At 46.6% G+C, this 123,724-nt stretch overlaps 1 protein-coding gene, 1 non-coding gene and 1 pseudogene across 2 annotated transcripts; 1 reads left to right on the top strand and 2 right to left on the bottom strand.

The window, feature by feature from the left end:
* Positions 1 to 464: 464 nt before the first annotated feature.
* Positions 465 to 75,935, bottom strand: LOC110563210 (protein FAM163A). The gene is made up of 5 exons (XM_021660206.2): positions 75,051 to 75,935; positions 11,703 to 11,789; positions 6,609 to 6,630; positions 5,120 to 5,234; positions 465 to 4,465 (listed from the first exon to the last, which is right to left on the bottom strand). The coding sequence occupies exons 4-5, from the start codon at positions 5,210 to 5,212 to the stop codon at positions 4,052 to 4,054; spliced, it is 507 nt and encodes a 168-aa protein (XP_021515881.1). The 5' UTR covers positions 5,213 to 5,234; positions 6,609 to 6,630; positions 11,703 to 11,789; positions 75,051 to 75,935; the 3' UTR covers positions 465 to 4,051.
* On the top strand, positions 20,695 to 20,802 carry LOC132646648 (U6 spliceosomal RNA). Its single transcript, XR_009584897.1, has one exon. It is a non-coding gene; the product is annotated as a U6 spliceosomal RNA (small nuclear RNA).
* A 34,018-nt stretch (positions 75,936 to 109,953) lies between the features above and the next one.
* Positions 109,954 to 110,378, bottom strand: LOC110563171 (large ribosomal subunit protein uL24-like; annotated as a pseudogene).
* Positions 110,379 to 123,724: the final 13,346 nt, after the last annotated feature.

A 123,724-nucleotide genomic window follows, 5' to 3' on the forward strand; every position in this document is an offset into this window, starting at 1 on the left:
AGGGTTTCTCGGTGTAGCTCTGGCTGTCCTGTCCTGCTGTTTTCTGTAGACCAGGCTACCTTTGAACACAGAGACCTGCCTGCCTCTGTCTCTGGAGTGCTGAGACTAAAGGCACGTACCACCGCTCTCTGCTTTCCGCTCTCCGCCCTTCCCTTTCACGTACAAAGCTAGTTCTCAGCTCTCTAGCCTCCATTCCATCTCTCTTGTTTTTGCAGTCTCTGTGCGACTATCTTCCGTTCTCACGAAACATGGGACTGGTTGTGTAACACTGATAAGTCTTCTGAGAAACAATAATTGGACCCCAAAGAAGAGAGGTGGGGAAAGCGCAGGCCTGGAAGGGGCAGGGGCAAAAGTCTGTACTGCTGGTTCCCCACTGAATTCACCACCCTGGGCAGGGCACCTAGAAGAACTACAAAAACAAAACAGAAAACCAACACTGTAAAAATTTTGTTTAGGACAAGAAATTCACATCTTTTTATTTCCCCCACCAAGTAGGACTTCTATACAAAAAATTTTAATAACCTTTCCACCCAGTAAAATATTTGTTTACACAAAGGTCATGCTGTTTTCTGTTAAGTGAAAGCCTGAGCAGCAAGTGGCCCCTTTTTTCCTTGAAGAAGTGATCCTTTCCTTCTTCCCCTTTCAGTTCTGGAACACTAATTCTTTTTAGACTAGACAACTGAATAAGACTGTGAAGATCCCAGGCAATGGGGAAAAGACAGTCACCCCTTGAGTGAGAATAAAAACCAAAGGAGCTTCCTGTCTGGGTGTGCTCGCTCCTCAGAATAGTGAACATTGCCTTCTCCGGGCACTTCAGCTGGAGTTGTGGTCTCTTTCTTTATACCCCGGAACTTATCTCTAACACACTTAAAGCCCTTTTCTAAGAAACAGGAAACCCTCCCTAGTTGTGAATACTGACTCAGCAAAGAGGATTACCTTGCAATAAAGTGAGAGCTTTGTTAATGTGTAGGTAAAAGAGGAAAAGAAGTGAGTAGATTCCGGATACTTTGGGTGTTCAAATGAGTATCATTTTAACGCCATGCACGGCTGCCCCTCCCCGGGGAAAGAATGCAAGACCCTCTGGGTTTTCTATTTAAAATCTCTCGTTTATTTTGACATTCGCTTGGTTGTGTTCCAAGATATCAAAGATGCAAGACAAGAAATCTGCAGCAGGAGAAGTGGAGTGACGCGGAGAAGGACCGTGGAGAGGACGGGCTATTCCCTGACCCCTCCTCCTTCTCTTCCTGTTTACGGTTCAGTTTGAAGAGTGTACAAACTGTGTCTCATGGTAGACTCAACAGCTAAAGGGACAGGATAGCCAAGTTGGGTGACCTTTCTCTTCCCCAGGATGGAGCTCACATTGCTACAGTGAAGAGTGAGGGGGTCAGGTGACCGACCTGCAGCCTAGGGTGGAGCCTGGGCCTCAAACGGTGTGGGCTGAAGGGAAGGTGTGTTCCACCTCCCCTCTGACACCTGGGATCCAGATCTTGACTTGTGGCTTAAGCTGAGAAAGCTACAGGAGACACAAAGGCAAAGGGTACTTTGTTACCCAGAGGCCCCGACTACACAAGTGGGTTACAGTTGGCTGGGTTGTCTCGGTTTACCCAAAGGCATTTGTACGATGATGGCATTGTTATGTGGGGTGAAGGAAGTCATAGCTGTTGGAACCACAGGAGAGCAAGGCACTGGGCTGGTGGTGAGGAAGTGGGACTTGCTGCCATGCCCAGCAGCAAGTCAAAGGTTGCGCGTGTCCCAGGATGGGCAGATGGTGGAGATGGGTGTGCCGGAGCTGCGGAGCCACCCCTCTGCACAGGGGGACATCTCGTTAATACTCCTGAGGTGGCTTCCTGTGGCAGTGCTTGCCATTTGAGGCTGCTCAGTTAGGGGCTGAACAAACATTTTGTTGTTTTTGAGATAGGGTCTCAGGTAGCCCAGGTTGACCTTGAACTTCGTATGTAGCCAAAGATGACTGAGCAACTCCTGCCTGCCTTCCTCTATCTCTGGAATGATGGAATTAGAGTCATGCCCACCATGCTAGGTTTTATGAGCCCTGGGCCTTGTGTAAACCCAGCAAGAACTCAGCAGAGATACAGCCCTAGGTCTGACTTGTTTGCCTTTCAGCAGCAATTGAAATGACTTTGTCTTCTAATTGTGTGAGCTTTCTCCCACCCCTTTTGTGGTTTCCAGCTCACAACAAATGTTCCTGTGCCCAGATCAGACTGCTGGAGAGTTAATACAGCCCAGGCCAGGATGACGGCAAGAGGAAAGACTGACTAGCAGGTCTTTCTAAGAAGTCTTGGATTTGTAGAACAGTAAGGGACGTTTTTAGTCCACCTAGGCAAGCTTTGCCTCCCTGGAGAAAAATGTAAGTCTCAGTGAAGATAACCTGACTGGATGAAGATAGCCAGGTCTCAGGAGTGAACACAATGTGGCCAGAGCGAGTCTTCTGCTTCTTAACCAAGCGTTCATTATCTACACTTGATGATGAGAGGTGCATCCTGCTTTCTGTCAAACCAGCCAAGATTTCAGGAGAAGGACCAGCCCTTCTCTTGGCTCACCCTCCACAGCATCATGAGATTCTGGAGTTAACCCTTAGAAGTGGGGACAGTGACCCTTGATCACAGCAGTAACTGGAGCACTTATCACCAGTACTTACCAAAAAAAAAAAAAAAAAAAAGATCTAAGCCAAACAAAACAAATAAACAACAATAGAAACACATAAGGCCACTGCTGGGTGATAAATGGGGGGTGGGGGGACTTGAGACTAGAGTAAGACTGCAAACTAGCTCATCAACATGAGACTGGGGAGTTAGGGGGCCAAAAGAGGGCAGGCAAGCATTAGGTCTACTTACTAAGACACAGCCAACCTTCAGGAGCCAGGCCCCGCACCCCACCCCCAGCTCAGGAGAGAAGGGCATGGCTCCTGATGGAATAAAATGGTCCTGTTCATAATGTCACATCACAGATGGGCGCTCAAGGGGTAGGTGCACCATCCTCTAGAGGAGCTTGCGCAGGTTTGTGGAAATTTAACCGCTGCAGCATTACCTCAGGTCCCTTCTTCTGGTTGCCATGGAGACTGGCCACTTTAACTGCCTTTTTGGTCCAGCTGCTAGAGGGCAATATTTTTCTTTCTTGTTGGTACCCTGGACCTTTCTGCTCTGCAGCTCTTGAAGGAGGTAAAGCCACATGGCTGCTGATGGTGATGAGTACATGAGAGGGTACGGCCCCCTACCCTCAGGAATGGGCATCCACCCACACACTCATAGGGCCGAATCTACACCTGTGGTTAAGCATGGAGGAACAGGGATAATCAGTACTAGGCTTCTAGAACTCTAGTGATTAAAACCCGGAAAAGGTTCTCTGGCAGGAGACATAAGAAAGGACTTGAAGGGGAAACAAGGTTATATAGACTCTTCTTGCTCTAGTCCCCATAATCAGCTGTGTGCTGTGGCACTCAGTGTCAATTTGATGTCAATTTGAGGGGCTAGGTAGCAGATGTGGTGTTTCCAGAACTCAATATACATATTGGAGAAGGCAAACTGAGTAAAAAATAGAGTGTAAGTTAGCTCATGGATGCATTCCAGCAAGCAAACTGTGAGGGGATCCTTTAACACGTTTTTCTGTCTCCTCTCAAATTCCAGAATGTCTAGTTCTCACCATTCCCTCTTGGTCCACTCCCTCTAGGCACGCCTACTTGATTTCACAAGGTCTCTGGAAGCCTCACCAGCCTTTGCCTAGCTTTCCCTGGTTCTCTTTTACGGAGCCCAGGAAAGCAAAGGGTTTGGGCTTGCTGGAAGGGGTGTGGCATGGAGAAACCGGGGACATTGTAGACTTCTCAGGCTCCACCTCCGGGCCACAGGGCTGGAGATGGGTCCTGCCCTGGTCCTCATGCATTCAATAGTTCACATCCTTGTGAACCCTCTGCTATGGAAGCCAGAGAAACTGAGATGGTTCCTGGGGAGGGAGGGGGCTATCGGAGTGTTCCCTTCACCACTCCATTGCTCCTGCTGGGACAGCAGTGTTGGGTGTGTGTTAGATCAGGGTGAAAGGATTATACATCTGTACTAATAGCCCTTGGATTAGTGAAGGCCTCATGCCCAGAACTTGGCCAGGTCACCGGGTAACTCTGGGGTGCTGCCAGTTTGAGGGATGGGGTTCCCCCCTCTTTGTAGTGTGTAGGAGCAAAGGAGAGCCTCTCGCCTCCACCCCCATTGGGCACCATGTCAGCTGTCCGTATGTAAAAGGGGGTGTGGTACGGGGAGCAAGTGGTACAGTGGCTGGCCACCCCACATGGCTGGCTGCAGGACTCGCTGGTGAGGGGTGCCAGGCTGCCTCTGCCGTCCAGGACTTGGGAGCTGCAGGCATTGCAGGTGGGGGCTCGGGGATGGATGGAGAGGTCGTGCTCCTCCTCTTCCTCCTCCTCCTCTGCATCCTCGGCATCTGTGCTGTTCTTGCAGCAATAGTACTGAGGGGAAGGAAAAGGGATGCCTGAGAGAGGCGGTCTGGCTCCCCCCTCCCATCACTCCTGAGCGAACACAGAAACAACCCTCCTCCACCTTCCACTGGGTACCGCGAGTCGGCCATTTTGTTGGGGAAGGGAGATAACACTCCAGTACCGGAGCCCCACACATCCCACAAACGTTTACTCCCAATTTTACCAGGCCAGTACTTCTCCCTTTTCCTCGCGTGTCCTGGTGGACAAGGAAGCAGAGAGGGAGGCACGTACACGAATCAAGGACAGGGTTCGGGGTCGGGGGTTCAGCAACATTCAGTCTCCCAGTGCCAAGATCTCAGAGGAGAATGTGAGAGCCCTACACCTTCCTGGGACCCTCTGGTAGGGTACGGGAAACTCTCTCTCCTCTCTCTCTCTCTCTCTCTCTCTCTCTCTCTCTCTCTCTCTCTCTCTCTGTGTGTGTGTGTGTGTGTGTGAGAGAGAGAGAGAGAGAGAGAGAGAGAGAGACTGCACAGCTCCCTTCTGAACATGCTCAGTTTTCAGCCTCCTTCACTCATGCTAGGAGGCCTTGTTGCCTCCGAAGTGTGCCTTAGTTTCTGCCCTCATCCTGTCGAAGCTGCTTGCTGGTGACCTCCTAGCCCCTGAGTATAGGCCCACAGTACTGACCTGGAGCCTACAGTAGCACAGGACAGCAATGATACAGAGGAGGATCACTGTAGCTAGGATTCCGCCAGTGATCACAACTGTTCCCGCTGTCATCCGCCCGGCGCCCCATCAAACTCTGCAAAGAGGAAGAGTTGATTTGCATTCTCTGCACAGCAGAAAGTAGGAGGACAGGAGCTGGGTGGACCCAGGCCTGCATGGGCTTCCTGAAGGCTGAGGACTCACTATGCTTAACCCAGGGTGGGGTGGGATGGGCCGCTGCTGGAGGGAAAAGACAGGCAGAGCGCTGGCTGCTCTGTTTCTCCTTTAGTCTTTCGATCTTTATCCCTTTCCCTCCTCTTTCTGTTTCATTATCATCTTTTTTATATATGCATGTCTGTGAATGTGGGTGTATGTAGGGATGAGTATCTGAGGCCAGAGGACATGGATGTTGTTCCGCAGATGCCATTATTATTATTTTTGTTTTGTTTTGCTTCTAAACAGGGTTTTGCTTTTTTTCCCCACGTGTAGCCCTTGCTGTCGTGGAACTCACTCTGTAGACCAGGCTGGCTTCAAACTCAAAAAGATCTGCCTGCCTCTGCTTCCCAAATGCTGGGATAAAAGGCATGTGCCACCACCACCAAGACCTTTTTTTTTTTTTTTTCCAGACAGAATCTCTCACTAGCCCAGAACTTGTCAAGTAGTCTAGGTTACATGGCCAGGGAGCCCCGGGAATTTGCCTGTTTCTGACTCTTTGATTCTAAGATTACAGATGCCCACCATCATACCTGGCCCCTTATAAATGTGGGTTCTAGGGATCAAACTCGGGTCCTCTTTGGGGTCTGAACTTAGGTACTCATGCTTGCAAGACAAGCCCTATACTGAGCTAAAACTCCTGCTCCTGTCTTTGCTTCCTTCTTGACTTCTTGCTCCTACGGCTCCAAGAGGGAATAGAAAGAGAAAGGGAATAGAAGAGAAAGGCTTTGACTGTGAGGCATCATGCTAAGTATTCCTACCTCCACCTTCCCGCCCCCTATCCCCCCCAACCCCCCACCATCCCCGCCGAAATAACCAAGGAATATTCACATTAACCTTTTGAGATAGCTACTCATTATCCATGTTCTATACAAGAGGCACTGCTCCGAAGCTTTGACGTACTCGCCTGGGATTCCCAGCCTGCCTCCCACTAAAAGCCAGGCTCTATGTTACTTTTCTCTTGGGCACAAATATCAATGGCTTCTGAACCTTTGGGGACATGAGGCCCAGAGTGAGTTGGTGGGCAGCGTCCTGGGTCCTGGAAGGCCATGGTCAGGCTAGGAAAACTGGTGTTGGTCCTTTGGGCCAAATGAACAGGACAGAGGGAAGTTCTGGGTGAGGCTATCCAGGCCTTTGGCAGGCCACTGGGAGGTGGGCTTTGAGTCTCCCCTCTCTACGCCCTCCCCCTCCCCCACAGTACAGTGGAGGCTTGATAGCTTGATAGCTTGATGATGGAGGGAAGATTTTAAGGACTTACATTCAGTGAAGGGAACGAGGACCTGTAAGACAACAAGAGGAACAGAGATATTGAGAAAAGAATGTCACTCCCCGAAAAAGGCTCCTGGAGTTCGTATCCACTAATCTCCACCCACTCTCACCTGGACATTGTACTTTGATGTCACGCTGTTACCTCAAACTCAGTATACACAGGATAAAGGCATTATTTTACTCTTCAGATGGATGCCCACCTCTGAGTGCTCCCTCTCTGTCATGATTCCAGGGTAGCAGCTGATGCTTATCAAGCCATGCGTCCTGTGTGGTCACCTGGATGAAGGGGTACCCATTCCTTGACTCAGAGGTACCCCTTGCCCGCCAGGTGCTCCTTACAAAGCCTGCTTCTCCTTCCCTTAGAGGTACCGAGCAGCCTTGCTGCTACTGAGCCGTCTCTAGTCCAGCAGTGTGGGCGTGTGCTAGCAAGGAGTGCGAGTCTGCATTCTCAAAAGCTCTCGGGTTACTTATTTGCACATTAGCTTTCTTTCTTTCTCTCTCTCTCTCTTTCTTTCTTCCCTTTCCTTCCTTTCTTTTTTCTTTCTTCCCTTTCCTTCCTTCCTTTCTATCTTTCTTTCTTCCCTTTTCTTCTTTTCTTTCTTTCTTTCTTTCTTTCTTTCCTTCCTTCCTTCCTTCCTTTCCTTCCTTCCTTCTTTCTTTCTTTTCTTTTCTTTCTTTGAGACAGGGTTCCAGTTTGTAGCTTGGGCTGGCCTGGAGCTTTCCATGTTGCCCTGTCTTGGCCTCAAACTTGTAGAAATTCTAAATAAGACTCTCAGTCAGGGAACAGGATGTGCCTAGCTGCTTTGACTGAAATATCTCAGATTCTTTTGACCTTCTTCAGTCTTCTGTTCCCTGCACCAGTTCAGGGGGAACTGGTAACCTGGCTTCCTAACTCACCTCCCTGGGCCTGATTCCTTCCACTGTAGTTTAGACTTTCATTAGCCTCCTCCTGTGCCTGCCTGTGACTCCAGCACCTTTCTGACACTGCCTGCAAATAAATATATATATTTTAAGTTGACTATCTTCCACCAAAATAAGACTTGAGTAGAATATGGAAAGGTGTCACAGTAGGATCCAGAATTAAGGCAAGGGCTCAGGAATGGGGCAGCCAAGAAAGGTTTCTTGGTGCCTTGATGGATGTGTAAGATTTGAACATATGGAGAAAGATAATGGCGTACCACCAAAAGCCCCTTAGGACTTCCATTACCCCCAAAAGAGTGAAAGATACACTCATCTGGACACAGCTTCAAAAGCCCCACCTTCCCCAACTTCCCTGCGTGTTCACCACTATGCAACTTCTCACCTGCCCTTGTGTCCTCAGTGGAAGCCCCTGCCCTATGTGGCAGTCCTGATCCTTAGGAAGTTTAGACTTCAGTGATGGAAAGAGACACCCTCTGATACTGACCATAGGCTAGGGGTGCATGGCATGGCAGAGAGGCTGCCGATTACTGAGGAAGATGCCTTGTTTAAGGTCTGAGGTGAATCTTGTAAGCTGAGAGAAGATGGTGCTGACTGAGTGAAACAGTCCAGGGGTGAAGGTGGTGGCGGGGAGGGGAGTAGGGCTCCTGGAACAAGGCCCCGAGAACAGAAAGGATCTGGGAAGACAGACACACTAGGGGTAGGCATGAAGCGGACAGGCTTCAGGACACCAGAGGAACTGAGATTCAGCTCCATGGGGGTGATGGGAAGTCCCGAGGGGCTTTGGGGGCACACCATCATCTTCCTTTGTTTATTCAAATCTTACACATCCTTCAAGGCACCAAGGAGCCAAGGCTGCCCCATTGCTGAGCCCTTGCCTCAATTCTGGATCCTACAGCCGTACCTTTCCATAGTCTACTTCCCAAGGCTTATTTTGATGGGTGCTAGTCAGCTTAAAAACAAACATTTACTTTCATTTTACTTGTATGAGTGTTTTGCCTGTGCCTATGTAGGTATGCTGTATGAGTACTTGGTACCCGAGGAAGCCAGAACAGGGCTTTAGATCCCCTGGAACTGGAGTTACAGACAGCTGTAAACTGCTGTGTGGATGCTGGGAATTGAATCAGGGTCCTCTGCAAAAACCAAAACCAAACCAACCAACCAACCAACCAAACAAAAAAAAACAGCAAGTGCTTGTAATAGCAAAAGAGCTATTTCTCTTTTGATGGAGAAATATCTTGAGTCTTCTACTAATGATTGTAACCAATAATTGTCTTATGCTGTTTCCTATACTTGCTGCTCCCAACACCATACACGCCATACCACGGTAAAAAGCAGAAGTTAATGTGCTTAATAAAAGTTGGGTGATGGCTGACAGTTATGACTGTAACTGACCACCAGGGGTCAGCAAGTCGCAACTTTTGATTCCATCTGCAAAAAACTGAGCAGCCCTGTTGACGGTTTGGCTTTGCCCAGATATGTGGTAGGCCATATTTTCTGGGGGTTCCTGAAGCATCTGGGCATCCATCCATCTTTTTCTTTCTTTCTTTCTTTCTTTCTTTCTTTCTTTCTTTCTTTCTTTCTTTCTTTCTTTCTTTCTTTCTTTCCTTCCTTCCTTCCTTCCTTCCTTCCTCCTTCCTTCCTTCCTTCCTTCCTCCTTCCTTCCTTCCTTCCTCCTTCCTTCCTTCCTTCCTCCTTCCTTCCTTCCTTCCTTCCTTCCTTCCTTCCTTCCTCCTTCCTTCCTTCCTTCCTTCCTTCCTTCCTTCCTCCTTCCTTCCTCCTTCCTTCCTTCCTTTCTTCCTTCCTTCCTTCCTTCCTTCCTTCCTTCCTTTCCTTCCTTCTTTCCTTTCTTCTTTCTTTCTTTCTTTCTTTCTTTCTTTCTTTCTTTCTTTCTTTCTTTCTTTCTTTCTTTCTTTCTTTCCTTCTTTCTGCCTTAATGAGACAGGATTCCTGATTATAGCTCAGGCTAGCCTGGAGCTTTCTATGTAGCCCTGTCTGGCCTCAAACTTGTAGAAATTCTGCAAGAGAATCCCAAGGGCTGCCATTTCAGGTGTAAAACCACCACCCTGGCTTTGAAACCCTTAGCCTATTCTGCTGGGGTTTTTGGAAGACAAGGGCTTATGGGAAAGCCTCATAAGAACAGCGCTTCCTTCCCTGCCTTAGGCCCTGGTCTTCCCTCCTTCAGTTTTAGGGAAGCTGTGCAATAGCAGTGGTTTAAAATGGGCTGGAGGGCACTGCAGGATGAAGCAGCCAACTGATGGCTCGTTTTGAGCCCAGCTGTGTTCTACACAGCCACTCCATCTTGGAAATTTGCCTTTCTGCCTTGGCAAACGGACACAGAAAAGCTTACAAATGAGTATGAAGGGCAAGTGAGATGTCACACACATCTTTCATACCAGTTTGCTGGGTTTGCTTTTTGTTTTTAATTTTAGGCACAGGGTCTCATCCTGTCATCTAGCCTTTCCCAGAATTTACCATGTAGCCCAGAATGCCTTCCGACTCTCAGCAGTTCTCCTGTCTCAGCCTCCTAAGTACTAGGGTTGCAGGTGTGACCACAACAGCTGGCCCTTGCGTATATGTATATAAATATTTTGAGAGAGGGTCTCACTGTGCAGACCAGGGTGGTCTCGAACTCAGAAAGATCTGCCTGCCTCTGCCTCCCTAGTGCTGGGGTTAAAGATGTGTGCTACCACGCTTGGTGCTCTTTGCTGTTTTTAAAGACCCTACCCAGGATGGTTGTGGGAGGGTGGGTAGAAGGCTCAGCCATTTTTCAGCTGCTTACATGTGCCCTTTTTTGTTGTTGTTGTTTTGAGAGACAGGATTTCTCTGTGTAGCCTCGGATGTTCTGGATTCATTCACGTTGTATACCAGATGGCCTCGAACTCACAGAGCTCCACCTGCCTCTGCCTCCATGAGTGCTGGGATTACAGGTGTGCATCACCTCGCCTGGAATTAAATGTGTCCTTATGCTTCTACATGCCCTTACACATATAAGGTGTGTATAAATGTGTGACATGAGCTGAGCAGACCCAGTCCCTGAGGTACTGGTACTAACAGTACAATTTGGACTTAAATTCTCACACTTAGTGGTTTGCTCTTATTTCAGGCAGGGTCCTTGCCCTTTTTGCAATAAGATGCAAATGACAATAAATCCTTATACCTAAATAGCATGGCATAGCTTACCAGGCATTTCCATCTATTTCCCCTCTTTTGCTGGGCAGACTTAACAATGGCTCCCAATAATCCCCTTCCCTGGCAGTCATGCCTTGTATATCGAACTTCCTTCCAGTGTCAATCTAACCTATGACTTGCATCTAAGAACCTGTTAAAAAAAAAAAAGCAGCAAAAATAGTAGGAAGTCACTTCTATGGGCAGATTCAAGGTTCACGTTTCTTTTTCATGAAGCAACACTCTCCCTTTTCTGGCTTTGCTGCAAGTGAGCTGCTATGTTGCTATGTTGGCAGAGCCACGTGACCAGGAATTGCAGGTGGGCTGTGGCCAATAACAGGCTGGAAATGGAGGCTCTTAGTGCATGGCCCAGAAGTCACTGCAGCATCAGGGCATCACACAAGTGAGAAGAGAAGCAGGTCTGTTTCCCACCCACCCAGATGAAACCACAATCCCAGCCCAAACCCCAAATGCTGGACAGACGCTGAAGCAGTGGCCTCAGCTCTTCATGGCAGGATTCCCGACCCACAGAAACTCTTGAGATGTTCTGTGTGCACTGTTTTAAGCTGCTAAACTTGTTTCACAGTCAAAAGTAACTAATACACCTTCTTGGACCTTACAAAAAAAAATCGCACAACACAGACGAAGAGGCCAGACTTCAGAGATATATCTAAAGCCGTAGGGTAGCAGGCATCTGTAGCCAGGATTTCAAGGCTAGTGCTGTGGGTCCCCTATCTCTTAAGTAGCTTCATGAGAAGGAGAACAAAGTTCCTGTGTTCCCACCTAGGTCCTCTCAGAGCTGGGGCAGAACTCAGTGGTGGCCAGCCCAAGGGATATGTTCCCCACCAAAGAGGAATACTTGTCTAGTCACTAACGAATTCTGAGGACCTGCTCTCTGAGTCCAGGATTTTATGACTCTCCCTCTGAACCCATCATTCTATCCGGGTCCCAAATACTTCTTCCTGGAGGAAAGCTTTGGCCTGTGCCTTATACTTACAGGAAACAGCTGGAGCAGTCATGCCGGCTGAACATGAGCAGACAGCAGCTGGGGATCCATCCTGGCCGAGGGCATCATCGGTCCGTGCTAGACGAAGACAGGAGAGAGGGAGGTTAGTGGGAGGTTAAACAAGCTAGAGGGTCTTCAAGCCTTGAAAGATGATAGTCAGCTCTATCCCATCCTCGCTTTCTTCTTTGAGCACGGCCGTCTAGAGCTCCTGTCCAGTGCAGCAGCAGAACTCTGGGCCAGAGGCTCACTGGGGACAGGAGCACATCTACAAATTTCAAACTCCACTAGGGAACTCAGGTGTGAGCTCTGTGTGTGGTGCTCCGCTTCTGCTCAGCTGTCCAGGGAGGGGATCCAAACATTAGTGACACCTACAGAACCACCTACCAAAAGGATGGCACCGAGCCCCTTCGGCTTCTCCAACTCCCTGGCATGAAGCTCAAGGGTTGGTGTGTGACTAAAGCCAGCAGGACTTGGGAGCAAGAACTGGGGGAAAGTTGAAAAGAAGGCCAATGGTGATCTAGGGAGTGACCCTGTCCACATATCACCCTCCTTTTCCATCTGGGCAGTTCTTGCCCCCTGATGCCACAGACACCCAGGCTTGCTTTTCTCAAGGATGTTCCCACCCACTGAACCATAGTTCAGGTATGAATGGTAATGCCAGCTGCCAAGGTAGTAGGAGGTCCCTTCTAAGGTCAGGCTCAAGATTCAGACTCTTTCACCAGCTAACTCCCTCCCTTGCTGGCTTGGATGCAGTAAGCAACACGTTGGGAGGCCCATTTGGCCAGACTCTGTCCAGCCTCAAACTGGGAACTGAAGCCTTCTGGGCTCCTCCTCCTAAATTGTGAGTGAGATTTCAAAGCATATTAATAGTAGTCAGAAAACTATAGGTGTTCAGGACAGGTCCCCCATGCTGGCGGTGTGCTGACTCCATGGTGCAAGTATGAGGGGTCCCTTTTGGGATCCAGCTCCACACTCTGCACCAATAAAACAGATCAGTAATTTCATGAAGAACTAGAGAGGAAGGAAGTCCCTTTGGTAAAGCCATTGCTGAGCTATGAACGCCTCTTTCCAACCCGTAAGGGAGAAAAGCTGAGGCTGACATAAGGGAACCTCACGACGTCCATCAAATGCACAAAGGCAAGGGCCAAGTTTAAGCTCCTCTTGGTTCTCTAGCCAAGAAGAGCACACACTATCCTGGTAAAGTAGTACAAATGAAAGCCACGAGCCCACAAGAATACACACACACATGCGCACACACACCCATAAACACACACACATCTACAATGAAAATAAATGTAACCAATATGTTAAACAATAGTTTAATATTAAATGTTGCATGGGTTTTGCACAGAATAAAAAATATTTTTTGAGAATCCTTTTAAAGTATAGCCAGAGAAATCTCTCCACCTCCCCTCAGTCCCCACAAATCCCCACACAACAATCCCAACAATCACACCTTGGCCCAATCCAGCTGCTTTTTAACTTATTCTCAGCAGACAGTTGTCTGTGTTCTTTATAGACCTTAGAGAGCCGGTCATGAGTTTCAATCAGCGCCCCTCCAGGCTGGTGCTTTTGCCCCTGGTCTGGCATACGAGGCCCCTTTGCTGTCTATAAGACCTCTCCCTCTTTCTGTATTTACCCTCTCCCATGATCTTCACTTTAGAAAAAGTGAAATGTAAAGACTCTACAAGAGCTGGCTCCGATTCTTATTTAGCAGGGAGAAGCCAGGCTCGGAGAGGATGAGTAACTTGCTTAACTACACGCGGTAAGGCAGAGACAGACACACCTGGAGAGGCGTTGGGACCCTCCTGCCTCCCAGTATGCTGTCTGCCCTTTCAGAAGGGCTATGCGCATTTCACCAGGAGCTGAGGTGTCCCCCGGAGTACTCTCTTGGAGCAGATTGATAGTAACAATCAACCGAGCCACAGGTTAAGAAACAGAGACCCTAAATTTCCTCCAGCCACAGGCACAGCGGTCAGGCACAGACACAGGCACAGGGGTCGGCGACAGGCACAGCGGTCAGGCACAGGAGCCTGTGTTGTTCCAGGTTTACATCGTATCATCTGGCCCTTCTGTGAAGTGATGCAGGAATGAGGCTCTTCGGGAGGTTTCATTGTGGAGGCAGCAGTGTGACATAGACGTGTGTAAGGGCGGGTGCCCTCGCAGAGTTGGTGACATCAGCTGGTACCCATGTCCAGACTGGTTCTGTGTCTTTGGGGCCAAGCAGCCCCACAGGAATTCAGAAGCCCAACGGCACATCAGCCTGGGCTATGGAGCATAGGGTCAACGTGAAGTCAGGCTAGGAGGTCTTAGAAGATGACGTTCTTCTAGTGGAGATGGAGAAGGGTGCTGAGAGCCACTCTCCATTAGACCACGGGGGTCTCTGCACTCTTGAAGGGGTCCCTTGCCATCAGTGGCCCCAAACTCCTGTTAGCAGGGTCAACCCCCTCCCTGAGTGACTAAAGATGAGAATTGCAGGCCGCATCTGGCACCAAGACGTGTAATTAATGGCTGCTGCCCCTGCCCCACCCGCTCAGGAACACAAGTTAATTGAGTGGGGCCCAAGCACCAGCTGATGTCAATTTCTTTCGATGCAATTAGGCCTTCCCTAGTCATCTATTAACTGGTGAAACTGACACAGCAGGTTGTAACCTGTCTGGGAGCAGAAGCCTCAGGCGAGGCTGGCTCCGGGAGGGGTCGGGGAGAGGAGGGCAAAGCACAAGGACCTGTTGCTGTGACTGCGCTGATGCCCATTGCCAAGCCCTTCTCTTGGATGAGGGTCTGAAGAGTCCCTTCTGCCCCCAGGTAAGTAACTACAGGCTCCCAGACATGTGTGCTGTTTGAGAATCGAGGCCTGCAAATCATCCGGAAGAGACAAAGGTGTATACATAATAAAGAGCCTCCATCATAACGCACCCTAAGACGGTGCAGGTCCTGTGGATGAGAGATTCGGGCACAACCCACAATAAGGGCAACCTCAACCCGACAAGAAAAAGAGCAGGGGGCGGGATCCATGGTGATTCTAAACACAGTCAGACTGACAGGGAAGATCACCTGTGATACCTCCACCCCCTGTCACCCATAGTTATCAGCCATAATATCCTATTTCCGGGCCCTAAAGCCTCATTTTCATCTCATAATGCAAATACATTTCATCCACCTTTAAAAGGGGTCAAAGGCTTTTAACAGTTCTGACACCGTTTGAAAAGCTCAAAGTCACTGCTGAGACTCACAGCTCTCTATCATGCTTTCGTTTCTCTGTGTGTGCACACGGAAGTGTGTGTAGGCCAGAGGCTGACATCAGAAGTCTTCCTCAATTTCTCTCCACCTTAGTTTTTTGAGATAGGATCTCTCTCTCTCTCTCTCTCTCTGTCTCTCTCTTTAAGGTGCAGGGTTTTATTGTTTGTTTTAAGATTTATTTATTTATTATTTATACAGTATTCTGTCTGCATGTACACCTGCACGCCAGAAGAGGGCACCAGATCCCATTGTAGATGGTTGTGAACCTCCATGTGGTTGCTGGGACCTCTGGAAGAGCAGCCGGTGTCTTAACCTCTGAGCCATTTCTCCAGCCCGAGGTAGGGTCTCTATCTTGAGCCCAGAGTTTGCTGTTTTGGCTAGCAAAGCTAGCCACCTTGCTCCAGAGGTCCCCTCCTCCACTTCCTCAGTGTGGGGATTACAGATAGGCCTGCCCACCGTTTACGCTGGTGCTGGAGATTCAGACTGAGGTCCTCATGCCCTCATGATAAGCACATTGCCATCTGAGCCACCTCTCCCATCGCACGGCAATCTCGCAAGTGTGAGCCCCCCGAAATAAAAAACATGTTCTATGCTTCCACGGATACAACAGCACAGAGTAAACATTCCCATTCCGATCTTTTTTTCTTCTTTCTTCTTTCTTCTCATCATGGAAGCTGTGGTGTCCCACAGTATACCCCTCCGTCCACACATCTTCACTTGCAAATGTTCGTTCGCAATGTGTGACATCATCAGCACGGAATTCTCACTGGGGCTCCTCCCAGTTACCCTGTTGTTGCCCTGTGCCATGCCGATCCTGGATCTGGGCCTGGGCGGTACTGAGCTGGTCAGCTCGCTGGCGCTTCATTATCGGCACCACCAGGGGGAGCCCTCCAGCCCCGGTTCCACTCAAGGCCGCCATCAGCAGGAGGCAGGGCCAGCGCTCCTGCTCTGATGTCACAGCTCCATTGTGCTGCCCAGGTGAAGGGCAGGGCCAGCTTTCTCATCCCCCTGCCCCTTCTCCTTAGAAAAGGGGAGCCTGGCTGGGCCTCCTGGCAGCTATGTTTACAGACAGGAGCCTAGCATAGCTGTCCTCTGAGAGGCCCCACCCAGCAGCTGATTGAAGCAGATGCTGAAACTCACAGCCAAGCATTGGGGGGAGTCCAGTGGAAGGGGTGGAGGGGGGGAAGGTGAGGAGATAGAAGGACCCGGAGAGGACAAGAACACCACAAGAAGACCAATAGAGTCACCTAACGTACGCCCATGGGGGCTTACTGAGACAGGAGCACCAACCAAAGAACATGCATGGACTGGACCTAGGCCCCCTATACATTTGTAACCAATGGGCATTTTGATCTTCATGTGGGTGTCCTAGTAAGCTGAGCGGGTGCTGTCTATGACATGGACTCTGTTGCCTGCTTTCGATCACTTCCCCCTAACAGGGCTGCCTTGCCTGGCCTCAGTGAATGAGGGTGAGCTCAGGCCCTGATGTGACTTGGTGTGCTGGGGTGAGATGGGGGTGGTGGTGCCCCTTTTCAGTGGGGCTTTTAATACTGAATTATATTTACATTTTTGTATATGTATATGTGTGGTCTATGCATTTTCATGTTGTGTGGGGGTGTGAGTATGTGCAGGAGTGTGTGTGTGTGTATATGTGTGAGTGTGTGTGTGTGTGTGTGTGTGTGTGTGTGTGTAAACTTATGTGTGTATAAGCCTGAGGTTATAAGCCTGGGAGTCTTCTTCCATTGCTCCGCATCTTATATATTGAGGCAAAGCTTCTCACAAAACTGAGAGCTCTCCATTTCAGCTGTCCTGACAAGTCAGCTTGCTCCAGGGGGTCCTTGCATCTGCCTCATGTGGGCTGGAGGTGGGCCACCATCCCCTCCCAGCTGGTCCTCACACTTGCAGAGCAAGTATGTTACCTGCCCAGCTATCTCCCAGCCCTGGCAATAATCTGCTTAGTGGTAGTAGTTGCTTTTATACCTGCCTTGTCTGCGACTTTAAAGTTGTCCACGCTCCCTCCCTTGCCAAACACCACACTTCGCATATCTTTTCGCTCTGCTGTTGCTCTTTGTCACTGTAGACTCTGGATGAGAACGGTAAACAGCAACTATTCTACAGTATGAACACTATCCTGCCTGGAAATTAGTCTATTACTTTCGAATCCAACCTCACTCAAGTTCTCAGGAGGTGGCCCATGGAGGCCAGAAGAGGGTGCGGGATCTCTTTCAACTGAAGTGACAGACATTTGTGAGCCATCATGTAGGTCTTAGGAGTTGAAACCAGGTCCTCTGGAAGAGCAGTCAATGCCTGTATCCAGGGTCTTTTCTCCAGTCCTCAAGTAGTTTTAAAATCTCTTTCATCAATGAGACCAAGAAACTCCTCTGCAAAAAAAGGGAACCACCATTTCCCCAGTAACAGTGGTGCTATCTGCACTTAGTGTGGGTCTTTCTTCCTCTCTGGAAACCCCTTCGCCAACATATCCAAAATTATGCCTTATTAATGAGTTGGTGCTAATTCCTCCAATCAGTTTGACAGTCCAGATGAACTACCACAGGACTCAAACACCTCACTGTTAGTTGTGGGCAGATCACTGAGACAGGAAGTCGGCAAAGGAACTGCATAGGTGAATAGTATCTGATGTCAAATGTACCTAACAGCTGTCCACAGGACATTCCAACCACTACCAAACATGCACCCTGTCATCAGAACAGGAAACCTCCCCCATGACAGATGATAGCACAGGCCACAAAAAAATCTCACCAAATTTAAAAGTTACAATTCTGTTATAAACCTTTTCAGCCAAGTGTGGTGGCACATACCTTTAATCCCAGCACTTGGGAGGCAGAGGCAGGTGGATCTCTGTGAGTTCAAGGCCAGCCTGGTCTACAAAGCTGTCCAGGGCAGCCAGGGCTCTATTACACAGAGAAAACCTGTCTTGAAAAAGCAACCAAACAACCAACCAGCCAACCTTCCCCCCACCAACAAAACAAAACAAAACAACAACAACAACAAAAACCCCACAAACAAACAAACCCCAAACTCTTTTCAGGTCACCATATAATAAAACTTGAAACCATTGGCAATGACACCAAAACATGGAAAAGAGTTTATTTTGAAAAACTAAGTGATAAAGAAAAAAAAAATTAAAATTATCTGAGACAAGTGAAAATGGCAACATTATAGTGAACTCTATTGACTATAGCATAGATTATGAGGGATGTGATGACCCAAAGAGCAACAACCAGAATGGAACTCCATGACATGAAGTCCTCAGGACACGTAGTCTTTGGGGCTCTGCTTCTCTGGGGTATATCTGTCGTGGTTGTGTTAACTGGTGGGCCACATTCTACGAGTGTGTCCTAAAGCTGTTCACTGTTTTTCTTGAATGGCCCGGAACAAGCCAGAAAAAAATAGGAATAAACTATAAACATCTAAATGATAGGAGAGTCATTTGTTTGTTCATAGCACAGGCACTCAGCGACATGTATGACTTCAGAACTCTATCATAAGGTGGAGAAGGTGTCCACACAGACAGATCTGGACACACACCTATATAAAGTACAATGGTCACCAGGTGAAAAGGGGGAATGTTAAGGGTGAGGTAAAGAACTTGGCGATGGACTCTGCCATGCTTGGCTGAGCGGGGCGTGATGTGAGACTCTCAGCTGGCTTGTCTTTCTCTGTTTCCATTGTTTTATAAATGCCCCCTCTCCAGTTCACGCCTAGTTTTTCAGTCGTTCTAGCATCGTGGCCTCCTTCAACCAACCGTCATACCACCTTAATGTGCATTTATTGTTGCTGGCTGGTGGCACAGTTCACATTCCTCTGGGTGTGGAAGGAGCCAGCTTTGGAGTTGGGAAGCCCAGGCTAGACTCCTGGTTCCATGAGGCTTTGGGTGAAGTCACTTTGCACGGGGATTACAGGGCTGCCACACCCACCTGGCATTTACAAGGGTCCTTCAGATCCGAACTCTGGGCCTCATGCTTGCCTGGCAAGTGCATCTCCCAGCCCCATTTCCTCATTTTTATTCACTCCAGAACTACAGCCTGTGGGAAGGCGTCACCCACATTCAGTGTGGGTCTTCTCTGCTCTGTTAAACCTTGCTGGAAACAGCCTCGGAGACTCACCCAGAGGTGGTTTCCATGATGAGTCTAAATTCCATCAAGTTGACACTGAAGATAACCCACCAGAGAAGAACTGTGCTGGGGCCTAGGGAGATGGCTCCGTGGTGAGGACCACTGGTTGTTTTTTCAGGGACCCGGGTTCAACTCCCAGCACCTACATGGCCACTCACAACTGTTTGCTGCCCCCACATGGGGGACCCGACACCCTCACACAGACCCTTACACACACATGTAAGTAAAACACCAGTGTGTATAAAATAAAAATAAATTAATAGTTAAGAGATTATCCTGGGACAACTGGCACAAGCCAGCCATCCTTAAGCAAGGGCTTTTTCGGAGAACACAGTATACAAACTGCTTGCTGTCCAAGCCTTCCTTGATGTTGGAAACGAGGTGTCATTTCCACTTTAATTCCCTAAACGTACTGCAAAGACACAGCTCTGAACTGAGCGCTGAGCGGAGGATTCCTAAGAGAGTAAGGGCAAGAGCAGCTGGCCTTCCTGCCAGGTCCTGTCAGGGGATGCTGGCTGAGATCACTGCAAACGAAGTTTCAAGGAATGCATGCTGAGGGCCCGTTTAGCCGTCATTCAAGACCTTGGCTTTTTTCCACTCATAGAGGGGCCTTAAATAATGCTCTATAATTAATCACATAAATTATGCCTGATGCTCACCTGTGGGGAGGAATGCCTCTGTTAAATTAGGAGTCATCAGGGCCACAATGGCCACCAGGTGTGTGGCAGTCTGCAGACTACAGGAGTCTGCAGTCTCTAGTCTGACTGAATGTCCAGGACATCATTAACCCAGTAGCAGGAGCTCCGTGCCTGTGGCTCAGTTCAGGTTTCTTTCCAAGGAACTTACTTACAGCTCAGTTTGCTTTTCCTTTTAATTTACAAGCGTGGGAAAGCACCCAGTTCCATCAAAGGCAGTTCTGAGACCTTTGAACCATTTTGAGCTATGAAATTCGAGCTAGACCCAGACGTGCCTCGCCAAGACCCCTCGAGACTTGGCGAGACACTGTCGAGACCTAGAGTTGCACAGTTCCCTAATTAGCATTAAGCCAGCAGGTCACAGACTGCATGGGCACACACACATTCCGTATCTTGTTTCTAGGCCCCATGCTCTTGCCCCACACTTTGTGTCCATGAGAAAAGCACATACATCATTATGCACATGGCTACTAATACACCGTCTGACTTGTAGAACAACTCAGAGATGATTGGAATTTCAGAAAGCACTCCCTGCTTTATTCCATCTTGTAAGGACCATTTTATTACGTCTTGTAGGGCCTAGGGATAGAATTCAGGTTGTCAGTTTGGTAAGCCATCTCAGTACTCTAAAGATGTTGTCTAGGCTGGCCTCAAGCTGGTGACTTCCCCTCCTCCACTTCTTCAGTATATCCTGTTAGCATGCATCACCACAAAGACCTTATTTCAGAACAATGTGTTGACTATGCTATGGTTGAACAACTGCCTAAGAGAAGCTGTTGGATGAAGGATGGGGACAGACTATTAAACCTTGTTAAATATTGGCTTAGTCCCTGATCTATTGCCGGGAGATGCTGCTGGACATTTGATCCCATTGCAAATCCTGAGATTGTAAACTGTAAAGACCTGCTTCTAGTGCTCCCTTCAGCAGCACATATACTAAAATTGGAAGGATTCAGAGAAGATTAGCATGGCCCCCTGCGCAAGGATGACACACAAATTCGTGGGGCGTTCCATATTTTTCGTGTTGTATTGTTAGCATTTAGGGCTTGGGTTTGTTTTTTCTGTTGTTGCAAAATAATAGGCCAAATTTGGTTTGTGACTTAAAAACAACAACAACAACAACAACAAAAAAAAAAAACCACAAACCTGTTTCTAATTGTGGTATGGCTAGAGCTTTTCATTTAATGTAAACAAGTACTTGTGGTGTGGCTCAGCCCTAGCACACACCTCTAATCTAAGAATTTTCTGTACATAGGATTAAATAAAGTTAATCCTAGGTCAAAAGTCAGAGCAGGAAACCAAGTGACAGAGATCAAACAGAAAGGAGGGACTTTGAGTGAAGGATATTCAAGACAGTGTGGAGAAGGAGAAAGGGCTTTTTTTTTTTCTTTCTGGAAATTGGCTGAGCAGGAAGATCAGCTGGGTGCCTTTTCTGCCTCTCTGAGATAGTAGGTTTTCACCTCAATATCTGGCTCCTGAGTCTTTATTGGAAAAATCAAACAATTGGGATTTTCTTCATTATAACAACAATGAAGAGGCATCAATGTCAGGGCAACTTGTCGAAAAAAAGCATTTACTTTTGGGTTCTGCTTGGGCTTAGTCCATTATTGTCATGGTGGGGAGTGTGGTGGGAGGCAGGCAGGCAGGTGTGGTGCTGGAGAAGCGGCTGGAAGCTGTATATCCTCATGCACAGCCAGACACACACACACACACACACACACACACACACACACACACACACACACACAGACTGGGCCTAGCATGAGCTTTGGAAACCTCAAAGCCAGCTCCAAGTAACTCACTCCTCCAAGGAGGCCACCTCTCCTAACCCTTCTAATCCTCTTCTGACCTCCACAGGCACCAGGCATGCACACAGCGCACAGATATACATGCAGGCAAGACACACACACTCAGAAAATAATAAAATTATAAACCCAGAAGAATGGTATCTATCGTAGTATGATGTATCACCAATGACAACCTCATTTCCATGTTACAGAAAGGGACCCTGAAGTTCAGAAAGATTAAGAAACCAGCCCAAGGTCATATATCTGTTGCGTGATCCAATCAGCATTTGGACTGTTCTATTTCTGTGAAGAGAGACCATGACCCCGGCAACTCTTAGAAAAGAGAGAATTTAGTGGGGGGTTTGCTTATAGCTCCGGAGGGTCAATCCGTGATGATGGCAGAGGCATTCCTGGCTCTGGAACGGTAGCTGAGAGCTACATCTGATCTGTAGGCAAAGCCCCCCACCCCCCACCCCCAGTGACACACTTCCTCCAAAAGGCCACACCTCCTAAACCTTCTAATTCTTCTCAAACAGTGCCACTCCCTGATGACTAAGTATTCAAATATAAGGGTCTGTGGGGCCATTCTTATTCAGACACATCATCACTACCAAATGCTGTTTCCCAACAGAAAGACAGGCTTTGACTGCAGATAAAGTAGCACTGCTTAGCAGCGAGGAAGCCAGACACAGGGAATGACTGAGTGGTTGTGGGACCATCTGAGGACTGTCAAGCATTTGGTGAGGACCTTATTTTATCTGAGTGGTTGGGGGAAATGACTTTGACAGTTTCTCCCACTTAAAGTCTTGCTCCTATAACTTGTTGCTCAGGTAGGAGGGTCACAAGTTTCAAAATACCCTGGACCACATAGTAAGTTCAAGGCCAGCCTAAACAACGCAGGGACACAGGCTTGAGGGCGTCCGGGAATTCACTTCTGTGGGGCAGTGCTTGCCAGCCTGTTCAGGTCCCTGGGCTTGAATTCTCAGACACCCTCCCTACCCTCCCCACACTCACCTCCACCCTACACCCCCTGCCTTACACACTGCAAGCTAGGAACTGTTACATTTAAAAAAAAAGCTATCATACTATCTTGGTAACTATAATACTTAGAACAGCAAGTTCAATTTTAGCATTCTAAGACCCCTCCCCAGGACTCCGTGCTGAAATGTGACAGCACTGGGGACAGCTCACCTAGTTGTCACCTTGCAATGGTTCCCCGTTCTCTCATTCAGGAATGGGTCATGCGGCCAGGAGGGCCCTCACGTGTGTGAAGCGTGAACATTCCAACCTGGGTTCCACTCACTGAAGCGTTGCCTCTCTGAGCTCCTGTAACCTAAGGAGTGAGCAGCTGTATGGCATGCATGGGTCACAGAAACACTCCTCAGCTACAAGGCCGGGGCAAGGGAGACATAGAGGCGGCTTCTGGACCCCACAGATGTGTCCTCCGTATGGGAGGACCTTCTTTGCTTGGGTCTGAGCACAGTGCTACTTCTAACACTGTCCTAGGTCCCTTGGGCCTCTCCTTTCTTTGGCCTGTCTCTGTCTTGTGAAGATAACGTGCCACCTGAGTTTAAGATCCAGATCCTCTGTCTGGGTCTTGACACCCAGGCTGATTGAGTACTAGCTGAGCTTTGAGGGGCTTTGCTGGGATTTTGAGTGCAATGATGTGACCAGGAACACGGCTAGGGAGACCTTATGACTGGCGGGCTTCTAATTCAGGAAGAATTCTCACTGGCTGGCTGTTCACAGATCATTCTTTTTAAAAATGCTCTGGGATTTAGAGGAATTTCCTTTCTTCATCCTGCAACCCTCTCCCACCTATCTCTTCTCTTTCCCCATTCTCTGATACTCTGCGGGTCACCGTTTGTGGGCCTGCTGTGCCTGAACAGGAGTTGCCTACAGTGAACTTTTCCTAGAGAAAGACGTCTCAACCTGAGTGGTTGCCATCTCCCCAGACCCATGGAACAGGGTGATTTGGTCTTTTAAGGGGAGGTATCAGTTACAGAGTGCATCTGCCTGGCCCACTCAGCCGAGTCTCCCTTTATCCAGCTTGTTTCTGCGGCTGGGCTGGAGGGGTTTACTTACTACAGGGTTGACAGCATGGATTCTGGGGATCATCAACCAGACTTGGGTTAAAGTATTGGCCCCATCTCTTACTGGCCATGCATTCTGGCTAAACCATTCAGCCATTTTGGGCCTCAGTTTCCCCCTTTTAGTTCTCCAAAATGGGGATAAGGTTAACCATGTCACAGATCACTAAGAGGGCTTTGTGAGAAAGTCCACAAAAAGCTCAGGTTTTCAGCAGGAAATACATAACAGCTGTGAAAGTAAAGTAAAGAAAAGAAAAGAAAAGAAAAGAAAAGAAGGAAGGAAGGAAGGAAGGAAGGAAGGAAGAAAGAAAGAAAGAAAGAAAGAGAAAGAAAGAGAAAGAAAGAAAGAAAGAAAGAAAGAAAGAAAGAAAGAAAGAAAGAAAGAAAGAAAGAAAGAAAGAAAGAGCATGCATGGTGGTACATGCCTGTGACCCCAGCACTTGAAAGGTGGAGGCAGGAGGACCAGGAGTTCAAGGTGATCATTAGATACACAGAGAGTTCAAGGCCGGCCTAAGCTACATGAAACCTTGTCTCAACAAACAACAAAGCTAGCTGCTACTGTTGGCGGTTCCCACTCCTGATAGAGTCTTTCTGCCTTCTGGTGGCAGCTGTCACATTTTGTTGACCTCTCTATAGCTGTATGACCTTTGTCTCTTGCTGTGACAGAACACTGAGCTGGGAATCATGGGATGAGGAAGTATCTGTGGAGGAACATTACTTGACTGTCGTGACTGTTGTGCTTTCCGTGGTTTGCTCTGCCTACTTAAAAAAAATTAGTTTATTTTTATTCATGTTCATGTGCATGTGCCTGGGTTAGTTCGTGCGTACTACATTTGCATAAGTGCCCTTGGAGGCCAGATGGTGTCAGATTCTCTGGAGCTAGAGTGGTGAGCCACCTGATGTGGGCGCTGGAAACCGAACCCAGGTCCTCGGGAAACAGCAAGCACTCCTAACCACTGAGCCATCTCTTCAGCCCTCGTTCTGTTTTCCTATCCCTCCCAGGAGCACCTGCTTGGTGGCACTGCTGGCCGCTGCTGGGCCCTGCCACGACAATCATCAACTGAGAAAATGTCCTACAGACCTGCGTACAGGCAATTTGACGAAGGCATTTTTCTCAACTGAGGTTCCCTCTCCCCAGATAACTCTAGCCTGTCCGTGTCAACCTGACAAACAGCCAACAAGCAGAGGCTTGTGGAAGAATTCCCTTGCAGAGGGGCCCACCAGGGGGCTGGACTCTCTGTGTTGGTGTGAGCCTGGAGGGTAGAGAGGCTGTCTGTGCTGAGAAGACTGTCCTAGGTCATTAAGAGCTGAGCCCTGGATATAGTGCCATCATGGACATAGAGGGCAGTTTTCCCTGCTGGACATCCTGCCTGGTGTGTGAAGCAGGCGTGAGAGCCAGGCCTAGCGCTGTAAAACAGAGCTAGAATGACTTGATGGAAGACTTTTTAGCCTCACCTTGTTATGACAGCTCTCCTCTCCATCCCCTAGCCCTCCATTTATGTCTTTCTGCACATTTCCAAATCAGATTCATACACCATTTTATTCCTGTAGGATCCCTGGGATGTTATGTCTGCCAATGCAGAGATGGAGAAACCGAGAACCAGAAATCTCCTCTGCTGGTTTGTTATGGTTAGTATTAATAACTTGGCAGAATCTAGAGTCATGGGCATAGCTGTGAGAGATTGTATAGATCAAAGTTGGTTTCTTGAGAATGTCTGTGAGGGACAATCTTGCTTAGGTTAATTAACAAGGGGAGAGCCATTTTAACTGTAAGCAGGACCATTCTCCAGGCTGGGATCTTAGACTGTATGAAATCAGAAAACTGAGCTGAGAATGAACATTTATTCCTGATTCTTTTTTTAAAAATTTACTTATGTATGTCTGCATGTACACCTGCATGCCAGAAGAGCCTGCATGCCAAAGACCTTAATATAAAACCAGACACTCTAAACCTCCTAGAAGAAAAAGTGGGAAAGAGCCTTGAACTCATTGGCAAAGGAGACAACTTCCTGAACAGAACACCAACAGCACAGGCTCTAAAGATCATCAGTCAATAAATGGGACCTCATGAAACTGAAATGCTCTGTAAAGCAAAGACACTGTCATCAGAACAAAACAACAGCCTACAGATTGGGAAAGGATATTCATCAAGCCTATATCTGACGGAGGGCTAATATCCTGAATATATAAAGAACTCAAGAAGTTAAACAGCAACAAATCAAGTAATCCAATTAAAAAATAGGGTACAGAGCTAAACAGAGAAATCTCAATAGAGGAATATTGAATGGCAGAGAAACACTTAAAGAAATGCCCAACATTCTTAGTCATCAGGGAAATGCAAATAAAAACCACCTTGAGATTTCACCATACACCCATCAGAATGGCCAAGATCAAAAACTCAAGTTGCCTTTGTCTCAAAGTATTTCATCACAGCAGCAGGAAAAGGAACCAAGGCATCATCCAAATCACACAGCAGGTAAGAGGCAGGACTAGGCTCTGCTCCCAAGTCCCTATTCCCTCATCTCCCACGTTATGTTGTGTTTATCTGGCCCTAGAGTCCCACAGTGATTCTTGCAGGCTTTGGTCTGTACAAGTAGATGGTAGGTCAGTGGAAAAACAGGCCTTCCCTGTGAAAGTAGGCTGTGGATGAGGCAAATGGACTCTAGAGAGTTGGCAAACAGGGCCTGAAAGTAGCAATCATTTCAATCAAAATTAATATAATTTGGGTTTACCGAATGAAGAAGCCAGGGGCTGGTGGGCCTGACGGAGGATTAAGTACTTTCAGAATAGTTCCTTTCAGATGGAGGGCTTTTGGTTTTTGCCAAAGTGCTGCCCGCACTGTGGCAGCCAGGAAGAGGGTACCAGACCTTCTAGTCACAGTCGTTGTGCGAGGATGAAACTGAGAATGTTCACCGGTGAACCTTGACATCCTTTGACATGCAATTCTAAATTATTGACGTTTGCAACAAGATTATTTCAAAACCATTAAGTGGCCGTGAAACAAGAGTCAGCAAACTCAGCCAGAGTCTCCTAGCCCTAAGCAATCTCTTTAGCTCGAGGCTCTTAATTTAAGAGAGCAAACACTAATCTATTTAGCTATTAGGCCTTTGAGCGCCCGAGAGTTCATCCTGAACATGTCTATTCTGAGACTTGCTTGATCTAAAATTAACATAAGTTACAGGTCAAGGTACCAGGATGCATTTGTTCATTCAGCTGGTATTTTCAGAGCTCTTACCATGTGCGGGTCCCTGCACCCAGCACCAAAGCCGTAGAGATGAAAGAGACACAGACCCTGCCCGCACAGACACAGACTGCTCCCCAGCTGCTGAGTACAATTAAGTGAGTCTGCAGTGACTTAAACAAGACATAACCTTGGGAGCCATGCCAATAGAGGACAGCCAGGCGGCAGACGTCCAGGCAGGGCGAGATTAGGAAGTGCTCAGAGGCTGGAGTACATCAAAGTGGCAAAGCCATGGCCATGAGGATGAGGTCTAGGCCCAGGTGTGTCCAACCGACAGCACACACGGTACACACATCCCAGGATAGTGACAAATGGGGCCCAACATCTTTGTAGATGACAGTAACAAAAGATTGGAGGAAGAAGGGGACATATTGTGGGGGGAAAGTTTTCCAGAGAGGGACGGGGATCAGAGAGAAGAATATAACCAAGATCTGTTATACACCTATATGAAAGTGTCAGCAAATAAATTAAATAAAAATTAAATTGGGCAATCCTTTGCTCCACAGTTGCCCTAGAGTGCCAGGTTTTTTCCTGGGGAGGAGGGAGGGCTTCATCAGATGCCTTTTAGGGAACTTAAAGGGGCTAATTCTTTTATATTCTTACGAACTTTCTTAAGGGTCAAACGACACAATTATGTCAGAGGGCGTAGACAGCTGACATACAGGCGTAGCTGAAATCCTGAGAGCCTGAACCCAGAGATCCCTCTTTGCTCTTGAGCATAGGATTTTGTTGGAAACCACAAGAGCGGGGGCCCTGCTCCTGGCTTCCTATGGGCTGGGTTAGGCTCCAGTTCAGACCTGTGAAGGCTTTCAGGCCTGTCGCCCAGGTGGGTAGCTGGCCTGGAGGGTGTCTAGAAGCTTTTGCAGACCCATGCCTCGTATATCCTAGCAGATGTGCCAAGCGTGTCCCTGATGCTGTCACACTTCAGAGGATGTGGATGCTGAGCGGGGACACACCTCAGGGTGAATTCGTGGGTAATTCCAGGAACATTTTGTGATGTTTTTAGAAGGTTTGGAAATACCTGAACAAAATGATTGTGTGTGTGTGTGTGTGTGTGTGTGTGACTTAGACATGTTTGTGTGTGCACACATGAGTGAGAGCTGACACTGGCTTTCTTCTATTGATCTCCACATTTAAAAAAAGCAAAAACTTTTATTGTGTGTCTATTTGTGTGTGCACATGTGTCCCAGCATGCATGTAGGTCAGCAGACAACTTGTGGGTGTCAGTTCTCTCCATGTAGGTATCAGAGATCAGACTGAGGTCTTTGTTCCTGCAGCAACGTCACTGCTCACTGGGCCATCTCACCAACCCTCTACATTATTATTATTATTGTTGTTGTTCTTTGTTCCTGCAGCAACATCACTGCTTACTGAGCCATCTCACCAACCCTCTACATGATTACTATTGTTGTTGTTGTTGTTATTGAGACAGGTCCCTCACTGAACCTGGAGCTGACCTGTTTGGCAAGGCTGGCCGGACAGCAGGCCTCAGGGATCTGCCTGTCTCCACCTCCTCAGGGCGGGGGTTATAGGCAGACACATACACACACAACACCTCATCTTTTTATGTGGTTTCTGCAGAGCTGACCTCATCCTTAGGCTTTCATGGCAGACATGCTCCCGACTGAGCCACCTCCCCAACCCTGGCTTTTTAGAGTAAAATGATGACTTTCGAATACAATAAATTGGTTGTGAGTTAGAAATGTATATTAACAGTTTTTTTGGCAAGGGCATGGTGAAATGGTGATGAGCACACTGCAGTATAAGGGTAAACAGAGCCAACCTCTCCGGAAGGCCATTTGGCAACATGGACCAGTTTTAGAGATCAAGACCTTGGCAATTTCATTTCAAGCTTCATCAGAAGGAAACAATCACGACTGGAGGACAACTTCAAGTCTGTAATATTCCCTGCAGCCTTCTGCGTGAGAGCAAGTTCGGAAGTTACATAATGCTTCACAACAGGAGAAGGTAACTAAATCGCAGGACATGTAGAATACTACAGAAAAGCATCAATCGCAAGTGCCGCAGAACCAGCAGGGCACAAAACAGTGCTAACTCCTAAATAACACTCTGGAAATGTGTTCCAGAAGGAAGCAAGTACGTACTCAAATAGCCAAAGGATGTATCCTAAAGTGTTAACTTTTCCCTCCTTTTTATTCCATTCTTTAGAGTCTCACCTCATAGCCCCAGCTGGCCTCAGACTGGTGATCCTCCTGCCTCAGCCTCCTGAGGGAGGGATTACAAGTGTGCACAGCCCCACCCCTGCGTACTTTTAATTTCGAAGAGCGGAATTATTATTTCCTCCTGGTAATTTTCAGCGTCTTCTAAGTTTGTGCATTTCGAAGAAAATGTTTGTTGGAGTCAGGGCTGGGCAGCTCGAGACAAACAGTGTAGCTAAGAATTCCCAGGGTCGGGCAGGAGGGTCGACGGCGAAGCGAAAAGCCAGGGAATGCCTTTTTGATCCTGGCCTGGATGTTCTTTCAGTTTATCAAAGGGAGCTTCAGCTGGAGGGTGTGGGCGGAGGGGAGCATGCAGTACACTCTGCTTTAGAAACGCCTGTATTTATAGCCTGCGCAGTAACCTTTCTAGCTGATTGCAATTTACGGTTTCTTAATTGGTTTTCTAGAAACAAGCAGTTGGTAACTCATAAACCAGCAGCGGAGGCCCGAATCTCATCAGGGTGCCCGGCGGGGGATGGGGAGCAGGGGTGGGAGCAGGGGCCGGAGTCGGGGAGGAGGCTCAGCCTCCCTGACAGGCTGGATTACTGCACCTTTAATTGATCTGTGAGTCACAGCAAGGAGATGGTGGAGAAGCTGGGCTTGAAATGAGTTATCTCTTTATGGTCTATATTTATGTGTCCTCTCACGGTGACGTCCGTGGACAATTTCTAAGGCTGGGCAGCTTCTCTTTGACATCTGGGACCACCTGCTTGGTAGCCAGACAACAGGAGAGGCCAGTGTGTTTGACAGAATTGAAGGGCTAAGATGGGGAGAATGAAAGTCACTTCTTAAGTCAGCGAGCTAAAATAATCACAAGAAAGGGCCCGGAAGAAAAACGCGAGCCCGCAGCCTCCAGCTTTTTTTGCTCACCATGTCCTGTCACATAGCCGTGGGCTAGCTTCTTCAGGACATTCCTTTACGCTGGCATGTAAAAACAATCAGGCAAACGTTTCTCTCTTTTTCCTTCTGATTTTGCGTTTTCTTCAGAAGCTAAGGTTCTTCTTTCTTTTCTGCTTAAGGTTATAATATAATCACATTTCTCCCCCCCCTTCCTTCCTCCAATTCACATCACCCTCCCTGCTCTCCTTCAAATCCACAACCTCCTTTTCCATTAATTGTTATTGCATGCATATCTGCATATGTGTATGCACGTATATATTCCTGAATAAAGTAAGTTCGGTCTGCAGGATGTTACTGGTGTGTATGTTTTTAAGGCTGACTGGATAACCAGTGTGCTCTTCTGTTCCCAGCTTTCCCCAGTTTCCTATAGTTCTGTGTAGGGTTGGCTTCCCGTGGGCTTTTCCTTGTCCATCTTGGTTTGTCCATTGGTGCTTTGTTCAGAACGTGCTCAGACAGTCATGCTAATGAGATTTTATGGGTATAGCTTCTAATATAACTTGGAGACAGAATCTCACAGCAAATTCCCCATCATCTGCCTCTTACGAACAACACCTCCCTTTCCCAAAGTTCCCTAAGCTTTAGGTGTGGGAGTTTCCTAGATGTATCCACTGGGATTGTGTAGTGGAAGTTTTGGTTTCTTTAAAACCTCAGTTATGTTATGTAAATGTGTTTTTGTTTTAATCCCAAGTATGGGATTTTAGTTGGGCGATAATTTGTCCACAGCTGTTAATTGTCTTGTGTGGGGCGTGGCTTGTGCCAGCTGGTAACGGCCTTCCACTTGTGGCACGGAGAGGGGCAGGGTTTAGAGCTCTGAGGGTATAAAATGAGAGCCCAGAAAGAGAAGGTGTGTTGTGGTGTGACGTGCGGTGTTGGCGTGTGGTGTGTGCCGTGTGCCAGCCTGGAGATGCTGAGAGATGGAGAGGGTGGCAGTTCGGAGCAGAGAGATGGAGAGAAATGCTTAGAGGTGTGGTGGGTTGCTTAGAGGTGTGGTGGGTTGGAGGAGACTGTTTGCTGTGTTTGCTGTATTGAGACTGGTATATCCAAGAAGACCCATTGGCCCTAAGCAGCTGGGAGAAGTGAAGGGGTCTGTACCCCCTCTCCCCACTAACCTTCTCTCTCTACTTAGGGTTGGGGAGTTGCTGGACGGGAGGTAGAGGCCTAAACACCCCCAAATAGAGTTTTGAACACAAGCACTACAGGACTGAGCTTCACAAATCTGCATTTTGGTTGGTTGTGGTTTTCTGTAGTGGTCTTCAACTGTGGCAAAGGGAAGTTTCCCTTATGAAGGCTGACCCTGGAGGAGGGCACGGAAAGTCTGGGTCAGTACTTCCCTTTTGAGTTAGGGACTGGTCCTGGAAGGCATGTTTCCCCTGTGTCTGGGTATGTGAATGTCCAGGGTCATGCTAGACAGAATGGAGAGGGAGCGAGCTGCTCAAGGTGACGCTGGGATTGGGGTGCAGGAGGGTAGCCCAGCATGTGCTTGGCACCACGTTAACTAGAATTTGATTCATTTTTCTTTCCTCTCCCCCTGCCTTTCTCCCAGCAGCCCTAAGGACAGGGTTTTGCTTGTAGCCTTGGCTGTCCTGGTATCACTATATAGATACATAGATCAGTCTGGCTTCAAACTCTCCTGACTCAGGATCCAGAGTGATGGGCTAGCAGGCATGAGCCACCATGCCTGGCTGAATTGGGAGCATCTTCAAAAGAAATTCTACCATGAAGAATTGCCTCCATATTCAAATTCAAGATTAACTTAACCAAGGACATCCTACCAAAAAGGATGGTGTAAGTTGAGTGTAAGCAGTTTGGGATTCCGAATTCTTCCCTCCTCCACCAACTGCTCTGAAAGAGAAGATGAGAATACCTCAAAACGAGGATACAGGAAGCTTTAGTTACAGCGAGGTCATTCTTGGAGAAGACAGTGGGTTCTGGAAGGCTCAAGGTTCTCACGAGTGAAATCAACTGTGCATATGCGCCTGCAGGCCAGAAGAGGGCACCAGATCTCACTATAGATGGTTATGAGACACTGTGTGGTTTCTGGGAACTAAACTCAGGACCTCTGGAAGAACAGCCAGTGCTCTTAACCTCTGAGCCATCTCTCCAACCCCAGCTGTGCTCAGTATTAAGCATCTTGGCTGCCTAGGAACCCTGCAGTTGGTGGCTGTCAACCAGGAGCAACTCTTACCTCCCACACAGGAGAACCAGGCTTTTGGGGATTTCAGAGAAGTCAGGATCTCTTCTTACGGGAACCTAATTCAAATATGTCCTCTGGGAGAAGACAGTATAAGTTAGACTTTTGGGGATGTTCCTGTCTCTCCCTCCCCATCTCCCTGTTGGAGCCCTGGGATTACAGACACAGGCTTCCGGGCCTGGATTTGACATGGGTTCTTGGGATCCAAACTTGAGGTCTTCATGTTTGCATGGTAAATGTTTTAGCCACTGAGCCCACATCCTCTGCCAGGACCCGAGAAACTATTTCATGTACTTTTTTTTTTTTTTTAAAAGGAAGGATTTCATTCTGTATCCCAGGTTGCACTGAAATGCACCCTGTACCCCTGGCTGGTCTCAAACTAGCAGCAATCCTTCTGCCTTAGTCTGTAGGCATGAGCCACCATTCCTCGCTTTTAATGTACATTTATTCATTTTTTTCTCTTCCTTTCTTCCTTCCTGCTTTATTTTCTTTCTTTCTTTTTTTAAGACAGGGTTTCTCTGTGTAGCCTCAGCTGTCCTGGACTTGCTTTGTAGACCGGGCTGGCCTCGAACTCAGAGATCTGCCTGCCTCCAGCCTCCCTAGGTGCTGAGATTATAGGTGTGTGCCATTGTTCCTGGCTCTTAATATACTTTAAAAAGCAACTATTGTCAAGATATTTTCCCAAAAAGTTTCACAAAATGTCACAATCACTTAGCAACACAGAAGCTGACTTACAGTTTGATCAATATAAGGTCATTGCTAGGATGGGTCATTATTAACAATATTATTCACAGTAATCATCCCAGTGGCCAGAAACAACAGACATTTCTCTGTGTTTTCCTCTACAGGTAGCTGAGACTATGTGGACTTGAGTTTGGTATTCTGTTTTTTACTGAGGGGGTTTTACGCAGTCTTCTAGGGAGTGCCCAGACCCTGAAGACAGTCAGCATGAGCATGAGGAGACAGCGCCACACAGCGGTGGGAGGCTGGACTGCAACGCTGCCTTCGCCTCTGAAAGCTTAGGCGTTCGTTCTCTTACAAGTTCCTAAACTTTCCTAGGGAAATGAAGGTGTAGACTCGGGACCTTTAAGGTCTTCTCTGTGCCGTTCTTTATTTTCAAGCCAGACGGCTGCCCACTGGGGAGACCTAGAATTGTAGGCGCTGGAAAAGGATGAGATAAGAGCAATTGCCGGATCGTTGGGAAGGAAAAAGGGCGCACAAAACTGTCCAGAAGCCGGGACAACGGCCTTTGGGAGTCCAGATGCCCACAATGCCCACCTACTTTACCTTTCAAGTAACAAAAGATGTCTGCCTCACCTGGCCTGCCTGGTGACTCTGACCACACTGCCAGGCCTCCCTGTGTCTTTCCTGACCAACCTCTTCTGGGCTCCCTTCCCCCGGCCCTGCTGCTACCCCAGGTTCCCTCCCTTTAGTGCTCTTCTCTTGCCTTCTACATTTCACTAATTCAATGAGTCCTGGGTCTGTTGAATTAAGCCCACTGCTGTCCCTGGCAGAATCCTCTAACAGCTCTAATTGAAAAAAACAGCCCCAGCCTCTGCCCATCAAAGCTGATTATATCCGTGAACAGAGGGGCCTGGTCCTTGTCCGGGATGCGCGTTTCACCCTGCCCTGAGCTCATGCGTTCCCTGGGGCAGCGCAGGAGTCAGCTCCGGAGAGGTGCCTTTCCTGCATCAAGGAGCAGCAGCTGGCCCCTGGCTTCTCTGACGGCATAAACAAATTTGTGCGCATCACGGGGAACTGGAAACAACTCATGCTCAAGGCAAGAAGTCATTTTTCTCTTCCCTGCATTTGCTTTTCCCTTCCACGAATCCCAGAGGAATCTGCCAAGCTAAAGGAAAGGAAAAAAGAAAAAGTACTCCAAGAAGAGGTGCTCTAGCCTCAGGGAGTCATCCTGAGGTCTCACGGTCCAGCCACACACCCATCCTAGGAGCCTGCTCTTTTGACCCCTTTCTCAGGGGTCAGAGGAGTCAACCAATCAATAGCAGGTATCATTGGCTCTACTGAAACTAGATGGAGGTTTTAGGGTACTTACGGGGTTGCAGGAAATCACCCCTTATTCTGAATATTTCCACTACCCTCAAATAAGCTCCATGTTCATGAGGCAGGCATCCCATTTCCTTCTCGCTCACGGCTACAACGCTAATCTACCTTCCATCTCTGTTAAACCACCGTTTCGATGAGCCATGTGTATGTGTTTTGCTTTCTGCTTTGGCTACTAAAAGCCTTTTGCGTGGTGCACACAGGATGATTATTTTTCTGAGATCTCCAAACACCAAAACTTATTACAGCTTCCTGGGTTTTTGCCACACTTAGGACTAAGAGGTGCCCTCTGTCTTGTCACTGCCAAGATTCTGAGAACATCCTGGTCCTCAGGTATATGTCTGGGAACACAGCCCTGGTCCAGCTGATATAACTGGAAAGTACTGAAGCGTCCTGGGGCAGGCACTAGCACAGAAGTTGCACAACCTCCAGCCAGCATCAGGACCACCTGGAGGAGTCAGAGCTAAACTAAGGGGTGGGGGGGTGGACATGAGGGTCCAAATTCCTCAGTTCTCAAGTGACGCTGGTGATGCTGACGTGGGGACCACACAGTGAAGTGTATGCACAGAATATTCACAGTTAGCGACGCCTGGGTATTGATTAATGGCCACAGCAAGGAAGAGCTGTCACCCACTTATGCATCTTTGCATTTGGCTCTATGTATATACCTCCTTTTCTTTCTTTCTTTCTTTCTTTCTTTCTTTCTTTCTTTCTTTCTTTCTTTCTTTCTCTCTCTCTCTCTCTCTCTCTCTCTCTCTTTCTTTCTTTCTTTCTTTCTTTCTTTCTTTCTTTCTAACAGGGTCTCACTCTGTAGCCCAGGCTGGCCTGGAACTCTATGTATCCCAGGCTGGCCTTCCAAGTGCTCAGATTATGGGGACGCCCCACCTGCCTGGTTCTTATTTCACTCCTTAAATCTCATGGATTGAGATCTTGTCTTGATTACAGTCATTGGTAAATAACTGCTTACATTTCCATAAGTGTGCTTTATATTCAAACGTTCCACTTCACGCTTGGGAGCCAAAATCCGCAATTCCTTAATGTGCTTATGACAGGGTGAAATCAAATCACACAGAATTTCTGAACCGAAGTGAGATTGGATTTACAGATTATTTTCTCCTTTTGGTTATGAGTACCCTTGAGATCTCATCTATAACATAGATCTGTGCCCATTTGGCCCAGTATGTAGAGGACTCCCCTTTGAACCTGTGTCATGTCTTTATAACCTGCCTGGCCTCAACCTCTAGGCCTGTGTCCAGATGCTGAGCCAAGTGTCAAGCATTGGGTCACAGCCAGGGCATTCTCCAGAGCACACATTCTCTGTGAAAACAAGTGTTATCTTCCAGAGAGAAGCAGTATTATTACATTAGGAATGACATGTATGACTCTCCATATGTTATGGAATAAAATGTTCCAAGCAATTCTGTCTACCACACAGACTGTCTATAGTATTCTAAATCAACTTAAAGCATCAGCATATGGAGCTGATGTTCTCAAGAGTTGATTTGATCAGCTAGTGATCAAACCAGGCCTCTAACTAAGGCTTTGGTCACGCATCCATCTTCATACACTAGACGAGTTCCCAGACTTAAAGTTCCACTTGTCATTCTGGAGGCCTTGTGACCGCTTCTTGAAAACAACAGAAACCTGTCTGTTACGTATGGCAAGATATCAAAAGCCACTGGGAGCTGATGAGCAGGAAATAGGATTTTTTTTCAGCCTGAAATGCCCAGAGGTCAAACCATGCTCCCTGGAAGATTTCAGCCTGTTCGTTTGGCTGAAACATCCTCTTGTCACTGCCTGGGCTCCTTCTCTGAGACCCACTAACCCTGTCCCACCAGGACTCTGTGGAAGGAATGGGTTCTCTGTGCCATTGAAAAGCCATCCAAGTCACCAGCCTCAGCAGGCCTCATTGTAGTCTGAAGGGAGCAGGCATGGTGATGGGTGGGAGGCCCTTGGCCTCTTCTGGAACCACTCTGACTACAGGCGATGGGTATTCCTGGGGCTCCAGCCCATTCACTCCTATTCACTATCTCCCCATCCTTGCCAACATAGGCATAGGAGTGCCCCAGACAGAAACACAGAGACAGAGCAAAATCGAGGGAGTGAGAGAGAGAAATGAGAGGGGTGGCAGGCAGGTTTTTATATCCCCAGCACATGGCATGCACCTGCCCCAGGTAATGAAGTCAGAGGTTGCTAGGCAACCTAGAAACAGGCTAGTGGAAATGCCTATATGCTGCTAACAAGTTCAAGGCCACCCTGGTCTCTACAATGAACTCTAGACCTGTCTGTATCAGAACTAGAGGCTTTGGTCATCTTTTCAATTAAGTAAGCCCACCTAAACTAGGTTATTTGTCCAGTTTTTGTTTTTATTTTTATTTTTTTAAAGACAGGGTTTTACTGTGGGTCTTACTCCAGAACCTTACGCCCCTGCCTTCCTAGCCTGTGTGAGAGGATCTCAAAGTGAGAATGAGCTTGAGCTTGTGGCCTGTGTGTTCAGCTACACAGACCCCTGCACCTTTGGCCATGCTCACTTTAGCCTCCCCTCCAGCCTTACCTGGAATGCTACTATTCTTCCTACCCTTAAAAAACCCAGATCAAAGCTTCATGTGTGTATGTGTGTGTGTTTATTTGTGTGGCACACATAAATATGCAGGCGCGCAGGCTCTTGCACACATGCGTGTAGAGGCCCTGGATATCATCCTCAGGCACTGGTCACCTCTCTGTTTTGGGACAGGGTCTCCCACTGCCCTGGAACTTGACAAGTAGGGCAGGCAACCTACTCTCGTGCTTGTTACATCTTTTACTCCATGAAGGGCGGTTCACGAGCAGGTGAGCTGGAACTGATACCTCCTGACAAGTCTGGTCAGTGAAACTCAGGAATCTGTCTCGGCTCCTCGGGGCTGGGATTACAAGGACGTGTCACCAAGCCGGCATTTTCCAAGGGGGTTCTGGCAATGCAACTCAGGTCTTTGATTAAACTCAGGCCCTCATGTTGCATGGCAATTGCTTTATTAACTGAGTTATCTTGTCAGAACTCACCCCCAAGCCCCTCCCTTTTCTGAGATAAGGCCTAGCTGTGCAGCCCAGGCTAATCCCAAACTCCAAGTCCTCCTACTGAGTTGCCACAGTACTGGGTGTGCAGGCTGGTGCCACCGTGCCCAGGTGACAAAAAGCAGATTTTTGTTTTATTTTGCTAATTGTTTTGTTTTGCTTTGCTTTTGAAACAGTCTATGTAGCCACGGCTAGCTTGGAACTTGCTGTATAGACCATGCTGACCTTAAACTCAAAGAGATCTACTTGCCTCTGCCTTCCGGTGCTGGAATTAAATGTGTGTGTGTGTGTGTGTGTGTGTGTGTGTGTGTGTGTGTGCCAGCATATCCCACTAAAATCCAGTTTCTTATTGTGTCTCTCAGAATGAGCTGAGGACCAACATCCAAGATCATGGTGTTGGGTAGCAGTCCCCCGGGGGGTGGCAGCAGTCACAGGGGGGTGGAATGGAGCCCAGGTTCTGCCCAGCACATCTGCTGTCTGCAAGGCTCCAGGGCAGTGGTTCTCAACTTGTGGGTTCTCAACCTTTAGGGAGGGTCAAAGAACCCATTCACAGGGGTCAGATATCCTGCATGTCAGATATCCACATTACAATTCCTAACAGTAGCAAAATTAGAGTTATGAAGTAGCAATAACAGTAACTTTATGGTTGGGGGTTCTCACAACATGAATTGGATTAAAGGGTGGCAGCGTTAGGAAGGGTGAAAACCACTGTTCTACCGTCTTCAGAGGAGCCGGGGAGAACAGGAGGCAGATCTCACTCAGGTCCTGGCTTCTGTGACCAGCCTAGCTTGTTCCTGCTTTTCTATGTTTAACGAATTAGAGATTGGGGGAGGCTGTCCGATGAAAGGAATTTTACATTTAAAGAGGCTGTCCCAAAGAAGATTAAAAAAAACAACCACCCAAACCTATCCTGAATAATATTTGTTTTCACTGAGCTTTTTTGACAACTATTTTCTGGGAGGATTTAAATTCATGTTTAATTTTTTTGGACAAAATTTCAGAGGGTTGATATTCCTAAGTCAATATACAGGAAAACCCAATATTTATACATACATTCAGGACAGATTTTACTCACCAATAACCCAAAGATGGACCCAGTCCAAATACTCATCAATAGAACGGGAGGGATACCATCCCACGGTGCAAAGGAGTGACGGGCCTCGAGGCACATCCGTGCTGGGACGGGCACGGATCCCCATACATTATGCCCAGTGACTGGGTCCAGACGCAAGAGTTCACGTTTACACGATGTCTCCACACTGGGCAAATCCATACAGAGCACAGGGTAGCTGCTGAATGGTCGTGGAGTGTGTATGAGAGTGATGGTGGAGACAGCGGTTGCCGAGCAACGTGACAAAGCACTGCTGAGTTGTACACTTGATAACGGTAATTTTATGGTATATGAATTAAGGCCTGAAGGGATGGCCATCGGCGTTGCTAAAGAAAAGCCTCCTTGTAATTTGATGATTAGCCAGGCAGAGGGATGTGCGCGCACGCACACGCGCACACACACACACACACACGCGCACACACACACACACACACACACACCTCCTATATATTAGGGAGGAGGAGACAAGCTGACCACAGGAGAGGGTCAGGCTAACAAAGCTGGAGGTGGTTTCTCTTTCACACAGTTGCTGCCCAGGATTTGTGTGTCTCTCATCTTGCTGGCACTGGCCCTGAGTAAGTATTCCACGGGTAGAATCCTGGCCTATGGACCAGACCACAAATTAAGCCCAGGCCTCTGTAATTGTCTGTTCATGGCTCATGTATTCTACAAATATTTACGTGTAAACATTTCCATAATACTCTCTCCCTATTGAATTTATTCAGCTCCATCTGCTTTTGTATTTATAGCAAAGAATTGATAAGGATGACCTTCCCTGTCAAGGACCCTCCCGGGGTATTCTGTTGCTCAGACTAGACTTAACCTCCCTGGTGTTCCTTCACAAACCTGAGGACGTTTCCATCTTCTTTCCTGCTGGATTAATGACCCACCCCCAACTCGCTTCCTGACGGTGCTCAAAACTCCCCCTACAAGGAGCATATGTCCTTACCCAATGGCAACATGTCCTTTTGTATTTTTATCCATCCAATTAGTAGTCATTTGGCAGACACGGTGCCAGACTATTGCTGGGGTTACAACTGTGTCAAGACAGACACCAGCTCCAATGACAGGTGTGCTGGATCTCCAGCAGGGGAGCTGCAGTGTGCTTTGGAAGTGCCTTCCAGTAGATAGCTAGTCCAGGGGTACATGGAAGGTCATCCTGAACCTGGGGGAATGACTAAGTTAAGCTAAAGGGTTAGGTCATCGGGAATCCACACAGGGAAGGGTCCTCCAGAGCTGGGAGCAGCAGCAGAATGTCCTGGCCATGCCCTCTGCCCTGGCCAAGAGGAAGCCAGGGCATCCATGCCCACAGGGATCTGGGAGGCTCAGCACTCTATGTGCCAGCTCAGCTCACCAGGGAGAGCTAAGACCTCCTCTTGAGCTCTAGTTAGATCCCTGTACCCCCTGGCCCCTATCCTACTTCCCTTCCCCTTTATGCCCCACCCAGGCTCTTTTCTCCAATCACTAGATGTCATTTTCGGCTATTTAGGGCTATGGAAGCTCTGAGAATCTGATAAAAGCCATGGGTACTCCTGTATCAAAAACACACATTTATAACATTCTGCCTTTAAGTTCAGAGAATTCACCAAATCCCAAACATCCATCCCTGCCCTTCCTGCTCTCTTCCACTGGCTCAGCACCCACAGATTCAGGAGGCCTCTTACATTCCATCAGGTCTGGATGCTACAGTGCCCATAAACTGGTAGCATCTGTCTCCATAGGCTTATCCTGCCTTGGGGCTAAGTTCTCTGCTCGTGGTGCTCTGCCAGGAAGCTTGGGTGTGCTCTTTGATGTTGGCTCTGCACCTTAGTCCCCTAGGTCTATGCTTGTATCATTCTACCTCTGCTTGCCTGTGTTTTGGACCCCCTTGTCTATCCTCTCCTCTCCTTTTCTTTCCCCTCCCAAATCTCTCTTTTTCTCTCCTTTTCTCTTCTGTCCTTTCCTCTCTTCTCTCCCCTCCCCAGTCTCTCTCTCTTTTTCTCCTATCTCTCTTTCCTCTTCTCTTCTTTCCTCTCCTCCCCTCTTTTCTTCTTTCCCCTCCCCAATCTCCCTTCCCTCTCCCTCTCTCTACAGAATCATTCCATCGTCCAGGTGCTTCTTTACCACACATTCCTCCCCAGTCCTCTCCTTAGCACCCTTGGAGCAAAAATAGGCTTAGGTGCATGGTGACAGGTAGACCCAGGGCCACAACACTTGAATCCAGCCTGGCCTTACATAGTGAGGTCCAGGCCAGCCAGGGGAACACAGGGAGACCCTGTCTCCAAAGGAGCTCATGGCTAGGGTTCTGTCTGAGCAGAAGCTCCTGACAGCGGTGTGATTCTGCCCCAGGGGGCACAGTCAAGTTCATCGAAGCTGCCCAGGAGTGAGGAAGCAGCTGGTGCTAGGGAATGCTTCAAGGAACAGAACATGGAGCAAGATGACAGGGCAGAATTCTTTAATAGTTGCCAAAAAAATGTCTCAGTGTTGTCTGCTGTCCCTGCAGTCACTAAAAGAACACCTGGCACCCGAAAGTCTGTCTGCTCTCTGCCCCTTTCAAGCAGACAGAGGACATTTTCACTCTCTGTTAGGTCAGCTGCTGTTCTGAGAACTTTGGTGCTTTCTCAGAGGGAAAGTTTTAGAAACAATGGTCAACTTCCCTAACGCTGCCACCTTGTAATGCAATTCCCCTTGTTGTGACCCCCAACCATAAAGTTATTTCATTGCTACTTCATAGCTGTCATGTTTCTACTGTTATGAATCATAACGTAAATAACCGGATATGCGACACCGCCCCCCAAAGGGGTCATGGCCCACAGGTTGAGAACCACTGTGAAGGCTAGGGCCATTTTTTTTTTTTTTTTTGTTTCCATAGGATTCTTCAGGTGACGAGGGCAGTGAACTCTCAGTTCTAATAGCAATTTGGAGCCCATCCTCCAGGTGGCAATGTCTTCACACCGGCAACGGGAGCCTGTGCTGGTGTGGGTTGCTCAGTAGGTACCCCACAGCTCCTGTTGAGAAGCCTGGGCTGTTCACAGCAGGACGGGCTTGGGCTCCAGCGCGAGGCAGGCGGCCGCTTCTAGCATCAATCCTTCCTTGTCAGGGGCAGGGCCTCTGTCTAGTTTTCACTTCTTCCCCTTCTTGTTTTGAGGTAGTTGTAGATTTATGAACTATTATAAGAAACAACACAGAGAGATTCTTCACCCAGTTGCTTCCACTAGTGCCTTATGGGCATCACGCCGGGACACCGGTGTTAATCCCGTCCGGTAACATTCTGGCTTTCCATGAACGGGAATATGTACCTACTGCGTTCTACGCAGTTCTGTTACGTATGTGGATTTGGGGGATCGCTCCATAGTCAGTATTCATAACAAGACTGTCAGGCTATTCTTTTGCTGTTTTGATGCAAGTCCTCATGTAGCCCAAACTAGCCTCAAGCTCACTCTGTAGCCCACGATGACCTCTGACTCCTGGCCTTTCTGCCCTCACCACCTCCTGAATGTGGGACAGGCCACCACACTCAGTCATCCTTCCTGCCATCTTTTGATAGTCATAGTCACCTCCCCGCCCCACTGATCTGTTAATCCTTCCTATAATTTTGCCATCTAACAGTGTTAGGGAAATTAAATCATATGGCATGTAACCTTTTGAGAAAAACTTAATTTTTAGCTGGGCATATTGCCATCCCAAACAACAAGCCATGTTTCCCAGCTTCCCTGGTACATGTCTGGTATAGCCACATGATCAGATCTGGATGGCCTGCTTTTATGTGGAAGTACTACTTGGATCTCTCGGAAGGCTGCTTATCTGGAGCGGACACAGCTGGAGGAGCCTCCCTTTTGACTCTCTTGCTTTCTCTCCTTGTCAGTGTTAGCATGTAATGGCTTTCACTACCACAGCTCTCTTGAACCATAAGGTGACTTTGATGAGAAAGATACCTGTGCTCTGGAAGTAGAAATGAAAAGCTCTGACCCTGGGTTCTTAATGGCACCAGGGAGCTACTGTATCAGCTTGGTACTATCCATGGTCAGACTTCTTCAAAATGCAAGAGAAATACATGCTTGTATCATTAAAGCATTTCCTGGTTTGTTATATCTGGCTGAGTGTGAAATGAACTTTCACAAGGTATTTTAAGCAGAGGAGGGATGCCCTGAGCCAGGTTCCAGAGACGTGGTTCTCAAACTCCAGTATGTGTCCCAGTTACTCAACATGGATTTCTGAGCTTCTGAAACAGCAGAGCTGCATGGCCCCAAGAGTGTGCATTTCTTACAAGGTCTTAGGTGACCTGGGAGCTAGACCAGAGCTATATCTTGAGAACTACTTGGTTGAATGGATGGACTTGGCAGAGCAGACATTGACCTGGTGGCATAAAGATTGAGTCCAGGAGGATCCAGATCTGGGACAGAAGGCAACCAAATGACTTCTCAGAAACGGGACTGAATGTAGCAGGGTGTAGGAGAAATTTGAAAGAGATTGATGAGAATTCCAGGGCCAGCAGAGTGGGCAGGACCTATGATGGGCAGGTGGAGCGGAGCAGGTTCCAAAGATGGCAGAGTGGGAGCATGAAAGTGCTGCTGACAGAGGGCGAAGTCCAGAGAACTTGCTGCTCGGATGGGAGAAGTGTGATATTCGGCAGAGTTAAAGAGTAAGACAAGGGCACAGAGGTGGTTGGACTGCCACCTGTAAGCTGCGAATGCCCACACAAGGCTGTCACTGGAAGGGCTGCGCAGATGTGTGGGCAGGGACAGGCTCGCGCAGAACTCACATTTAGAGCTTGGAAGTCAGCAGCCGAGCAAGACAGAGGGCAAGGCAAACCCATATGTGCCTTACTGGTTACGGTCAGGCTAGCTAGAGCGCTTGTGGACCCCGCTTCTTCCCTCTCCGGTTCTTTCCACCCAGAAATCAGGCCATACCCCTTGCAGCTCTCTTTAGAGTTGATTACTAGTATTTCTGGAAACCTGTAGCTCTTCCCAAGAGTTGAGTTTTCTCTCTCCCCTTGCAGCTGTAGGCCAAAACCCCACCCAGACCCCAGGTCCAAGGTGAACTTGAGTTATAGCCAGTTCTCATCAGTGTCTTCCTGGTTTCCAGCAGGCCAGGTCATGTGGCATGGACTGCCACTTCTCCACACAACTATAAGGGCAGGAAACTCCCTTTGTTTCCTTGGGACGTAAGAGAGCTAAGGAAAGTCTGTCACTCTTCAGGGCCTCATCATGGCTGCCTACGGCCACGATGCCATAAGTGTCCTAAGAGAAGGAGAGCCTCAGAGAGGATGATCGCTGGCACCCTGATGCCAAGGAGCCAGCTTAGGATTTGGGATTAGGTGGGAATGGGTATCATTATTGAGACCACTGTCAGTGTGAGAATGGTGACACAGAGGTCATTAGTCTTGATGAAGAGAGGAAGGATGAAGGGAGCCAGGATGTTGGGATAGGGTTCACAGGCAGGGGACTTTTGCAAGAGATGGTGGTCTAAGCTTGGTGTAACAGAAGAAATGAGCCAGGAACATTGGGAGAGGCCAGACACTAGAAAAGGCAGTGAAGGCACAAGGCCCTGAGGGACTGTCATAGTTAGGTTCTACTGCTGTGATAAAACACCACGATCAAAAACAACTTGGGGAGTTACAGCTCTCAGGTCACATCCCATCTGAGGGAAGTCAGGGCAGGAACTTTAGGCAGGAGCTGAAGCAGAGGCCATGGAGGAATGCTGCTTACTGCTTGCTCCACGTGGCTTGCTCAGTCTGCTTCCAGCACCCAGGGACACCAGCCCGGGGATGGCTTATCCTATCATGAGCTGAGCTGGGCCCTCTCATATCTACATCAATCATTAAGAAAATGTACCACAGGCTTTCCTACAGGCCGATCTAGTCAGGGTATTTTTCTCAGTTAGGCTCACTTTTTCTTCCCAAATGACTCTAGTCTGTATCAAGTTGATATAAAAACTAGCTAGAACAGCAAGTAAGGAAAGAGTGGAACCACAGGACAGAGGGCCACTTCAGAGTCAAAAGAAGAGAACAAGGAAAGGGCAGATATTTGGCAGGGAGAGAGCAGAAGTGGCCAAGGCTCTCACAGTGTTATCTCTGTGAGGCCCTGAGATTCAAGGCTGATAAATTCTGAGCCTGTGAGGGCTGCGCTTGGAGCCCAGTGTCAGGTGAGGCTCTGTGGGTTTGGAGTGGGTGGAGATTCAAGCAAGAGGTCATGGTGGGAAAGGGACCCTTGGAAATTCCATCATGGCAGGAGCTGTGCACCGGGAAATCTCCAATGACAAGAGGAAGTATACTGAGAATTTCAGTTTCTTAAAAAACCCAGTTAAATGAATGTTTTTCTTTTAATTCCAGGTGTGGGAAAGGGGGCTGCTTTAGATTGTCTACAGCTGCTATGATTTGTCTCATGATCTAGGAGGGGTGTGATTTTTTGCCAGGTGCAGACAGTTTACATTTGGAATTTTGGGGATTCTTGAAAGGGCATACATTCGAGAGCCCCGAGAGGGGCATGAGGCACTCCGAAGCTGCTTACTGAAGCTTCTCCCTCTGCTGCTGCTTTTGCTATTGCCATCGCTGGATTGCTGGATTTCTGGATTGCTGTTTGCTGGATTGCTGGTTGGAGATATTCTGACAACAACAGAGACTGGACTTGTCTCAAGGAGTCAACAGGAAGTAGCCTAAAGAGGTTTACAATCCCTTTATCCTCTAACCTTCTTTCTTGCCTACCAAGCGTTGAAGGGCTGGAAAAGATTGGGGTGGAGAGGCTGGTAGATATAGTAACCCAGTCAAGTTAGCCAAAAAGCTGGGTTACAAGGAAGGGGCCCAAGGCCACTGCTGCGGTCTACCTGGGTTGATATGGCAGTGACAGAGTGAGAAGCTGAAGCCGGGACCACAGTGGACCATGTAGCACACCAGGTGAGGCCCTGACCACCTACGCAGCCTGGTAAAGCACCCCTCAGTGGCCGTGGGGCCAGGGAACTGTGAAAGCATGGTGTCATCTAGAGACAACCACGGATACCACACTCTTTCCTTTCTGTTAATTCCATAAAAATCTTTGTGGAACACTTACAATAAGGAAGAGGGTGAGGCGCTCTGATGGCGGGTTTTCTGTGTGAGCAGGGCAGGGGTACCCACCGACTCTGAGAGAGGTCAAGGCAGGCTTCTTCTCAGAGGAGGCGAGCACCAGCTGGTCTTGGGGAAGTTCTCCAGACCAAAGGTTTCTGGGAGAAAGGAGGGAAGAGGGGAGTGTCACAGGCAGGGGAACAACATGTAGCAAGGCTGGGGACTGTTCTTTAGAGATTTACTTATTTTTATTTTACGTGTCTGAGTGTTTCTGGCCTACATTCATGTCTGTGCACCACGTGCATACAGTACCTAGAGAGGCTGGAGGAGGGTTCTGGATCCCTCTGCAAATGGAGTTATAGACCATGTGGGTGTTGGGAATTGAACCTGGGCCCTCGGGAAGAGCCGCATGTGCTCCTTACTGAACTCTCTCTCCCTCCCTCAAGCATGGTGTTTTTGAAAAACAAACAATTCCAGGACCCCAGGGGGAAGCAAGGAGAAGAAGAGAATGAAAAGTGACACTAGACATGCAAGGGGAACCCAGACACACAGGAGCTCTGGAGATCACTGGCAGAGCCTGTATTTCATCTGGGGACAGAGGGAAGACTGTTAATTGCATTAGCCACGAGTGACACGAGGATGGATGGGATGAAGGACGTTGTAAGAGTGACAAAGGGACTAATTGGCAGGTGCCACAACAACCTAGTAAGACAATGGGGCTGGGATTCAGGTAGTGGGCTTGGGCTTACGCACACGAACAGGAGATAATGAAAAGGTAAATTCAGCCATAGCTAAAGTTGGTTGGCTGTGGGCGGTTAGAAAAAGGAGAAATAAATACATAAACAAACAAACAAACCCATAGCTTTACTTCACACTGTATCCAAACCGATGAGAAGCTAGGGAGGTTCGTGACTGCAAATAGGAATGTCCGTTGCAAAGGTGGATGCCACAGTGCATACATGTAATCCCAGTACCAGGGAGGTGAGGGCAGAGCATTGAGAGTTCAAGGTCATCCTCAACTACATAGTGAGCTGAGGGCGGGCCTACCCTAACATGAGGCCCTATCACAATAAGTAAACAAATAGTAAAATGGTAAACTTTTTCCAAGACAAGGTTTCTCTGTGTATCCCTGGCTGTCCTGGAACTCACTCTGTAGACTAGGCTGGCCTCAGAGACCCACCTGCTTCTGCCTCCCAAGTGCTTGGATTAAAGGTGCACCCCATCACTGCCTGGCATAAATTATAATTTTTAAAAAGGGATGTGTAGTGGAGAAGTACTACAGGTTCAGGAACGAAGGCCTGGGATCCAAGATGGGATGTCCCATGGGGAAATCTGAGCTTTCCTGCCATGACACTCCCACTTTTGCTAAGCTTGTATGGTCTCCACAGTAGTGGTGACACTTTATTCTTTAGAACGAGGAAAGAGGGGGTAGAGAGTTGCAGCTTAGAGAGGAGCAATTAATAGTAAAATTTACTCCACTTTCAGCAATGACTTGCTGAGCTCCAGTGTTGCAGGAAGCAAGCCTGGCACTGTACAAACAGAAGATTAAAATGCATTCTGAAGCCAGGCAGTGGTGGCGCACACCTTTGATCCCAGCACTCAGGAGGCAGAGGTAAGTGGATCTCTGAGGCCAGTCTGGTCTACAGAGGGAGTTCAGGACAGCTAGGGCTATACAGACAAATGGTGTCTCATGAAACAAACAAACAAACAAACAAACAAACAAAAACCCCAAAAGTATTCTCTCACACAGGCAAGCCTGACTTTTAGGCCATCTGGTTGTCATCAGAAATGAAGATCAGAAGGCGTAATTTACTTGCTGAACAGACAGGGAAACAGCCAGTGTGGTAGATGACAAGAAGCCCAGGCCAGGGAGGAAAATTGTATGAGGAACCTTCTTCACCTTAGTAAACCTTCTCATGATTCCACAGCCCATAATATACATCATATCCAGTTAATAAACACTTCAGTGGAGGGTGGTTCCCAGCATCAGGCTTGGGCTTCCATATGGACACACATCCTCCCCACCCCCACACACATATGCACAACATACACAGATGAAAACGAAAAAAAAAAAAAAGAAAAAAATGATATAATGCCATTAACACAAATAAGTTCACACTTCCCTAGTATCATAAAAAACAAAGTCCAAAGTCCACGCACAGAAAACATTTGAAGGTGCCAAAGCCAGGGCTGGGTATCCTTATAGGCACAAAGTCAACAGTACTGTCAACACCAGTTACCATTCCCTATGTCCACAGCTGTAGAGTTCACAAAGGTTCTGTCTTAGATTATCCCAGAACCGATCAGAGACCCCTAAATGTTGGTTCAGGAGACAATGATAAAATTCTAAATAAACATATTTTGCTGGTTACAGAGTATTTGGTAATTCACTTGGTTTATGTGGGTAACCAGTTGCAAAATAGGGTGTTAAAAAAAAAAACCCTGAAGAAGCAATCCAAATATTCATCAACAAAGGAATGGATGGAAAGTTGGACACACGTGCCATGGAATATTATGCAGCCTTAAAGAGGAAATGATGTCACAAGATGCATGAACTTCAAGGACACTGTGCTAAGTAAAATAGTCCATTCACAAAGGGGCAAATCCTCTGTGATTCTGCTCATATGGACTATCTAAAGTCATCAGAGTCTTAGAAACACAAAGCTGAAAGCAGGTTGTCAAAGCCTATGGGAAGAATGGGGTGGGGCTAGCATTTAGTGGGTGCAGAGCAGCAGTTGTCAACCTGTGGGTCATAACCTTTTGGGGTCAAATGACCTTTTCACAGGGATCACATATCAGATGTCCTCCATATCAGACATTTACATTACAATTCATAACAGTGGCAAAATTACAGTGATGAAGCAGCAACAAAAATAATTGTATGGTTGGAATCACCACAACACGAGGAACTGTATTAAAGGGTCACCTCATTAAGAAGGTTTTACAAGGTGAAAAGGATTCAGGGGATCTGTTGCTTAGCAATGCGAACATGTCAACACTGCTTAGCTGTGCACCTAAACATGGGTGCTGTGCTAGACTTGGTTGTTGTGTTGTTCTGTGCTATGCTGTGCTGTGTTTTTGCAGTAGGCTACATGTCTCATCATGTAGCCTAGGTTAGCCTTGCTCTCATGATCCTCCTGCTTCAGCCTTCTGAGTGCTAGAGTTACTAGCATTTGACAGCATGCCTGAAATATTTATTTTAGAATTTCCTCATCTTGTTTTCATTAGTGAAGCCTCTTGTGTGCTTTTTAAAGGTATATGACACCCTGTCCAGCTTTTTTTAAAAAGATTTCTTTATTGAGAGTTTCATACACCCATAAAATGTGTTTTGATCCATCCCACCCCGACTCCCTCCTGTCTGCATCTCTCCCTGTCCTCTCTACCACTTTCCCTCCCAGCTTTAAGTGCTCTAGTTCTCATTTTAAAGCCCACTGAGTCCAGTTACTGCAGAGCCATCTGCTGGGGAATGGGGATCCTGCCAGGAGCTCCTGCCGGAAGAAAATTTACTCTCCTCCTGGCAGCAGCCATCAATTTCCAATAACTTTCCATGGGGGTGAGACTTCATGAGCCCCTCTCCCCTCTAGGCGGGGGCTTGGTGGGCTTGGTCTCCTGCACGCAGTCGTTGTGTTCATGTACACAACGACCCTGCCATGCCCAGCCAGACATCCACGGTGTCTGTTCCTTACAATGATCCTTGAGCCTTGTGGGAAGGAGAGGCGATAGAGACGTCTCACTTAGAGCTGAGTGTGCCATAGTTTCTTATTCTCTGCTCACTGGCTAGTTGTAGGTCTCTGGATTAATTTCCATCTACAGGAAAAAAAAAAAACTTTTCTGATGAGAGTTGAGAGATTCACTAACCTATGAATATAAAGATAAGAATTTAGGGGCAACATAAATTTATGTTCCGTTTAGCTGAATAGAAGTATTACATTCTTCCCCATGGCCTATGGACTAATAGTCATAGGGTTTTGTCCCAGTTAACAGTGCCAGGCACGAGTACGGTCTTTAAATTCAACCAGAGAGTAGCTGGTTATTCCCATACTGTTCATGTCACTATTGCACCACCAACCAGGCCACTGGCTACTGGCAGTTTGCAGGGTTCACATTTGGGTATGATTATTAAATGATAGTCTTCCCAAGTAGCATCATCAAACCTTCTGGCACTTTGAAAGCTAGGGTCCTACCATCAGGTTCTGGAGGGTAGCCAGGAGCAATGGCACTACCCTGTACTAGCTGAGGCCCCACTGACCAACAACCTGAAAAGAGGTCATCCTACTTGGCACTAGGCTTTTTGCTTGCTAGCCTAATAACGTTTAGCCCATGCCAGAGCACAACTCTATTTAAAACTCTCTTATATGTATGCATCTTTCAGGAAGCTTCTCGGCAGTAGGTTTCCGTGCAGCATTTTCAAAGGTTTTTAGTGTTCATTATCCCTCCCCACACTGTCCCCGCTACTCTGTCCTCTCATCTCTCACTTTTTTAGTCCTTCCTGTTCTGTTATTCCCTCTCCCCAAACCCGTGTTCATTCCATCTGCCCTTGAAGTTCTCCCCACCGACAATGGTCCCCTCACTGGGTTCCTAAGCTTTAAGGACCTTCCAAACGAAACACACATCTAGAGATGTAAGGCTAATAGCCACAGACAATAAATAGAGAAGTGTTTGTCTTTCTGGGTCTGGGTTATCTCACTCAGGATAATTATCTCCAACTCCACCCATTTCCTGTAAATTTCATAATTTTTTTATTCTCAAATGATATTCCATTGTATATAGCACCTGTTCATTATCCAAATCATGGCCATGTAGGCTGTTTCTATTTCCTGGTTATGTGATTAGAGCAGCAATGAGCATGGATGAGCAAGTATCTCTGGGTAGGATGTAGGGTTCTTTGGGAATATGCCCAGGAGTAGTAGGGCTGGATCCCATGGTTGATCTAGTTTCAGCTTCCTGAGGTGTCTCCATACTGATTTCCATAATGGCTGCACTGGTTTATACCTCCACTAGCAGTGAATAAGTGTTCCTCTATCCCTACATCCGTGCCAGCATTTGTTGTTATTTTTTGTAAATCTTAACCTTCTAATTGGGATAAGGAGAAATCTCACAGTAGTTTCAATTTGCCCTTTCTTGATAGCTAAAGGTATTGAACTCTGATTTTTATGTGCACCATACACGTGCAGGAGCCCACAGATGCCAGAAGGGGGAGTTGGGTCCCTTGGAAGAAGAATGACAGGCATTTATGAGCCGTGATATATATGCTGGGAACCACACCTGGGTCCTGAGTATGAGCAGTAAGTGCTGTTAGCTACTGAGCCATCCCTCCAAACTTCTTTTTAAATTTTAAGTGTTTTTAGAAATTAACTTAAAGGCCCCCATACAAAGCAATGGGTCTAAGGATCTCTTCGTGGATGTATCATTGTACTCCTCTCGTAATCATCTCCACCTACTACACTCCTTCATCCCTCCCCTGCCACTCTCCCTGATGCTTTTCTCTACCCAAACAGTTCCTCTGTTATAGCTTTCATAATCAGGTCCTGTTCAGCTGTGAGAATTGGAAGGACACCATAGATTTCCAGGGTGCTGTAACTTGTCTGAGCTGGGAGAGCATTGAGATGCTCTCACCCTCCTTTTGGGGGACCAAGTAGGAAAATGAGGTTGGTGGAGGCTGGAAGCTCCTGAGCTTTTGTTTATCTATTAGAAAGCACATGACTACTTTCCACAAGGCTCTCGGAATCAGGTGTTAGGGGACTGGAGAGGCTAGTGTCTGGCTAGCATGTGAGTGTATGTGTGTTGGGGTGTCACCAGTAAGAGAAAAAAAAAATGTAGAAGCCTTTGTCAAGGGCTGGGCTGTCCTTGGGGAGCATTCTGGGAAGAAAGGAGAAGGCTTCCTGTTTGCCAAGAGCAGTGACGCGCAGGCGATGTGGAGTGACAGATACAAATGTGTAGCACACTCCAGCAGGCAGCCGTGCGGGAGATTAAAGGCTCGCTGGTGCTGAGAGCTGGCAGAGTGGGCTGGGGGCTGGGAAAGGCCGAGTCCCTGAATCCCTTGCTGGGGCACCAGGGCCTGCTGAGTGCTTTCAGGCTTATTAGCATGAGACCGCTTTCCAGGAGAGTCAAGCTTGGCTCGGGGAAGCCAGGCAGCAGTCCAGTCTGCCCGGGCTTCCTCCAGAACATCTCCTGGGAAAGCGTCCCTGGAACCAGTGCACGGCAGAGAGAAGAGCTCGGTTTCTCTGCCCTTCAGGGTAATATACTGTGGTGCTAGACAGAATGCTGGCAGAGGGATGGCAAGAGGGGAGTCCTGTCGAGATTTTGAAACCAGAGGGAAGCTGGGCTCTTTGTGTGAGGGCCTGCTTTCATGCTTATTGGAACTCAGATTATCTGTCTGAGAGAGCTTAAGTGGTCCAATTTACCACAGACACTATAAGAACCAGATTAGCTTCCGAGGCCCAAGGAAGCATCCATCCTGCCCATTTGAGGCCATTCTCTGGGAAGCAGTATTAGTGGGGGAAATAGCCTTAGCTTTGGGTATTTCTGTCTCACCTGAACTTTTCTGACAATCACCATTTACATACATCCTGGCCATTAGTGGGTACCGCACATTTGTTTATCATTTAAAAAAAAAAAAAAAAGCCAAACTTGTGACATGGGAGAGCAAGAAGGGTGAGACTTTGAAGCTTTTTGTTTTGTTTTGTTTTGCTTTTGAGACAGGGTTTCTCTGGATAGCCCTGGTTATCCTACAAATTGCTCTGTAGACCAGGCTGGCCTTGAACTCACAGAAATATGCCTTCCTCTATCTCCTGAGTGTTGGGATCAAAGGCATGTGCCGCCTTTAAGAATGTGATTAAAGGCATAGTCTTGAACCAGTTGGAACATGGAACATGAGCGATCCCCCCCCCCCACCCCAGCTCAGTTTCTTAACCGCTGTCATCAGCTGCTGGCTGCAAGCCTCCCACAGACTTCCACCCTGGCCTGGAGTGTTGGCACCTACAGGCTATCCTGCTCCTTGAGCTCCTCTCTTTAGACTGTACACCTAGCGCATCTAGCAACACCATGCCCCACCTGTGCCTCGGGAGTCACTGCTCTATGTTTCAGACTACCTCTTGAGGAACAGAGAGATGGCTCAGTGGGCAAAACAACACCAGCTGCGCAAACCTGAGGGTGTGAGTTCAAATCCTGGAGGGTATATAAACAAAACAAAACACAACACAAATGCACACATCTGTAATCTCAGCACTCCTATGGTGAGGAAGCAGGGTCAGAAGAATTGGCCAGAGACTTAAGGGCTACCAACCAGTTGTGTAAATCGAATTTCTCTTGAGTCTGAGATGGTTATTTGATTGGTTCCGGGTTCTATTTAGCCCAAGAGTGATTATGACTTTCCAGATTAAATTCGAAGAGCTCGCCCTGTGAGTGCGTCCGTGCGTGCATGCGTTCGTGTGTGTGTGTGTGTAATGCCTTATACATGATTTTTAAAGAATAGTTCCTCAATCAGAATTGGATACCCTTGGCATGGGGCTAAGAAAAAAGTGATAGAGGGCCGAGGGGAGGAATTTAAATTCTTCTATACACCTGGGACAGTAGCTCTTCTGGCCCAAGGGAAGACAGCCATCTTGAAGTTCAAATCCAAAGCTTTGGATTTCCCTGCTGTCATTTGTTTATTTTGGTAAGGAGTGGATAGCTCCTGCCTTCGTTTTCTTCTCTGTAAAGTAGGACTTGCTACAGCCCAGCACCAGAGACCAGCCTCCTCTCCTGCTACGTATGGTTCTCTCCAGGGTTCTGTGCCCTCATTAGACCTACGACTAAAGAGTTACACCTCGTTAGGGCAAAAGGAGCAGAGAAACAGCGTGGTTACCCATCACACCCCTCTTTTCTGGAAAGTGACACCAGTCAGGATGGTGCTCCCAAGCCTCGGTTCAATGGCTTTGCCGTGTAACTGTAAAGTCAGCTTGTGTTCTGTTCTCTCTCCCAGGACACTCTTGTAGATCAGAATATGCACCATAAAATGTACCTGGGATGTTTTGGCACCAGGGATGTTTTGAGCTGATTATTTTGAGATACAACAGACACGAGGGAAACTGTGAGAGCGCAGTATAAATGACTCTTCTGAGGAAAATGTACTTTTATAGGAAAGCGCCCATCCGTACAACTCTTCCTTCTGCACTGGGATGAGAAGTGCAAACAAATCTCAGTTAGATCTTATTAGAAGAAGGGCTGAGAATACAGCTCAAAGGCAGAGCACTTGCTTAGCATGCATAAGCCTTGGGTTTGCTCCCCAGTATTCACACACACACGCACACACACACACACACACACACACACACACACACACACACTCAACTGAGAAAGCTTTCATGTAAATTCACTTAATCAGAGTTATGAGCTGAGACGGCTTGGTGGCAAGAGTACTTGATGTACAAGCGTCAGACGTCGGTTCAAATCCTTGCACCCATGTAAAAAGTCCTGGCTGCCAGCCCCGCTGGAAACCCTGTCGCAGAGGAATAAATCACAGAGTGATAGAGCTGGACACCCAGAATCCTCCTCAGTCTTCTGTATACTACCCATACATGGATACACGTGTATGCAGCACACATGCACACACAGGCATGCTCACTTTATGCCAGCACTTTCTCCGAAAGTGGCTCCCTCTTTATCAGTGCATCTCAATTTTCCTACTGCTGTGACCATTTAATACGGTTGTGGTGATGCCAACCATAAAATTATTATTTATTTTGGTTTTTCGAGGCAGGGTTTTACTGTGTAGCCCTGGCTGTCCTGGAACTCACTGTGTAGACCAGGCTGGCCTTGAACTCACAGAGATCCTCCTGCCTCTGCCTTCCAGGTGTTGGCATTAAAGACGTGCATCAACACCACCTAGTCTTCTAAAATCATTGCTACTTCATGTCTGTATTTTTGCTATCGTTATGAATCGTCATGTAAATATCTGTGAAAGGTTTGTTTGGACTCCAGGCTGAGAACCGTTGCCTTATATGCTTCTGTGTCTAGCTGAAGACAGTGCCGGAACCTGAGTCCTAAACCACATCTTTGAGCTTTAGGCTTCGCCGTCTTTGGTTTCTCCCATGTATGTGTTAGGCCCAGCTGTAAATAGGCTTGTTTTTCCTTGCTAAGCTATTTTGTTCCAGTGGCCTCAGCCGAGAGCTACAGAGGCTAGAGGAAACGTTGCGTTTTCCTTTCCTTCACTCTGAACTCCTGGAAGATAAATACCTGAAATATTTCTGTTGTGTCCCCCACAGCAGTGGGTAAAATGGATTCACTGCTGTCTGTCTGGGAAAAGGTGTACGTGAGCCTTCGACTGTGCACAGTCAAGATGATGAGTGAAGAAAGAGGGAGGTGAGCAAAGCTTCACTCAGTTCCTACTTGCTGACCCAATAACCAGTGTTGAGCATTCCTAGAGCTGACAGCACACACATGGAGGAAAACAGCTCTTCATCCCAGCCAGCGGAAGCCTGTCAGTTTGATACATCACAGGAAAAGGAAAAGAAAGCATTTCTCTCACAAGCGGTCCGGGAGGCTTCTATGTTTGAGACTCCTTTTCTCTGTGTCCTCAGACCATAAGTGATTCAGGTAAACAGCTAGGACCCAGCAGAGCCTGAGTGGTCGATTAGCACGTGAGAGCAGCAGCCAGCCATCTAGCCTGGTGCCTGGGAACTCACCCAGGCCAGCACTCCTTCTCCCCTAAACTGCGCAGGACTGACCGACCCACATACTCAGCAGAGTCCAGTACCCTGAGTCCCAGCAAAGTGACTCTCCTGATGTTTACTCTACTGAGGGCATGCACCTGTAAATCTGGGCTGGGAAACAGAACTACAGAACCTTTGCTGCATTCATTCGTGGCATCTATTTACGAGATGGATTTCTAATGTGATTATTTCTCCCCGCCTTGATCTGATTACCTGACCTTTTAGAATTTTCTTTCTTTTGTTCATTCATTCATCCATTCATTGAACAAAGAGCATCTGGCATCTACTTCCTGCTGGGAAACTTCTAAGCCAAAATCAATAGAATGTTTCCCAAGCTTTAACATTCCCTGCTCGTAACAGCAGCCTATTAAAAGGGGAAGTAGAGGAGTGAACTGAATTTAGAATTAGCCATACTGAGATCTAACTTCTGCTGTTTGCTAATTATTCATTCTCTCCAAATCCCAGTTTCAGCAGCTTTAAAATTGGAAGAATTCCTTATAGAATTGTTACGATTTAAAATGGGAGGTGTGTATAAAATATTTTGTACTTGATGCCTACCATAGAGAGAGAGAGAGACACAGAGGGAGGCAGAGAGACAGAGAAGACAGAGAGAGACACAGAAGATAGAGGGGAGAGAGAAGAGAAAGTAGCCCACCCCCCTCAACATCTCTTATTACATTACAGCCCTGATGGACACTGTCACTCAAATTCATGTTCCTTCCTAGGACAGTGTTCTTGAGGTTTTGATTCTCTGTGAGAATGAGATCTGTGTCAAGGTCAGCTGCAAGGCCCAGCGCTTATGGGAGAGCGGATCCATGCAGTCCAGTTAATAAATAAACACGCAGACATCAAGGCTACCGGCTGTCAGCGTAACAAGACTTTATGTTTTCCTGGCTCCTGTCATCTTCGGGACTGCAAGCACTTAATGAATTAGTCTCGCTTGCAGTCCTCCTGGGCAGAAATACTGCTGTGTCAACAGCGTGCCGTCACGGTAACCAGTCAGAGGTCAAGTGCTTCTCTGCACCCTGCCAAGCAGATTCCTTGAGCAGCTTTGTTGGAGGTGGGGGGTTGATTCTGATCATAAATGTGCCAACTACGTGTTTGATGATTTGAATAACATGAGTCAAAAGATAAGGTCTGAATCCCTTACAAATCTGTCCACGTGGAGATAAGTGTAACTGCTATTTTATTCTAGGTCCGCATAGACATACTGAAATTGAGATTATACTGTGTACCTGATGTTTTAAAATTTAACAACATACCATTGTAAACTGTGGTTCTACATCATTGTAAGTGGTGGCTAGCTTACTATAGAAGCCTTCTGTTATCAAGCATTTCAGCTGATACTTGCGGGGTTTAGATTTGGCTTGGGTATATCCCTGAAAGACTCATCTATTAGAAGTTTGACCCCGAGGGTGAGAATGTCAGAAGCTTTAAGGAGGTGGGTGAAGCAGGAAGTATTTTGGTCATTGAGGGCTCTGCCCTCCAAAGGAATTGAAGAGTAGGTATAATGGCACATACTGTAACACCCTGGAAGGTGGAGGCAGGAGGATCAGAATTTGAAAGTCATCCTCCGTTACATAGCAGGTTCAAGGTCAGCCTGGGCTGTGTGAGATCCTGTATCAAAAACCTAAAGGGAACTGAAATAGTTTTGCGAGGCCCTGGTTTGTTCTTAGGAGAAGGTTTTTACATAAGGGTAACTCTGGCTGGTGGCGTAGCTCAGGAGGTAGGGTGCTTGTCTAGCATGCACAGAGCCCTAGTTTTAATCCCCAATACCACATAAACTGAGCGTGGCGGTGTGCAACTGTAACCCACCTGGAAAGCAGAGGATGGAAGAGCAAGTTACAGGCATTACACGGCTCTCTGCTTCATCCTGTGACCAGCTGCCTCAAGTTCCCCTTCCTTCTTTAAGCTGCTTTTGTCAGTTGTTTTGCCATAGCAACAAGAAATAGAGTGGCCCATTCAGGGTCTCTTCGGCTTTCTGTCCCGCCATGTGACCGCCCCTTTTTTTTTGCATGTTTTCCAACCATTACGTAGTACAGTCAACAGGAAGGGGGCCCTCGTCACACCATGCTGCTTGGGTAGTCAAACCTCTTTCACAAGTACCGAGGCCTAGGCATTGGGTGATGGCATGGAAGATGGACTAATTTAAGGGTGCTTTGTATGTGTACAATCTTGTGCTCCCTCCTTTAGGATTTAGGGAGCAGCGGGAGAGGGGGCATGGAAGAGCAGGCAGGTCTGCAGAGGAAGAAATGCCAGGAGTGAAGTGGAGACCCCTGTAGGTCCCCTAAGAGAGGAGCTCTGAAAGGGGCTGTGCATTTAGAGAATGTGAGAAGGTGCTGGCATCGGAGCCCCTGATCCTCTGGGCTGCCCCCTACACTCGGAGCTGTTCCTGGGGCCTCTAATGTTGCCTTCACTGTCCTGGTCTGGCTCTTGCTTTCCTTGTCCCTGCTCTGGTGCTCGCCCTCTGTCTACATCCTCTGAGGCTTTGTGAGGCAGTGCTGGGCCTGGCATGACCATTCACTAGATTAAGCGGTTTTGGAAAATCAAGGTCAGTCTCTCATTCTTCTCCTCCCCTCTGGCTGGATGAGTGCCTCCTCCCTGGACGTCAACACCTCACTCCGACTATTAGAATCTGGGCCCCTCTTATTCTGATACCTTTTGTGTCCATCTCTCTTCTAGCTCTCGGGTTAGTGTCTGTGCATGCAATGGGTGCTCAGAACGGGTGCTTAGTTGATATTACAATAAAGCGAAGGCCATCCCAGAGCTTTTTCTGAGAGCTCTTGAGTGTGACCAAGGTAGTTGAGTCATGTAAACCGAACAAGGCAGACCTCAAATCTACTCCAGGCTCTGTCACCCTCTGGGTTGTTGCTCTCCGTCTCTTGCCCAGACCGTGATAACCATTGCTCTGCTGGGTACCACCCCGTAGAGAGATGACATTCTACAAGCATTCATCTGTGGCTGGGCTCAGCCAATAAAGTGCTTGCTGTACGAGCGTTAGAATCTGTGTTCTAGCCCCAGAACTCACACAAAAGAGTCAGGCGTGGTCGTGCGTGTCGGAGGTGGACATGGGGGGACCACTGGAAGTCACTGTCCAGACTTCCGTGCCTACCTGGCAAGCTCCTATCTCAACAGCAAGATAGCTGGCCACTGAAGAACAATATTCAAAGATGTCCTGTGGCTTCTACACATATGTGCACACATATGCATGCACACCCACACGCACAGATGTACATGAACATACAACACACGTGTCCATTACTTTCCTGTTATGCACCTGTCTGAATTACTCTTTGAAAGCCATGATCTATAATGTAGCTCTTGCATAGCTAGTCAGTCTCATTTTGTTCTACCTGCCCACCCCTCCTTTCTCTCTGAGATAGGGTCTTATGTCACTAAAGCTGGCCTCAAATCCTCTATGTAGCCAAGGATGACCCTGAACTCCTGATCTACCTTCCCCTACCTTCCAAATGCTGCTAGTCAGACATATGCCACCACATTCAGGGTATGTGGTCCTGGCCTCGAACCCAGGACTGTGTGTCTGCTAGGCAAGTTTTCTACCCACTAGCCCTTTGTACTGTTTTTTTTTTTTTTTTTTCCCTCCTGTGGTTTTTATGTCCCAGCCATGATCTTTATTTCTGATCTCTCTATAACTGAAGTCTTTTCTTGCCTTGGGATCACCTCACCCCCAAGTAACTGGCTCTTTGCTCTCCCTCAGGTCTCTGCTTCCGTGTTATGTCATTGATGAGGCCTTGCTTCATGGTCATGGTACCTGTTTTTTTCCATCACAGCATCTTTATGCTAAATAAGTGGTTTTATTTTTAGGTTATGTTTGATCATCCTACCCTCTTAACTATGGGGCAATGATTTTACACACGCCTCCCCCCCCCCCCCCAGGACATAATTGGAAATCGGAACCACTTCTGGTTGTCACCGTGGGGCGTGTACTGCAGGCATCTAGCGGGAACAGGTCAAAGGTGCTGTCAGACATTCTACAGTGCGACATTCTACAGTGCACCTAACTAACAAGTGATCAGTTATCAACAGTGACAGAGTGCGGACCCAGCTCTAGACAACACGTTCCTTCCCTGTCTCCAACGTGTCTCCAGCACTGGCCCTGTGCCTGACATGTAGCTGATATGTAGCTGAGTAGTGGTAGATATGAAACAAGTCATTCTCAGTCAGAGCCGATGCCAACGGCAAGGGCTAGGCATCACCCCTAGTGGACTTCAGGGGAATTCTGGGCAACCTAAGTTTGGAAGTGAGGCAGCCTGGGAGTGGAGGGCTCACGGAACTCTGGGATGTCTTCTGTCATCTGAGAAGAACATAGTTAAGAACCTTCTCAGTGTGCATGGCCCTACCTGTTACCGGTCAATCCTGAGTGGATAGATGGCTAGACAGGGACCAGGAAAGAAGGAAAGAATGGGGCCTAGTGCCTGTGATGTTAGAGATGGGCTAGCCTAGTATGAAGTGCTAGCCTGTCACACTCACACTCAAGGGAAACACAGAGAGCCTATGAAGTACAGTAGATGCATGAGCAGATATAAAGATGGAACTAAGACAAAAGTGAGGGGTGGGCAGCTTTAGATTATTTTCTTTCCTTTTTTCACTTAAACTGTAAAAGGCCTTGTCCTGGCTAGTTTTACACCAACTTGAAGTAAGCTAGAGTTACCAGAGAGCAGGGAGTCTCACCTGAGAGAATGTCTCCATAAGAAGGGGCTGTAGGTAAACCCGGAGAGCACTTTCATAATTAGTGATTGATGGGGGAGGGCCCAACCCATTGTGGGTGGGGCCATCCCTGGGCCGGTGGTCCTGGCTTCTATAAGAAAACATGTTGAGTGAGCCACTTAGAGCAAGCAGCACTCCTCCATGGCCTCTTCGTCGGTTCCTGTCCTCTTTGAGTCCCTGTCCTGACTTCCTTCAATAATAGACTACAGTGTGGAAGCATGAGCCAAATAAACTCTCTCTTCCCTAAGGTTCTTTGGTCATGGTTTTCATCATAGCAATAAGTACATAGCCCTAAGTAAACCAGGCCTGTTTCCAAGAGTCTCTTCCTCTCAAATACTATAGTAAAATGTCTTAAGTTAGATTTAAAAAAAAATCTTCATTTGTGGGGCTGAAGAGATATTTCAGTGCTTAAGAGCACTGGCTGCTCTTGGAGAAGACCAGATTTCAAGTCCCACCACCCACACAGTGTAACTGTAACTCCTGCTTTAGGGGATACCCTCTTCTGACCTCCACAGGGGCAAGGCACTCACATAATAAACAGAGACACATACATGTAAGGCAAAATAGCCACTCAAAGTAAACAAAGATATAACATATAATTTAAAAAAAAAAAACACCTTTTCATTTGTGCTTGGAAATTCTGTGAAGTAACTGGATCTACCTTTTCTACATGGCCTTTCAACAAAGCTTCAGAAATGCCATAACCTCACCGTCTAAGCCTGTGAGCACAGTCTATGAGCACCTCCGATTCACCACCCTGTGTCTGCAGCAGTGACCCCATGTTCTACTCCGCAGCCAAACACTGTTGGTGAGGCTGGAGGTGGAAGAAGATGCTGGCTTTTTAGCTGCCACGCTCCCTTGAGATGTTCTTGATACCTGTTGGAGTTGTTCACATGGATTTTCTGCCACTGTCCTGTATGTAACAGGCTTAAAAACACAGCTGACATTTTTTCCCCCAAAGTAACAACTCCCATTTCTGTCAAAACGATCAGCATTGTCCAGTCGCTTGGCCCTGCAACCTTGAGTCTACAATACTCTCCTCCTCCTTAGGGACCGCTCCAAACCTTTGTCTTGCTTCTCTCATATCACTCCACCCTCTTCACTCTTAGCAAACAACATTGTCTCTGTCCTGGAGGAAACTAACAGCATCAAGAGGAAGCTTCCTCGGCTTGCTGCCCCATTCCTAGCCTAACTATCTTTACCTGGGATTACCCAAGGCCTCATCTTAAACATCCCATATAGAGTCTGAAAGGGGGGCTGGAGAGATGGCTCAGCGGTTTAGAGCACTGGCTGCTCTTCCAGATGGACCCTGGTTCAACAACCAGCACCTACCTGGCAGATTACAACTGTCTGTAACTCCATTTCCAGGTGATCCAGCATCCCCCCGACACACAGATACACGTATATACAAACCACCAATAAACATAAGATAAAAATAAATCACTTAAAGGAAAATAAAGGCCAAAAGGTTTTCCTGGCTCATCCAAGTCCCACTCATGGTCTAGGTCTATTTCCTACCCTACAGTCTGCACTCCATGGACTGTTACCTCTGCCTCTTCCTTCTCTTCCGTCTTGGCTCTGTCCTTTCAGCTCATGGGAACTATCAAGTTTCTGTCACTCTTTGAAACAGTTCATTGCTCCCACACGCTGCTACAGCCCTAACCATCTCTCTTCTCCTCCAGGGCAAATCTGCGAGGAATATCTACCCTTGGAGTTCCCACACTCCTGCAACAGCCCGACTCAGCCCTGCTGCACTTCCCTGCCCATTCCCAGCCAAACACCTCTCACATTTATTTCTTCTGCCTCTGCCTTCTCACACCGTACTCATTCTGGGCTTGCCGAGACCTGCCTTCCAGCTCCTGCCTGCTACTCTGAAACTGCTTCTGCAGAAAGTGTTCAGTGACCTCTCCTAAACTCTCTGCTGTTGACCAGTTCCTCCTCGAAAATTATCCCGAATTTTTCTCTTAAACCTCTCACGGCACAGCCTCTCCCGATTTCATTTACGCTTGGCTAACAGGCCGGTCCCTCCTGACTCCACCATTGTGCTCATAAACACGGGTTTTTCCCCAGGTTTCTGCCCTTGTCCCACCACGTCTACCTCGGGCACTTACATGGTTCATCCTTGAGTTCCCGACTTGTGGCTCTCAAAACATTATATCCTTAGATGTCTCATAGGAATCACCAATACACGTCTGGAGAGATAACTCGGCGGTTAAGAGCACTGTTTGCTCTTCCAAGGGTCCTGAGTTCAATTCCCAGAAACCACATGGTGGCTCACAACCATCTATAGTAAGATCTGCTGCCCTCTGCTGCCCTGAGGCGCTCATGCAGGCAGAACACTGTATAAATAATAAACCTTAAAAAAAAGTGGTTCAAAACTTGTTCTCTTTTCCAATGTAAATTTCCCTTATTTTTCTCTTCCTTCATCATCCAAAGCCTCAAAGCCCAGAAACCTGAGGCTCATCCATTATCTACCTCTTCTCTAAAGTCCAATCATCGAGTTCTGCACATTTTTCTGAGCACGTCACTCAGATTCATGTTACTGTAGTGAAGTGCATGAAATTTACAAAGTGGCAGAGTTTATTTCACAGGTCTGAAGCTTCCAGGCCAAGGCCAGGGTGATCTGCTGCTTTGGGCCTCTGGTGAGGTTGTCAGAAGGCAATGACAGGGAATGCTTCTGTTTCCTTTACAGCAAAAAGCCAAGAGATCACTGCCCCCAAACCGTCTTGACTGGTACATTCCTAACAACATAAGGACTTTGTGTTGTCCAATAGGCTGTCAGTGAAGTACAAGTAAAATCCTTGAGGTTTTACCAGCTCCCAATGATGCCCCCGGGGAAACCAATTTTTCAGCATGTGGATGGAACAGACCCTTTCTTCTCTGTTCTTAAATGCCATTGTCTTCATTTGGCTCATTAACTCATGACTAGATAGTTGCTATCTACGTATTTTATAAACTGTCGGTACCCAACTCTGCCCATTAAGCTACGTAAGGCACCTACTGTCCTTCATTGTTTCAGGTGTAGCCGTCTGGATTTTATAATTGTACTTAGCGTTCTTTGAGGGCATGGATCACGTGTCTAGAATCTCCAGTGTTTCCAGAACAGCAGTGGCCATGGGCTATATGCCCCCAAAAGATACGAGGCAGCTATGGCACCCATCTGCTAAGAGCTAGCTCATATTGTGGGATGAAGGACACTAGTCACCTAATTCTACTGCCATTGTTAGGAGATGTGCTGTGGGTCAGTGCAGCCTCGGCAAAGACATTGGTAATGTTCCTGAGCATCCTGGGAAATGCACTCTGCTAGGATGTTATCATGGGTTATGATGTTACCATCTTTTTGTTAGTTAGTTTGAGACAGGGTCTCTCTACACAGCCCTGGCTTGTCTTGGAACTCATTATGCAGAGCAGGCTGGTCTCAAACACAGAGATCTTGCCTCCGAGATCTTAGATCTTGGAAGGCCAAGTGCTAAGACTAAAGGTGTGCACCACCACATACAGCCAGTCTTTAAAGATCTTAAATTTGGGGGCAACCATCTGCAAGTTTATGTAGTAACGAAGCATCACTCAGTGTTGTGGCATTGTGGGCTTGCGGCCTAACTATTTTGTAATGGTGGTTTCATCTTGGAAACAAGAGGCAACCGTTTAAATCTTGCATGAATCTCTTCTGTTTTTCAGAACTGAAGTCAAGAGTGTTCTAATTCCATCATCAAACAGCCCATGCTGTTTGTTATCTCTTGATATATCCTATCATTGACTCTTCCTCACAAAGGATTTCAGCATCTGCCTCCCCTTCATTCTGGAAAACTTTAACACAGAGAGAAATTGTTTCCTTAACACCCTGCTTTGGGTCCCACAGTCCCTTTGATACCAATGGCTGCCTTTTACATTTTACTCACCCACTCTAAGGTCATAATTAAGATTTGTTTCCCTGGAACTGTGTCCTGGTCAACCCATGCCTGGACTTCCATTGAGGTCCGCTGACAATCACTCTCTCATCATATGCCCACCCCACCCCATCCTACGCAGCTCCTGTACCCAAACTGCTCCTCCACTCTCTGTAAGAGAGAACTTTCTCACAGAAAAGCCAGGGAGGATGGGGCCCCAGCTCAGAACTTAACGTTGGCCCCAGATCTCCTCAAGGATCGAGGCATATTAGTCCTTAGCCTAGCAGCCATCTATTCTCATATCCCTCTAAGCCGACATTCCGTGCCCCGACATGACCAGACTACACACAGGTCCAGGCCTCCCTTGGCATCTAATCCTAGGGCCTCTCTGCCCGGAAAGGCTGTTTTCTGCCTATCTACAAAGATATCTTAGGTTCCAGTTCAAACACCAGTTTCCCCACCCTGTCCCAGAAGCCTTTGCTGTCTAGTCCAGGTACAGCTAGGGGCTCTTTCTCCTGGGCTCCCCCAGAGCCGTGTGAGGCAGCCATTGCAACATTTTCCTTATCAGACTCGTAGCATGAGGGCGGGAAGCATTCCCATTCGGTCTTTGTGCCTTGGCCCCATTTGCAGGCCTGGCTCAAAGTGGCTTCAATAAACATTATGAAAGGAATAAAGGAATGGGTTCCAGAGATGGCTTGTCCTCTATTCATGAGAGGTCCAAAGAGATTGAGCACTGGAATTAATTGAATCTCTTCTTACCCTGGCTCAGCGCCCGTATGATTAAATCTCCTAATAGAATCGGCCCTGGCTAAACAGCACATACAAATCCCTCAGCACCACAGAAGAAAGGCCTCCGAGTGCGTAGAGAGAAAAGAGCGTGGTGGGTGGTTCAGTGGTGTCGGACTACTTCTAGGATACTAAGCGCCTGAGAGAATTAGTGAATATTTTAAATTAAAACCAATTATGTGCTCAGCACTGCGCTAGCCCCTGACAGTGAGGAGGATAGTGAAAGCAACATCGTTTATTAGTTGGTCACTTAATCTGTGTCAGCCACAATTCTGATGTGTGTGTGTGTGTTTGTGTGTGTGTGTGGGGGGTTTGCATGGTCATCAGTCTTGTTCCAAAGATTGGGAAGTAGGCCCAATGTCACGCAGCTGACATGTGCAACGTGTCCTCATTGTCACCCTTCCTCTCTTCCCTGAATCCCCCTCACACCAGTGGCCTCTCCTTTGGCTGCTCTCTCTTCATCAGATGATGACACTGCACAGAAACTTCATCTGTTGCTCCGTCTTGGTACCCTGGGATGAGGGATGCTCTTTGCCTAGTTCTTCTGCCGACACAGGGAGAGGAGTCCCATTCCTTCAGAGAACAGTTCCTCCATCAGAAATTCCACGCTGCCCACCCATCTTTCAGGAATCTCTCACTGCAAATGGCCCTTTCGTTTATAACCTTACCACTAAATTGGATTACTTCCCCCTGGCTTTTTAAAACGTGATGGCTGGAATGCTAATTGTGAGGCCCGCCCTCACGTGTAAAACTGCAATGTACTCGGAGTTGGGTTTTCTTATGCGTGATGGCAGATACGGGTTTATTTTTCTCTTTCATGTGCATGGATTTTTTTTTCATACTACATATTGAAGAGATTGCCCTTCGCCCAATGTATATTTTTGGTGTTATTGTGGAGATGAATTAAACATACAAAAGTGGGTATATTTAGAAACTTAAATTCTGCTCTGAAAATTTGTGTCTTTATTTCATTCCAATCTATTGTGATTAGTGTAGATTTGTAATATATTTTGACAGCAGGATTGTGGTGCCTTTGGCTTTGGGCTGCTCAAGACCATTTTGTATATATTTGAGGAATTTTATGGTTCTCTATGGATTTTAAGATTATATTGTATATTTAAAATCTTTTAAATTACACGTATTATTTATGTATGATTGTATGTATTTATTCTGTGTATGGGCTGGGGGATTGTGTAACACGGTGCATGTGTGGAGGTCAGGGGACAACCTTTGGGAATTGGGTCTCTTCCTCCATCATATATGGATCCCAGGTATCAAACTCAGAGCACCAGGCCCAGTGGCAAGTGCCTCCACCTGCTGAGTCTTCTTGCTGCTCCCTGTTTGCATTTCTTTCTTCTTTTTCCTTCCTCCCTCCCTCTACCTCCCTTCCTCCTTTCCTTCCTTCTTTCCTTCCTTCCTTCCTTCCTTCCTTCCTTTTTACCCAAGACAGGGTTTCTTTGTGTAGCCTTGGTTGTCCTGAAACTAGCTCAGCAGAACAGGCTGGCCTTGAACTCACAGAAATGCATCTGCCTCTGCCTCCTGAGCGCTGGGATTAAAGGCTTGTGACACCACCTTCCTGTTCCCCTGTTTTGGATTTCTATAAAAAATTCCATTAGGGTTTTAACAGAGAAAGAAAGGAGTAAAACTGTCACTATTTATAGGTAACATGGTAAGCATACAAAGCCCTAAAGGCTTCAGAAAGAAATAATGTTAGAACTAATCAATGAATCAGCGAAGACACTAATTAGAAAATCAGCAAAGCTGAACTGCATTTTAGCAACATTAAACCTTCTAATCTGTGAATAAGGGACAGCCTTCCATTTGATTGTGCCTCCTTTAATCAAGGCTTTGTACTTTTTAGTGTACAAGTTTCTCCTCTTCCTTTGTTAATTTTACTTATTCTTGAGCTCTGTGTGTGTATGTGTGTAAGTGTGACTGTTGTCCTAATCAGATGGCTAGATGGTTGGTGTATAGAAATGCACCTGGGGTTGGGGACATGGGGAGAAGCACCTGCTGCCATGAAGACTAGAATTCAGATTCCCAGCCCACATGTAACAAGGCTCAGAGGTTCAGGTCTATAGCTCCAGCACTGGGGCTAGTGAGGAGGCAGGAGGTTCCTGGCAGTTGTGGACCATCAAGTTGCTTGATTATCAAGGTCTGGATCCAGTGAGAGACTGTCTAAAAAAACAAGCAGATGGACTGGAGAGATGGCTCAGAGGTTAAGAGCACTGGCTGCTCTTCCAAAGGTCCTGAGTTCAATTCCCAGCAACCACATGGTGGCTCACAACCATCTGATAACAAGATCTGATGCCCTCTTCTGGCCTGCAGACGCACATGCAGGCAGAATACTGTAAAAATAATAAAGAAATAAATCTTAAACAACAACGACAACAAAACAGGCGGAGAGTAATAGAAATCTAGTAATGACTTCTGGCCTGCATATGTGCACACAGAGGTGATCATGTCTATGTGTACATGCACACTTATTCATATACCACACACTCACACATGCACACATACACACAGTGAAGGAATGCGTTGTTGATTTTATAACTTGTGTGTTAACAATTTCTCTGGCTAATGCTAACATTTTTTTTTGTGACCTCAGGAGGGTTTTTCTCTAAATAGGGACAGTTTTACTCCTTTCTTCCCCACTTGAATGCCTTTTGTTTCTCTTTCTTCCCTAAAGGCTCTGGCTGGGCCTCGTGCTGTCACGTTCGGTAAGTATGCAGTGTGTGCCCATACGTGTATTCTCATGTGTGGGGGTCTCTTCGCCAGGGGAGACGCCAGGGTTGCCGGGCTGGAAGCTTCTGAGGGTCCTCCTGGCCCTGCACCCCACCTTGCAGACTCACTGCCGTGTCCAGCGTGGTGCGTCCTGGGGATCCTACCGCAAGTTCTCACATTCACACAGCAAGTGCTTTGCTCTCTGAGTCATCGCCCAGCCACCAGAACAACCCTTTAAAAGACAGAAATGTTGATTGTGTCACTGTCTGACACTGCTTGACAGACATTTTGCTGCTGTGACAAATACCTGAGAGAGTCAACTTCAGGGGAAGAAAAGTTCACTGGAGCTCAGCATTTCAGAGGTCTCAGCCCGTCTACGGGAAGCTGTGGTAGAAGAGCGGCTCACCTCAGTGCAGCTGGAAGCGGGGGAGGGGGAGGAGGAGGCGAGAACCTGCTCTCGCAGGCTTTCTCTTTTTGCTCCTCTTATTCCACCCAAGCTCCGAGCCTCAGATGGTGTTATTCACAGTCAGGATGTGTCTTCTTGCCCTTAGTTAAGACTCTCTGGAAATGCCATCCTCCCTTCTCAGTATGATGAAGCTGATTATCAAGGTCAATCATTTTAGTTGCCCTGCTGCTTAGTCCTTCAAAATCCTTAACGTGAGTAGGACTCCGTGTTCTTCCTCCTCTTGTCTGCTGCTTGCCTTGTAGAATGCTCCCTCAGTCTCTGAACTCTACAGCCACGTTGCCCTCAGTACCTCAGATGCCATGCTCTCTCTAAGGGTGGCCTTTGCTCCTTCCCGGAGTGTCCTCTTCCAGCTTCTGAGCTCTTCTCCCTACTAACCTCCCTCCCTCCTCCCAGATACACCATCAATATTAAATGCTTGCAATGCCTCTCACCAGTCTATAGCTTTAATCACAGCATCTCTTTATGTTTCTTTAGTGATCAGTTTGTTTCTTCTGAACAACTCCAAGCCTCACGAGAACTGGGACACTAGATGTCTCACCAGGGCATCCTGGGGACATTTGATAAATCCTTGCTAGTATCTTGAAAATGCAATGCTCGCTTTTCAGTCTAATCCCATCTGGCTTCCAGCCTCATTACTTTGCTGAAATTGTCCTTGCTAAAATGATCAACAATCTTCAAATGCCAATACTTCCTTGGAGTCCTGGTGTTCTATGAGCTGGTGTAAGGGTTTCCTGCACTAAAATAGAATTTGGGTAGTTTCCTGCCCAATTCCTAGGAAAAGAGTGGGCTGATAGAATATTTTTAACCTAATGTTTTTGTTTCATGAGTTTTCTTGACAGCTGGTACCTATAGCAGAATCTGAATGTTCTCCTATGTAGTTTCAAATTATGTTTTCAGTAATTGTAATGTATGAATATCTCATAGTTCTCCTCCAAAAAGAACCATGATTTTCCTGGGTTTCATTATATGAACAAATTCTGAGCCCCTCTGGCCAAATCCGAAGGAATATTTTTGGTCCTCTAATTTGTTCTCTTTGCAGTGTCTGCTACTGTTTATCATGTTGTTCATTCGTTTTTAGAAGCCAGTCCTTATTAAGCACAAATTATCTTTTCAGGCAGTCCTTTGTCCCCAGTTCCACTGTGGCATTTAACACCCCCTGTGATCTTGCCCATGTGCTATGTGCCCCCGAATGGTACAGAGACCACGGCCACCCCCATCCCCTCTTCCTCTCCCTTCGTAATCAGCCTACCAACTTGTATCACATGCAAAAGTCACTTTGTTGACACCTGAGTAAACAAATGAAGAAATGAACGAAATGGTGAGATTGACTTTTTCCTTTTCCCATGCCCAGGATCCCCACTGAACAACCCATTGAGACACAGCAGCCTGGACAGCAGACATGGCGGTCTTCACCATAAGGTCTTATACCATATGGAAAAATACCATCTGCTGTTGTTTTTCAAGTCAAGCTCACCTTCTATAAATCATGGTAGCCTGACAGGTCCAGGGCATTTCACTTGTAGTATCTGTAAGTATCACCAAGACATATTGCTTTTAACGTACACACCTCGAATATATGTGCACACATAATGATTGATCTGTGGGGATATAAACTGTTCCACTATATAAATTTTTTAACTAAGCTACAGATAGGATTCAATAGTGGAACACTTTACTAGCCTATGAGAAGCCTTGGGCACCAATGGAAAGAAGAAAAGAGAGAAAGAAGTGAAAGAAGAGGAAGGGAGAGAAGAGGAGAAGAGAGGAGAGGAAGGGAGGAGTAAAGAAGGAAAGAAGAAAAGAAATAGAAACAGGCCATGTATTCTGTCTGTGACAGAAGTTGTGTAAATAATGTGATTATATTCATGTTTCTTCATGTTGTAACCTTGTGCCTTGCCCAAGCTATTCTCTTGGCTCTGCCTTTTTTCCTTGGGCTTTTCAATCAAAATCACTCTATTACTTAGGTCTACTTCAAGGGTCACTTCCAAAGGACCTTAATCACCTGTCAGTCATTTGACCAGCCTCTGACTCACTTAGGGCTTCTGCCCCTGACAGCATTGTCACCTGGTTCTCTACTTAGCATTTTTGCTGGTGACATGAACAGCCCTTACCCATACTGCCTTGCAGATATCTAGAATCTATGGACCATACCTTGCTTGGCTCCGATTTCCCAGAACCTTGAGAAATATGTGTTTTCCGAATTCAAGAGAGTTGACTTATCATTTTCCACCAGTCTGCTATGTAAGCATCTTTTTTCTCCTTTTTAAACTTAGTGGGCTTTCTGGCTTTCCCCTTGATGGATGAATTCTAGCAGCCTTGGCCGAGAGCCCGGGCCAGCTTCTTGCTACCACCTCCATAGGCAACCACAGGACATCAAAAAAGCAATTGCCCTGTGTATTTAAGAATTTATTTGGGGAAAAACTCAAGCGATTTCTTTCTGAAGTGGGACGAAGTCAGAGGTGAGTTCTCACCAATAAGCTACATGAGAGCAAGTCTCTTAAGAAGCCTTGGACTATTTCTTCAAAACATCAGTCAGATTCCCAGCCCAGACCTGAGGCCCAAGGCATACTTGTGCTGACCTTTCTCCTTGGTACAGACACAGATTCCATACCACTGGTATCTGAACCAAAGCAATGACAATCACCATTCCCTGGGGGACATCACGGGCTGACTCAGTCCTATCCTTTATATATACACAGAGACTGAAGAGAGGTGGGATTCTAACCAAGAATACAGACGGCTTCCTTTGTCCCTGCCCTGTGATTTGTACAGACTTACACATGTTGCAATGATTCCAAGCATCAAAGCATGTGAGCCCCAGCCACATCTGGTTATAATCCAAAGCAGGTCAGTATGCACCCAGGTGATGCTGACATATCTACCTTGCAAATTACTGTACAGAGAACATGAGGTCTGTGAAGGGGTAGCAGAAAGCCTTGTTGTTTCATGGGGAAGCGTCTGAGCTCTCACACATCCAGGTTCAAGAGGGCAAATATCGCAGGGTGAGCAGAGTGGCTGGTGACCTGGAAAGATCCCAGTGAAAACTAGAGACCCCATCTTGTGGCTGGAAGAGAGTCTTTCTGGTATTCAGTAGCCAACCCTGCACCGAAAGGGGAGGACTGTATCTAACATCCCATCGCCATCCCCTCTGCATTCGTGACTTCTAGTCTGGGTTGCCAGGGGATAAGAATTCTTAGGGGCAAGGGAGGAAACTGGGCATCTTCGCTGATGAAAAGTAATCAGTGGGGCATCTCAGCAGACCGTACTTAATGCAGTGAAAACTTCCTGCTCATATGCTCTGAGGGCAATGTAACCCGAGACTCCAGAATGATTTTCTTGTTAATTAATTTTTAATCCCTCATTATTGTGTCTGTGTGAGTGTATGCCATGAGAGTGCAAGTGCCCACAGAGGCCAGAAGAGGGCATGAGGTCCTCTGGGGCTAGCGTTACAGGTGATCTGCTGCACCTGGGACAAAAACTGGTCCTTCCGGAAGAACAGCAAGTGCTCTTTACTGCGCTGCCTGGCCAGCTCAACCCCAGAATAATTTTTCAAACCTGTTGTGGTGGTTTGAATAGGGAAGGCCCCCAGTGGCTCACATATTTGGATGCTTTTGGAAATGGCACTATTTAAAAGGACTAGGAGATGTGGCCTTGTTGGGGTAGGTGTGGCCTTGTTGGAGGAAGTGTGTCACTGGGGGCAGGCTTCGAGGTTTCAGAAGCCAAAGCCAGGTCCAGGTCTCTGTTCCTGCTGCCTGAGGATTCAGATGTAGAATTCTCAGCCCCTCCTCCAGCACCATGTCTGCCTGCATTCTGCCGTGCTTCCCACCATGCTGATAATGGACTGAGCCTCTAAAACGGTAGGCCAGCCCCAATTAAATGTTTTCTTTATAAGAGTTGCCAATTGTCATGGCGTCTCTTCACAGCAATAGAACGTTGACTAAGATACCTACTTTCAAATATGGTCCCCTCCTCTCGGGTCCAAATGCAACCCCCAGAAACAGATCTGCATATCTCCCGATGTCACTGCACTTGTCTTGGTCCTTTACCAAGGATTGCTATCCAATCCCCGGTCCTGTGATAACAGCGAGACAATGAGAAGAGAGACAGTCCGGTTTATTCAGATTGTCTTCATGGCTAGCCGAGCAGACCTTGTCTACACAGCTCAGACAGCCTCCTGTCCAAAGGCAACTCTTCTTCCCAGCTTTCTAAGCACAACCCTGCATATTTCAAAGGAATTCTGGACAGCCCTGTGTCCCTTGGCTTTAATCCAAAGAAATCTTCTGAACATCACAAAGGAAGAGGGAGGCATCGCTAAGCCTTCAGCTGGAGAAGTGCTTGAGGGAGCAGGGCAGGCACAGGGCAGGGAAAGGGGATTTTCTGAAACTTTACATGGTTCAAATTCAAAAGAAACAAAGGGTTCACAGGCCCGTCAGTCCCAGGGTCAAGAGCTATTGTTAGCCTCCGTGTCTATCTTTAGCCCTCTCTTTTATACTACAGTGTAACATTCTGTACATCTTATTTTCTCCTTGGAAAACATTCCCATCCATTATATAGAAAATTTCCCAATTCTCTTCCTGTAGATGAGTAGGACAGTTGCTTGACTACTCGGAAGTAGGATGAAATATTCAACAAGCTCCCTTCTGATGAACACACAGGCTTTCCTCTCATAGTTCAAATAACGCTATGATGTACTCATGTCTTTGTGTTCATGTGCAAGTATAGCAGGCAGCAAGTTAAATCCCTAAAAAATGGAATCAGCGGGGGCAGATGGGCCAGGAAGTTTTCATCTGGTTGGGCATTTCCAAAATGTCTTCAAAGAGGTTGAACCACTTGACGTTCCTTCCAGGAACCTATGAGAGAGCCTGTCTACCCAGAACCCCATGAGCCCCTAATCAGTCTTTTCACTGTTTGCTAAATGAAGGGGGTGGGGTCTATGTTACTGCACTTTGCATATTAAAGCCAGGGAACAACTTCTGGTTTTCCTTGACCAGCACTTTTCCCTGATGTCTAATGGAAACACATGGACCGATCTGTGAAAAAGAGTGTTTACTCACGATGGGTCAATGGTTCTGGGTTTGGGATTTGGGGTACCACAGGGTATTAGAGAGAAATGTGGTCCTGCAGCAGGACAGGGGTGGGGTGGTATTGGAATCTGAGGGTTTGGGCTCCAGGCACAGCTCTGCCACTAGCTTTATGATCTTCACAAATTGTTCTATGCCTTCCACATTCGGTCTCCTTACATTAAGAAGGGAGGTAATATTGATTTTGCGATGCCCTGCAGCTGGCACACAGAAGACACTTCATAACGGTGCTTAATTGGTAGTGGCTTTCCTCAGGGTTGATACCCTCCAGGTCAGAGTTAACCCGCTGGATCCTTTTCACAGAGGACCTCTCTCTCCCTAGCCAGGATCAGATGGCCAGCCAGAGCACACCCAGCTCCTGCTCTGAGCCCCTCAGCTTCCTACACAGCCTAAAGTACGTCACTAAACTCTACTTTGGGCCAGCTTGTCCCTGGGCCTTGCTTCCTGGTTGCTAGAGTCCTTTGTGGCTGTCACACGCAAAGGACAGGGCTCCTCTTCAATGACAGAGGAGCAGGCCACACGCCAGCAATGCTCTCTCATCAGCAACACACTCCTCCGTGTCCGCCTTTTCAGGATATTAGTTCTGAAGAGGTTGCCAATGGTAAATCTCCAGTTTTGGCAGCATCGCCCAGAGCCAGGGCTTCCATTTGCGCTGATAACCCTCTCCTCCCAGGACTCAGAACTTTTCCATTCAGGCAGACAGCATCTCCTCTCATCCCCTAGGATGGTGGAAATTATGAGCATGTTCCCGGAGTGAGTGGGGATGGGAGAGGAGAGCTGCTGCTGATTTGCCTAATGCACATTTGAACCATCAGAAAACCGCTCTTGTTTTCTCGGGATACCAATGGGACCTGTCTCCGTACGCGAGCTCCGTCCTCCCTGCATGGGAGCTGGGGAAGTGTCACTGTTTATCAGAGTGTGCCTTTGTTCTTTCTCCCCTTTGGTTCACCTCTGGCCCGTCTGAAAGAGACAGGATCAAAACGTCTGTGGCTCCCAGAAACTTCCTCGGTATGGAAAGGGGCTGCCTTTTCTCCAAAGACTGCAAACCCCAGGAAATCTTCAGCAGAGCGAATGTGCAATATGTTGTCTCTCACTGTCGGCCCCTCGTACTGTCTCCTATTGTGTATGGAACTGTATCCCCTGGCACTGGCTCTGACACGGGCAGCACACAGAGACACCCCCGCCCCGGCAGACATCAATCCCTGCCAGTTACATGGCTGCCTCCCTGGAACCAGCCCTCAGTCTGCTTGAGAGGACCCCAGTTTCTGTCCTGGACTGGGAGAGGGTCTGCTACCCAGAATGGAAAAGCTCAGAGACTGAATGCCTGACACATCAAACTTGTTAAGAAGCCCCACAAGTCCATGTAGAGAAAAGGAAGGTCCCGGTGAGACACCCCCCCCCCAAAAAAAAAAACCCAACAAAAACACCGAAACAAACAAAAACGATGCCCCTCCCCCCCCCATGAAAATCAAAAGAGCTGAAAGCAGTCTAGGGTCTCATTCCTCTTTGCCTTCTGAGTCCCGGGGCTCTTGAGGACGCCACCCGTCCAGGGAGTCTTCTGAAATAACGATGTGCACCAGCAAAGCTCTGAGTGACCAGAACCCGGCAGCAGACAGACTCCAAGCCCTTGTCCCTCCGTCCCTGCTTTCTATTTGGGTCAAGCCTCGGTGCGGCTCAGAAGCTTCCTTGCGGGTGACACAGGGTCCGGGGACTCGGGAGCAAAGCCGGCAATGGACCCGCCAGGGAGCCAGGTACCTCTGGCTGCTCTTGACCCGGAGGGAGGCAAAGGCGCCTGTCCCCGAACTCCCTTCGGTTCCCGCGCCCACACACTCCGCCCCTGGAAGCCACAGAAGCACCTCTGCCCTCATTATTTCGCAAAACTTCAGGAAAATTCCTAGCAAGCTCGCTGGAACCTGGACACATCAACCGACGGCTGCCAACGGGCAGGGCAGCGCCCTCCAGCCCCCCGCACCCACCGTCGCTGGGTCCCCGTGCCTAGGAGATCCCGGGTAGCACCCTATGCCCAGAGGGTCGCCAGCACCAAGGCTCAGCCGCGGAGTCCCCGAGAAAGCCGGCCGGAGCCGGGCAAGGGGCGCGGGGCTGATGGGCGGGGACCGGTGGAGGCGAGGGGCTCCGGAGACCCGCGGCCGCCGAACGCTGCCCGGAGCCAGGAGGACGCAGGGCGCGAAGCCGGGGCGCGGCGCGCCGCGCGGGGCCGCTCAGGGAGGCGCCTACCTGGGTGTTCGGGCGCCCTCGACAGCGCTCCGGCGCCGGGCACATCCACAGCGGGAGCCCTGCGGTCCGTCCGCCGCGCCGTCCCGCGCCCTCCGCGCGGGTAACCGTCTCGTGGGTTCCCCGGCCCGGGCTGCCGCTCTCCTCCGTGGCTCTCCGGAGGCGCTGCCCCGGGCTCTGCGCGCCTTCCTCCCGGCGCCGGTGGCCGGGCCGGCCCACGTGAGGCCGCTCCGCCCGCCCCGGCTCCGAGTCGGCTGGCCGGCTACCCAGCCCGGAGCCTCCCAGCTCCTCCAGGTGGCCGGGGATGGGGGCAGGTGCCTAGAGACCTGATTGGCGCTGGCGGGAGTCCCGGGAGAATCCCCAGCCCGCCAGGAGGGGATCGGATCGCGCGTCAGTGATGTAACGGGCCCGCTGGGGCGGTGGTCCAGAGAAACCTTTCACTCGGCTCCGCCCAAGAAACGCAGACCCCGGGAGCCGGGGCTCCCGAGGGGCGGCTCGGTCGCGAGGACTTGGCGAGTTGCAGATGGGGTCCAGCGTGACGGATCCGGAGAGAAGCAGAGTTGAGGCGCCAGAGTGTGTCGCTGTCCGCTGCGGAGGGATCGCCTCGACAGCTACCTCAGAGGCTCATCCTTTTGGCTATTCTCAGGCCTGGGAGTCTAGGGACACCCGAGGTCCCTCGTGGAGGGGGCAGAGTTAGAGTGTGTGCTTGCGATGTCAGACTTGCCAGGAAACGGAATGAGGAACGTTAGGGATGCTAGGGATTTCTTAATGGACATCTTTTAATTATTTTTTTACGGTTATTTATTTTTGTCTGTGTAGGACAGCTTTTAGGAATCAGTTCTTTCCTTACACCGCGCGGGCCCCATGGGATTAATCTCAGGTGGTCAGACTTGGCGACAAGTGCTTTAAGGCTGAGAGAGTTAGGAAAACTGTAATAGCAGTCGTTGGAAGGTCTGCTCAGAGAACAGGACAGGAGGAAAGGGAAGGCCAGGATTCCTTTCTCGGGATTCTGCTTCACAGTCCTCTTTGGACTGAAGATTTAGAGAAGGGAGAAACTGGAGTGCCTCAGTGAGGGAGCTTTCCCCCTACATCACGTTTTCTTCTTCACACTTAGGTGGTTTAAGGAAAACATGACAGATTTGAGAAACAAAAATAAAATCTGGAACTTGAGAAATGATAGGTTCCCAGTCTGATCCGATCAAGGAATATGAAAGACGTCATCAGGCTAGACGATCTCATTATTCTCTCCGTTCGTTATTTTTAAGAAGCAGATGCTGAGACACACAGCCAAACTTTGGGCAGAGTGCCCGAATCCTTATGGAAGAAGACGGAGATCGAAAGACCTGGAGAGGACAGGAACTCCACAAAGAGAACAACAGAGTCAAAATACCTGGGCCCAGGGGGGCTTGCAGAGACCAATACTCCAACCAAGGATGGAGAGGACCTAGATTTCCTGTTCAAAGGGAGCCCATTGGCTGCTCAGTTTCCAAGTGGGTTCCCTAGTAAAGGGTACAGGGGCTGTCTCTGACATGAACTCAGTGGCAGGGTCTCTGATCACTTCCTCCTGGGGGGGAGGTGTGCAGCCTCGCCAGGCCACAGAGGAAGATGATGCAGCCAGCCTTAATGAGACCTGCTAGACTAAGATCAGATGGAAGGGGAGGAGGACCTTCCCTATCAGGAGACTAGGGAAAGGGCATAGGGGGAGAAGAGGGAGGGAGGGTGGGACTGGGGGGAGAAGAGGGAGGGAGGGTGGGACTGGGGGGAGAAGAGGGAGGGAGGGTGGGGCTGGGAGGAGACGAGAGAGGGGGATATAGCTGGGATACAAAGAATAATTTGTAATAAAGAAATATATAAATAAAGTTAAATTTTAAAAAAGAAAGTGGCCATCTACTGCCAGCTTCCCCCTCTACCTGGGAGGGGAGAGGGAGCAGGGAGCCTCCGTGGTTCAGAAGGTTGTCACCTTCTCTTCACGGGTTTTGGCTATACAGCCCACATTTCCATACGTCACCTTTTCTTGGCAAATCAGAGCTCACACCTGCATGTCTCTCTCATCTGCCTTTCGAAGGCAAAACGACACACTATGAGAATCCTGCAATTCCATTGCAGACCTTTACACAGAGAAACAAGACAACGTATGCTCATAGGTTAAGGACCCATTGTAATCAGCCAGTTATGTAATTACCGTCTCAGTTATTGCCAGAACCCAGAGCCACCCCAACACCTCCCAAGTCCCTCCTCCCGAAGTGATCACCATCATAATGTCATCACATCCTCACAGGTGTTGAGGGTTTGTTTATTCATGATGCACCCCTGAACACCATAATTGCTTCCGCTTGCTTTTAAGTTCTCTATAAACAGAATAAATAACATAGCACACAGGCCCAGTTTTTGTGCTTTTAGTTGATCATTTGTGGGAACTGCCTGTTTTGTTACATGTGGTTGTTTGTTCATTTTTTTTTTCATGCTACTTAAGACCCCTTCCCATGAACACATCACAATTCAGTGATACATTTTTGACATTGGGACTGTTTCCAGGTGGCACGACAGGAGATGGTGAGCTTCCTGACGGGGTGCTAGAAACCTTACTCCCGTCCTTTGGGAAAGCAGGATGCACTCTTTATTGCTCGGCTAGCTCTCCAGCCCTCACAGGTGATTTTGGGAGACAGCACAAAGAAGGTTAGGAATGTGACTCAGTTGGCAGGGCACTTTCTTGGCATGTGCAAAGCTCTGGGCCCCATCCCCAACACAGTATAAATCCACCATGCCTGTAACCCCAGCCCTGGAGAGGTGGAGGAAGGAGGACCAAAAGTTCACGGTCATAACACTACTAATAAATAGTACAAAGAAATGTCAAGTACCCACATGCCCTTTACCTAGTTTCCCCTGTTGGTAACATGTTGAGAATTATGATACAGGACTGCAAGGTGAAGACTGTCACCAACACAGTCAAGATACAAAACATGTCTATACGACAAGGATCCCTCTCAGTGTCCTTCTGTAGACAAACTTATTTCCCTTCTGAGCCTCTCCTACCTCTAACGTCTAGAAACCATTCGCTATATTGGTTTTCATTTCCAGAAACGTGTGATTTCAGGAATGCTTTGTAAGAGAATCCATCTCTGGAGATTCCTCCATGTTGTCTCGTGTATCAATATTTCCATTCTCTTTATTACTGAGCAATATTCCATTCCACCGCCTGCCTGCATGTGCCTGTTCTCTCATTGGAAGACATGGTTTTCGCTGTTTGCAGTTTGGGCCTACGACAAACAAAATTGCCATAAACGTTGACAGAGGGCATGAACCTATGTTTACATGTCTCCAGGAAGGATGTCCAGGCGTTAGAGTGCTAGATTATATGGAGCTGGGGGCTCTAAGAGTCTGCCAGTGTATTTCAAGAATAGCTGCACCATTATCCTCACTAGCAGTAAGGCTGGCCCAGCTTCACTTTCTTGCCATCATTTGATGAATGCTGATGAAACTAGCACTCGAATCTAGGCGATACACATTGCCCCAGAAAGCTTCCTGTGTTTCTTCATCTCAGGTGGGAACCTGTGTATCTGATAAGCCCTTTTGGCCTCGGTTTATATGATGCACATAGACTCATGTAGGAAAACACATACACATGGACATTTTTAAAAATCCAATTACAACCTCTACACCCACTGGACACTAGCAGTCTATCTTCTCTTCTTTCCAGCTACTGGGAACTGTGCTCGTCACTGCCTGGTGAGTGGCTGTGTTAGCACTGCAGCATTAGCTGGATTAGGCAGCGTTTGTGCCCATACAAGGCTCATGTCACTTAGCATGGTGTGCTCCCGGTCCATCCACCGTGTTCAAGGGGCAGGATGGCTGAAGAATATTCTATTGCGCATATGCCACGTCCTCTCTCCTCTCCCCTCCTCCCTCCCCCACTCTCCTTCCTAACAGGGTCTTACTATGTAGCCGGATTCGCACCAAACTTGGGATCTCTCTGTCTTACCCTCCCAAGTGCTGGAGTTATAGGCACGTGGCAGCTGATGTCATATTGTTTTATCTATTCATCTGTTCATGGACATTTGGATTATTTTCATACCTAGGCTAAGGCAGATAATGCTGAAACGAAGATGGGAGTGTGGATATCTTTTTAAGAAACTAATTTCAATCCCTCCCTCTCCCTCTTTTTCTTTTTCTTCCTCCTCTTCCTTCCTCCTCTCTCTCTTTGTCACTCTGTCTCTCTACATACATATATATTTATGTGTACATGCACAATATGTTATATTTGTGTCTTAGTTATTTTTCAGTTGCATGGGATAAGACATCATGCCCAACGTGACTTCTGAAAATCAGTTTATTTGGTGCTTAGAGTTCCAGAAAGTGAGAGCATCACCATCTAGGCATAGAGCATGGCACTGGGCAGGCAGACATGGTACTGGAGCAGCAGCAGAGAGCTTTTCTGGGTGGGGCAGAACACGCATGCACACACACACACACACACACACACACACACACACACGGGGAGAGAGAGAGACTGAGTCTAGTTTTGAAACTTAAAAGCTCACCCGTAGTGACACCCCTCCTCCGACAAGGCCACACCTCTTAATCCTTCCCCAACAGTTCTACTAACTGGAAACTAAGTATTAAAACAGGAGCCAATGGGGTCCATTCTCAGTCAAACCACCACAGTTTGCAAATGTTTGTTCCTCTGAGATTTTTTTTTTGTTTGTTTGTTTGTTTCTACAAAAGAGGACATTGATATTTTCATGAGATGGGCCCGGAGTCCGAGAACACATTGGAGAGTATGGCTGTTTTAGCACTGTTAAGTCTTCCAGTTTAAACCTTGAGACTCACGCACGCCAGGGAAGTGCCCTGCCAACTGTGGCTCCTCCCAGACCTTGCATTTTCGTAAGTTTATTCCATTAATGTTTATCATGTATAGAGTACACATCATTTTCCTCCTTGGTTGCTAAATATTTATGTGTTTGATGCTGTTGTAAATGATGCTATCTTCCTAGTTTCTTTTTCAGATAGTGAGTTGTTTTGTTTGGCTGTTGTTTTGTTTTGTTTTGTTTTGGTCTTAATTTTGGTGGGTTTTTGTTTGTTAAGTTTAGTTTATTTTTTCTGAGACAGGGTTCCTGTGTAGCCTTGGCTGTCCTGAAATTTGCTCTGTAGATCAGGCTGGCCTCAACTCATAGAGATCTAGCCTGTGCCTTCTGAGTGCTGGGATTAAAGGCATGTGCCGCCACCACCCAGCTTTAATTTTGGTGCTTTAAATCTAGGGTCTTATTATGGAGGTCTGGTTAGTCTGGTACACACCAAGAGGCCCAGGCTGTACTAGAACTTACAGAAATCCTGGAGCTTCAGGCTGAGTGCTAGGATTATAGGTCTGTACCAGCATGCCTAGTGTATAGTTAATTGTATGTTAGTGTATGTGTGTAAATAAAAATCAATATATGTATATATGTTTGGTTTGGTTTGTTTGAAACAGGACCCAATATAGCCCAAACCGCACTTGACCTCCTGATCCTCTGTTTCCACCTTTCAGCTAGGATTATAGGCTAGGTGGGTGCCTAGACTTTTAGGATTATTCTATATGCTGAAGTTAGTATTGATAAGGTTTGTTGGTGGAGTATTTAGAATCTTTCTATATTCATTTCTTTTTATTTTTTGAGATGTAGTTTCATGTGGCCCAAGCTGGCCTCAAACTTGATATGCAGATGAGAGTTCCTTTGAATTTATGATCCTCCTGCCTCTACCTTATGAGTGCTGGGATTATAGGCATCTGCTGCCTTTCCTGCTTTATGCTGTCCTGAGGATGAGACCCAGCGCTTCGAGAAAGCTAGGCAAGAGGTCTGACCTATAACCCTAGCTAGAGTCTTACTACATTTTATCTGATGAGAATTTGTTAACCTTTTTTTTTAAAAAAATCAATTTAAGTCTGCAATTGTGTATGCGTCTTTTACTGCCTTTCATTTTGATATGTGGGCAAAGCTTGCTTCCTTAAAATGAACTGGAACTTACTGCTTCCTCTATTATTTTCTGAAAGAGATAAGATGTTAATTTTCTAAATGACTGGTAGAATGTTTCCGTAGAACTGTTTGAGCCTGGCGACTTCTCCTCAGGATGTCTTAAAATTGCTATGTCCTTTGTAGTTGTGGGGCTGCTCAGTAGTCCTTTGCTATTGGGTGAGATAGAGTTTGCACTTTTTGATGGACTGGTCCATTTGTGTGCAGAGTCTGCCATTCTGTCTTCTTCTGTTCCTTTTGGTGACAATGGTGCTTATGGCGAAGCCTCATTTTATTTTGGAAACACTGGTAACTTGTGTTGTGTCTACTGTTTTTTCCTTGCCATTCTTGTTTGAGGTTTGTTAAGTTTATTATTCTTTTAAAAATATCGCACTTCATTTATTGATTTAAAAAATTGTCAGCTTACTGATTTCTGTTTTCCTTTTATTATCCCCCTATCCCCTTTCTCCCCGACCCCAGAGTGTCTCATGTAGCACAGGCTAGCCTCCAAGTCACTATGTGGCCAAGAATAACCTGAACCCCTGATCCTTCCGCTTCCATATCTGGGTTTTCTGTACTAATGGGGAGGGATCCAGAGTTTTGTGCACAAGGTCTCTGCCAACTGACCTGTCTCTCTAGGCCCTGTTCTTTCTTCCTCCTTCCTTTAGATTTTAGGTTTTTCTAATATATATGTATATATACATTTGGATGTATAAATCCCACCCTCATCACTATTTTAGCCCTGCAAATGCTGGAGGTACAGGTGTGTACAGCTCTGCCTGGCTCTTTATGTTTGTGGTGCTGGCTTATCCCAACTCAGTTCCTCATGTTTGGACAGTAAGTGCTCTGAGCCACTGAGATCTTTTCTTTCTTTCTTCCGATATAGTTTTATGTTATCAGTGTATTGGGAGGAGACAGCTTTTCATTTAAGACAGGTACATCTGGTGGAAGCATTCTGAAATATTGTCATGGGCTGAACAATTATGCCCCGTCCCCCAGTAAAATGTTAAAATCATGACCCTGAAGATGGCTCTGTTAGGAGGAGGGGCTTCGAAGTGATAGGTTGTGAGGGTGGGGCTTCCCAAGCAGGATTAGTGCCTTCGTGATGGAGTTCCCAGGGAGCTGGTTCACTGCTCCTCCCAGTGAGGACACAGCAAGAAGACATCATCTATGATCCAGGAAGTAGCTTCCCCTGGACACAGTCTTCCAGGGTCTGCACGGAGGAGTTCCTAGCCTGCAGAACAGTGGTTGTTTATAAGCCCCTTAGTCTGTGATATTGTTACAGCAGTCTGGACAGACTTAGGCAGATATTAAAAAAGAAGGGGGGGTGTTAATTTAATTTTCTTGCATTTAGCCAACTCTGCCATCTGGCTGTCAAGCCACATGACATCAGAGCAAGGATTCAATTTTTTTTTCTTTCTAAAGATGTCAAATACTGTTTAACTGATGATTAAGAACAAGTCTTTCTCTAGCGGGAAGCCAGATTAAAAAGCCCAACTCCCTGGCTTCTCTTTGCAGGCTCACAGTCTTTTATCCACAATTTAACTTTCAAAAATCTCTGAAAGTCAAAGTTTTCAAAAGAGATGCAATTCAGGTACAATCCCGGAGCTGAACCGATTGGGAAGCAAAATTAAACTACAGGGAGGCCTCATAAGTCTCTATCTTATTTGGTGCTAGTATTAATTATTTGGCTGAAAAATATCGATACAGTTGATTGCAGGTTCTGGCAGTGTGTGTTATGCCAATAAACAGGACGTGCATAGACTTACCTCTTTGAAACCAGGACATTGAATTATTTTTCTTGGAAGGACCTGAAGAAACATATATTAGCCCCTGACAGGGCAAAGTGACACAGGCATATTGAAGACAAAGTGGTGTGCTATCTCTTGTGACGCCTTCTCCCAGATCGTCAGCAAAATTTCCAAACCGACAGGCTTTTCTGTGAGCGGATTTGTGGGCTGGGGGGAACAGGTGATGAGAGAGCTGCCTTTGGACCCGTTCCCACGTGGGTCAGAAAAGCAGCAGGACTTGCTGGGGAGGTGGCTCAGAGCTTATTAAGCACAGGCTATGCACCTGTGAGGATGGGTGCTCGGGGAAATGTCTGTGGGTGTGGCTGCCTGCCTGTAATCCCAGCCTCAGGAGGCAGAATCGGGAGATCTCAGGAGTAAACCGAGTACTGGGATTGCAGGCTTGAGCCACCACACTGGGCTCAAAGGCAAGCAGAGTTGAATCTCAGACCCTCATAAAAGTACACATGCATGTACTTACATGTGTACCTACCCATGTGGGCATCCACACACATACAAACACACATCCACACATACATAACACACACATATGAAAAATGTAAAAAGAAAAAGAGGCAGAGCATGTGGATGCCGGAGCCCAGAGGTACAGAGAGACCTCAGGGAGTCCTGAGAATCCTAGAAATGATAGAGCCCTGTTGCTGACGTCACCAGGATTGGGATTTGCCAGGTCCCTCCAGGGAATCCCAGCTCTCGTGTTCCAGAACAAGGGTTTAATCTTGTTCCAAGACAAGACAACAGCAACAGGGTCAGTTTCTTAGGAATGATACACTTCCAAGGGAGGAAGGAGGCTGGAGCAAAGGGGAAGAAAAGGTTAGCCCGTGGTTACACAGATGATCAGGCCACTTATGTCACCAGCACTGGGATCTGAGGTTTATTTGCGTAGCGTTGACCTTTCTAAGCAGCCCTTTGTTCTGTGTAGTTCTACATATAGCTTCATGTGTCACATGTACCGTTAATCCAGGGGTGGAGCATCACAATGAACTGCAGGCCACTTTTGGATACCCAGGACACCTCTACCTGCGTGGAGTCTGGGTTTAGCCGGCAGGTGGGGGTGGGGTGAGGATGGGTAGGAAAGTTGCTTTAACCTTGCTTTTTGCCAACTTTTTCTCATATTGTACCTTGTAAAGCTTTATTAGACTAGAGGGATGGCTCAGTGGCTGAGAGCTCTTGCTGCTCCTAGGGAAGACCTGAGTTCAGGTCCCCAAAGCCCTTCTTCTCTCCGCTCCACTTTCCTGCCTCGTTGCCTTCTCTCACCAGCCTTGGAGTTGGAGATCTTGCAAGAGGCAAGAAGTGATTTAAAGATCGGGAAGACAATGGTTCAGGCCTAAGAAGACAATGGTCCAGGCCTAAAGTTCATATAATTTACTTAGCTTTGAACTGAGCTGAATGGCTCAAGTCTGAAACACTGGTACTCAGGCTGCTTAGGTTGGAGAATGGCTGTCTCAACCCCACCCCCATCCCCGTCCTCCACCCAGTTTTAACTTTGCATTTTCTTTGGTTCCTTGGCTGGAGAATGGGAAAGGACAGCTTGCCTCTCAGGTTGCTGATACAGAGGACTTAGCACAGCACGTTAAGCATAGTGAACAGGTTTGTTTGCTTGTTTGCTTGTTTTGGTTTCTCTTGTGTAGCCTTGGCTGTCCTGGACTCTCTTTGTAGACCAGGCTGGCTTCGAACTCACATAGTGAATAGTTTTTAAGGCTACCATGTATTGAGTACTATGGCTTATCTGGAACTGAATGAGCTTCATGTTCCTGTTTCTAGTCGGGTGCCCTTTACACGTGCACTGTGGGTGGCCTTTCTGAGTAGGTCTCTGTTCACATCCTTTCTTCCTTTCCCACCTGCCATCAGCAGGCCAGCTGATGACCACGATTAAATAATCATGTACAACCAGTGAAGCTGCTCTTGAGGGTATAAATACTGCTCACTAACAAACACGGTCCTGAAAACTGTGACCAGTGTCAGTAGCAGTAGGGAGACACAGCCCAGCACCTCCACAGGTAAAGCTGGAGCTTAGACTCTGAAGCCTCAGCAAGGAATTCCAGGATGAGCCAAAGTGAAGCCAATTTAGTGAGTTTATTAGACCAAGAGAAGGCACAACCCAAGAAGCACTTGGGAGCTTCTTCAGCGACTTCATTCATATATATATCTTATCATTCATTCATATACATATGAATATATATCTTATCATCTTCATTCATATATATATATATATCTTATCCTAAGACTCCCTTTGGTAAGTGAAATTGTAAGGTGGTTATGACAGGCACCGTTTGGACTTGGGAATAAAAAAGGAATGTTAACAGGGTAAAAGTCAAGGTAATGAACAAGTGAGCATAGGCTGTCTGTCGCTTTTAATAGCACTGCTTGAGATGTCTCTGGGGAAACACACGTTATCTCTGTAGGTAATTTCTGCTTGTCACCTCAGTGAGCGAGAAAGGTAAACTAGATTCCAGAGTGAATAGCTTCTTTTCCTTCTCATTAAGGGCCCTTAATTTTCCCTGTCTTTCTATTCTGTCTTAATGTTTTAAAACTCTGCATGTGTGTGTGTGTGTGTGTGTGTGTGTGTGTGTGTGTGTGTGTGTGTGCTGACTGGAGGCCAAACTCAGGTGTCATGTCTCAGGAGCTATCTGCTTCACTTTTTGGAACAGAGTCTCTCATGGATCCCTGGGGCTCACTAAGTAGGCCTGGATGGATGGCTAGGGAGCTCCAGGGATCATCCTGTCTCCCTCCCAGCACTGGGATTGCAGCTACCCTGCCTGGATTTTCTTACGGTGCTAGGGATTAAACCCCGGTCCCTGTGTGTACGTGGCAAGCACTTTACCAAAGAAGCCACTGCCTTGGCCCCTGCTGTGCTTTTCCCTGTTTGATCTAGTCGTTCCGGCAAACAGGGAGTCTTAGTTTGCTCCCTATCGCTGTGACAAAACAGTGTGACCAAAAGGAGGGGTGTTTACTTGAGGAGGAAAGAGTTCATTTGGCTTACAGGCCACAGTCCATCTTCAGGGGAAGCCAAGACAAGAACACAAGGCAGAAACCTGGATGCGGGAGCTGAAGCAGGGATCACTGAGGAAGGCTGATTTCAGCATTCTTAGCTCCCACACTCCCACAACAGCTCATTCTCTAAGCACTCAGTAGCATTCCCAGCCCAAAGTTCTAACGCTTCCACACAAGGTAAAATGTGTGTGATGCTATGTGGCTATGTAGCATCAGGGTCCAGGTTTAATAAAGTGCCAGCAAGCACCAAGGAGTTTGAAAGCGTCCGCTTCCATATGGAGCAGTCGACCTTTAATTTCCATTTGGCACAGGGCACCGGAAGATGTTTAAGGATGAATCCGTTCTTGAAGAGAAAGTCACATGAGAGCCACAGGTCATCCAGTAAATGGCTCAGGAGCACCCTCAAATTCAGATTTACAAGCTGTGTAATTGGGTCCTATGACTGGGTGTAACACTGTATATTAAAGGAGAATTATTTAAAGAAATGAAATTAGCTAACCTTTGGACTATTTTTAGCTACCTGAAATAGACAAGTCATTAACATATTCATATTTATTAACACAGTCCTCTTTTATGGACTAAAAAATAAATCTTGTTAGTCTGAGATCCCTGTGTGTCTATGAGAATTGCGGTGGTTCGTCCGTGTTGCACATGGGAACAAAGTGGAAAGGGCGATATGAAGATTATACAGGAAGATCTGAAGAGAGATAGAATTATGTTGTGAATTTTGATCTCACTTGGTTACCAAGGACATCCTATCTGCCCTCTGCAAAGGTGTGATGTTTGCCCTTGGCTGACGTGACCTAACATACTGTATTAGCAAACAGAAAAACAAGCTCAAGGGAGAAAGACTGTTTTGCATTACTAGGCAAACTACATGAGAGAAGAAACAGAGAGAGAGAGAGAGAGAGAGAGAGAGAGAGAGAGAGAGAGAGAGAGATGACAGGCCCATTCTTAGCACTGTAGTCTGAGCAACACTTTGTCTTCAGGGAAGCCTGAGTCCAGAGTTAACTCTCCACAAGGCAGTTACAGTTATAGTGAAAATGCTCCACAAGTCAGGAACGGTGGCTCACTCCTGTGATCTCAGCACTTGAGTGACTGAGGCAAGAGGATCACTTGGGGTTCAAGGCTAGCCTGAGACAAACAGAAAATACTGTCAAAGCTGGGGTCACAGAGTGAGACTATGGGAAAAAACAACACAATCTATCACATACATACCCTTGTTTCCCAGTCTGTGTCTTGTTCAGCCAGTTGTCTGATTTCCCCCAAAAACCTCCTTCCAGTTGCTGTCCGTGCTGGCCTCATCTCTATCTAGAGAAGAAGCCTGGATCCCTGTCATTCGTTCAGCGTTGCTTTCTAAGTCTTTCACGTCGGAAATGACGAGCTCACTGTCACACAGGATGTTTCTCCAGTCCTCAAGAAGCAGCTTTGTACTCCCAGACCCTGTTGTCTTTATGCTATATTCCTCAGAAATCTATGTTCCTTCTCTCAGCCCAGGTGGTTCTGTCTCGATTTGTTTCAAGCCTCCAACACAAAATACAGTTGTCTTGCTGATTGTATGGAACGGGAGGGCTGGGGAGACAGCTTAACTGATAAGACTCTTGCTGTGCAAGTGTGAGGTCTAGGCTTAAGATCCCCATCTCTGCTTTCCTTACTTGTGGTGATGTCCTCCAGCTAGTGCTATCTGCACGGACTAGCAAGAATGGCTGAATAAAGATCGTTGCTTTCATTTCTGGTCATACAAAAAAAAAAAAAAAGCTTTAGAAAAGTTTCTTATACAAATAAGAGCTTTTTTTTAACACAAAAATTCAAGAGCTTTAAGAGCACACAGCACATAGATAAGCAGATACATACATGTACATATGCTGATACAGACACACATACATACACATAGACACAAACATACATGTATACCCGTACACACATATATACATGCACACATGTACATGCATATGCGTATGTATGCACACATATACACAAGTACACACAGTATTCACATACACACATGCACACACACACACACACACACACACACACACACACGCCCTTCCAGTTTTAGATCCAGCACAATAACACGCACAGCCGAGCCCTTCATGTTCTCCACCGGTGACAGCAAAGGTCCTAATGTGAGCCAAAGAAGCATGTCTTTCAGCTTCCTTTATGGTGCCGGTTTCTACTTTCTATCAGGAGCACAGAAGGGAAAGTCATGCGGGGGGGCTCTTCCTTCCGAGAAACTTATTGCCAGTCCTGAGGCGAGAGTCCAAGTTTTACTTCTGACTCAGCAAAACCACCCAGGGGGCTGGACAAGAAGGCAGTCAGCAGGAACAGCGGCCGCCCTTGGCCCTCCTGCTTGAGCTGCCGTCTTTGCTTGCTCACTCAGGTGAGGACTTGTCTCCCCCCCCCCCACCATTCTGCTGTTTTTAAGTCGCCCTGTGGATGCCAGCGCATGGCGTTCTGACGGCTTCAGCCAGAGGCTGTCGCCAGTTACCTTTGGGAGGACAAACAGCCTCCTGTGATGTGTGAGGGCACCGGGCCAGCAGGGTACTGAGTCAGAGCCCTGCTCTGTGGAACACACAGCCTGTCCTTCTTTTTTGTGCCAATCTCAAACACCATCCTTGTTTCTGCCGGGGCTGATGGGAGGCCAGGCCCCAAAGGTAGGAGGCTGATGCTCAGGCCTCCTAATGGAGCTTGACAGCGGCAAGATTAAAAAGCAGAGGTGCGGCCCCCCAAGCAGTGAAGCAGCGTGGGAAAGCACCCATCATCGCCTCTCCTGCCATCAGCGTGTTCTCTTAAGGGAGCTGAACCGTAAAGATTAATCTTTTCATAGAAACAGAAGTTGGAAGAGAAAAAAAAAAAGGATGGTGCTGAAAGTGCTTTGAGAACACAGAGAGAGAGAGCAGATGTAAACTTTGCCGGGCGTTTCCAGGGGCTGTGAGCTCAGCTGGTCTCTGCGACATAGGAGGAAGAGATACCAGTACACAAGGAGGAGATGACAGTGGCAGTGCTGTTACGATGCCTGTCAGGCCCATCTGTAAACCAGGCTAGCCCAGGAGGAAACTACTCCTGTGTGCTCTACGGCAGGTGACAAATGTTAAAGGCAGGGGGACACCCAGCCTGGTGACTCTCTCTTTGTTGACATCCTAAGTCCAATGGCTCCATCTTCCGCATGCCCACTACGTGCATGACCCTGAATTATGAACACTTTGCCTTTGTTTCACCTGGCTTACGCTTGTGATACATACAGCAATGCATTAAAATGAAATCAGAATGTCTACATCCCGTACCCAGATGAAGGGAGCTCCAAGAAGTTTAAGGGTGCAGATTCAAAGGCTGGATAAGCCACACACACTTGAAACAACAGTGTGGCAATGTGAGGCAGTGACAAATGGGAATGTGCGCCGAACACAGGCATCCGTGCACACAGGCACACACACCTCAGGGCCTCCCTTATCAAAGAGCAGAGGAGGGATACGGGGAACAACTATATTTCAAGGAAGAGGACTTCAGGATCTCAGGATGTTGGCAGGAAAAGCAGGAGCCACACCCCAGCCCTGGTACCCTGGAGATGAGAAGCAATGTCCTCCTGGAACTACGGATGGCCAACTTGTGCCCTAACACACCTTTACTGATAAGTGAGTGAGAGGACATTTTTACCGTGCTCTGCTTTGCCTTGTGATTTGAGATGGGGCCTAACTCTGGGTCCCAAACTGCCTGAGAACTTGTTGCAATCCTCCAGCCTCATTCACCCTCTCACGGGAGCTGAGATTACGGAAGCCAGTAAGCCTGACATGCTAAGTTGATTCTTCAGCAGGTCTTCAAAACTACACGCAAGCCCAGGTCTTGAAATGACAGTGACTTGATAACAGAAGTCATTTAACCCCCCCCTACACACACACTGACCTCAGTTGTAAGTTACTCTGGCAGCTTTGTCATTTTATCCTAGTGGCTAAGACCTAGCCACCGAAGTGCTCATATGTCGTGACATCTCACAGAGAAAGGAGCAGAAGCAAACACCCACACACTCATGTCACTCTAAAATCGTCACAGGATGGATGGAAATGCAAGGTTTTACTACACCTAACTAAGATAAAACACCACATCCTCTTGGGGAGGAGAGGGTTTATTTCTTCTTGTAACTGTCAGGCCATAGTCTATCACTGAGGGACGTCAGGACAGGAGCTCAAGCAGGGAAGGAACATGGCAGCAGGGACTGAAGTCAAGGTCATGGAAGGGTGCTGTTTACTGTCTTGCCCGCCAAGGCTTGCTCAGCCTGCTTTCTTTCGTACCTCTGGACCACCTGGCATCACCAACAATGGGCTCGGCCCTTCCACAGCAAGCACTAGTTAAGAAAACGTACCACTGCTTGCCCACAGGCCAGTCTTGTAAAGAATTTTCTAAACTGAGGTTCTCTTTTCCCAAGTAACGCTGGGTTGTGTCCAACTGACACAATTCCACAACTGTTTTATTGGAAATTGTCATTCGTGAATCTGAAAATGTTGTTCTTGCAAAAATTGGCATTTTCCAACAATCCTATAGTCTTAGAAAAAAAAAATCAGGTTTCATTATACCTCGCCCTAGGTTCCTATCCAGATGCAAACCTATCTTCTACAATTAGGCAGATGAAAACTTTGCCGGGAAGAAAAGTGATTTGTGAGCGCTGTATGCTGTGCGAGCCCAAGACAGATTCTGGAAGGTAGTTTGCACATCCTTCTGCTGAAGTGCCTTGTGGGCCCGGACCAAATGGTAGGAGTCATTTCCAAGGAAAGGAGACCATAAATCACAGAGCAAGTCAAGGTTCTCCTGGGGATCGTCACAAGTCATTCTTCTCTTTCTAGGACCCACTGTTCTTAGGACAACCTTGGAGATTCATGTTCTAGTTCTTGCCAAGACTTAGGCTGTGAGCATCAGACTTATATAATGCCTTTAGGTGATGATGGAGAGTTCTAGAGTTCGTTGCATTTCACAGTGAAAAGCAGTGGATGAATGATATTAGTCCTTTCTTCTCTAATGCACGTACTTCAAAGCAGGGAAAGCAATTCGTTCTTGAAGGTTAAGGGGCTCAGACATAAATCAATGCAGTGAAGGAAAATTGAACAGCATTTATGGATCACCTCTGTGTGTCTGACACAGTCAAGGTGCTGACAGGAGTCTGGAAAAAAAGTGTCAATGACCAATACAATTTATAAATATTCCTCATGACTCACAAGGGCTGAAAACGCACTGAGAGTCTAGAAGATAAGTTTTGGTATGAAATCAAACGATTTATCTGGAGTTGCATCTGAGTGTTCTGACTATGAAGTCTTGAACCGTAAATCCCAGAATATTTAAAAATCTAAGTGCACCTACAAGGGTGGTGGGAACAATGACTATGACCAATAAATATGCCACAATGAAACACAATACTCTGTATTACTAATATCGAACAAAAAAGTCTAAGTTCAGTGTTTTGTTGTTGTTGTTTATGTTTTTTTTGAAAGCAGTGTTTCTCTCTAGCCATTGCTGTTCTTGGACTCATTCCAAAATGCTGGGCTTACAGGCACAGGCCCCAATGCCTAGCAAGACTCGGTCTTACCCACGTTTTGGTAGGATGGGATTATGGTGTGGAAATATTCACGGAGCTATAAAACAGTTAAGATTTTTTCCAACTCTGGATCCATTTAATCAGAAAACTCTAAAGCAAGCCTGCTGTGTGTATCATCTTCCTCTTCAGCCATCTGTGAAGTTAACAATGCTTGCTTAGATGGGGACTTTTGCTTCTTTCAAAAGACCAATAAAAAATTTAAGACTTTTTTTATTATTGACTTAGGAAAAACTGGTTTGTAAGGTAAAGAGATGACTTAGCAGTTAAGAACCCTTGCTGCTCTGTCAGAGGACCTGGTTTGGTATATACATGTATGTATATATGTGTGTATACACAAATGTATGTATGTGTGTGTGTGCATCCAGACGGGCATGTATTTGTGTGCATGTGTATACGAAAGCCAGAGTTTACCACTGAGTATCTTCCTCTTCCACATTCTACTTTATTATTTTTATTTTAAAAATACTTATTCTTATGTTTGCCTGTAAGTATGTGTGTGCATATATGGTTCTCACATACAGGATGTCAGAAGAGGACATCAGGTCCCCTAGAACTAGAGACTATGGCTAGAACTGAGCCATCATGCGCGTGCTGGGAACAGCACCCAGGTCCTCTGCAGGAGCAGCAAGCACTTGTCATCACTGGGATTACAAAAAAGAGGGCAAGTGCTCCTGGCCCTTCAGACTCAGCTCCCCATGTTTGTGGGTAAGAGCTCTGCTGGCTGAGCTGTCTCTGGGTCTCATTTTTTGCTCACAGTTTGTAGTTTTTGGTATACACAAACATCTTAGCCAGCTTTCCTCACATTTACACCTCTTTCATTTTACTTGACATTGTGGTAATTTTTTTCTAAATATATTTTCACATAAATTGTGTTCCTAGATACTAATATCATTTGTACATGGATTTTAGTCTTCAACTTTGCCTACCATAGCTTTTTTGTTATATAGGACTATATTATTTACACACTTGAATGCCTTTTCTATCCTTGAGCCATCTCCTAACTGTCCTATTTGGAGCCATTGGTATGATGCTGGATCTAAGTTTCACAAATGTACAACTTTGCCTTGTTGCTGGACTTTCAGGGCGAGTATCCGTCCTTCCCATCATTCACAATAAATACACTAGTTGAGTGACCTTCATCAGTGATCTTCATCAGCTGATGAAACTTTGTCTTCTATTCTTAGTTTGTTGATATACGTTTCTTGTTTTGTTTTTTTTGTAATGAAAGGACACTATATTTTCGCCAAATGCATTTTAATAATTATATTATTATAATTATCGATCGTATATCAATTATCAACTATATTGATAATTATATTGTTTTTGAGTTATTGCCTTATTGAGTGGTTGCTGTTGGAGTTAAAAATGACAACCTAAGCCAGTATGGTTCAGGTTAGTGTCAATTTAATTTCAGTATCAGGATGGTTGATGTTATGTGTAATCTTACCTGGGACATCAGGTGCTGTAGTTGCTTTTTCTGTTGCTGGTATAAAATACCACAACCAAAAGCAACTCTCAGTTCATGTTGGGTTATAGTTCCTGAGGGCTAGGTTTCCATCAGAGTGGGAAAGGCATGTGGGAAGGACCAGGAAGCTGAGAGATCACATCGCAACCACACACAGGAAACAGAGAGGGCAAGAAGGGGGGTGATTCCCTTCAGCAGGGCCACACCTCCTAAAGGGCCCATAACTTCCCCAAACAGTGCCACCAAGTGGGAGGCAAGCACCCCACAGCAAAACCTATGGGGACATTTCTTATTCAAATCATCCCAGGTGCATAAACATTTAGATACATATTCTTGATGCTTTTGGATGGCTTCAGGCTTTTTTTTTAACCACCAAAATAATTTTTTTTTCACTAACGCATGATACTATAATTATATCATTGTTTTTTTTTTCCTTTTAAATATTCAATTAAAAAATCAAAGCTTATAGTGGAAATGTCCACAAGCTGTAACTACTGTACATCAGACGTGTAAACTGGAAGGACAGATTAAGGCAATGTTTAGCAGAGCTGTAAATAAGGAGCAAGCATGTGAACACAGCAGTGCCAAAGCATCGGGCATTAAAAAATGCACGCTGGCACGTGAACACACCTGACTCTTTTCTCCGTCAGCTGCCTTCTACTGGCGTATGAAGCTGTAGCTTGATGAGTCTCTTGAGAAGAAAATGTTTTCCATTCCTTTGTGTTCAGAAAATACACCCTCCCCCCCCCCCACCATTTTCATTTCTTTTTCTTTTACATGTATGGATGATTTGCTTGTATGGATGTCTGTGTACCATATGCATGCCTGGTACCCTCAGTGGCCGGAAGAGGGTGTTGGGTCGCCAGATCTGGAATTGCAGATGGTTGTGACCTGCCGTATGGCTGCTGGGTCCTAGGAAGAGTAGGCGGTACTCCTAACCACTGAGCCATCTCCCCAGCTCTCAGTAAGCACTCTCTTGACTGCAGTGCTTCAGGGCTTCAGGAGCCTTGTAAGGCTCTTTAAGAACCAGACACTAAAGCTTCCGGGTTAACTCACTGTTCACCAAGCTGCCCACAAGTAAGTTCCATAGCCAAACTGGGACCCACAATTCTCGAAACCTTAAGCAGAAAGTCCGTGGTTTCCTTTGCCGCCTTCATCATCACAGCTGCAGCACCCAGTGCTACTCCTCCCCAATCCGCAACCCCCCTACTACTGCTGTTCACCCCGAGGATGGCCAACGGAGGCAGGAGAAGGGCCTGATCCGTGGCTTTAGCATTAAATCTATAGCCTGAGCCCAGCACATCGCCCTCCCTGTTGTGGGCGTGGCTCTGATATAGGTGCCACTCATTCAATCAGTTCAGTTGAAGGCCTGACCATAACTAAAAGACTAAGGCTTTTCTATCTAAAACTGCTCAGTGGCCTGCTCTTTGATCACCTGCCCCTCGAGGGTCGGGGGGTGCAGCCTTACCAGGCCACAGAGGAAGACAATGCAGCCAGTCCTGATGAGACCTGATAGGCTAGGGTCAGAGGGAAGGGAGGAGGACCTCCCTTATCAGTGGACTTGGGAGGGGCATGGGAGGAGATGAGGGAGGGAAGGAGAGTGGGATTGGGAGGGGATGAGGGAGGGGGCTACAGTTGGGATACAAAGTGAATAAACTGTAATTAATAATAAATAAATTAAATAAACAGAAAAAAAAAGAAATCACTGGAAATCAGCCAAGGGGAACACTCAGGATGCATGCCCTGATGAAGTAGGAGGCCTTCTGGAAACTGGAGCAGCTGGGCAGAAATCCTGGTGTCCCACAAGAAAGCACGGGGAGAGGTCCCAGTGACCTGAGAAGGTCACAACAAAACTCTACAAGAAAAGAAGCAACATCTAGAGCGAGCCACTGCCCCAGCATCCTGCTCCATAACACGAGCTGCGCTCAGCTTCCTTAGCACAATCCCATGCTAGCAAGTGTGGGGAGGGAGCTTGTAACGGACAGAATGATGCTGGCTGTGACCTGCCTGCCCGCCAGACCTCTCAGCTGGAGGAGGAGGAAGATGGAAGTTTTCAATAAAACGACATCTGAAGTTTTTATCTGACCCTGGATAAGGCTATTTAGAAAAAGGGAAACTACTTTGAAAGTAACGATAAGAATAAAAACGATAAGACCCAGGAGAGCCTGGGTAGGCTGTGAGTTTTATCCAGGTGTAGGGAGGAACTCATTATAGCTGGTTTGTAGGAACGCTTGTGAGAAACGGAAGGGTGCATCCAAGGAGACCAGTAAGTCCCCTTGGCTGTGTCCTCTGGTGCTTGAGACCCACAGCTCAGGCCATGGTTCTTGAAGCTGGCAAGGGTAGACATTCCCTCAGAGAGGTTTGTCATTTAAATGTGACATCCACTGGACTGGGTTTTAAAAAGATTATTTTTATTTGCATGGTGGGGGGAGGGGTATTTGAGTCTATTCTTGAATATGGAGTCTAGAAGAGGACGTCACCCATCCTTTATCACTATCCACCTTTCCCTTTGAGGCAAAGTCTCTCCTTGAATCTGGGGCTCACGTTTTTTCTCGGCTAGGCTGGTGGACATCCTCATGTCCCTGCATCCCTCAAAGCTGAGGTAAGAGCCATGCCTGGGACACCCAGCCTGTTGGGTATGTGCTGGGATCAGAATTGTCTCCATAGTTGCCCGGGAACCACTCTTAACCACCAAGCCATCTTTCCAGCCCCACACCGGACTTCTTAAAAACTAAAGATTGTTTGGTGTTTCCAGAGAAAAAGCTATGTCAACCTCCCCCAGCTTCTAGCAGGAGAGGAAGAAAATGCCCCAGGATGCTTGCCGTGGCAATGGAGAGAAGGAAGGCATCTTTGTTAGGGTTCCTGTTGCTGTGATTGAAACATCATAACCAAAAACACCTTGGGGAGGAAACGGTTTATTTGGCTTAGTGTCCACATCACTGTTCATCATTGGAGGCAGTCAGGCGGGAACTCAAAAAGAGCAGGAACCTGGAGGCAGGAGCTAGTGCAGAGGCCACGGAGGAGTGCTGCTTACTGGCTTGCTCCACATGGCTTGCTCAGCCTGCTTTCTTATGAGCACCAGCTCAGGGATGGCACCACCCACAGTGGGCTGGGCCCTCCCACATCAACCACGAATTAAGAAAATGCTAAACAGGCTTGTCTACAGCCTGATCTTATGAAGGCATTTTCTCAGCTGAGGGTCTCCCCTCCAGCTGAAATAGAAACTAGCCAGCACAAATTGCTTCTGTCTGTTTATACTGAACAGGCCGCTTTGCTTGTTAACGGTCACGTTTCCTCTAACACCATATTCTGCAGATCAAACGTTTCAGGATGTCATCAATGACTTTGGTTCAGTTAAAAGACCTTAGCTGGTCCCTGTGGCTCACACTTGTAGTTTCATTGCTTCGGTGGCTGAGACAGGAAGATCTCCAAGGCTTTGAGGCAAGCCTGGGCTACAAAGTGAGTTCTAGGCCACCCTGGGCAACAAGGACAGTGTTTCAAAAACTGAAATCAACTAATTGATTAGTAGTCAGAGCTCTAATTTATTGTAGAAACTATTACCTCCGTGTTGGTAAATAGCAGCAAAGTTCTCATTCACAAGAGTCAACAAAGGTAAAATTGCCTGATTTTCTTCTCCATGAGACAAACATTGCTCATTTGTGGATCCTTCCTTTGCTGAGGCAGAGACGTTTTGGCAAGTAGCCTTTACCTTCACCTTTTTTTTTTTTTTTTTTTTTTTTTGACACAGGGTTTCTTTGTATATAGCCTTGGCTGTCCTAGACTCACTTTGTAGAGCAGGCTGGCTTCAAACTCACAGGGATCCACCCTCCTCTGCCTCCCTGCATGCTGGGATTAAAGGTGTGTGCGTCATCATGCCTGACTCACCTTCACCTCTTCGCAGGCTGCAGAATTTCACAGAAAGGAAAACTCTAGAAACTGCATTTCTCAAATTCAGCATTCTGGGTGTGATTTCTTCCTGCCATCTTCAGTGGGAAGGGAAGGCCATGTCTCTGTCTGCCTGGCAGCACCTGGCCAATGCAGAGGGGGTGGTAGATTTAGCACAGTCCCTCAGCGGTGGACCCAGCCATCCTTCACAGTGCCAGATCAACCACCGGTTGGCCCCGGATTTTCTGTTGTTGTTGTTTGCTTGTTTGTTCTATAACGTTCAGCACAGACTGTGGAAACAGCATGTCACAGAGCCTGTGTCAAACAGGTCCCTCACACATTTTCCTCGAGTTAGAAAATGACCTTCAAGTTACTATAAGTCTATGCTGGGAGCCTGCCTGGAATTTGGGGGCAATAAAGGAAAGATCTCTGTAACCCCAAAGATCTGCCTTCCTCCCTATGCATTTCAGCCATGTTACTATGTCACTTCTGCAAACTGCAATTATGTATCAAGACGGGAATTTCTCTAATCGTACTTCAGGAATAGTGCAGATAAGGGCGTTAAGAATCCATCCAGAGCTGTTGAGTAAACATTATTGCAGCTGGAATGGCTTCCTGGCCCTTCTGGGACTTTCTGGGGGGGTCGGGGGAAATGACTGTCAGCCACAAATCTGCTTCTGGGCTCCACCTTCTGCTGGCGTCAATGGAGAGTGACGCCAATGGCTTCCTCGCTTTAATTCCTCTCCCCAGCTACCGCGCTGGGGTCACACAGAGGTTAGAGCAGATGTGCCTCTTGCTGCTCCTGCTTAGTATTCAGGTTGCTTTTCTCTTGGGGGTTACCAAAGTAGGAAATAACCGAGAGGGAGATTATAGGATATAAAGGATTGTGGCTTGTGCAGAGAATTCTGAATTTTATCAGACAGGCAAGAGCTTCCCCTCACCATAAGGTCCTTCTGTGTAGAAATTATCTCTGGCTCCTTAGCCCTCAAGTGCAGGGGCCAGAACCAAGAAGATAAAAATGAGGTTTGGTGTCCTTCTTTCTCTTTGTGCTGGCCAATTTTATGTCAACTTGACACAGGCTAGAGTCATCGGAGGGGAGGGAACGCCAACTGAGAAAGTGCCTCTGTTACAGGCTGTAGGTAAGCCTGTAAAGTATTTTCTTAATTAATGATTGAGGGGCAGGGCCCAGATCATTGTGGGTAGTGCCACAATGTGGTAGCCCCAGGCTCTGTAAGCAAGCAAGCCACGGGGAACAAGCCAGTAAGCAGAGAGCCCTCCATGGCCTCTGCATCAGCTTCCACCTCCAGGTTCCTGCCCTGTTTAAGTTCCTGTCCTGACTTCTTCAGTGAACAGCAATGTGGAAGTGTAAGCCAAATAAACCATTTCCTCCCCAACTTACTTTTGGTCATGGCGTTTCATCACAGCACTGGTAACCCTAACGAGGACAAATTGGTGCCAGGAGAGTGGGGTATTGCTGTGATCTACCTGACCGTGTCGCTCTTGGGAGGATTGTGGAAGGAGTTTGGTGCCCTGAGCTAGAATAAGCCATTGAGCATTGTGAGCTCTGTGGGCTTGGAAGGAGCTTGAAAGATAAAAACGTTGAGGGCAGTGCAGAAGATGGAGGGCAGGCTTGTGACGTTTCAGAGGGAAGCGAAGGCTCTGCTCGGCCATTTGTGAGCCAATTCTGTGGTTCTGGTCAGCTGGAGCTCAAGAGTCAGCTGTGATTAACAAAAGACCAGAACCATCAAAGTAAAACCTTTGTTTTAGTGGAGCAAAGGATGCTGGTCAGCTGGGGCTGAAGAGTCAGCTGTGATTGAGAAGAGACTGGCACCACTGAGGTGAGCTCTGGCAAGCGTTTGCTCAGAGCCAGCACATGCAAGCTGCGTTCAGACACCTCTGAACCAAGGTCGTGCCTTGTGTTGGCAGCCAAACTTGGTAGTGTTAAGAGTTTCCCAGGTGGAACTGGTTTTGAAGGCATGAAGGGCTCATGGAGAGCAGCTGAGGCTTGGCACCATGAGGGGCCATTGGTGATGGTGCAGCCAGAGAAAGCCCCGGATGAAGAGGTCATGGAGAGAAGTTGAGGCTTCGCACCACGAAGAGAGCATTTCGGAGATGCCAGGACCATGGGATGACCACCAAGAATGGAGCCTGCCCGAGTTTAGAAAGACGAGCTGTGCGTGTTGCAGAGGGCAGAGCTGGAGAAGTGACCCAAGCCTCGTGGAGGAGCCCAGAAAATGGTGAGTGAGCCCCAGATAATGAGTTATTTACACTGTTGGAGTTTGGTTTTGCTTTGTTTACATTTTGGCTGTGCCCTGGTTCTTGGCTCTTGAAGTAAGGAAGTATTTAACTTTTTTCTTTTTTTTCATTTTATAGGGGCCCACAGTTGAGAGACTTTAAATTTTAAATAGAGACTTCGGATTTTATTTTTTCCTTTTATTGAAAATATTTTTCACATTATATATTCACATAGATATGATTATTGTTTCCCTTCTCTCTACGCCTCCCAGGTCCTCTCTCCCTCCCCCTCCCATTCAGTTCCACTCTCTTTCTGTCTCTCAAACAGGCTTCTAAGGGATAGTAATGTAATATAATTAATATAATATGATAAAACAAAAACTAACACATCAGAAGTGGACAAAACAAACCAACAGAAGGAAGAGAGCCCAAGAGAAGGCACAAGAATCAGAGACCCACTCGCTCTCACACTCAGGAATCCTGTACAAACACTCCACTTGCAGCTCTAACATACATGCAGAAGACCTGGTGCGCACTCGTGCAAACCCTGTGTGTGCCGTCCCAGTCTCTGTGAGTTCATACGTGCTGTGATCTTGTGAGTTTAGGGGGCTGGGATTCCTTGGTGTCCCTCTTCCCCCCCCTGGCTCTTACATTCTTTCTATCTCTTCTTTGGCAGGGTTTTCTGAGCCCCGAGGAGAAGGAGTTGATGGAGACAGCCCTGGAGACAGCTCCTTTAGGGCTGAGCGCCCCAAGGTCTCTGACTCTCTGCATATTGTCTGGTTGTGGTCTCTGTATTTGTTCCCATCTACCGAGGGAGGAAGCTTCTCTGATGATGACTGAGCAAGGCGCAGTATTATGAATAGAGCAGAATGTCATTATAAGCCATTTTATTACAACTCTTTTTTTTTTTTTTAAAGAACAATAGTATTTGGGTTTTGCCCTAGGCCTCTGGGCTATCTATTCTCAGGTTCTCATCAAAATACTGGCCAGTATGGGTTCCATCTAGTGGGGTGGGCCTTGAGTCAAACTCCCACAGCGTTGTGCCATTGTTGCCCTAGAATAAATATCTTGCAGGCAGAATACCAGCGTAGAGCAAAGAGTTTGTGGCTAGGCTGGTGTTTCTGTTTCTGTTTTGGTAGTGTGCACCTTCCTGAGAGCAACTTCCTGTATCAAAGACTCTAGAACACAGAGATGAAGGCTCTGCCTTAGAGAATGAGATCCCATTTATTAATTGTTGATCTTGGTGCTGTGTTAATGGTGTTCTGTTCAGAAAGTTGTCTCTTGTGCCGATGAAGTCAAAGTTCTTCCCCACTTTCCCTTCTGTTAGGTGCAGTGTATCTGGTTTTTTGTGTTGAGCTCTTTGATCCATTTAAGTTGAGTTTTGTGCAGGGTGATAAGTAAGGATTTATTTGGATTATTTTACATGCAGATGTCCAGTTTGACTGGCACCATTTGTTGAAGATGCTGCCCCCCCCCTTTTTTTTTCCAATGTGTCTTTCTGGCTTCTTTATCAAAATTCAGGTGTCCATAGTGTGTGAATTTATGTCTGAGTCTTCAGTTAGATTCCATCGACTAACAATTGTTTTTATGCCAATGCCATGCCAGTTTTTTTTAGAATTGTAGCTTGGTAGTACAATTTGAAATCCAGGATAGTGGTGTACAGCCCACCCGCCACCGTTCTTTAGTATGCATATTTTAGTTATGCTGAAATTTTTGTGTTTCCATAAAAAGCTGAAAATTGTGCTTTGAAGATCTGTGAAGAATTGTGTTGGGATTTTGGTGGGAAATGCTTTGAATCTTTTGGTAGGATGGCCATTTTTACTACATTAATCCTACTGATCCTTGAACATGACAGCTCTTTCCATCTCCTGATATCTTCAATTTCTTTCTTCAAAGACTTGAAGCTGTTACCATACAAGTCTTTCACTTGCTTGGTTGGAGTTACAAGATATTTTATATTATTTGATGCTATTGTGAAAGATGTTGTTTTTTGATGATTTTTTTTTTCTTAACCAATTTATCATTTGTATATAGTAGGGCTACTGTTTTTTGTAAGTTAATTTTATATCCAGATACTTTGCTGAAAGTGTTTGTCAGCTGTAGGAGTTTCCCAGGGGAATTTTTAGGGTCACATATATATCATCTGCAAATAAGATACTTTGATTTCTTCCTTTCCAATTTGTTTACCCTTGATCTCCCTCAGTTGTCTTACTGATCTAGCTAATACTTTAAATACTATATTGATTAAGTATGGAGAGGGTGGGCACTCTTGTTCCTGACTTTAATGAAGTTGCTTTAAGTTTCTCTCTATTTTAAAGTTGCTGTTGGCTATAGACTTGCTATGACTGCCTTTATTACATTTAGGTATGTGTCTTGTATCCTAATCTTTCCAGGGCTTTTATCATGAAGAGATACTGGATTTTGTCAAGGTCTTTTCTGCATCTAATGAAATGAACATGTGGATTCTTCTTTTAGTTTGCTTATATGGTGGATTACATTTATTATTGAACCATCCCTGCATCTCTGGGATGAAGCCTATTTGATCACGGTAGATAATCTTTTCGATGTGTTCTAGAATTTGATTTGCAAGCATTTTACTAAGTATTTTTGCATCTATGTTCATAAGGGAAATTGGTCTGAAATTTTTTCCCTTCATTGGGTCTTTATTGGTTTGGGTATCAGAGAAACCATGGCCTTGTAAAATGAAGTAATTTGAGGAATATTTGAGGCTTTAATTCTTCTTTGAAAGTCTGGTAGAATTCTGCACTAAAACCATTTGGCCCTGTTGTACTAGGGCTTGTAGGTTTGTTTAAGTTAATTGCTTACCCGATCTTGATTTAACTTTGGTACCTATGGAAAATGATCCATTTCTTTTAGATTCTTCAATCTGGTGGAGTACAGGTTTTTAAGCTATGCTGTTACAATTCTCTGGTTTTCTTCGGTATCTGCTGTTATGTTCCCCTTTTCATTTTCTGATTTTGTAAATTTAGATATTCTTCCTCTACCTTTTAGCTAATTTGAATCAGGGGTTTTCAATCTTAATGATTTATAAAAGAACCAATTCTTTGTTTCACTGATTCATTGGTTTTTTGCTTGTTTCTATTTCGCTGATTTCAGCCCCGAGTTTGACTATTTCTTACCATCTTTCTTACCTTTTGGGTGTGACTTCTACTTTTTATTCTAGAACTTTCTGGTGTGCTGTTAAGTTACTAGTATGAGATCTCTCCAGGTTTTTATTTTTGATTAAATGTAGGGACTTAGTGCTATGAGCTTGCCTCTTAGAATCACCTTCACGTGACCCATAAGTTTGGGTATTCTGTGTGTTCATTTTCATTCAATTCTAAAAAGCCTTTCATTTCTGTCTTAATTTATGTCTTGAGCCATTTTTTTTTTAATTAAGAAGAGAGTTGTTCAGTTTCCACGAATTTGTAAGCTTTCCATTGTTTCTGTTGTGAATGCTATCCAGCTTTAACCCTTGGTGGTCAGGTAGGACGCTCGATGTTATTCCAATTTTCTTGTACCTGTTGATACTTGCATTGTGTTTGAGTATATGGTCAATTTTTGGGAAAGTGCCATGAGGTGCTGAGAAGAAGGTATATTCTTTTGTGTTTGGGGGAAATGTTCTGTAAATAGTTGTTAGGTCTCTTTGGTTTATAATGTCTGTTGGCTCTAGCATACCTCTGTGTAGTTTTTGTCTGGATGATCTTTTGGTGAGAGTCAGGCATTGAAGCTTCCCACTGTCAGTGTGTGAGAGTCAATACGTGGTTAAAACCTGTAGTGGTATTTCTTTTACAAACTTGGGTGCCCTTGTGTTATGGACATGGACGTTTTGAAGTGAAATGTCCTCTTGGTAGATTTTTCCTGTGGGTACGCAGGGTCCTTTTACACTGAGATTATTTCAAGAAAATAGACTGAAGAAGCAAGCTGATATAGCCATTTTAATGTCTGACAAAACAGACTTCAAACCAAAACTAATCTAAAGAGATAGTGAAGGATACAACATATTGATTGCCATACACTGATAGTGGGAGAGTTGGGGTTCCAAGTAAAATATACTTCTAGGTATTGAAAGCTAAGACCTATGGGTGGGGACGGGCTTGGAGGGGGCTGAGAGGGCCCACAGGAGGGAGAAAGCAGTGTGGCCTCCAGGATCTTTTTAGGGATTGGGGGTCAGAGAGTCAGGAGAGGCCACAGCAGGGGTGTGGTGATGGGAGGAGTGGGGTGGGGTGATGATGGGAGACTGGATTTGGAGGAATAAAGAGTGAGGTGAGTATCTGCAGTTAGACTGCTTTGCTGGCCAAACTGGCCTGCATTTTCCCAGGGGTTGGCTGTTGGAATTGGGGGCTGGGGCAAAACAAGTTTGGAGATCTGTGAGAGCCGCTGGAGATGGTGGTAGCTGTAGCAGGTGATCTGTTACAGCGCTGGAGGTGAGACTGGGTGATTGGATTTGGAGGAGCGGAGGAAGAGGTGAAGATCTGCAATCAGCCTTCCTGCTCCCCTGGCTTGTGGGGTCTCCGGGAGTGCCTGAGATTTTAGATTAAAAAAAAAAAAGACTTTATATTTTTACAGAGATTGAACTTTTAAAGTGTTTGAATCAGTAATAATTGTGGGGTTTTAAAGGTTTTTTTGACATTTATTTTTATGTACATTGGTGTTCTGCCTGCATGTCTGTGAAGGTATCAGGTCCTCTGGATCTGGAGTTACAGGCAGTTGTGAGCTGTCACGTGGGTGCTCGGGATTGAACTTGCGTCCTCTGGGAGAACAGTTGGTGCTCTTAACTGTTGAACCATCTCTCCAGCCCCAACTTTTAAGTTGGGGAGCAGAGTGAGTGAGGGGAAGGATGTGGGAAGGGTTTCAGAGAGGTAACACGGCAGCATTTCACGTAGGAGCTCGCAGTTAAGGTTGCCTGACCATTGTGCTGGGAAGCAGCCATATTTCAGATCCGACCTGAAGGTAGAGCCAGGGGGAATTCCTGACTGATTGTACGTCAGGAGTGGAAGCGAAGACCTCGGGAAGACAGCTACAGTCTACCACAGCAGTTCTCAACCTGTGGGGTCGCGACCCCCACGGCAAGCCTCTGTCTCTAAAAAATGTTTACATCGTGATCCATAGCAGTAGCAAAATGAAAGTTACGAAGTAGCAATGAAAATAATCTAGTTGGGGGCATTACAACATGGCGAATTGTACTAAAGGATCACAGCCATTAGGAAGGTTGCGAACCACTAGTCTACCGAGTTACAGAAATCTGCACACGCTGCAGTTTGGAAAGCAGGTTTCAAACATGCTATGATTGAATTGTTTGCGTACATTAGCGAAGACAGCAAGAAGGCATTTAAGTCCGTTTGGGAGATATAGGGACTGTGATTAAAGCCACAGCCTAGACAGTCTTGCTAAGGTTCCCTCAAGCATTAAGACGGAAAGGAAAACAGGACTCTGAACGATGCCAAGGATTGAGCAAGAGCAGAAACTCTAGAGGTGTGAGGTCCTGGAAGGGAAGGGCATCAGGAGGAAGGGTGGTCAAACAGGTCACATGCTGTCGGGTAGGGCAGGGTGACTGGGGCCGACTGGTGGGTTGGGCGATGTGGTAGTCTACGGAGGCCTCGGCAGGGACAGTTTTAGTAGTGCCTGACACGTGTGGAATTGGAAGGGGAACTGGAGAAGCATAGAGAGGGCAGCTTTGGAGACTCTGGAGGGAAATGCCGCCTGTTTGGGTCCCTCCCACTGCTTAATTTCTGCCACATTCAAGCATCATTCTGCAACATACTGTAGCACGTGGTCGTTGCAGGCCTGGGTTTTGCCTTTCCCTTGCTGCTAGGGGGCGCTCGAGCGCAAGCGTTCGTCTGGCAATGGGCATGGAAGCCAATGGGGAGCTCCTGGTCTTCCGTCACAGAATGTAGAGTTATTGCGGGTTCTCCTAGCTATTCTGAGAAAAGAACCTTCCCCGAGAGAACTGTGCAAATACATACCATGAAATAAGAACACCTCCTTCTACCCAGTCCCTTGGCCACTTCATACATGCAAAGTATGTATTTTTAAAAATTTTTTATATTAATTACAGTTTATTCACTTTGTATCTCACCTGTAGCCCCCTCCCTCTTCCCCTCTCAATCCTACCCTCCCTCCTTCATCTCCTCCCATGCCCCTCTCCAAGTCCACTGATAAGGGAGCTCCTCCTCCCCTTTCATCTGATCCTAGCTTATCAAGTCTCATCATGACTGGCTACATTGTCTTCCTCTGTGGCCTGGTAAGGCCACGCCCCCCCCCCCCCCCCCAGAAGGAGGTGATCAAAGAGTCATCCACTGAGTTCATGTCAGAGACAGCTTCTGTTCCCATTACTATGGAACCCACTTGGACACTGAACTGTCATGGGCTACATCTGTGCAGGGGTTCTAGGTTATCTCCACGCATGGTCCTTGGTTGGAGTATCAGTCTCAGAAAAGACTCCTGTGCCCAGATTTTTTGGTTCTGTTGCTCTCCTTGTGGAGCTCCAGTCCTCTCCAGGTCTTTCTATCTCCTCCTTCTTTCATAAGGTTCCCTGCACTCTGCCCAAAGTATGGCTATGAGTCTCAGCATGTGCTTTGATACACTGCTAGGTAGGTCCTTTGTGATAGGCTCCTGTGCTGTTTCCTGTTTTCTCCCTCTTCTGATGTCCATCTTCTTTGCCTTTCTGAATAAAGATTGAGCATCTTACCCAGGGTCCTCCTCCTTGATTAGCTTCTTTAGGTGTACAGATTTTAGTATGTTTATCCTATGTTATATGTCTAATGTCCACTTATAAGTGAATATATACCCTGTGTGTCTTTCTGCTTCTGGGATATCTCACTCAGGATGATCTTTTCTAGTTCCCACCATTTGCCTGCAAATTTCACGATTTCCTTGTTTTTAATTGCTGAGTAATATTCCATTGTGTAGATGTACCATAATTTCTGTATCCATTCCTCAGTTGAGGGGCATCTGGGTTGTTTCCAGCTTCTGGCTATTACAAATAAATCTGCTATAAACATGGTTGAGCAAATGTCCTTGTTGTGTACTTGAGCATCTTTTGGATATATGCCTAGGAGTGTTATAGCTGGATCTTGAGGAAGCGCTATTCCTAATTGTCTGAGAAAGCACCAGATTGATTTCCAAAGTGGTTGCACAAGTTTACATTCCCACCAGCAATGAAGGAATTGTTTAATTTACAAGTATTTTGAGATTTTTCTTTTTGATATGGGCTACATCTATGCAGGGGTTCCAGGCCATCTCCATGCATGGTTCTTAGTTGGAGTATCAGTCTCAGAAAAGACCCCTGGGCCCAGAGTTTTGGGTTCTGTTGCTCTCCTTGTGGAGCTCCTGTCCCCTCCAGGTCTTTCTATTTTCCCATTCTTTCATAAGATTCCCTCCCTGCACTCCGCCCGAAGTTTAGCTATGAGTCTCAGCCTCTGCTTTGATACCCTGCAGGGTAGAGTCTCTCAGAGGCCTCTGTGGTAGGCTCCTGTCCTCTTCCCTGCTTTCTCCCTCTTCTGTTTGTACCATTTGCCTTTCATAGCTGTATTCTACATGTAGCTGTACCCTCAACGTGAGGAAATCCTTTTGGAGAATCAAAGGTGTGCTGAAATCATAATTTTATGTTCCATCTGTACTAGAAGTCTCCATGTAAGCCTGAGTGGAAAAAAAAAAAAAAAAAGGCAGATTTTCTTATCCTTAGAACTTTTCAATGGAGCTGTCTCAGTTAGTGTTTACAGTCTTCACATAATTAGAGCCTTATTAGGGTTTCCCCACTTCTTCCAAGGAATAAACTCACAGTTTTAATGCCAGTTTATGCAAAAGGGACATTCTCTGGCTATTTCCCATAGGTAAAATTAGAAAAGAAAAAAAAAAAAAAAGAAAAAAAAAGAAACTGTGGGAAGATCACGCTACAAGAATTACCCTACACCTCTATTTCTGAAAGAACTCGCCTGGAAGTCACTTTCCTAATTTTTTCAGGCTAAAAATGAGTGGTTGGGTCTCACCTAGGCCCTCTGCAGACATGCTACCTTTGTGTACCTTGAGCTTCATACCAGACTCCTAACGGCGGGAGCGGGAGCTGTCTCTGACTCTTTTGGCTGCTTTGGGGGCCCTTTTCCTCCTACTGGGTTGCCTTGTCCAGCCTTAATACGAGGATTGGTGTCAAGTCTTACTGCAATGCCCTGCTTGGTTGATATCGGGGGAGCCCTGCCCTTTTCTGAAGAGGAGTAGCGGATGGAGGCTGGGCACTGGGAGGGTTTGGAGAGGGGAAGCTGTTTGGGATGTAACTTATGAGAGAATACAAACAAACAAACAAAGAAACAAACAGAGTGGCTGGATGAGCTCTAAGCTGCACGCCTAACTTGAATCTCTCCAGGGCAATGAGACAGGAACGGAAGTTCAGGAAGTTCCAGGCGAAGCCCTGTGCCGCTGGCGTCCCTCGGAGCGCTTGTCCTCGAGCGCCACCTAGCCTCAGGGAACGGCAAAACCTCCAACCGGCTCCACTTGGCCCCTGAGAGGGAAACCAGCCATTATTTGGCTAGTCCACTCACCAAATCTGCTCTCGGGAGTAATACAGCGAAGTAGCCCTGGCCTTACAATCCCCACAATGAAGCCCAGTGAGGTCCCCAGAAGCCAGTTCTAGCCCCTCTCCTGCTCGGAAGGAGTGAGGCTTGTCTTGTGTTGGAGAGAGCAGAGCTCATGCTGGGGTCAGTCACCGAGGCTCCCAGGGTCCTTGACGCTCTACTGATGCCTTTTGAATACAGCAGGAAGTGCCATGTGCTACCGTGCTGATACCCATTTTTTCCCGTCCAGCTGCTGTCCCGTGAACAAACCCTGAGGGCAGCTCCTGGCTGCCGGGAATGTTGTTGCCAAGGTGCCCAGGGCCAAACATTAGGTCTGGCCTGTTGTGAGGCGGGACAAAAACCACCCGGATTCAGACACATGGCTCACATCAAATCTGTACAGCACACAGTGGAGAAATGCTGCCGGGGGAGATAAAAGAATATAGCATTTCAGTGTTGGTCGGTCAAACGCAGGTTGCAGCTCTTGTTTGAGCTATTTAAAGCAAGGCTGCCTTCACAGCTGTAGCTCTCAGTGTAGACTCAGGGCAGTGGGCCTGAGGGCTAAGCCTTCATCTGTGGCTTGCTGTGTAAGATGCTTGATGAGAAGGGGGCTCCAGGAGCAGGACGGGGAGAGGATTCTGTCAGGGAGTGTTGGGAAGTTAGGGAGGGTTCTCGTTCAGGCAGTGTGCTTGCTCTTCCTCTCTAAAATTTGCGATTCATTTTTTTAAAAAAATTAATTTATTTTTTATTAATTACACTTTATTCACTTTGTATCGCAACTAAAGCCCCCTTTCTCATCCTCCCTTCTTCTTGTCCTCCCATGCCCCTCCCCTAGTCCATTGATAGGGGAGGTCCTTCTCCCCTTCCATCTGATCGTAGCCTGTTAAGTTCCATCAGGACTGGCTGCACTGTCTTCCTCTGTGGCCTGGTAAGGCTGCGCCCTCCTCAGGGGGAGATAATCAAAGAGACTGCCACAGAGTTCATGTCAGAGACAGTTCCTGATCCCCTTACTAGGATACCCTCTTGGAGACTGAGCTGCCATGGGCTACATCTGTGCAGGAGTTCCAGGTTATCTCCATGCATGGTCCTTGGCTAGAGTATCAGTCTCAGAAAAGACCCCTGGGCCCAGATTTTTTGCTTCTGTTGCTCTCCCTGTGAGCTCCTGTCCCCTCCAGGTCCTTCATCTCCCCCTTCTTTCATTAGATTCCCGATTCCTAAGTTTGAAGGTTTCATGACGAGAAGGTTTCATGGGAGACCTGGCTATAGCTCTCTTCTTGGATGTAGCTGGGTTTAGCATTCTGCACAGTAGCTATCAGAATGTTATGTTGCTCATTAAAACTACCTGCAATCAATGAAATCAGAATCTTTGTGGGATGTGGTCCAAGTGGAGAAACAAATATATTGCGATTTACTCACCCAATGTGGGAAGTTTTTGAAAGCCCCCCTGAGTGGTGCAAATACAAGGTGAGGCTTTCAAACAGCTGCTGTGCCTGCCACTTGGATAATGGTTTTTAATTGATATAAAAATGTAAAAGGCATCTATATCAATGGGGTACCTCCCATGTATGTTCCATACAAGTATAGATGAACATACTGTATGTTCATCTCAAGCCAAATGTACCTCCTCAAACACTTGCCTAAAAGCCCTTGTTCTGACTTTTAGAGATGCACCTCACTCTTTTTTTTTTTTCTGTTTGTTGTTTATTGCTACCACAGGGCAACAGTGAAGCAGACATTCTTGCTCCTGATGGATTCAGTAAACACTGATAAGTCTTCCTTCCTCCCTTCCCAGCACCCAGTACTAAGAGTGAGTGGGATCATGTCTTCCTATTCATAACGCTTAGCAGTGGGCTTCTGTTCCATCCACTGCCGTATAGAGAACCGCCCTCTCTCCCTCCCTCCCCTTGTCTGCTGTGAGTGCGAGCTGTCCTGCCTTGACTGCAGTCACACACCACTACAGCCAGCCAATTTCACTTTTCATGAATGAATATATATTCCACTGTGTATACGCACCACATTTTAAAACCCATTCATTTGCTCATTGAGTCTTTCCCCCGTTTCTTGGTTACTGTTTAGGACCCTTCAATGAACGTGAAATGCTGACATCTCTTTCACATACTAATTTTATTCCCTTTGAATACGTATATGGTAGTGAATTGCTAACTTCTATGGCCATTCTATTCTTAACTTTTGAGGAATCTCAATACTATTTTTATGACAATAGTAACTTATACCCCAACAATCGTATTTTTGCTGCATCTTCACTAGCACTGAGTATTGCTCTTTTTGGAGTTAGTTTATAACTCTGGGTTTGATTTGTATGTCCCGGATGGTTACTGACTGATGCTGATGATTTGATTTGATTTTTAAACTGAAACAGTCTTTAGCGAAAGCTGTTTACGAGGCTTCTACTACTGCATCTTCTCAGTGGTTTTTTCCTCGGCTTTGTCCTTCTCCTCTCCTACTTGTCGGGACTTGGCTTTCCTTTCCAGGACCTTCCTGAGGTCTTTGTCCAGCTTTAGCCTGGTGATAGCCACCTGGCCGGAGTGGATGTCCACGTGGATGGTTGTGCCGATGGCCTTTTCCCACTGCACTCAGTGCAGATGGCACACTTCTTCCTGTACACCTGAATCACTTTCCCAGTCTGCTGGCCTTTGCTGTGTCCTCCGGCAACCTGGACTCCCTCATCCTTTCGAATGGGCACGGAGGAAACATTCTGTCTCAGCTCTCTAGAAAGAGGGGAAGACACGCTCCTCCTCTGGATGTGAGACGCTGCGCTGAAATGCCGCTTGTGGTTCTTGCTTCGGTCAGAGGTCAAGAAGGGATTGAACTTCATTTTGGTGGCTGTGATCCAGCAATGGCCAGAAAGGGAAAGAACTGATGCTGATGTTTTATCCATAAAGAAAATACTATGCTTTCTTTTGAGAATCGTCTATTCTATAGGATCCCACTGCACCTGCTGACCTTCCATGACAATTTCTTAGTCTCATTCATGTCTATTTGCCTTTATTCCCCTTGCTTTGGGAACCTTGCCCTGCCCCTTCCTTGCACATTTCAATAGCCACAAAAGCTTCTCCTGTGCTTGTTTCTAGAAGTTTCATGTTCCAGAGTTTACATTTAAGTCTTCTTATCTACTTTGAGGTTTTAGTAACTGATAAGCAGTAAGGGTCTAGTTTCATTTTTCTGAGTGTGGATCTAATTTCCCCAGCACTATCGAAAAGACTCTCTTTTCTCCAATGTGTGTTCTTTGCACCTGGTTGAAATTTGTTGGCCTCGATGTGGGCTTACCTCAGAACGAGGTCCCATTGGTGTGTTTTCTGTCTAGCCCATGCTGTTTTGCTCACCGAAGTGTTGTTCTTCCAGATCAAGTGGTGTGATACCTCCAGCTTTGTCAGGAGAGTTTTGCTACTTAGGTGCCCCTCCCCATGTGTTGTTTAAAAGAAGGAAAAGCCCAACAGTTCTATTTTACCAATAAAGACTAAGGAGCCAGATGCTGGGGTGAAAACCTGCCAGCTTAGAAAGTCCCCATCTGATCTTCCTTCTAAGCTTAGGCCTGGATGAAAAAAAAAAAAAAATCAAAAGGCTCACTAGCTCACACCCCAGGAGCAAAAGGCAAAACAAACAAACAAACAAAACAAAACAAAACAAAACAAAACCCAAGGCCAAAGGCTTGCTAGCTCAAAGCCCCAAAAGCCTGGGAGCTGAGGAGCTGAAACCTAAGCTAAAGCCAGAGCTTGAGCTAAAAGCCCTGCCTTCTTCTCCACACTGTGTTAAATACCCTTCAGCTTAAGTCCCCCCTACTCTTCCATCCCCGTCAGTTGGTTTCTTGCTAGGGTTAACTTGATTAAATCCTGTGCACAGAAAGCTCTCGGATTAAAGGTGTGTGCTAGGGCTGGGTGAACTACACTGTAATCACCTGTTTACAGAATTTTCTTGGATTAAAAGTGTGCGATAGGGCTAACCACACCAAAGAAACAGGGTTTTACAGTTCACAATTTGGGGGTTCACAATGGGATCAAATATACTGCAACACCCACGCGCACATCTGTATAAAAGCTAGGATTTTCTTTTTAGTTCTGAAAGAAAACCATCAGTGGTTCTGGTAAGGACTGGACTGAGTCTATCGGTCTCTCCATTTTTATGTGGGTTCTAGGCTGAAATCCAGGCTGGCAGGTGTGTACCTCCTGAGCCATCTCTGAAGATTTTTGATGGAGAGTCCTGGGGTGGGGGGGACCAAAGTTCCTCAAAAGGCCACACCAGTGTTGAAGATTTTGTCAGGCTGAATAAATGATTAGAACGTTTTGATTTGGGGGAGTTAGAATGTTGCAGATCTTGGGTTATTTTTAGTCTGTTTAGTGGTGATTGCCTGCCTCTGTGTCTTACCTCACATCCTTTTATCAGAGAAAGCTTTTGGTATGTATTCTTAATGGGCCACTAAGTCACCTCTACTCACTTGAGACCAAGAGCTGAGTTTTCCACACCTTGGTGTATAATGTTCTATGTGTGCTCTACATCAGTGTATTTGGAAATGCCTTGGTTCATGAGCGTTTTTGTTCTCTAACTGTACATGCTTCACAGAACACTTCCATGTTGAAACATGTTACTTGGAGAAACCTGAGTGTGTGGGCCAGGGCCATCAGCACACATATTTGGCTCAGAATGAACAATCTTTCTCTTTGAAGTGAGAGTCTGTTTCATGTTGACAGGTCTGGTGTCCATATACAGGTGTGGCGTCCTTGGGAGGATTCTGGCAAGCTCGTTCTGGTGTCCGACCTCTCTTTGATGTGGTCAACAGCCCACCAGCTTATTCCGAGCCAGTTTTTGGATCCTCTTTGGTTCCTTGGCACCGGCACAGTGTTTGTTTTCTGAGCATTTGTTTGCTAGCGTGTGCCCCTTCCCTTTGCCATTTCTCCAGCGCCTGTCTGTGTTCTGTTCCGTGTGTTCCTTAAGGCAATCTTGCCGCAGGTAGTTTAGAAATTCCAAATGCATGATCGCAGGGATACAAATATAAGAGGGACCTGCTCCCTCCAGCACTACAGGATGGAAGTGTCAGGGCGAACTCCCAAGGACGTGCACTGACCTCATACAAAAGAGCCCAAAACATATTCCTGGGTGGGAAGGAGCTGTGCCTCAGCCCAGAAGACACACATAAAGGCTGACCGCTCAGTGACAGCCCCCTCACACTCCTGTAAACATGAAGGACAAAGAAGCCCAAGGCATAGTGGGAAGGGCCGAGCTCAGGGGAGGCATGAGGTGGCTATTCCCATTAGCAGCACATAAACCCCAAACACGACCCCTCAGTCCTACAGAAAAGGCTGCGATTTTCAGAGGGTGGGGGGAAAGACATTAAATGGGATATAGAACCTCAGGAAACGAGGGATGTTTGGAGAGACTCCAGTTTGGTACTCCGGCGGGTTTTACCAGGTTGTTGTAATTTAACTTACGGTTGCTTTTTTAATGGGGACACGTTTGACATCCTCATGTCCTAGTTTCCTTCATGTTGCTGTGATAAAGTATCACAATGATGAGAATACTCAGTGGAGAAAGGCTTATTTTAGCTTATAGTTCCAGGTTCGGTTCCCAGCACTCATGTAAGGAAGTTGCAGGGACCCAAAGCCTCTGGTCTCCATGGGCACTATGTTCACAGGCACACACCCCCACACATAGACACGCACATCTTAGAACACACAGCAGGGCTGGAAGATGGCCCAGTGGTTAAAAGCCCTGGACATTCTTCTAGAGGATCTGGGTTCAATTCCCAGCATCCACGTGGCAGTTCACAACTCCAGCTCCAGGGGATCCTATGCCCTCTTCTGGCCTCCTCAGGCACCAGGGACACACAAGGAACACAAATATATATACAGGCAAAATACGCACACACATTAAAAAAAAATAATCACATGACAGCCATGATACACTTGCTTGTCTCTCAGCTGGCTTTCTTTATTGTTATATACTGCAAGTCCCAGTCAATGGAATAGTGCTACCTCTAGTCGAGGTGAACCGTCCAACCTCAGTTAACAATCAAGCAATACCACACAGGCTTGCCCACAGGACAGCCTGATCTAAATAATGCTCCATGAAGATGCACTTCCTAGGAAACTAACTAGCATAAGCTAGAAATCAGGTACTAACCTAGATGATAACTCCACAACTTACTTAATTTTATTAAAGATTTTTCATACAGTATATGTTTTTATTTTTTATTTGAAAATATTTTTTTGTACAGTGGCTGAGGGTTTTATGCTGTGAAGAGACAGAATGACCAAGGCAACTCTTATAAAGGAAACCTTTTAATTGAGGCTGGTTTATATATTCAGAGGTTTAGTCCATTTATCAGCCTGGTGAGAAAGCATGGCAGCGTTCAGGCAGACATGGTGCTGGAGAAATAGCTGAGAGGTTTGCATCTTGATCCAAAGGCAGCCGCAGGAGACTGTGTGTTACAGTGGCCATAGACTGAGCATATATAGACCTCAAAGCGTGCTTCCATTAGTGATACATTCCTCCAACAAGGCCATACCTATTCCAACAAAGCCATGCTTCCTAATAGCGCCAAGCATTCAAACACACGAGTCTCTGGGGGCCATACCTGTTCATACCACCCCATCCCACTCCCTGGCTCCCATAGGCTTGTAGCCATAACATAATGCAAAATGCTTTAGTCCAACTTCTTTTAGTATCAGAGTATCAGGTGGCTGTCCTGGAACCTGCTCAGTGAGGAGGCTGGCCTTGAGATTTCTTTTGCCAGCACAAGTAATCTAAATGTCTTCACTTAGCTTCAGGCAGACTCATTCAGACAGGGCAAAAAGCAGCCACATTCTTCACCAAAATACCACAAGAAGGATCTCTAGGCAACACACTAAAATTCTTCTCCTCTGAAGTCTCTTGAGCCATGCCCCACGGTTCAGCAACACTGTCTTCCATGATCCTATTACAGTAGCCCATTAAGCAGCACTTAAAGCAAGCCACTTCTTTCTTAATCCTAAGTCCCGAAATCCACATCCCTCCAAACAAAAGCATGACCAGGCCTATCACAGCAATAAACCCCTCTTGGTACCAGCTATGTCTTAGTTAGGGTTTTATTGCTGTGAAGGGAGGCCAGGACCAAGGCAACTCTTACCAAGAAAAACATGTAATTGGGGCTGGCTTAGTTTCAGATCTTAGTCCATTATCAACACTGCGGGAAGCATGGCGGCCAGCATGGCAGGCATGGTGCTGAAGGAGGAGGTAAGAGTTCTACATCTTGGTGGGAAGATAGCAAAAGGAGACTATGTGTCACACTCGGTGGAGATCGAACATATTTAAGACCTCAAAGCCTGCCTTTACAGTGACACACTTCCTCCAACAATCCTGCCACTCCTTACGGACCAAACATTCAAAAATGTGAGTCTGTGGGGGCCATATCTTTCATACAATATTCTGATCATGGTGTGCCCTTCCCTGTCTGCTTCCAGATCCTTTCCACTTACCTACCCACCCATCCAACTCCAGGCCTTCTTTTTTTCTCTCTTTAGAAAACAGGCAAATTAAAAAAAAAAAAGACCAAAGGAAAAGAAAAAGCATAAGAAGCAAACACACATACACACACACACACACACACACACACACACATACGCACACACACTCACACCATAAAAATACAAAATCAGAAATCATAATATACAAGCAAAAGACCACTAAGAATTTAAAAAAAGAAATGCCCAGACAAAACAATACGAGACAAAAACAACAAAAACCCCACAAAAATACCATTTAGTTCTTTTTGTGTTGACCTTGTACTTCTGGGCATGGTTTAAGTATGGTTTGCAAACCCAGTGAGACTCCATTGGTTGTTATTTGGAAACGGCTTCTTGGTTGGGTACGGGAGCTCCTGTGTACTTCCCCCTCTCAGCATTGAGACCCCATCTGGCTACCTCTGTGCAGGTCCTGTGCCCTCTGTCATAGTCTCTCTGAGTTCATATGTGCTTCAGTCCTGTCATGTCTAGAGGGCTCTGTTTCCTTGGTTTTATTCATCCCCTCTGGCTCTTACAATCTTTCTGCTTCCTCTTCTACGTAGCTGATTTCACTGGAATCTGTTATAATGGATTCCGATATGACAACTCTTTTCACCTCCAATTTTATCAACTTTTAAAAATTGTAGTTTAGCTAGGTCCTAGAATCTTTTCATAGGACCAACTCTTTGTTTCTATATATTGTTCCTTCAAACTTTAATTTCTGCTTTGATCATTATTATTTCCTGCTATCTGTTGCATTTGGGTTTGGTGGCTTCTTGTTTTTCTAGAGACCTGAGGTGTACCATTAGGTTATTTATTTGAGGGTTTTTTTCCCCCCAAATGTGTGTATTTACAGCCATAGTAGTTTCTCTTACTGTGGCCTTGGCAGTGTCCCAGCGTTTCTGCCCTCATTTCTACTTGATAAGTTTGCTCACTTGAATGTATTTCAGACTTCCTGAGAGTTTTGTTCATTAATGGTCTTTTTATGTACATCCATATATTTATTGTTGCTGTGACTTGTTCTTCATCCTCAGAACTGGTCTATTGCTTAGTCGTCTCTGCTGCTCTTGCTTTCTGATGTGGTTTTTATTTAATTCTTTCATTTCCAGAATTTCTGATTCTTTCAGGTTTATTGCATGGAATTTTTCTTCCATGTTTAATTTTTTCCTACAACTTGTTACTGAATTTGCTTCCATAGCTTTCTTGTCTAGGTCCTTGTTATAGGGATCTGCTCAAACATGGGTTTAAGTCAATAGAAAGTTTCTATTTAGCCAGCCAGCGACCACACTGGGTATTCATAGCACCCAGCCTTTCTCTGGATGAGCTTTTAAGCACAAAAACCATGACTGGGTTGATATAATTCAGTGAACAAAAAATAGTTAGCCAAAGTGGAACTAAAGAAGCCAGAATGCAAGGTTAGTACATTAAGAGACTTTCCCAGAACTATGGACTTTGATGCATTAGGCTTCATTTTAGCTTGGGCAGGCCATGGTGTATATGCTGAATTTTACAGCCTGAATGGTATCGTGAGCACCGAATGCAGTCAGTTGTGCTAAGGTCTGGTGGCCTGTTATAGTCCTAAGTTCATTTAGTAACTTTCTTGACTAGGTCTTGAACTAATTTCCCTGTTTAAGTTTTCTATTTGGTCACTGATCCTTTTAATAACTAGGACTCTGGAGTCTTTTTCTGGTATTTCCATGACAGCATCGTCTTTGTTTTCTGGCTCTGAGGAGCTGTCGAGTTTGTGGCAGTATCAGAGTGAAACGCTGTTTCATATTTTATGTGCCTTTGCTGTGTTTTGAAATTCTCTTATTCTCTTCCAGCTTGTAATCTTTTTTTCTACTCCCCGCCCCATTGTTTTTATTTTAGGTAAGCCCTCCTGGTGGGTTGTTGTCAGTATTTGGGTTTAGGTTCAGAGGGAAAGCCAACTGCAGCAACAAATATGTAGCTTGACAGCAGTTCCAGTGTTAGCTACAAGAATTGATACTTGTGATCTTCATTTAGTCCAACTATGGCTTTCTCCCAATGGAGAATCCAAGAATCTCATAGTTGTTCAGTCGACTGAATGTCTCAGCTGGTCTTCAGTATACATTAGGATCTCAAAGACGTAGGCTCCAATGCCAGCGAAGGAATGCCTCGGCGCCACGGTGTATGAGCTTGCCAGTGAGTGAGGGCAAGCAGGCAAAAGCTTCCTTCTTCCATGTCCTTTATATGGGCTGCCACAAGAAGGTATGTGTGGCCCAGAGTTACCCAGTTGAGAAAATAATCCCTCACAAGTGTGCTCAGTGGCTTGGGGTTTTAGTTAAATCCACATGTAGTCAAGCTAACAACCAGGAAGACTACCCCTCCCTCCCTCCCCTAAACTCCTCTCATATCCACCCTTACCTTCCTACCCTCCAATCCCACCTCATTGACTATACCTTGTATTGCCCAGCTACTCTTGGGAGTAGAAACTGCTGGGGAGCACAGTCAACCAACCAGGGCCACAGCATTTTAAAAAGCTGACGTGCCTCCCTCCCCAGCAGCAATTCAACGCCAAAGGCTCCTAAACATGATGGGCTTTCATGCCCACTGTCCTCTCCCCCACCCCAGGGGCTCTGCCAGGACTTTGGTTTCAACTTGTGCAAGCCTTGTGCTTGTTGTCACTGCTATGGGTTCACATGTGTAGCTGCTCTGCTGTACTGGGAAGGTGCAGTTTCCTTGAAGCTCTCATCCAGCTCTGCCTCTTAGAATCGTTCTGGAAGATCCCTGAGCCTTGTGGGAGGGGCAGAATCGATGCATCCCATTTAGAGCTGAGCACTCCACAGTCTTACTCCCTGCACGCTGACCAGCTGAGGCTCTCTGTGTTAACAGCTATCTGCTGCAAGAGGTTCTCTGCTGAGAGCTGAGGGATGCACCACTCTGTGGGTATGGCCCTATGTCGCTAGGAATTGTTTTAACACCATATCCACTGAACAGAAAATAAATTTAGGTTCTCCCCTAGGCCCTATGGCCTATCGCTACAGTATTTTGGCCTTGAATCGATTCTTTTTTGATGAATTGTTACCTTTATTAGTATATAGTAACCCTTTTAATCTCTTCTAATTTTGATTTTACCCTATCAGGTATCAGAGTAGTTAGGCCAGCTTGTTTTAGTCTTCCCCCTGCTTGATAGGTTGCCTTACAGCTCCATCTTAGACTGTGACTGTCCTTGCCAGTGAAGTATGTTTCTTGCAACAGAGGTTAAGTGAATACTGTTTTGTAATCAAGCCAGCTGGTCTGCATCTTTTTATTGGTAAGTTGAGTCCATTTACTTTTATTATTGGGGTTTTTAACTTTGTTATTCTTCTTGTTGGATCATTGTCTTTTCTTTCTTTATCTCCCATTAGTATGAACGGTCTTCTGGTTTACTGCACAGGGCGTGATGGATTTCTTCCTCCTTGTTCATCTAGTCCCCTCATGAATGTTGCTGTTCTGCTCCCATGGTTGCGCTTGTCACTCTTCTGTGTGTGGTGTTCCTTTAAGCATTTTCTGCAGTAGAGATGTGCTCATGAATTGTCTGTTTTTCTTTGTTTGGAAGTGTACTTATTTCTCTCTATATTTTTTAAAGATTTATTTATTAGCTGGAGAGATGACTCAGTGGTCACAAGCTCATATTGCCCTTCCAGAGGACCCAAGTTCATCTCCCAGCATCCACCTTTGGGTTTCCCACAACTACCTACAATTCCAGATCCTGGAGATCTGCCTCCCAGGGGATCTTAATTCATACGTACATAGCCATGTACGCACTTTAAAAATATCTCTTTTTAAAGATTCATTTACGTGTTTGTGTACATGGTCCACTTTTACTCAGGATGCCCATAGAGGCAGGAAGAGAGTGCTGGATCCCTGGAACTGGATATATAGGCAGCTGGGAGCTGCCACACGGGGCAAGAACAGAAAGCGCATATAAACACTGATCCATATTTCCAGCCCTTCTGTCAGTTTTAAGATAGCTTTGCTGGATCTCACAAGCTTGGTTGACAGTTATTGTAATTATTTTCCTTGAGGGATTGAAATATATTATTTCCTGGTTTCCAGGATTTTAGGTTTGGGATGAGATCAGATGCAATTCTGATGTGTCTGCATCTGTTTAGGTGCGTTGGCTTTTAGTAGTTTCCACCTTGAGCCAGGGAGAGGTGGTTCTGCTCACATCTGTTTGCAGTTCTAAATGCCTCTCACATTCAGGTGTGCATTTATTTCTGTGCATTTGGTAGATTTCTGCCAAAATTCTCTCTAAGCATATTGGTGTGCTTTTAGTTTTCACCTCAGGTCTTTCTTCTGCCCCACACATTTTTCAGGTTTGATTTCTTCGTCACATCCCAGGGCCTTGGATGGTTTCTCATTCTTTTTTTTTTTTTTTTTTTAAAGTGATGTTTGAATGTATTTCCTTACCCTTATCCATCCTTTGCTTTTTCTTTTTATTCTCGTCTTCTGTTTAGTTAGGACCATTGGTGATGTTTACACTGTGTTTTTAAGTTGACTGAGTTTTCTCTAATATTTCTATCTGTCATCAACCCTGCCCTGGGCTAATCTTAACTTCCTTGCTGAACTTTCTTGCACGCTCTTGACTTTTTATCCATCTTTGTATTTTCCCCACTTATTTTGCTGACATTGTTAACTATGTTGCTGACTTATTTTTTCCAGATCCTGGATTAAATTCATCTGCATGTTTTAAACCCTGAAGAGGTCACCGATTATCTTTACAAATAAACATTAAAAAAAAATCACCATCCATCTTACCGTTTCACTATCTTTGAGTTCAGTAGTTGAGTTACAATCTTTTGGAAGTCCTTTTATGCTCCTTTTTCATGCTTCCTGTATTTCCTTGTGTCAGTCTGTTGGTTTTGACACCTCTCCTAGTTTTATGTGGGTATTTTCTTACTGAGAAGCCAAATCTTCAGGGCTCAGCTCAGTACCAATCAGAAAGTATAAAACAAACTGCTGTTGAGGCTGAAGAGATGGCTCTGGTTAAGAGCACTGGCCGCTCTTCCAGAGGGCTCAGGTTCGATTCCCAGCACCCTCACAAAAGGCCACAACCACCTGTAATATTCCAGAGCATCCAACACCTACTTCTTGCCTCTGGGTTCTAGGCATCATATTGTGCACAAACATACATACACCCGTACACAGAAAGCAATATAGAAAACTGTAATAGCAACAACTTCAAACTGAACAAAATATAGAACTAGCTTAAATAGACATAGCCTGCTTGTAAGAAACGGATGATCCAGACTCTACCTAGCAGTGTATCAAAGCAGATGTTGAGACTCATAACCAAACCTTGGGCAGAGTGCAGGGAATCATATAAAAGAAGGAGGAGTTAGTAAGATCTTGAGAGGACAGGAGCTCCACAAGGACCAAATATATCTGGGCACAGGGGTCTTTTATGAGACTGATTCTCCAACCAAGGACCACACATGGATATAACCTAGAACCCCTGCTCGGATGGAGCCCATGGCGGCTCAGTATCCAAGTGGGTACCTAGTAAGGGGAACAGGGATTGTCACTGGCATGAACTCAGTGGCTGTCTCTTTGGCCTCCCCACTCCCAAGGGAGGAGTAGCCTTGCTAGGCCACAGAGGAGGACATTGCATGCAAGGCCTGATATGCTAAGGTCAGATGGAAGGGGGAGGAGGACCTCCCCTATCACTGGACTTAGGGGCAGGGAGGAGATGAGGGAATAAGGGAGGGGGCTACAGCTAGGATACAAAGTGAATAAACTATAATTAATATAAAAAATAAAAATTTAATTAAAAAACCCTTAAAAAAGGGACAGAGAATGTAAAAAAAAAAAAAGAAAAGAAAAAGGGATGATCCATCTATTGATGAGAATAAAAGTATTGAAGTCACTATTCTATTTTGACCTAACTGTACCTTTATAACTAATAGTGTTAGTTTTTATAAAATATCACTATATCTCTGTGAGGAAGCATTTCCTGTATTAATATGTAGTGACCTTTATTTCTCCTAATTTTATCTTGTAAGACACTTGCTTTGGCTTCTACTTGTTTGGTATACTGTTTTTCTGTCTTTCCCCTTTCAGTCCACATGAGTTCAAGAGGTTTCAGTTCACAGGAGTTCTCCTGTGTTCATAATAGCTTTACTAAAACTCACAGCTTGAAACCCATCCTTTTAAAAGGCAGGGTTGACTGAATTCTTAAAAATAGAATGTTTAGAGTTTGCAGATATCAGAGTAACCCAGTTTTTCATAGTCTCCTAAAGAAACACATTAGCTATCGCCTACCTCTTCCTTTCTGCCTCAAATCTACTCATTTCTGTGGTTCCTCCTATTCTGGAATAACTGGGATCATGGGAGGTGCAGCCTACTGTGCTGGCTTCTCACACGTGGCATAATGCTCTCCGAGGTTGACCTGTAGCACAGAATGCATGAGCCAGGACGTCATTCTTTTGATCATGGCATCACGTCAGGGCACATATAGCATGTTCTGATTGTCCTATCATGAGTTGTCCTTTTACGGAATTTCTCAAATCTTTGATTATGCTTTTTTCCTTTACTGCTGTCTGAATGCACCATTTCTTAATCTTGTCTCCAGTCTTGGTCTTTCAACTGATCTAGTCTTATCAGTGAAACTTGTATTCTATTTTCAGCATTTCTGTCTGGAGTGTTTTTGGTTTTGCAGTAGTGTGAAAAAAGTGTTGTTTGTTTTGTTTTTTTAAGTGGTCACAGGCCTCCCAGTTCAGCCTAACCCTGGACCACAGTGGCCTAGAAGAGGGCTCTGTACCCTCTCACCTGCATATTCTCACTGGCCTCTTCCCAGTCCTGACCTACTTACTGTTCCTGAGCAAACTCTGATACTTCCTCTTGCCTCAGGCATTTCCCTAACATGTTAATTTCATGTCCATTTAGTGTTTGGTTAATGGTTATTGGATTCTAGGTCAATATCAATAAGCGCAGTTTAGTTATTGTATATTGGGACATTTTTATTCTTCAATTTGTTTATTTTTTTTAATGCTCCACCTTTTAAAGAGTAGGATCTTAAGTTCCTACAGATGAATGGATAATAATTCTCTTAAAAAGTAAGTTTATGGAACAGAGGTTCAAAGAAGGTGGGGCCCAAAGGATTTATGGGCACTGCCTTCAACTCTGGCTACTTCTTGCTGAAAGTACATCAGGCCCTCCCTTCCCTTTATCCCATGTCAGGTAGTCGGCTGGTGGTCTCTGAGGCGGGGGATGGTATCTGTGTATCAAGAATGTTATTCACGTGAGTCTGGATGTCACATGGGCAGTCATCCAGATGCATTAACAGATGAACTAGAGAAGGGTCTGGCCACTTTTGAATAGGAGTTCGAGATCCCTCAGAATGTCCAGGAGCAGGTGTGATTTCCCCTAGAGCTGCTACTCTGAGAAGAGACAAAGAGAGAGCACATAGATGTCTGTGTGCCTCATATAGCTACTGAGGAGACCTTAGCATCCTAAGCAATTGGCAGGTCAGGCGGGGAGGATGCCAAATGGTTGGAAAGCTTCATCAGCTTACCTCAGGCACCACAGATTTACAGTTGTGTTTTAAAGAATGACTCTTCCTGGGTTCAGTAGAGAGATGGATTAAGACAGACTTCAGCTAAAAGGTCTTTTAGTAATGTGGGGGACACTGGCAGGAGCAGGGGAGAGGTGGGGGAATGCTGGTGTCTGTGGCACAGATCCAACAGCAACCACTTTTGTCAGGAAGTGTTTGAAGTGCTCTCGCTGAGCCCCACACACCTGGGTAGAGCCAGGGTACAGTAACCAGCAGATTTGCTGGAGGCACTTCTGGACCTCAAGTATTTGGTACGGAAACCCACAGCAGTTGCTGAAAAGGTTTCTGCAAACTACAGATCAGACACAGATGCCCCGCTGTGTGAAGTATGAAATATGAAATGATCTTAATCTCTTGAACAGGCCACCATGCCACCCATGCACTCTCAACCTTCCTGCTCTAACACAAAGCAGCGCATTTCTCTACCCATTTGCAGTGCTTGGGACAGGCAGCAGGGCCCTGTCACAGCAGGCACCTGTTCCGCACTCAGCTATAGCCCAGCCCAGTTTTCTGCTTCTGACTCTGGTCCGTGCTGTGTAAGCTTAAGTGTCAACACTGTCAGGGAAAGCTAGGCATCCACGAGGAAGGTGTGTGTCCTAGGGGGCAGGTGCCGTTCCATTGGCTGTCCTTTGCCTGTTCGTGTCAGAAAAGGCATACGCAAACTTACTGTTTTCATACACGTAACACCGTAAGAGAGCTTCCATTAGAGAGCACACTGTAGAAAGCGGGAGAAAAGCCTTGCCAAGGAGTAATCTGTTCCAGTAAGAAATGAGTAGAAGCCAGCCTTTGGCTTCCACTTATGGTTCACTGGGATGACAGATGAAGGAAAAGTTCCGGAATTTGCAAAACGCCTGGCAACAGTCTAGTGGAGGCAGAACTGCATTGCAGGATTGGAATGTGGAACGAAGGAAGATGACTGAATGGCTGCTCACAGATTAGCTCGCTTGTCTGTGGGATGGCATCAGAGGGGAATTTTAAAACCTGAACGATGCCTTACAGGGCCTTGACACATTGCCATAAACAAAAGACTAGTCTTGAAAGTGCTGCTCCCAGGAACTTGAGTGTGCCAACAGTAAAGAAATTTCTAGTTTCATGGAATAAAATTACAATACAAGGTCATGCCAAAAACAAGGA

The sequence above is a fragment of the Meriones unguiculatus genome, chromosome 11 (assembly GCF_030254825.1).
Source record: "Meriones unguiculatus strain TT.TT164.6M chromosome 11, Bangor_MerUng_6.1, whole genome shotgun sequence".
In the NCBI taxonomy this organism is placed as follows: domain Eukaryota; kingdom Metazoa; phylum Chordata; class Mammalia; order Rodentia; family Muridae; genus Meriones; species Meriones unguiculatus.

Coding starts and splice junctions, on each gene's coding strand:
- LOC110563210 (XM_021660206.2), bottom strand. CDS start 5,212: ATGACAGCGGGAACAGTTGTGATCACTGGCGGAATCCTAGCTACAGTG. Junction 4,466..5,119: donor TGTGCTACTGTAGGCTCCAG/GTCAGTACTGTG, acceptor CCTTCCCCTCAG/TACTATTGCTGCAAGAACAG.